Here is a 144179-nt window from a genome sequence, read left to right on the forward strand (position 1 = left end):
GAGTTGTCACTGGTAATTAACTTCTGTCCTTCTGGTGGAGAGGGGACGGCAAATGCCTTTACAAATTTATGGCCTACTTTTAGGCAAATATTGGGGAGGGCAGAGAGCTTTTTCTTGTATCTATTTCTTCTCAATTGCATTCAGGCTAAAATTATCTCTATGCTAAAGTGGCATATTTTGCTACCCTTCACCTATATATTATCTCAATTCACTTTTTTATGAAACTACATGGCCCTTTGTTATAAGATGACCGTTTCCAACATAAATTTTCCCATTCATATGCCTCTTTATATTTTATGTTTAGATCTATGAAATTTCCCACAAAAATCATGATTATGATTTAGTTTGTTTAGTATCCTTTACTGAAAATCCAAAAAGAATACTTTGGTGGAGGGCTACCTCAAGTTTCAGGAAAAATTATCCTCTTAATTACTTATACATTTAACCTTTATTTTCTTGTTACAATATATTGCAGTTCTTAACTTCCAGCTGCCCTAGGATTCCTGGCTAACTGTTTGCTTTTCTTAAAAAGAACCTCTACCCTAACAAGATGTTTCTGTAACTTAAATCTATCTAACTGAATGTAAAAAATTACTCCGAAGAATATAAATACAAGCACTTTCCATTAGGAATTTCACTCAAAAGTATTTTTCATCTAATAAAAGCTAGTGAAGAGATACTATGAGGAAGAAACAGCAAATAACTCTTAATCCTTTCTTATTCCCATGAACGATTTCATTACTTATTTAATCATATGATGTCTTTCTCAGTCTTTGAAGTATTATGCTTGAGGATAAAAGTTTTATAACAACAACATTATTATTTGTAGTGTTATCTTGTTGAATTAAAAAGTGTAAGGGAAATATGATGCAGTTGTATCTGTACTCAGCACTATTATTTACCCTTTCTCTCCTGACCTCCATTTGAATATGAGTTAAATCATGATTTCCACTTAGATCCAAAGTAATGCAAATTGAGTTTACTTGAAACAAAGCCACTTTATTGAGTATGTTCTAACATTGAAACTGTAGCAGACAGAATGCTTCCTTGGTCATTTACCTGTAATTCTAAGTCCAAAGTTAACATAGCCTGTTCTGGTAGTGTAGTGGTTAAGGGAGCCCTGTGGTCTGGGTTTGTTTCCCTCTAAGGGACCCCAACACCTATTTGTCCACTGTCATACTACGGTGTTGCTATGATGCTGAAAACTATGCAACCTGGGTATTTCAAATACCAGAGGGTCACTCATGGTGGACAGGTTTCAGTAGAGCTTCCAGACTAAGACGGACTAGGAAGAAGGACCTGGCCACCTGCTTCCAAAAAACTTGGCCATGAAAACTTATGAGCTTATGAATAGCAGTGTACAGCCCTGGAAAGTGAGAAGCAGATGGAGCCACAAGACCTGGCAGGGTTCCACTCTGCTGTACACAGGGTCAGGATCACTAGGAGTCAGAATCCACTCGACGGCACTAACAACAACAAAAAGTTAACATCCATAGAAGTTAGGTAGACCGCATCTCAATTTAAGTGTCCCGAATTAAATACTTTTATGTTAATCAACATTTAGCCAGATATTTAGCAGTAAAATCAAATCCCACGTTATTTCTTTGTTTGTCAAATAAAGCAAAGACAACATTAATGTGAGTTTATGGGTGCTCATTTACATTTTAGTTTCCTTCTTGGCTTTCAACTCGTGGCCTGCTTTGTCCTCAGTTATTCTGCTTTGTCCTCAAAAATGAATGGAGACGTTTCTCACAATTTAATTTGCATTTGGGATAACATCCAATGCTTTTGTGAAAAAAGTGGCCTGATGACAATTTTACTGGTTTGGTTTTACTTTTGAAAGAGAAAAATAGCAAGTTTCCATCTCTCTTTAATTTTTCTTTTTACGGGTGAGAATGCTAAATGACAGCACTGTGGACCAAGTTCAGCTTTTCACATTGAGAAAACTGACTAATGGACCATCTGATAAAAGTACTGCTACCATTTGAGCATTGCAATACCTTCTGTCTTCCAAAAGACATCGAAACGACTATGAAACTTGGAAACCGGGAACTAAAGGAACATTTGTCATTTTGTTCAACAGGTAAGTTAACCCCAAATTTTTAAATATTTTTGAAAAACTGTGCTGAGAAAGGCAAGTATCCATCAGAATCTAAAAGGCAGAATTGAAAATGGAGTCAGAGTTTACAAACAGCTGTAGCCACAATCTAAGGTATTTACAGATTTGAGGTTTGTGAAAGACCTCGTTCTTCTTCTCATATCCCCATGATAATCACTATCATGATTGTTTTCAATATTTTTTATTATCAATTCTGACTAGTAATAATAAAAAGTAATAATTCTTGATATCTGTCTTACACCTGGTACATTTTAATGCACCCTTAAATACATGCTTTCATTTAATTCTCACATCAAACCTATGCAATAGATATATGCCCATTTTACTGACAAATGGGCTGGGTCTTGAAGAAGTTAAGAAACTTTGCCTCTGACCACACAGCTAGTAATTGGCAGAGCTGGTATTTGAACTATGGTCAACTTGATTTAGAGTCTTAGCTTAACAATTACATATATCAATATAATATATATCTTATTGTAAAGAAGAAGAGTTGCCTGAAATTTGAAATCTATAGGGTCTGGTTTGAATTTTCCTTAATTTGATAACATACCTATTTTTAGCTTGATTTGTTGAGTTTCATTGTACCTGCCTAGATGTTAATATTTGAAGAATCAAGAGAATTATATAAATGAGATGCACAGGTTGAATGTGCAAGTGGAAAATCCTATTTGCTTTTCATAGAGGTTTTGGCAAACATTTTAAGGAAAAATAATCTGAGAATCTCCATGACAAACAAAGGCGAGGTATTTCATTTAACTCTTAGAGTGAAAGTGCCCATTTCTATACATGGAGTCCTATGTTAGCATTTGAAGTGTGTGTCTCAGGGGGACGTACAGGGCTCCTTTGTCCACTGCTTAGAGATATCATATGGAGTGTTTGGAAGAGCACAGATCATTTTGTGTCCTTCTCCAATATCTTGTCATTCTCAGAGATGCCAAATTGCCCTCTAGAAAGTTTAGAAAGTATATACCAGTTTTCTCTTTCCAGTAGGGTATAAGACAATTCCAAAAACAATCACCTAAAATAAATCTATATATATGATTCAGACTTTTACTATTTGTTTTAAAGTTGTGATCAAATGTCTGTGGTTCTAGGGAAGTAATCTAAAAAGACTAGGATCTACAGAGATCACTGTTCCAATTACACAAAAGGACTCTGACACACGTTTATAGGTATACATTAATTTTATTAGGCTGCGTAGTTATTAGGCATAAATGTAAAACAGTTCACATAAATAATTCTAATGCTTCTTTTACTACCAAATCAAGATTCCTCAGCCTATGAAATCAATTTTCCAGCACATATTTTTAAAGTTGTCAGAGTTGATGGTTTCTTTGCATATCACAGTACTAGTTAACAATCTCTGACCACCTAGAACTCTTGTGTATTTCAGATACTGGAGTTCAGCTTCCGAGTGAGAATTTCTTTTGCCTAACAATGAAGTTCTCTGTGGTTTGCCACTGAGAATTCCAACTCTACCAGCTCTTTACTTCCCTAACTCTGGGCTCCTAGATCTCAAAATTTCTGAAGTGATATGCATATTCCTTGCCTTAGCATCAGCACCACCTGAAGTATTTTATAAAAATACGTATACTCAAATTCTCTCCTAAACTACAGAATTAGAATCTCTGTGCATGAGGGAAATACTTAAACCAGTTTTCAGATATGTCTGATGCAGACTAGAGTTCCCAAATCAGCTGTACTGAGTTGGAGGTTTTGAGAGTGCAGGCAAATTACATCACGGACCTAAGATTTTTGAATGTGTGATGAAGATATTGTAGGAAGAAAGAGCATGCTCAGACCAACGAGGAAAATAGTGAGAAAATCTCAGCATTTAGCCTTTTCTGAATCTCACTTTCTCAAATTTATAATGAAGAAATACGAGGACTGTTTGAGTATTATATGTGTAGTGGAAATAAAGCACTTGGTGTAGAGTGTTACACCACAGTAAGTGCTCATTAATTGTTGCCTTGTGATATCCATTCATTTGTTCAACTAATTTTTAAGTGCCTACAGTGGTCAAGCCCTATGCTAAATACTGAGACTACAAAGATGATCAAAAGCAGACATGGCTTCCCTTCAAGGGGCATACAGAGCATTGGTAAAGACAGATAATAACCAAATATATATAAAAACGAATATAAGACAACAACTGAGACAAACATTACCAAGGGGAGAGAGACGGTGTTAAGGGAGTAAGAGAGAATTTGACCTAATCAGACTACTGGAACAAAATATATTTCTCACAGAAATCCAAAGGAAGAGTCAAAGGGTTGGAGAATTGGAGGATTTTAGGCAAAAGGATCAGCATGTGTTTTACAACTCTGTGGTTACTATAAATGCCTATGTTCAGTGATTTTTGCCTCATGAGTCATTAGACCTATCACCCTTTTATGGATGAGAAAACTGAGGCTTAGAGAAGTTAATGCACGTGGGCAAAGTGAGGCATGATTTATCAAGTGATGGGTTTACAATTAGAAATGCATTTGTTTTTGTTTGAAGCTTATGATCTTTCTTTTTCATTTGGACTTTAGTATATTTCAAAGGGCAAAAGACAGTAACACCTTCTCAGTCTTTGCTTACGGAAGGGTGCTGGAAATCAAGCTTTAAGTCTATAAAGTAAGAAGGAAGGAGGAAAAGGGAAAGAAAAGAGGAGTATAAAAATACACAGCATCACAATTTTGCTGTGGGTTGAGAACCACTGGTGTGAATCACTTTGTGGAAGAAATGGCAAGTAAAAGCCTCTGGAATTTCCATTCTCTCCCCAAAGAGTAAATCAAAATCAACTCTGTATCTCTCGAGGAATTTTAGATGTTAATGCCACTACTATAGGCTTGAAAGTGAAGATTGATGATTCTAATCACATCCCTAGTTAGATTAACACACAAGACAGATGTATCTCGGAGGATGATGGTGGCTTATTATAAACTTAATCATGTGGTGAATTCAATTACAGTTGCTTTTCTTGATGAAGTCTCCTTAGTTGAGAAAATTACTACAGCCCATTGAATCTGTTGTGTGGCTATTAAACTGATGAATATTCTCCCCCTTTGTCCAGTAAATAAAAAATAATAGAAGCCGTTTGTTCTTACCTGGAAGGGAAAACAGTACACTTTTACTGTTTTGCCTCTGGGTCTGATCAATTGTCCAGCTTTGTGCTACAATTTTGTCTAAAAGAAATGTGACTATATCACTGTCCCACTGAATGTCATGTTAGTTCACCACGTTTATTACATCCTGATAGTATGAGGAGAAAAGGAAGTAGAAGAAACCCTGGAAGCCTTGGTAAGACATCATGCCAAGTGCCAGAAGAAGAGGATAAGAATCTTGATAATATAGCATCCTGTCAACTCTTTTTGAAGTATGTGGGGAATATCAAGATTTTTTCTTCAAAGTGAGAAACAAGTCATTATTCATTGAGATGTACCACTAAGAAAGCGATACAATTCTTTGAAATTTTTTTTGTAGGTATGCTTTAGAGGTAATGCATTTTACATCTGCATGTGTTCTATGACCCTGAAGATATCCAGAGCAAGAGAAGTGCTCTCTAACTGGTCCAGGAAAGCTGTTGTGCCACTCTACTTAACGATCTAGCAGATATTGTGATGATAACTTTTCTGGGGCAGATTGGAAAGTTGAGTGAAAATAAGTCAAGCTCTAAGAGGAGAATCCATAACAGAGAGGAAGCAAAATAATTCCCTTTGGGCAAAAAACTGTACTCGTATTAAGAAGCAGCTTTTATTTGTAACTAGTTCAGTAGAGACCCAAGGACCAGGGGATGAAATGACCTGAGTTGCCTCTCATAAATTGGTACTATCATACCTGCCTAGCACTAAGTTAGGGGGTGCCCTGCAGCACTCCATCATCAAATGCAATGTCAAACCAGCAGATGCTGAAGGCACAGGAAAGTTGCCTGAGTAGGTAGTTCAAGCCTTCAGCCTGCCTACCTCTTCTCACTGCTAACCCTTTGTGAACCCACATTCATGGCTATGTGGAGAGTTTGTTATCACCTGTTTATTGAGGAGAAGATTCAAGTCAGAATTACGGATGGTGCTGCTTGATATATAGTGCTCCTGAAGGACAGTGCGAAGGAAAATTCTCTAGGTGGGCTTAATTTCAAAGCTATCATATTGTCCTCTTTGGCAGAAGAAAAGGCTTGTGATAAAGAACTGTGTGACTCGTGGGTATTGACTAAGATTGTTAGATAATTAGAGTCTTGGAAACAGAATAATTCAAGGATTGGTGGTGACAAGAAGGTCTAAGGAAAGGCAAATGTTTTTTGGATTTCCCAGAGTGGCCCCAGAGGGAGAGAATATTTGAGTCTTATGTGAATTCTCATCAAAAGCACCCTATGGAAAGGACAAGATGACCATTCTATGGATGTCAATCAATCTCATTCTCCAGTCACTCCAGTGCTTGTTTATTGAATTAGTTCATTCAACCAGTCAACAAATATTTACCAAATCCCTACATGTTCTGCACACTGTTTCAGGAATAACACTGTTTAGCATAACATAAATAACAAGCAAAAAAGTCCTTGCTCTTATGGAACTCATAAATTCTTACAGTAGGAAGAGAAGTATCAATTAAAATTATACATACCGTGATAGTTGCTAAGAAGAAAAAACTGAAGAAGCATCAGTATATGGAGAGTAATGAAGTGATATTTTAGATATTGTTTGGGAAACTTCACACTAATAAGGGGTAAGTGCATTACAGAGAGTTTGTAATAAATGGCAGGAATATGCTTGGTTTGTTCAAGAAACATCAGAGGCCTATTTGACAGCAAGATAGGAGAGAAGTGGAGAAGGCAGAGGCCCGATAATGTAGGGTCTTGTAAACCATGATAAAGACTTTGGATTTAATTCCAAGGTGAGAAGACACTAGAGGGTTTCAGTTAGAAGAGTAACATGCTATGACTTATGGTTTAAAAGGGTCGTTTGGGGGCTGGGCCAGTGGTGTAGTGGTTAAGTTTGCATACTCTGCTTTGGCGGCCCAGGGTTCACGAGTCCATATCCCAGGAGCAGACCAATACACGGCTCATCAAGCCATGTGGAGGTGGTGTCCCACATACAAAAAGAGGAAGATTGACACAGATGTTAGTTCTGGGCCAATCTTCCTCACCAAAATTAAAAATAAATAAATAAATAAATAATAAATAAAAGGATCATTTAGAATGCTGTGTGAGAAATAGATTATAGGGGGTAAGGGGAAAGAAGGAAACAGGTTAGGAAACTATTCAATTGTTTGGGAAAAGGGATAATCGATTAGAATAGGATGGTTGTGGGCAACGTGGTAAGAAGTGCATGGATTCTGAATATTCTTTGAAAGTAGAGCAAACAGAATTTGGTAATGGATTTGATGTGGGTATGAGTAAAAATGAGGTGTCAAGGATGACTCCAAAGTTTTCAGTCTGAGCAACAGAGTGATAAAGTTGACATTTACTGAGATGAGGAGGATGTTATGGGGAATGTAGTGTAGGATAAGAAGAAAAAAATTTTGGACATATTATTTTTGAGATTCCTAGTAAATAACTACATGGAGATATTGTAGGTAGTTATATGGGTGTGGAATTTAGAGAGGAGGTCTGAACATATAAATATGGGAATTTCTAGCATATAAAGGAAATTTGAAGCTAAGAGATTAGGTGACATCATCGCTAAAGGGAGTGTAGATAGGGAAATAATGTCTATGGATAGAGCCCTGGGGAGCTGCAGTGATTAGAAGTTGGGAGATGAGAAGGATTTAGCAAAGAGGAGAAGTGAAGTAGGAAGAAAATGGAGAAAGTCGGGTTCCAGGGGCCAAAATAAGCAAAGTTTCAAGGAGGAGAGTTGAGGAGGTTGAGCAGAATGTGGACTGATTACTGACCATTGGATTTGTCCAAATGTAAGCTTTTAGTTTTCTTAAAAAGAGCTATTTAAGTCCAGTGGTGAGTATGAATGCCAGACTGGATCAGGTTCAAGAGTGCATTGGAGATAAGAAAGCGAAAATAGTTAACACTAAAAGCTCCTTTGAAGAGAATAAATAGGCTAATGAAGAAAGTGATTATGATGTAAGGGATGGACCTAAGCACGAGCCCAACAACATGTAGTTTCCTTACTAGAAATAGGAATCTGGATACCATCATTGTTTAGTGGTCATCTGCAATTGGAAAGTCCAACACTGGGCCCTTGATTTAGTGCTAACTCTAGAGAGACCTGTCCTCTACTTTGTAGCAGTTTGACTTTATTAGATTCCTTCCATCTTGGAGGAGGCAGCAATTTGCCTCCTCCTGGGTTCAGATTGATTTTCCTCCTGTATTATGCTCTTGCCAGAACCAACTCTACTCAAAAAACTGCTGAATGCAGTTTACTTTACAGTATCCTATACCACATTGTTTCTTCCTAAGGAACTCATGTTAGAGTGAAAGAAGCAAGGAGATGGGATGCTGTTCATGAGATTCACTGGTGTTATGTACCTGAGCACCTAGAAGCAGCTGGTGTTTTATAAACAGTAGGATACCCTATTGAAAACTCATGCCAGGGACCAGCCTGGCGGCACAGCGGTTAAGTTCGGACGGTCTGCTTCGGTGGCCTGGGGTTCGCCGGTTCGGATCCCGGGTGTGGACATGGCACCACTTGGCAAGTCATGCTGTGGCAGGCATCCCACATATAAAGTAGAGGAAGATGGGCATGGATGTTAGCTCAGGGCCAGTCTTCCTCAGCAAAAAGAGGAGGATTGGCAGCAGATGTTAGCTCAGGGCTAATATTCCTCAAAAAAAAAAAAAAAAAAAAAAGAAGAAGAACTCATGCCAGGTAGGAGAAAGTCTTTTCTTATAGAATGTAACATATGTCTGAATCAACTACTGACATATGTTGCTGTTTCTTACATGACTGAAATTCATGGATTCAGGAACAAAACCATGGTTGCCCTAACTATTTTAACTGACTTGCAAAATCTTTCCTTTTCTTCTCTAAGATGCCAGTTTCTGACTTTAGCTTAAGTAGGAAATGCTTCTAGAAACACACCAATTGTTTGTTTAATTGAAAGTAGAGACCTGCCCATTTCATGCTTCTCAGGTCACTAGGAGGACAGGAAAAAAAGGGGTTACAATATTTGGTTAGAGTAATTGATTCTGACAGGAAGTGGAAAGAGGGTTGCTGCTGTTCAGAGGGGGAATTCTATGGGATATGCCTATTATGACCAATTCCATTGGTAAAATGCAAGTCATGAACCACATAATGACGTTTTGTTCAGGGATAGACTGCGTATATGTCAGAGGTCCCATAAGATTATAATGGAGCTAAAAAGTTCCTGTGGCATAATGATGTCATAGTGATCATAATGTCTAGTGCAACGCATTACTCACATGTTTGTGGTGAGGCTGGTGTAAACAAACCTACTGTGCTGCTAGTTGTATAAGAGTATAGCACATACAATGTATAAAAGTATAGCACATACAATCATGTACAGTACGTAATACTTGATAATGATAATGAACGATTATGTTACTAGTTTCCGTATTTGCTATACTATACTTTTTATCATTATTCTAGAGTGTACTCTGTATGACAAAGTTTACTGTAAAACGGTATGCTGTGTTATGCTGGCAGCAGCCTCATATATCCTGTGTTTACATCTCTTGATTGTATTATTTTCTCTTGTGCCTGATTTGATCTTGTGTTGTTTTGTTCATCATGGCCCCTAAGTGTACAAATCCACTGCTGACGTTGCCAGTAAGAGGCCATGTCAAGTGATTGACCTGGAAACAAAATTAAAAGTGATTAAGGACGACGAAGGTGGAAAATCAGTGCCAGTTAGTGCTCACCAGCCAGGCACTTCCCATTCAACAATATCTACAATCTTCTTTGAAGAACAGGAACAGAGTAACAGAAGCTGTTACTTCATCTAAGGCAACAAAACTAGGAAAAATTGGAAGGGCCTATATCAGACATGGAGAAACTTCTAATCCCTGGGTTGAAGACCAGACACAGAAGCATATTCCTCTCAGCACCATGATGATCATGACAAGGCAAAAAGTTTGTTTGTGATGTTGAAAGAAAAGACTGGATCTGCCTTACAATGCTGAATTTATTGCTGGCTGTGGGTGGTTTAAACAATTCAAGAATGGTTATTCACCACATAATGTGAAAGTAGGTGGTGAGTCTGTGAGTGCTGATGTGAAGGCAGCTGAAGAATTTTTGGAAACTGTAGATACACGGATTGTGGAGGAAAATTACTTACCAGAGCAAATATTCAATATGGATGAAAACTGCCTGTTCTGGAAACGGTTGCCTGAAAGAACTTTCATCCTTAAGGAGGCCAGGTCAATGCCAGGTTTCAAGGCTTTTAAGGACAGGATAACGGTCTTGCCTGGGGGCAATCTTGCAGGCTTCTAATTGAAATCCTTTGTGATCTGGCACAGTGAGCACTCTAGGGCCTGCAAACACACACTGCCAGTGTACTACAGGAGCAATAAAAAGTCAGGGATGACGCAGCTCCTCTTCTAAGATGCCCTTCTGAATTGCTATGCCAGAGAAATGGAGAAGTGCTGTTTGGAGAATAACATATCTTTCAAGATTTTGTTTAGTTTTGATAATGCTTCTGGACATCCTCCTTTTGTTGGTGATCTTCATCCCAATTTTAAAGCAGTATTTCTCCCTCCAAATATCACCTCTTTTATTCAATCAATGGATCAAGGAGTTATAGCAGCTTATAAGGAATACTACCTGAGAAGGACCTTTGCCCAGGCTATTGGTGCTACTGAGGAAGACATTAATGCAATTCTGGAAAGATTACAACATCTATGACTGAATCAAGAATCTTGATTGGACTTGGTGTGACGTTACCAAGGAGTGTAGGAATGGCATCTGGAAGAAGACACTCCTGAGGTTCATCCATGACTTCAAAGATTTGCCAAAGATGAGGAGGTTGTGAAAATCAACAAGGCTGTGGTTGAGATGGCAAACAACTTTAACCTGGGTGTGGATGAGGACAATACTGAGTGGCTCCTAGAGGTGGTTCCTGATGTATTGATTAAAGAAGAGTTGTTAGGACTGGAAGAGGAATGCATAGCTGAAGAAGAGGCAAAGAACAGGAAACTGTAGGAGAAGAAAAAGAAGAAGGACCCCCAAGAAAATTCATAGTAAAGCGTTTGGGAGAAGCTTTTACAGACTTCAACAAGCTTCTTAAAAAGCATGAAAACATAGGTCCCAACACCAAAAGGTTTTTATTAGTAGAGAGGAATGTTCGTGGTGCATTATCTGCTTACAAGCAAATCTATGATGAAAAAAGAAACAAACCAAGCAAACCACCATGGGCATACTTCTGAAAAGAGTGACACCTCCTCAGGAAGAGCCTCAGGCAGGTCCTTCAGGAAGTATTCTAGAAGAAGACACTGCTATGATAGGAGACGACAGCTCCATGTGTGTTATTGCCCCTGAACACCTTCCAGCGGGACAAGTTGTGGGAATGGAAGACAGTGATATTGATGTTCCTGACCCTGTGTAGGCCTAGGTTAATGTGTATGGTTGTATCTTTTCTTAACAAAAAATTTTAAAATAAAAAATTTAAAAAATAGAGAAAAGCTTATAGAATAAGAATGCAAAGAAGGTAAATATTTTTGTACAGCTGTACAATGTGTTTGTGTTTTAAGCTGTGTTATTACAAAAGAGTCAAAAAGTTAAAAAAATTAAAAAGTTTGTAAAGTAAAATAGTTACAATAAGCCAAGGCTAACTTATTGAAGAAAGAAAAATATTTTTTATAAATTTAGTGTAGCCTAAGGGTACAGTGTTTATAAAGTCTGCAGTGCTGTCCAGTAGCGTCCTAGGCCTCCACATTCACTCACCACTCACTCACTGATTCACCCCGTCCTGCAAGCTCCATTCGTAGTGAGTGCCCTAAACAGGCGTACCATTTTTTATCTTTTATACTGTGCCTTTTCTATGTTTAGATACATAAATACTCACCATTGTGTTACAGTTTTCTATATATTCAGCACAGTAATACGCTGTGCATGTTTGTAGCCTGGGAGCAATAGGCTATACCATACAGCCTAGATGTGTAGGAGGCTATATCATCCAGGTTTGTGTAAGTACACTCTGTGGTGTTCACACAACGACGAAATTGCCTAATAACGCGTTTCTCAGAACGTTTTCCCATCTTTAAGCAATGCGTGACTGTACAGGATTAGAACAACTCCATGTGGGCAGAACCATAAGATCCCTCTGGAATAAAGATTTGGATTATCCCACTAGGTAAATCACAAAGTGAAAATCATTTTCTCTTAGGTATATTTTGATTTAAAATCTTAATTCTAAAGCACTATGGACGGCCTAAATCTGTTGGAAACAACACATTTTGTTGGACACAACACATTTTCTATTGCTTAAGAGATAAGGGAGGGTGTTAATTATTTTTAAAATTACAATTTAGGGAGCAATGACACTTTCCAAAGAGAAAACCATTTGCTAATGGAGAATGAAACTTAGGGTTTTCTGAAATGTCACTAAGAGTACATCACAAAGCAAGAGAGGAAATTAGTAAAATTTGACTTATGATTTAATATTCTATGTTGAGGTTAGTCAGTGAAATATCTGATTTGTTAAGCTGAAGCAGACCGATCAACATTTTTAGCCTGATTCAATTTCTTTCAGACATGGAGACACAGTCTTCAATGAAATCTCAAAATCAAAGGATGCACTTTCTCTATGCTTTAATTTGCCATAATTAAAATAAGGGCAAAGCTTCATCTTCCTTATTTATCATACCTACAAATATGTGCATTAATTCAAATTTTGCAATGGAAAGAAAACGGCAGTTTTGTGACATGGAATATCTAACTTGAAATTGGTCACCTATATTTTTTCTTTAAATAAGATGAGGTATGAACTCATCAGCAGAAAGTAATTGTCCTCTTTTCAAATTTCACATTAGACATCTTTCATAAGCTGGTCTGCAACACTTTCGGTGAAGGAAATGTTGCATCTTTTCAATTGCGGTTGGAAGGATTAGAACAGGGATGACTGGATGAATGTATCCCACCAAGGCATGGTGGAACCTTTGATTTTCCCACCTAATTTCACTGCCTCTTAAGAGAACTTCACTGTACCAATTATATAGACAATTTAGAAATTGATTAAACGATTTAGAAAGAATAGAAAGTATGCTTTGGAATGTTTAATTTTCTTATTGAAAGGTTTAGGGAGATTAGATAGCGAGGTGAAAGGAAGGTGGAGATGAGGTGGAGTGACAGAATATTGGGAAGTGACATCTGTAGAGTGCTTCCTGTTAATGAGTTGTGCTAGCCTTCTATTATAAATGTTCTCATTTAATCTTATGAGTCCTCTGCGAGAGTATGGCTATTCTCAATAGCAGTGAGGAAATGGAGACTAACAAAGATGAAAAAATTTGCCCAACTTACACAGTGAGTAAGTTATAATGATAGAAGTTAAACTTAGCTCTCTGGCTAGAATAATCAAAGGGAAAGAAGGATGATGAAAGAGATGTGAATTTCAAGCACTTTGCTGGATCTTATAGAGCTGATAAATGGTCCAAGTAGTCATTCTTGGTGCGTTAATTAGGTGAAGGTGAGCACCCAACCAATGCAAAGATCCTGCTAAGTAAGGAACTGCAAAATGCTGAATGATTAATTCCCTAAACCAGATAAATGAAGTTTACTGATTGCATGTGTGTGTGTGCATGAATGTAGTGTGTGCTTAGAAGGACCGAGTGTTAAGATGACATGTTCATTTGACACATGAGATCTCAACAATAGGGCTTTTGGGAAATTTAAGTCCTCAGCTTTGAATTTGAAAGGAAGAAATTACTTGACAAGTATGGTTCTGCAGAGATACCTTTTCTATGGAAAAAATGGACATTCAAAAGTTGGCTTTATTTCACCATACTGGTATAAAAAGATGAAAAATATAATGAACTTAAAAAGTACCCTAGAAATTTCTATTTATACAGTTGTATGTGTTGAAAAGTATCTGAGCAGTCCATACAAAGAAACCCATTTAATTGTCCTAAACTCACTTTTTTTCTAGTCTATTTGATCAAAGAACCCATTTAACATGGAGCATACGTAAGCATTTTGAGGAAAACCATGTCAAGGGAGCACAATTTGAGGGATACTCTCTAAGCCAATGGATTTTTTCGAATTCTTTAAGAACTTCCGATTAGTTATATAAAGCTGTGTTCATATAGGAAACTAGGTACTTAATATAACAATCAGAAAGGGAGTCAAGATGCCATCTCTCTCCTGTACGGATAACAGAATTTAGGATATATCAGTGTATCTTGCAGTCTCTTTTTTTCTCTATTTTTCCCTCCCCCTGCCTGACTTCTGCCTCTTTTGTTTCAGCTGGTGATCAATACATGAGAAGAAAAAAAATTTCTAGTGTATGCATCTACACGAAAAGATGAATTTTGTGAATCTTATGTTTGGTCAATAACTTGCTTGGCCAATAAAATGTGAGTGGAAGCGACGTGTGTGTTTTTCAGGCAGAAGCCTTTGTAAACCAGGGCACAAGTCGCCACAACCTTTCCCAGGTCTTGAGTATCGTGGAAGTGAGGGTTGATGTGGTGCTTTGTCAGCCCAGCTGGTCCTTGCTGGCCACATAATGTGAGCTAGAAATAAATCTTTGCTGTTTTAAGCCATTGATATTTCAGGGCTATTTATTCCGCTGTATTAACTAACATGCCCTGACTGGTATGTGTGGTATAACCCAGTGCAGAGGCAACATGTATAACATGATGGCCACAATATGTAGTGCATAGTAAGTGCTTAAAATTGTTTTATGGTTATCATGATTTGTTATCTGACCTGAAGAATTGATGATGAATATCAAGGGGCTCAAATTGCTTGTACAATGAATTTTTGGGTAATATTTTCAGCCTAATTTTTGGTTGAATTCAAGCACATATGGTCTCCCTCTCTCTGTGCAAGTCTGGTCAGTCAGTTGCTATCAGGGTCTGCGTCTGTGTAGCAAAAATGTGTGAGAACTAGAATGCCTACTCTCTTGATCTGCCGAAAATTGTCACGATCAGTTCAGCTCAGTTAAAAAGCCATTGATTGAGCACAGGTTATTTGCCAAGGATTATATTAAGTGACTATTAGAATAACCTTCGGGTGTTAAGAAACTAATTCTCAGGAAGCCTGGATGAGGTACATTATTTTTGGACTCAGAAGAAAAACGTGTGCAGCAGTTGGTATTTCCCTTTACCATGGCACTGTTAGTCACTGGGTGTGGCTATACTCCAGAAGCCTAGGGTCAAGGACTGGAGCGAGAGCAGAGAGACGTGGGCAGTGACATCTGGGATAAGTTGTTGAGCCTTGGCAGCTATTGAGGAGGCTGGGACTGATAGCTTGGCTGAGGTTAGGGATGAAGTGGGCAGGATAAACTTTCTTGATATTCAAGTTTTAGGCATTGTTGACGGGGAGAGGGGAAAAAACTTGTAGAATATGTATTTTATAAATCCGTTATTTTAGTCACTTTTTATACTTTAACTATGAGTTTTAGAATAAGGGACTTGGAAACATCAGAAAAACATCATAATACAATGCTTTTTTTCCTGGCATTCGTCATCTCTTTTGAAAGTCATGATAACTCATTTCTAGAAGCTGATAAGTCCTAAAAAAAATAAAAAGTTTAAATTGCAATTGATTATACTGACCTAGGAATCTCCTAATATTTAATTCTTGCATGAAAATGTAGCTAGCAAGATGACTCCTGCTGGCTTATAATATGCTTATCAAAAAAAAAAAAACCCCACTTGTCAGGCTCAGAGCCTTGATGTGGATATTTGAATATTATGAAAATGAATTCATGAGCCAAGTCTGTCTGTCAGATGTTTTTAATTTAAATGTTCTGATGGGTGATGAGACTCAGCATGAGGGCATCCAAAATTGTCTGGTAAAATTTTAAAAAATCAGGGAAAGAGGCTAGGAAAATTCTTCACGTTTAGTTCACAATCATGTGCCTATTTGGAATTTAAAGTTGCAGGTCAAGAGAGGTTTTGATTTTCCAAACTTGGACTTTACTTAAAAATCAAGTGCTATTCCATTGACTTTTTTTTTTTTTAACAGAAGTTATATATTTTACTATAGATCACCTGTGGAATGCTAGAGAGGTCAATTCAGTAATAATATAGACATTTTTACCTGAGCTCCTTGGGTGAACACTACAAATTTCTCTTTCTAAAGAAATACTGGTAGCTTGAGGCCATTCTAATGTTAGGCTATTTTAAAATGTGTTTGTTTGTTTTTCCAAATGAATGTTGTAGTTTTATGTAGCACAATGTTCCGGTGCACGACCTTCTACTTGATAGCAATACTCCACTGCAGCTCCTGCACAGGGTCATTACACAAATTTATTGCTAATGCCAGAGTGGCCTGTAGCTGTTTGGAAGTCCACAGCCATATGGTTGCTAACTCTGGCCCATCCTGCCTCAGTTCAAGGCTTAGAGAAGCTCTGTGTTGCTGCATTCCTAATTCCTGCAGTCCAACTGTACTGTCATCATGGCAGTGGCATCCTTAACACTATCAAGTAGCATATAAGAGAAGTAAATAATTTGTTGGCGATAGCAAGGATGATAATGATGTAGGTTCTTTGCAAATTAGACAGTGCCAGTATGCAGCACAGATTCGAAATCAGATTTGGAAATAGGTTCTTATGGATTCTTTCACTTTGTCTGGATCTTTCCCTAGCATTCTGAGTTTAGCCTTATTCTTCACTTTAAGCCAACACCCAATTTCTCAAGAAGACTTCCTTCCTTGTCTATAGTCTTTCCTAAAAATTTTTTATAACCTATTCCCCTTTACATTTTTTGTTTTGCCTCTCAAAATATCTTGAAGTATCATTCAATGAGAATTTTTTATGGAGCTGTCACTATGTACACAGCTAAGCATTGAACGAAAGGTAGAATCAACTAGGTATTTGATTTACATGTTAAAAATATTGGAAACATTTAAATAGTAAGGGAGCTTCGGCAACTGTGAAGGGTCTGAGATTTTACCATACTTATAAGCTTATAAGTTGGCCTATCGCAGTTAGTTTCATGGATGCTGGCAGAAGACAAGAGACAATTAGGTCAGAGAACAAGGACTTCATTACTTTCAGAACAGCAAGTCACATGAGCATTAGCATATTTGAGTCATTCCCCTTGCCTCTAGGTCCCAAGGAAATGATAGAGATGGGCCAGATGAGTGTTTGTATATTCACTGAGTTTTATGACAGGAGAGAAAGCCTAAGCTTAGGAAACGTGAATGTCTTATAATAGGAAGTAAGCATACCTGCACTTTGCTCCTGGGGGAGACACTATCTCTATCTTCCCATGCTTTTTGCTGCACAATCTTCCTTGAAAAGATAGTCCAGAACAAAGAGCAGTCGGTGTCTCCGCTTATAAGATATGCAGAAATGCAAAGATCTATGGAGAATTGCCTCCCAACAGGCAGCATGTCTCAAATGTGTCACATAAGCAGTACTTGCTAGAGAAATTCAGATAAGGGGGCAATGAACTTGATCTTCAATACCAAAATCACACTACTCTAGGTAGTTCAGAAAGGTTTTACAGAGAAAGTTAACATTAAGAAATCTTTGAAAGATGGGTAATATTTGGAGGGGAAAGGAAATTGTGCCAGCCCTGGTGATCTAGTGGTTAATATTTGGCACTCTCACCCCTGTGGCCTGGGTTCCTTTCCCTGTCGCTGAACCACAGCACCAATCTGTCAGTTGTCATACTGTGGCAGCTGCGTGTTGCTGAGGCTGAATGCTATGCCACCAGCATTTCAAACATTTGCAGGGTCACCTATGGTGGACAGGTTTCAGTAGAGCTTCCAGACTAAGAAAGACTAGGAAGGAGGACCTGGCCACATACTTCTGAAAACATTGGCTATGAAAACCCTATGAATAGCAGTGGAGCATTGTCTCCACTATACAGTGCCAGAATATATAGTGCCAGATATATAGTGCCAGAAAGTGAGAAGTGAGAGGATGGTGCAAAAAAAATAGACTGAGCAGGGTTCTGCTCTGCTGTACATGAGGTTAGTAGGAGTCTGAATCGACTTCATGCATTAACAACATCAAAAGGAAGGGGCAATGGTATTTCTTTTGAGGAACACAGTAGGAGGTGAGAAGCACTCCAGGCTGATGTGTTAGAAGGATGCATTAATCCAGCCTTATCGCTTGTTAACCATCTGCATCCATTCTGATTGGTCAGTGTCCATGCTGTACTGATTGTTTAGAATTTTGAATAGTAGCGAGCATAACATTTGTATGGTTTGGGAGTAGTACGGTCTCGCTGTTGCAGTTGGTTATCCTTCAATTAGGCTTGCCAGATAAAGTCCTCTATTTTTATTTGCTACATCTGGCAACCCCATCTTCAATACAGTAAGGCTAGGTCTCTACAGTGCAGGAGCTCAAATCCAAGCTGGCATTTACTCTTGTAGGTAAAGGGAGACCATTAAAGGTGCTTGGGCAAAGATTTATATAAAAAAGGTGTGTTTTAGGAGAATAAAAATGATAATGGTATGCTGGTGGAGATGATGCATCAGATCTTCCTGATTACCTAGATAATTCTAATATCCCTAGTTTGGAGCAGGTGTGGAGAAAATGTATCCTAAGTCTAGGAGATACATGATTTAAGTTGAATTTCATGAAGACAGAGAATAGATTCCATGGGTATGGCATAGATAACATGTAGGGGAGCTATATCTCAAAGGATGGTTATGACACGTGTGACCTATAATTGTTTTATGAGTGTCAATGTGGAATGGGTCACTAGGAATCCAGCCAAGTGGTAGAAAGGAACAGAGACAGCTGATGCCCTTTCCTTGTCTGGTCTGCCCTGAGTTGAAGCAGTCAGAGGCAGGAAAATGTTTACCAGAGAGGCCAGTAAGGGATATGAAGTCAATGCGTTGTTGAATTTCTGTTAGGATATGAGTCCAAAAAATGGGGTAAAAAGGAGTTTTCACACATCAGGATGTAGGTTTGGATGAGCTTTCATTTACATAAGGGTAGTGGGTTTTGGTGCCAGGAGTACAGATGAGGAGAAGCAGGATGAATAAAGCAGTGAGTCAGAAATTGGGCAGGGAGAATACATTAACAGGTAGGAGTTGGCGACAGGCGTGATGAGACGCCAGGATGAGGTAATTTACAGAGCCGTAAAAGCCGTAAAACAGGAATGCTGAGGGGATGGAGGAGCACAAGGCAGCGAGGCAGGGGTGGCTCTAATATTTTAAAAAGAAAGTTGACGGGACTTCACTAAAATGAAATTGTTTTCTCCGGATTTCAGTGAGGGCCTTGCAGATGGCATTTAGGCCTTTTGTTGTCACCATTTGGAGAAAGCATATGATCCTTTGCGGTAAGTAGAAGATAAAACAAATAATACGGCAATTTTTTTTTTTCCAAAAGGTGAACAAAATAAATCTGTTGACACATCAGATTTGGTTTATTTTTCATTTGACATAGAAAACAGGTGCTATAAAATGTGCTAACAACTAATAGTGGGAGAATTCTAGTATAATCTCTAAAAGTTATGATCATAAGAAGAGAAAAGGATACAAATGTAGAATCTTTGGTTGAAGCACTGAGAAAATTGATACCATGTTTCAAAACGAGGTAAAAATCATGATGCAAAAGTTTGAAAGGAAGTATTTGCTTTAACTTTAAAGCAAGATTGAATTCTGAGCATTATACAGGAATAAACAATCTGGTTACTGTCCTGCACCTGTATTGTGAGACTTGACCGAAGAACTTTTTATTACCTGAGAGGTACCAGAGAATGTCAAGGGGACGGCCTTCATTTTCATCCGGTCACCAGGAAAGATCTAGCCGATAGGGGCTACTTGAAAAGATAGTCAGAGACAGAAATAACTTTCTTTTTACTATATTTTGTAAATCATGATTGTTGAATGTAGTGATTACACAAAGTTAACACGGCAGTCTGAAAGGTAGAATCTGTGAAAGAGAATTGGTAGGGTTCTGGAAGTTTGATGGACAAAACGTATGGGATAAGAGTAACATTTGCAGAGTCAAGCATATCTTAAAAATATGATTTAAGTAGGCAAAATGGAAAGCAGGGTTTCCCTAGCACTCCAGTACTTTCCAAACCTATCAATGAGTGAAGCTTAATTTTTATAGAGAAAAATAATAAAATCGGTTATCTCATCTTGTATGACATATTGGAATTCAGGGTTCAAAATATGCTGGTTTGAACTCAAGAATATGTTAATCAAAAGGAAAAATACGAGAAATATCACTGGCCAACACTTACTCCAATCATATCAGGTATAAAAGTAAGGCAAAACTTTCTGTTTCTCTTTGCATGATACCCAGCAAGGACATCTACCTAATATAGGATGTGGAGAACACTTTAAAATAAGTCATCAGACTGGAAAATATATTCCAATTATTTATTTCCTTCTTGAAAATGTTCTGTATTTCCATTTTTTTCTAAAATCCAAATGTATTACTTTTAAAATAAACGTTAAAATGTTCTTTTCTCACACGAGGAATCAGATGGTTTGTGGGGAAGTGGTTATATTGCCTGACCCGGTAGCTGTGAATTACTGAGGCAACAACTAGTCACAAAGAGGAAACACTCTCTTGGGAGGGTCAGCGCTTTCTGTGTGAAGTACCTCGTCTGGCTTATAGAGAAAGGGAGGGCAGGAAAATTTCTCTGGTATGGACCCCCTTTCTCCTGTATGTCTTGATGGGCTGTGACAAATAACACCGTTCTCTAGCCAAAGGGAAAGAAGGAGAGGGCCAGCAAGAGGGACAGCAAGCTGGGGAAATCGGAAAACTAGGCTAAGTCACAGCAGTTTGCCCGGACAGGTTGCAAGCACACCACCCACCACGTAGCACTGCATGGCGGTAGTGAAATCTTCAGAGCGGAACCCCAGCATCGTGCCCGGAACGTAGAAGCTTTTTCAGTTGGAGCCCAAACTCAGAGCATCTGTCACTAAGTCACTTATAATTAATTCTGCCTTTAAATTAGCAGCTGTCTTAGGACATTCTGCTGGTGGGTGGGCTGGGGAGGAAGATACATTTTAGAGTGTATTGGATTTGAGCGTGTCATTTTTAGGGTGACTACAGTATCCAAAATTATGCTCATCTGAGGGCTCTTCATGTCTGTAGCAGTGATAGTGATCTGTTTTTGACATCTCTAATGTTTTCTTGGCAGAGTAGAGAGACAGCTATTTCAGTCCAGGATTTAGCCCATCAAATTCTTTAATTCCTCTTTCCTTTTCTCCTGGAGTTTGTAGTCACATAATTTGAAGAAAATTTGATTTGATTTAGAAAAATCATTGTCTAGCCATTCTGCCAATTCCAGAGGTAATGGATGTGTATTTCCTTTCCCCCACATCACCACTGGATCTACCAAGGAGCAGAGACAGCAGGACATTGCTTAATTCAGGGGTTCTCAGTTGCAGAGTGGAAGAGTCTGGTGGTCCTGGTGAGAGCAGGCCACTTTCGCAAGTCTTCAGAGTTGAGAGGTGATGCTGACTCTCCTCATGGCCTTTTGCTTCTGACTGTCTCCCCCGTCGCCTGATACAAATGATTTCTAATATTGTGTTCAGATATAACTTGGTGGATTAATATTTGGTGACTTGAGTCTCACACTTGAGTATATCCCATTTTGTTTGTTCTTTAGGACATTATCTGAAGCTTGAGCTCAAGGACTACCTCGTTTATCTGCTTACAATAAATAAAGAGCTGTTTTGTGAATTCTCCAGAACATAATAATCATAGGAGCTAGTGTATATTGAGCTTTTATTATTAGCCACCACTTTGCTAAACACAATCACAGCAGGCAGCCTCTAAGGTGACTCCTAAAGATCCCACCTCCGGGAATTCGTGCCTTGTGTAATACCTCCCCAAGAGTGGGCTGGATTTAGTGATTATGACATGATAAATCTTTGCCATTTTCAGCCATTAAGCATTGGGATAATTTGTTACACAGCAATCAATAACTAATGAAACTTGAGATATACTATTTCATCTTTATAACAATCCAGTGAAGTAGGTATTATTATTACTATTATGAAGAAAGACTTTGAGAGGTTAAATATTGTGTCTAAAGTAATACAGCCTGGGTGCAATGGGGATTTAAACTTAGATCTGCCCAACTCCAAAGTCAGTTCTTAGAACTGTTAAGCTATTCTGTCTCAAGTGACAGAAGTTTTTTATTTATTTATTTTTTTGGTGAGGAAGATTGACCTGGAGCTAACACCTGTTGCCAATTTTCCTCTTTTTGCTTGAGGAAAATTGTCAGTGAGCTAACATCTGTGCCAGTCTTCCTCTATTTTGTGTATGGGACGCCACCACAGCATGGCTTGGTGAGCGGTGCATAGGTCTGCACTGGGATCAAAACCAGCAAACCCTGGGCTGCCAAGGTGGAGCACATGAACTTAACCACTGTGCCACCAGGCCGCCCCAAACATTAATGGGTAAATAAAACTTAAGCTTTTCCCATTCATCAGAATGTTTATGTCACTGAAATCTTCTCTTCCTTTCAGAAATTTGAGTGGACATTGTTCTAAACGTTGATTCCATTGTAGCTCAGGAGGGATGACAGTGTTCCTGTGGGCTCCCATGGCATTACTCCCACTCCCTGGCCCTCTGGTTCCCTCTCTGCCTCCTCCCAAGTCTGCACTCCCACGGCTGCCCTCCCTGTTGCTGGCAGACCCCTGGGAAACTTGGCAGTTTTCTCTCCCCACTCGTATGCTGCTACCCTCTTGGGAGTCAGCCTCACTTTGCTTTTGACCATCTGTAGCTCTCAGAATTCTGGAGATACCCTTTCTCTCTCTTTTTGAGTTATAAATATAATCAAACTCATCTTGATGATGGTGTTAGAGTGAGATGTTCCTGAGAGGTATTACCATGCTTTGGGTCATACTTTCCCTACATCAAGGGCATCAGATTGTTGCTTTTATAATAGTTTTCCTGCTTTCATGTATTTTTTTTATTCTCCTTCATCTTGAACCACTTTCTTTACAGCCTGGGATGGATTGCATGATTTGTATGCAAAGTAAAAATAGGCCATGTAAGGGCTCAGGGTCACTTTCTAGTGTGTGTGCTCGTGGCCATTTTTTCCAGTGCAGGTTCACAGCTTTGTTTTGAATTACTAGGACTGCTAAAAGTTAATTTCTACCTAAGTGGGGTATTACTCTATTTTTTCATTTCATTTCATATTATTTGCAAAAGGGGACGCATTCTTTCTCAGTTTATTCCTGAACAACTCCAACAACCTTCTAACTATTCTCTCTGCCAACCTTCCATTCCTCCCCAGTCCAGCCTGTGTATGGATACCTGAGGAGCGTTTCCAAAACCCCACTGAAATCATGGTGTAACGTGATGATGGTCTCCAGCGTATCTTCATGAAATAATCTGAGGACTCTTCCTGGGCTTAAATATTGATTGCTTAAGTAAATGAAAATGAAATGTTTAGAGTGAGGACTTGGCTAGTTAAAGTTGAGCTTTGTCTGTTAAAAATTATCGAATAGGTTTATGGTGACTATACCACTGATCCTTATTTATATTAAATTGTCTTCAAGTGTGGAAATGAGTAGGAAAAAAAAGCATGATTTCTAATTGAATAGTAACTTCTATTTAAAATGAAAGTCATTTAAATGCAAATACCTTTAATTAATATATTACGTTGCTTGAGGTATATTAGTAGCAATGGAAGTAACACTGATGGTGGTGATAGTAGGTAGCCTGATGGAACACCTACGGAGGGCCACTGATTGTGACAAGGCCTTTATACACATTGTCTCTTTTAATCCTCAAAAATTTCTATGATGTAAATACTAATACCATCCTACAATTTAGTCTTATCTTAATTTCACGAATTAGCTGACTGCTTTTTTTTCCAAATCCTAACTATCAGTCTTGTTTTTATCAGTCAATAAAAATTTCATGTTTCTTGCTCTTCTCTTATAGGCATGTGCAATGCAGCAGTTTAGGGAAATTAAGTATCTTCTATGATGAAATATTATACTTCTCTAAATCAAGATTTATTATAGCTGTTTGAAGCTTCCGCCTGGGGGGATTTTCTGTCATACAAGTCAAAGAACTTCTATTTGTTCTGCCAGGTTAGCTTTTCTCTCTACTTTGCTGGATAAAATAAAAAGACGTGACAAAAGGAGACATTAATATCCACAAATCCATCTCTACAGAAGTGAAAATCGGTAGCTTTTCTGACTCTTTTGGCAAAGGGCTCCTTTTAGGAGAAGCAACTATAAACAACACTAACAGCTGTGGCTCTAGTAGTGCTAGTCCATTTGTCTAGGAACCCTTCTTATGAACTTTTATTTTTCCAAGTGAATCAAGATATAATAAAGTCCTTGGTGTCTCTATTATAGTTGTGGTGTAAAGGTGGGTTAGGAAGAAAAAAAACGTGAGTTTCTTGCCTGTTAAAATATACCATAAAGAATCATCAAGCATCACTTGTTATAAGGCTGTTGAAGTTCCCAAATCTCTATTATTTCCAAACTTGTTTGATTTAGAACAATGACCTTGGGAGGTAATTTTAGAAAACAAACAACAGAAAGCTAAGTAAACCCCAAACTGTTAAAAATGATTAATTTTGAGTATGTGATCAAACAAAAAACAATCCTCCCAATTGCATCCTCCCCAAAACAAGTCCCTCTTATAACTTCTTGTGCGATCATGTGGTTGAAATAATTGAGAGAAAACTCAACAATAATCGTGGTTAAATATATAAATATATTAAAGGAATCAACAAATTCAGCACCAGTCAATACACTATTAGTTCTCTCACTTTTTATGTTTGGGTGCACAATATAAAAGTCATAGAGAATAAGAATGGCGTCTTTGAGAACTGAAGATTACATTTTTAAAAACTCAAGATGAAGAGGAACCATACCTGTTGTGAGAAATTGTATCATATCAAATGAAAGGATGCATTCCAATGAATTAAAACAACCGCTAGTTTAGGTGTTTCATACCTTCCAAGGATAAATGCCATTTGTAGTCTCTATTTCTGCGTGCATATATTCATTTGCCCAATTACTTGTGATTACTCTTGAATAATCACTTCATGTTGTGTTATTTCAACTAAAGTCAGGCAGTGATTCAAGGTAATAGGTAAACAATTCTAATAAGTAATAAGCAGTTTTTCAGTGGTTTTGACTGTTCCTATTGCTCTAATGCACTCAGTGAATTTGGTAAAGTTAGCAAATCAAAAAACTCACACTCCACCAGCCTTTCCACAGTCTTGAGAGGCTTAAGTGTCTTGCTAATAGTGTTGTCAATGCAGAATCAATGGAATTTGGCAACTTATTCTTCCAAATAGGCTTATTCTTGCAATATCCGCCTTATCTGTATGTTTATCCAGACTTAAGTCCTTCTCCTAAACTTCCAGGCTTGGTACCTTCATTTCCATTTGGATTCAGCTCTCATCCTTGTTCTTCACCTGGAGCCACAGTTTTGTCTGTGCACGTTAGCATGTGCCTCACTTCTCCTTTTCCTCCTTTTGATCTCAGCACAGAATCTTATCAAACCAATGCGTTCTCATCATTTTGCATAAAACTGTTTAATATTACCCCGTAACATATAGGATAATATACAAAAGCTTTAACTTGGCATTCAAGATATTTCACAACATAAACTAAACCAAAGATATTCTATCTGATTTCCCTTTCATTTCTTTCACATTCTACTCCAACTAACTTCATCTTTTAGCTCTCTTGGAAAATGCACTTCTCTTTCCTGCCTCTATGTTTTTACTTCTGAGGTTCTCTCTGCTTCCCTCCCCCAATGCCTGTCCCCTTCTAAGATCTCATAACCTCCTCAGATCACTTCAGTTTACAGCGATCATTCCTGCGTTTGAAGTCAGAGAGTCTGTTATTCTCAACCTCATTTTTCTTCTGTGTTCTTTTTCAGGACAAGATCATACATAAATTTCTTTATATGTTTCCTTTGAGCATATTTTAGGGCCCTTTAAATATCATCTAATTTTTTTTTGAAGTATTCAAATGAAGCTACTCAGAAGAATTCAACACACTGAATTTTATTATTCCAAAAGACATGCATGGCACCCCCTCTATCTTTCTCAGATCCCAGTCTCCTACCAATACAGAGCTATATCACTTAAGCTCTGAGTTGTGTAGATTATGGCACTAAGAGGTCGTGAAGATTTTTGTTAACGGAACATTTCAATAGAACCCTCCATTCTCGAGGCCCATTCTTGTTTCTATGGCCACCACAGAATGAATAGCAAGCGTAGTACTATTTTAGTTGAATATGTATGCAGGACAGATTAATCTACAGTTGACGAAAGTTCAGAGGCTAAAAAAGAAGCAGGCTTTGGGAAAAATCTGTCACGAAGTCTAAATTAATGAGCTTATTTTGGTGTTAATTTTGAACCTATAGATAGTGGCATTAGATTTTTGTCTGAACTTTCATGTATGGTTTCAAATGCTCCAGATATTTTGGTACCTTCTAATAAAAAAAGATAGTCTTTCCAGAGGTCCCCATAAATGATCAAAAAGTCCCAGAAATTTTCAATATGTCAGAACTTAAAAATATATCTCCTAGATAACCTTTTATATATAGAAAATTGACTACCTGGACAGAGGTACAGAAAATACAGTCATTGTCCATACTGGCTCAAAGGATTCCAAATGGACCAGATAGATAGTTGATTAAAATAGAAAGTTAAAAAATAACTATGTTTAAAATAGGCCTAAGTTTTACTAGACCTGAGAACCTGGATCTAGAAGACAAAAGAAATAGAGAATTGCTTTTGGTTCAGAAATTGTATTGGGTTAGAATGTCTCATTTCAATAAGTCTAAGTCTGTATTAGTTTTTGAATTTGACAATAATATAATTTATGAGAAATACTATAATCTTCTGAAATAGAAAAAGAGAGGGCATGTACTGTGTAGACTAAAACAAAGAGTTTCTGTTGATCCATAGGCTGTAGATTTATTTTGGAATCTTCCCTCTGAATGGTTAACGGGGTGAAGGTGGGAGGAAGGGTGTGTCCCCCACAGGGCAACGGGAAAATAGTTCTTGGAAGACAAGCTGATCTGTGTTCAAAACCTTGCTCTGCTGTGTAATAGACCTATATCCTTGGGAAGATGACCTAACTTCTCAGTATGTATCCTCATTTATAAAGTGGGCATTCTAATATCTCCTTCACAGCATGATAATAAGGATTAAATGAAATAATATATGCAAATTACATAGCACTTTGCCAGGCTCCTGAGCACTTTTATTAGGTTAGTTCATTTTTATTCCCCTGATAATAAAAATTATCTACTTACAAAATTATAATGTGGACAATAAGGCTTTTCTAGTTCTTAAGGGGTAGGTATTTGGATTACTGTTAACAGAAAAATGATATAATATGCAATGTATGACCATTTGCTCCCCCATTTGCCTGTCCAATAGAAATATAATGGGAGCCACATATCTAATTTTAAATTTTCTAGTAGCTGTATTTTAAAAAGTAAAAGGAAACAAGGGAAATTAATTTTAATAATATATTTTATTTAACTTAATATTTACAAAATATAATTTCAATATGTAATTAATATGAAACATTATTAAGGAGATTTTTTTTTTGGACTAAATCTTTGAAATCTAACATGTTTTTCACACTTACAGCACATCTTAATTCAGAATAGCCATACTTCAGGTGCTCAATAACCACTTGTGACTAGTGGCTACTCTACTGGACCATGCAGACCTAGGTGCTTTTTATCAAGGAAAAAGGGAAGAGGGCAGAACTCTAAAAAACTGAAGATTTGCCCTGAAAGAGCTTCTTTTAAACTGTTAGGAAATTGTTTATACTGGCAGAAACTGAGATAGAGTTAACTAAAGAGGGTATCCATCAGGGTTCTGACGTTCAAGTGATAGAACCACCCTGGTTAATTTAACCAGAAAATCAGATTTATGAAGGCTATTAGATGGTTAAGAATCTCTGTGACTGCTGGAAAACTAGACTTGGAGGCTGCATCTTCAGAGACAAAGTGCAAATCATTCTGCAGAACTGGTACATCAAGACAGCACTGCTGAGAATGAGTATCTTCACTGGAACTGCTTCCATGATCAATGCTGACAACAGAGATAATGCTGGAACCCTTTCCACTGGTGCTGCCTTTGGGAAATGGACGCAACTGCTGCCTTCACTGCCAAAATTGACAGGATGGATTCTACACACTCCCTGCTTCTTTGCATCCCAGCTTCTAAGCCAAGGTCTAGTGTGTGTGTATCTTTTTGGGCAGAACCTAGGTCATGTGACCTAGCTTCAAGGAAAGCTGGGAGAAAAGGTTCAGTCCCTAGAGTGAGCAGTGGTCCCTGCGTCTCATCAAGGTTCATTCAGGGATCTCTCCACATGTAGAGAGGGATGGGGAGGGAGGATTATAATAGTCTAAAGAAAGACGATGTCCACCTAACAAGCTTGGGTTTTCCAGCTATCCAGTGGGACAGGATGGGGGCTCCTGAAGAAGATTTAAAATTTTTAAAAATTGCTGTAAAAATATTAAGTATATATAAAATCTTTTCTTCCTAATATGAATGTAATACCCACGAAATCTGTGACTTTGTTTCATGCCAAAAATATAACATGATGGGATTTATAAAAACTATGGTAGTATGTTTACTTGATCTTCATTTTTTTCTAGAAACATTAAGTTCTAACATAACATTTAGGAACCAGAGGATATTCCCAGAGCAAATATATAGGAGTGAATCTTCCCATTTTGGTATTGAAAATAATTTAAATATTTAAGACAATTAGAATGTATAGGCTAATAAATAACACTCTAAATGTCTGCCTGAGTTTAGAACTGTTGGAGAAATAGTTACACAAATCAAGCAGATGAAGATGAAAATATCATTATTTTCATCGCTAGTTTGAAGATTGTGGCTTAAATGAGAGGAACAAATGAGGTTGCTAATGCTTCCCAGATGGAGATCTACCCAGTTTCACTGCCTCCCACTCACTGGTTTGGTTGGCTAAAGAAAAGAGACTAAATCTTCAATGTTTAAGAGACATAATAGGACACTCCACCCAACTTGGAAACCTGATTGACTAATTTCTCCCCACTGAATCATGAGTGAACGGTGGCTGCGAGCAGTGAGGAAGGGGTCATGCAAAGGCCTGTGAGCCCTACTCTACTTGAAATCTCCTCATGGGGAATCATGAAGAGTGAGGGATAAATATTCCCCATAACATTTCCAAATTTTTGTTCCTTTAAACTATTTGGCTTAGCAACTGGCCTATGGTTCCCCAGGGCTGTGACTATGGGCCCCAGAGGACATCACCACTTATCCAGATAGCCCTCTGACCTTCATGAAGCCATTCTCTTAATTCAAATAGGCTCTCCTGTACAGCTTTCTGGGACCGCTGGTGAGCAGTGTAGACTTCGGTCCAGAAGGCTCTAAAAATGAGTAAGAATGGTACGGGATTTAAATTAACCCCAGGACATTGTTTTACCCAATGCTTAGAGGTCACCTTATTCTATTTCTCCTCCCACATTATATCTAGACACATGGTCTATGGGAGCTCACCAGAAGATATGCAGTGAGATTATGTAACAGCATAAAGATGTTCCAATAACAATGCTATCAATATAGAGGAACCCCAAAGTTGAATATCTCTGCTATGCTATTATCAAATTGCTGGGGAAAAACTAAAGTTCAAAGATTAAAAATGCAAAGAAATTAAATTCCAGAATTTTTAAGTTAAATTCCAAGACAATTAAAGTCACAGATCAAAGTCTCAGTTCTCTTGTCCTTGTGAGTTATAAACCCAATGAATTAAAGTTCGATTTGTTTCCTTCACCACTTCCTATATAATAGGAATCTTTTAAAAACATGACCTTGAGGCCCACTGGCGATTGTATGTTTATGCTTCTGTCCCAGGTCCAGAAACATTGGCACATGATATAGTCCTCAACATAAAGTCATGTATCCCTTTCAGGAGAAAATCTGTCATCAATGACGTGATACACACTAAGTGGGTCAAACAACTCCTAGTCATTCCTTCTAGATGAGTCATATAGACAACACCTTGTTACAGTTTCCTGAGGAGCAGGAGAATGTCCTCTTCCTAGTTAGAAAGACAAATCTTAAAAATGGGAGTACCATCATTCCAGGGCAGTGCCTGCAGCCTTATGCTCCAGAATCTGCCTGGCGTAACCAAGGATGCTTAGGTCCTTCACAGTACAACTGGTGCATCAGAAACCAGTTGACAGATTTAAATTTTAGCCTGAGCTTCCATGGGCAATGGTTATGTTACAGAAGAACATAGGACAAACCCAACAAAATTTACCAGGCCTCCAGATGTTTCGAGGGTGTTTGATAAGGTACTTTCCTCAAACCCTAGGTTCTTTTATGCATCCCAGTATCTACCATCGAATTTAAGGGATTATCCAAATCAACTCTTCCTCCGGTGTAGTGATCTCATCCCTTTGGATGGAAGTCCCACATAGCATCATTTAAGAGCATCCTCATCACACAGCTCCATGCAGGTTCACATGCCCCAAGCTAGTAGTAAACCCCATGGAGTGCTGTGATGTAGGACACATTCTAGATCATTTGGGTGGTTCCAACATATTTTGTGATTGTACATTCTTGTACCTTTATTTCACAGTATGATAAATTTTCAGGGCCACAGTTCAATATATGATCAAATAGCTATTTTTAAAAACCCATTTCATAATATTTGTTTTATGTCCCTTTCCCCTTTTTCTAGTGGTGGACGTCAAACTCTGGAATATTTCAAACATTCTTTTGATAATAACCAACCTATTAAGCCTTATAGGAATCACTCCCCATTGACTTATGATCTTCTCCTTTTTAAGACAGAAAGAAGTGTCAGCTACAGTGTTTCCTCTTATATTTGATACAAGAACAGTTGATGAAATCACACTCACCCATACTATCAAAAAGTGTACCTATCTTGGGAGAAGACCAGTTGGAAGGCCCTGAAGACTTGAATCTCTTCTCTGAACAGGTGTCAACCAATCTAGAGGCACATTTACAAATGGCATCCTGCTGTCAGCCCATGACGCCTGGTTGTTTTTTCTAATCTTCATGGGAAAATGTTCCATCCATTGGGATAATTGTAGCTTTTTAACACATTTCACTATAATTAGTGAATCTGCATGTCAGTGTTTTCTAGCATATTCCCTGATTGAATTGGAGACCATCTTAGTTCTCCCCATGACCCGTCAAAGATAAAGAATTTGTTTACTGTAAATTGCACACCACTCACTTCTATATGCCATCTGCCACACTTAACTGCACAGTGCTACAATTTTCTAATAATAGCTCTTTGAACTGAAGAAAAATAGTCAGAGGTGTTAATCATACATGCTAGGGGAATATTTACCTCTCTCTATCAACCATTTACTTCTTGGTGGGGTTTTCATTTTAGTGTATTAAGTTAAGATGACATTGTACTTCTATCGAATAGTGTAAAGGAAAGCAGGGTTCAGAGATTCCCCTAAGTGCTGTCAATTAACATAATTTTAAAAGGTACACTCCCAAGAAAGGATAGAATGTTCTATACTTCAGAAAGGAATTTAGATTTTTAACATGACTCTTCTTGGCAGGTCACAGGTCAAATCTGTGAAGTTTGCCTCTGCAGTGTCTCATCTCCTTCTTTAGTATTTTCTCCTTTTCCCTTCCTCTTTTATGGAAATCTTGAGTAACAATGAAGTCTGAATGTCGTGTTCTTAATTTATTATTTTCATTATTCCAAATGGCTCTCCTTAACTGCCGTATTGGAAAGAATAATAAACAAGACAATTTTAGCACATTATTAAACAATAGACCTTGAATGTTTACAAGGCCTCCCTTCAAAGCAATGAGTTACTGAAATTTATCTATCAATGGCAACATTGGATCAATGTCAGAAGGCTTCATCTGGTTAGAAGTGCTCAGAGCCCCTTATACTCTAAGAACTATCCTCAAATTGGGTATCTGTTCCTGTGAAGTCAGAACAATTAAATTTTTTATGTACAAAGAAGGAAATAAAACAATAACAATAACAAAACCACTAATTCACTAGCTCTTTACAAAGTACTATAGCCCGCTTCTCTTTGAGAGTTTTGTTTTTGCACTTGGATAATCTTAGAGGACGCTGCGTGATGGAGGAAAGCCAGCTGGCTAGACTTGAAGGGCAGGTTGAATCCCTTTTTCAACATTTAATATTTATGTTCTCAAATATATCCCCAAACATTTGAGGATATTGATGTTGCAACTTTATTTTGTTATCTCTGAGTCATTGCACTGCTAGAGCCCTCATTTAACTAACTGTGATGAAAGAGCATCACAGATAGTCTGTCCTGCAGAGGACAAGCTGTAAACTTTTCCTTTGAAATTTATCTTTTGTACTTTGATATTTTTGTTGCCAAATGTGTCCTCTACTTTGTAAGTTTGTGGATAAAATGAAATCGCATTTGTATTTACAATCAAATTTCAATGGCTTTAAAACCTCAGAAGTTTACTAGCAAGGTTCCCCTTCCCAAATTTTTCTGACTCTCCAGGGATGCTTGCACATGCCCATGAATCAGTTATCTTAGAAGAAATAGAAATTCAGACCTTTGGCTGGACCCCAGTGAGGCTGACACCCGGATAACTTTATCTGTCAGGTATATCCAGTCCATCAGGTGCCTCCACGTTCGTTGGAGCCCCATCTCCTTAAGCCAATGAGAGCAGCCTCAAGGGCTTCGGGAGACTCACAGTTACATTTTCTGTTCCTCCTGGTCCTTATGCCTCACCTCCTGATCCCATTGCTATCACCAGTGAACCTCCCACTTCTCTGAATGCTTTGTCCAGCTATGAGGTTTCCTCTCAATGAGGAGGACATTTCTTTCCTCAGTTTCACACTCAGAAGAAAGAGACTCACAACAAAACTACTCAGGACCCAATTTTTATTAGTTATGATGCTTTAACTCTTTGAATGCACATACATAGAGTCATTTCTCCAGACACATCCACCCACAGTGCAGGAGTGACTAACAAGGATGGGTTCCAACGTTAACCAAAAATGGAGTCCAGAAGCAACATTCCCATCTGAAACACAGGTCTAAACCCCTACTTCCTTATGGTATGTTTTCAGTCAGAATCCCTCAGTGTCTTTTATTGCAAAATATGATTTTATACTTTGAACTTTAGGGTTGATGGTGGGTAGGTGAGTGGGGACTTATGATATGAGGATAGAATGACAATGCAAGAGTTGGGTTAAGGTCATAATTGTCATGTAAAGAATATACATGGATAACAGTCTATTTATCTTTTCTAACAGAACAATAGCGTTAATTCAACTTAATGAAAAGCAGCATTAATTTAAATGATGAAAAGACCTGTACATTATGTGGTAGGTTTTCCCTGACCCCTTTTCCTCTTCTTGACTACCCATGTTCTCATTACATTTTTATTCGGCTAATGTCTATTTTAATTTTAATTAGGTTAAGTCTTGGAGATCCCTGGATGGATTAGATACAATCCTTACTCTTAAGGAGTTCATGGTCAGAAGAAGCTGAATAGGTTAAACACACACACACACACACACACACACACAGACACAAACACACTGCACATTAGCAGGAACTTGAAAAAGGTATGGGATTTCGCTCTGTTTAAATGCTTAACAAGTGAGTCTGCTGCAGGTTCATAGATCCTGACATAAGACATGAGATTCCTGGATCAGAGAAAACTTTATTACTCACGGCACAGCAGGCAGCATGAACTTCATGTTCTCCTGGATTCCTCCCCTCTCCTCTAGTTCCATGGCGGTGATGTAAAGTAGCCCAGGTAGATGTGTCTACAGTAGGTTTGTATCACAATTGAGGAAACATAAGCGTTGGAAGCTCCCAATCTCACAAAGGAGGCTGCTAGCAAACTTGCCTAACCTTCACCTCAGTGGGAGACATTATCTTTATTACCAAGATAGGTTAGGAAAAACCTGCCTTCTTCTCCCTTGAAGGGAGATACTATCTCCATGCTCAAAGGCAGTTTGCCATACAAACATCCTTGGAAAGATAGTTGGAAGCAAAAGCTGTCAACGTCTTTGCTCAAATGGGCAGAAACGCAAGAGACCCTTGGAGAATTGTCTCTGAACACTTATCTAATAACAATAATAATAACAGTGTGATAAATTCTTTAGAAGAGTTATGGGTATGCTACAGAAGAAGGCACAACCAAATCTACTTCCCAGAGTCTAGGAATAAGGGGAGATACATTTTAACTTGATTTGAAGAGAAGCAAAATCCAAAGAGAACTTAATGAGCATGGAAACTGCTGGTCCAAGAGTACCCCCTAGTGTGTGGAGAGTCTTCACCTCCCTGGCACTCAGCGTTGATGGCTGCAGGAAGGGAGGGTGACACAATGCTTCCATGAGCTTTGTTGCTTTGGAGGTAAAAATCAGCTCCCTGGTCTACCACTTGGGGATCTATTTCTCCTGGTAATCCTAAGAATGTATACTACTACAGGTTTCTCTCACCTTAAAGCATCCTTGTTGTCTTTATGTGGTGAGTTTAAGGGAACACTTTCCCTTGGGGTTGGAGAATGGAAGAATAGCTTATTGGTGTTGATAGTTTACCCCTCACTGCCTGTAGATGATGTGTGTATGACCTGGGGGTCTGGCCCAAATAAATGGAATCACAGAGACAGCATTTTAGCGTTAAAAATTTTCTAGAGTTATCTAGTTGATCCCTTCTATTTTCTTTTTCTTTCCTATTTCCTTTCTTTCTCAAACACTTTAATTGCTTTCTACGTATTAGTGTTCCATGCTGGGGATACAGAAATGAAGAACAATGGCTTCTTTCCTTAAGTTTCTTGCAGAATAGTAGGATAAAGAGACATGGTCACTCAATTACAACAAACTAAGATAAGTTCTAAGCCAAAAAGAATTGCAAGGTGCTGTGGTTAGGGAAGCTGATTCAGATAAGGGTATCATGAGTGAATATTCAGAGGAGATAATTCCTGAACTGGGTCTGGAAGGATGAGCAGGGGCTACTGATGGAAAGAATGGATGGAGAGGAGGGTAGTCCCTATTAAGGGCTTTTCATGTTCTGCTAAGGAATCTGGATTTTATCCCAATTGGTATCAGGAAACTTTGGAGGATATTTACCAAGGAAGCGATATGATCAGATTTGCATTTTAGAATGATTATTTTGGCAGCAATGTGGGGAATAGATTGAAAGGAGAAACACCAGGGACACGGAGATCAATTAAGACATTGTTACAGTGAGCTACGCAAGAGATTGATGAAGTTCTGATTCATATCATTAACATACACATTAAAAGGAGTGTCTAGACACTAGCAGCGAAATCAATAGAATTGGTAAAAGATGGGGGAAAATGGGACACAGCGAGGATTCCAAGATGACTCTGAGGTCTGTGATTGGGTAACTGGGTAGATGGGCTATCATCAAACAAGATCTGGAGAAAAAATTTGGTAACAAACTTGAGATTAGTTCAGGTTTTGACATGCTGTGAATTTATCATCTCTAGATCATCCATACAGAAATGGTATCTGGACTTGGATATATAGACACAGGAACTCATTTTTATTCTGTCCTTTCCTTGCTTGGTCAGTATTTATTCCAACTTTCCATTTCTTTCTGTAGCTTCTTTTGAAGTCATCATGCTCGAGCAATGGCCAGGCTATTGCAAAGCATTTTGGGTTCTCTCCTTCACTGAGCACATTTCTCTCATATGAACGTTCATACATCTAAAAGTTCTTTCATGTAAATCTTTGCTTCATACTGAATGTGACTTGAAATTATTGTAAGGTTTACACCTTTCTTTGAAAGTCATTTAATTCCATGGTTCTGTGTCATGAAAATGTTTTTCAATAGATCTGCTTTTCTTTTTCCCTCTCTGTTGGAAGTGTTTTGATTGTTCGGCGAATGTGCCCAGCATTCTCGGAACTCTATTCAGCTTACCCAATACTTTCTGAGTCTGTTATACCTGAAAATTGTAGATTCATATGATGACAAAAATTAGTTTCAATTCTTTGTTACTATTTGCTGTTTGTGGAATTTGATTTCCACATTATATTTATTCAGCATGAATTATTTAAGAATATGACAAATCAATAAAGGCATTTTACACACTTAAAAAAAGCAGAATGATTTTTGCTTTTTATTTCATATTCACTCGTTGCTCCATGCTGTACAATTCAGCCTCTTAACAATTGCAATCTTCAGGTTATTGGTAACCTAGAATCTACTTCATCCTTTGTATTATGCTGACTAGTGAGTATAGATTTATTTTTTAAAAAATTGTTTTCATCTTTTTGTATACAGAATGACTCTAAGAAGACATAGGGAAATAATTTATTTCCATCAGAGAAATGAAACTTCCTGAGAAAAGGATCAGCCTGAGGTATATACTTAAGGTCTTCTCAGATCTTTTCTGAGTCTGTACCTTTCCCTGGGCATGCACAGTCATTTTCCAGTTTTCCCCATATATGCAGTTGCTTTAGAATGTCCTAATCTTTAATTTGGGACTCCCAAAAGGGAAACAACAGAAAAATGAAGTGGAGGGGAAGGGATATAGCCCTTTAAGTGCCTCTGAAGTCACTTCAGCTCAAGAGGGAGGAGGCTTCAATAGTAGGAGGAGGTGTGACAACAATGGCCACTCACCTCTCTGTCTGCACCTCTGTGATCTAAAGCAGCAATCAGCAATAAGAGCACAGATCCCCAATATTTGGAGGAGAGAGTCCTTTTTGCCCACCCTGTCTCTGCAAGCTGTGTGCAGGTTGCTCCAGGAACACGTGCACAGCTGCTTGCCATGGGGCTGGGGGTGGGATCTTCTTTTCATCCTTTGTTCCTTTGTTCCTTCGCTCCTTCGTTCCTTCCTTCCTACCTTCCTTCCTTCCTGCCTTCCTTCCTGCCTTCCTGCCTTCCTTTCTTCTTTCCTTCTTTCCCTCCCTCCCTCCTTTTTTTTTCTGGAGAACCAATTTACCAACACATCATCGGAAAAGTATCAGCAGATATGTGTTCCTTGGTCTAGGTTGGGTTGGGATCAATTGGGCCAACTGGTCCTATTGGAGTTCTCTAGTTTCTTCACAGTGCCCCATGGTCAGTTCCCATTGCTGCTTCAATTCACCTACTCTGGAAGTTCTTTTAAGAGAAATGTTTGTATCCTGTGGTCCCAAGTTATTTTCAAAATCTGGATCTCATGCTTTTCTTGCATAGGGTTTTCATGTATGTCCCCTTCCTGCAGACACCTGTCTTGCCTAAGCACAGAGTTGCTTTCTCCTACCATCAGTCCCTACTTGGACCCTCCAGTGCTACTCTGTATCATCAATTTCTCATTATTGACTGGACCGTTTCTATGAGTATGCATACATACCCTAGGGCCTTCCTTCTACTAAAAAACAGCAACCAAAACAAACCCTATCTTGACCCATCATCTTTGTCTGGCTATTATCCCATTTCCACTACTTATCTCCATTTCTACACCTCCTTTGTTATTAGTGCTGTCCAGTTGATTTTGACTCCTAGTGACTCCACATATAGCAGAGCCAAATCCTGCCCATTACACTTCTTACTTACTCTTAATCTCACTTCATCAGTTCAATGAAACTGTCCTTGTCAAAGTCACCAATGACCTTCATTTTCCCAAATTCAGTGGAGTACTAATTGTTGGATTGCTTCAGAGCTTGTTTTTGATCTATCTTCTTCTTCCTATTTCACTCTCTCCACAGTTGAGTACATCTAGACCTATTTTAAAATTATAACTTGTATACTGATGATTCTCAAATTTATTTATCTAACTCTGACCTTTTCTCTGAGAATCTCATATAGACAAATATTTAAGTGCCACCTTTATTTGGAAGTCTAATAAGCTTTTCAAGATCTGCACATTCAAATCTGAACTCTTATTTCCCTCCTAAACCTGTTCTTCTCTTAGTCTATCCCAGATCAACCACACTCATAATGACTCAAATAAAAAATCAGGCAATTATTTTCATTTCCCCCTTTCTTTCACCTCCCATACATAAACCACAAGGAATTATTCTTAATTCCTCTATAATGCATCTCAAAGCCATCTTTGTCACTATATTCTAAGGTTCTACTGTTTCTTATCTGGAGTGTTGCAAAGCATCCTACTCTGCCTCTCCATAATTCCTTCTTTACAAACCAATCCTCAAAGAACACAACAGATATGCCACTTTCATGCTCAAAACCTTCAGTGGCTTCCCAGTGCTCTTAGAATAAAGTTATGTCTTTTTAGTATGACCTAGAAATCCATACCAGCTGCTTACTTCTCAAACTTCTTTGCATATTGCTCCCTCTCTTCTCTCTAATCATGTTCTTTTCCTACATAGGAACTTGGTACTTGTTTTCTTTCTGCCGGAACTTTCTTCTCCTAGTTCTATTTATGGTTCGCTCTTTCATATCCTTCAGTTCTCAGTTCAAAAGTCATTCCTTCAGAGAATTTTTCACTGACCACACTGTCACCCCTTTTTAAATGCTTTGTAGCACTCACTGCTATCTGAAATTATCTTGCTTGATTATGTATGTACTTGTTCTTTGAAAAATCCGTATCCTCAAACTTGAATAAAACTTCCTTGAGGTCAGGGACTTTGTCACATTCACTGCTGCATCTCTGGCTCTAGAATGATATATAGTATTGGTCTTCAAATTGGAGTACAAATACTCGAAGGGGGCCATAAACATTGACAGTTTTAAGAGAAATCCACTTTCAGTCCAGCTTCCAAATATACTCTTTCCTAAAATTGATTTGCTTGAGAATCCATTATTCAGATTCTTTGCCAATTCCCCTTAACAATAGTCTCTATACTACTAAAAAAAGAAAAAAAAAAACCCAAAGCTTATTTCCTACCTATTTTAATATAAGGCATTGCTCTAAGATGTAAAAGCTTCTGAGGCACCAAAAATGGTTCAACTGGGAACATTAGTGACCAAATTTAGAAAATGAAACACTCCGACATCCAGATGAGAAATAGTCTCATAATTCAGGTGGTTTCCAATTGATTGCTTTCAACCAAAGGGAAGACTAAATGCAATTTAAAAAATGGTAAATTCATATAAAATTTTTTTGTGTCTGACATATAACTCAGAGACAGTTCAGAGAATTGAGTGGCATTGCTATAACAAACTATTCACTTCTGCTCTTTGACTTTGGAATAATGAATTAGTCTTACATTATATAAAAAAAGCAAATTAATACAAAAAATCCTTAAAAGTTGATAAGAAATGGAAATCAGTAGATTAAAGGTAGATCATGTTTGTCAGCGGTGTGTATCTAGCTGACTTACCTAGCTAATGATTTTGTTTGTACAATGCCTTTTGCTGGATGTCTGTGGCAACCTAGATACCTAGTTAGGATGGGAATTGGAACTGAACTTCTGGAGTCTGAAGGTAGCACATACCAAAAACATAGGCTAAGTTAGGAGAGGGGAAGGAAGTTCAGTCAGCCTAGAAAGCAGGATTGAAAAGTAATGGTGTCTTCTATAGCAAGAAGAATTTCCACAAATTGAGATATACGGAAGTGCATCACTTTCATTATTGTCTCTCTCTCTCTTTTTTTTGCTGAGGAAGGTTTGCCTCAGCTAACATCCATTGTCAATCTTCCTCTTGTTGTATGTAAGCCACCACCACAGCATGGCCACTGACAGACAAGTAGTGTAGGTTTATGCTCAGAAACCAAACCCAGGCTGCTGAAGCAGAACACACCAAACTTAACCACTAGGTCACCAGGGATGGCCCTTTATTGTTTTATAGCTGTAATTAGTATCTGTCTTGAGTTTACTCTTTCTGAAAATAGAAAATTTAATCTGTCATTCTCAGATAAACTGAATAAAGTTCAGCCATGTTGACACCATTTTCAGTATTTAGTATTTCGAGTTTCTATCTCCCTCCTCTTGGGTTATGTTTATACCTAAAGGAGCTCAGATTTCATGCTAGCATCTTGGGGTTGGCCTTTGGAAAAGAGTGTCTGGTTTGTGCTGCCCCCATCCTTTGTGGCCCCTGGTTCTTGAAAGCTGGCATCTGCCCCATCACCAACCGCTGCTGAGGTCTGCTTTCCTGTCAGTTTCTGACTTTTGTGCACAATAACTCTGCTGAGTGTCCCTCTGTCAAAGCCATGAGATCTCTTAGAATTTTCTACCTTCCCTGAGTCATTGCTGTGCTCATCTGGGGTGCTCAGGAAACACTAGATGCCCTCCCATATCCTTCTGTGGCCTTCTGCTACTTAGGAAGCTGCCTCAGTTCATGTTCTTCTGGGCCTTTACCTGCCATCATTTCTTTTCCTGGCTATAGCACCATGTTGGTGTAGGAAAGAACTCAGAATGCCTTGTGGTCTGCTTTCAAATCCTTTAAATGTAAACAGAGTTTCTATGCACTCCCTGCTCCCAACACATTGGGCAGAGTGTGTGTGTGTTTGTGTGTGTGTGTGTGTGTGTGTGTGTGTGTGTGTAAGTTCCCTGTTCTGAAATTCACACTAGAAGTTTATCCCATTGGTCTTTTCTCCATCTACTATGTGCTTCCTTAGCAAATCTCCTAACTTATATCCTACTGGTGAGAAAAAATCAGCTCTTATATTAACTTGCTTCCTTTGCTATTCATAATGTAAACATTAAGAACTTAGCTTTGTGAAGTAAAAACAAAAAGAAAATGACAACAAAACACCTTTATGCATGTCTGTTTTTGGACAGCCTAGATTTAAAAAAATCCTGAGGGAGAAAAATTTAGGTGTTATATCAAGTGGATTTTTTTTTTGTCCTAATTGAAAATAAATTTTGGATAATTTTAGTTACTGACAGGCTAAGTAGATTTTCATGTCCCCTAAGTAAGGCCATGGTTACTAAATGCTTCATATATATCCGTGCACATGATTCAGCCCTTTGGGACACATCATAGTCTCTATGCTGTAGAAGGGGGCAGCAACGGACATACCACTTTCACTGTATCTTACTAAGCATTATTTCTTTCCTCTCTCAATCACTATGTTTATGTGACATACTATCTTGTGACTGCTTTTCCTGACACCCATAATCCTTTTGTGATATTTCATCCTGCTCAGAACCTTAGACATCAGCTGGTTTCCCTAATTTCCTCCACTCACCAGGAATTATTCATTGTTCTTATTCCCTCTGTTCAGGCATATGTCCCATGTCCCCCTCAGGCTAGTTGTCATGTCACACAACATGTTGCTACTGATAATCTTGGAATTATCTTCCCCTCAAACCAGTGGTTAATGTAATGATTGTTTTGGTATTTTTTTTATTAATCTATAGCAATGCAATTTGTGTTCAACACTGTTGTTTTTAAATGTCTATTGATAATTTACAATTTACTGTTCCTTTTGCACAAAATGCTATTAAATAACATCGAGTAATTAGTTACGTACACATGTCCAGGATTTTATAGACTTATAACCGAGCAAGCCATTTTAAGAGTTTCTTTCTTGGTAGAGACATTTATAGGGAAAGAGTGGTGAGATTCAAAAATAAATTTAGTTCAAGGCCTGATGACAGTGAACTGGCTTAGGTGGGTTACTAGTTTGTTTACAGAGATTTTAATCCAGTTAACATCCATCAGTACCTGCTTAAACCAATTTTATCTTGGAACGAGTCTGTATATTAGATTACGAAAAAAGATTCTGTCTCAGAGCAGATTTGGAAGAGTTTTTAATGTAAAGTTCTCCTTTTGACTCAGACAAACTTCAAAGATTTGTCTCAGCAGAAAAACAGATTCTCCTTGCATATTTGTGCTAAGATCATTCATTGGATTTTTTTTTGTTTAGTCAATCACTTTTACATTTTTTATAAATGGCGAAAATTAGACATATGCTTAATTTATGTGATATGTATGGAGTCTTGCTTACCAGGTCATCCACAATGTTGCATTATATAATTGATGTTCCTTTTCCTATATAAAAGGAACACAGTAGTCCTCCCTTATCTGCGGTTTTGCTTTCCATGGTTTCAGTTACCCATGGTCAACTGTGGTCCAAAACTATGAAATGAAAAATTCCAGAAATACATAATTCATAAGTTTTAAATTGCATGCTGTCTCACTCCATCTTAAGTCCAATTAAAGGTGTTGATTAATGCTCTAGCTGTTTGTTTAACAAAACTAGAACTATTCCATACTAAGGACAGAGAACTAACTTCTGTTCAGAGATTTCAAAAAGAATCCAGGCTGCATTGTTGTCCCAGAATTTCCTTTTCTCTCTTCCCCTCCATGCCCTTTCTTCTATTCTCTTCTCTGTCCCCTCCTGATTCATCCCCTCCTCCCTCAACTCTTTCTTTCCCTCTTTCCTCTCCTCACTCTTCTACTTTTCACTTCCTTTTCCTTCACTTTTTCTTTTAATTTGTCTTCCTTCCTTTCTTCCTTCTTTCCTATAACTGCTCTTGTCACCTTGTCTACTCTGAGGCAAAGGACCAAAGAACAAGTGGCTGTTTTCTTCTAGGGTTACCCACCATCCTTAAAAATGTAGGGCTATCATTTTTCCCTCTGGGAACCCAAAATTCATCACTGTATCTGGCCTGCCAGGAGTGATGATGTAGATTCCCGTAAGGCTAGAACTTTATTAGTCACAGAGTAGGTAGAAGCCCAAACTCCATGTATGAAATGTAGTCTTGATTCCTTGAGAGTGGGCTTGTCATACTTAATTAAATGAGCTTAGCCTTCAAGCATGACATTTCTGGTATGGTTATGATTATAAATTTGGTTTATCTAACTACATTGAAACTAGGCAAACCACTATGTTGCCATGAGCGGTACAGGGAATCAGTAAAGGCACTGTGCATAATATTTGACCTATTTCAGAAGTAGTATCACAGCGAGTCCAATCCACACACATGCTATTTTTACAGAATCGTCAGAAATGCCATCAGTGGTTTGATTATTTAAAGATATTTTGTGGTTAGAATAAGTGAACTTTATCCCAACGTCTTTTAACTAAAACAATTGTGATTTTTTTTCTGTGTTCAAGCCATTTTAAAATCTCTCCTGAATTCTAAACATTAGAGGCTTTCTAGTTAAATTATTTTGAGAATCTGCTAGTTTCATTTATAGTTCTCATATTAAGAATTCAAACATGCACAGCCTTTTTGTAGATTCCACTGGATTTTCAACATAGCCAATTAAATCTTCTGTGAATAATGAATTTTACTTCTTTCTTTCCAAAATGGATTTTTTAAAAATCTTTGTTATTCTTGCCTTATTGCTCTGGCTAAAATCCCCAGTACAATGTTGAATGGAAATTGTAAGACCAGACATCCTCGTCTTGTTCCTGATATTAAGGGGAAAACATTCACCATTAAGTGTAATGTTACCCGTAGGTTTTTCATAAATACCCTTTATCAGGTTGAGGAAGTTCCCTTCTATTCTCAGTTTGTTAAAATATTTTTTTTATCAGAAAAGGATTTTGTCAAATGCATCTATTTGACATCCATTGAGATAGCATATGGTTTTTCTTTTTTTCTTTTTTTTTTGAGGAATATTAGCCCTGAGCTAAAATCTGCTGCCGATCTTCCTCTTTTTGCTGAGGAAGACTGACCCTGAGCTAACATCCGTGCCCATCTTCCTCTACTTTATATGTGGGATGTCTACCACAGCATGGCATGCCAAGCAGTGCCATGTCCACACCCTGGATCTGAACCGGGGAACCTGGGCCACTGGAGCAGAATGTGCGCACTTAACAGCTGCACCATCGGGCCGGCCCTGGTTTTTCTCTTTTAGTTGTTTAATATGGTGAATTACATTGATTGATTTTCAAATGATAAACTAATTTTGCATTCCTGAAATAAACCTCTCTTATTCATGATATATTATACATTTTATATATTATTGGATTTGGTTTTCTAAAATTTTGTTTTGAAACTTTGCATCTATGTTCCTGAGGGATACTCATCTGTGGTTTTCTTTCCTTGTAATATCTTTGTCTGGTTTTAGAATCATAGTAGTGCCCTTTCTTTTAGAATGAATTGGTAAGTGTTCCTCCTTTTCAATTTCCTGGAAGAGTTTCTGAAGAATTGATACTATTTCTTTCTAGATATTTGTTAGAATTCACCAGTAAAGCCACCTAGGCTAAGAGTTTTCTTTGTCAGGAAGTTTTTAACTAAAACTTTAATTTCTTTAATACATGTAGATCTATCCTGGTTATCTGTTTCTTCTTGAGTGACCTTTAGTATTTTGCACCTTTCAAAGAATTCTAAGCTGTCAAGTTTATTCAATTTATTGGTTCTCCTTTCTATACCAAAACCTATAGGAAATTCTATCAAAGAAGGTGGTTGGGGCAACTATGGGGCTCACCTCATTTATTTTCCATCACTCAAAGATCATTGTCTTTCATTGCCTGATATCCAAAGTCTCGAAAATCCTTCATACATTTTGTATGTCTTTTGGTTTTTTTAGGCAGGAGAGGAAATCCAGTCCTTGTTTCTCCATTTTGGCCAGAAGAAGAGGTCTTGACCCAGGTGTTTTAAACCTAGGGATAAAATTTTCCTAGAAGTCAATTTGGTGGGAGTCATTGTGTCAGCCCATGTTTATGAACATGAAGATGCTTCTATCCATCTTTAAAAGTTATGCTCATATTGAACCTGAAGTGAGTTTGCTCACCTGTTGCACAGCAAGCCAATTTCTGATGCTGGGTGTGGTGGAAGAAAGTAGGAATTTTATTATTGCACAGCACTGAGCAAGGAGAGAGGGAAGCTAATGCTGAAATCCCAAACTTCCCAAAAAGCTAAAAGGAAGGGTTTCTATTTGGGGTTTTACGTGGGGGGGAGGGGGGCAGCATATGGCCTTGCTAGTTGGAGCTTTCCCACCAGCCTGTCTTTGGCCTTGAGACTACTTGCAGAGAGGAGGGAGTCCGTGACCTTGCTGGTCAGCAGCTTTCGCACCAGCCTGTATCTCTTTGCAAAGAGGAGATAATGAATCCAGGGCTTGTCCTTGGTGGTGTCTGTCTCCATGGAGGATAGTGGATTCTGGAGAAAGAAAGCCAGGGAGTAAGCAGGGGATGAGTGTTTTGGTTTTAATCCCATTTATGCTGGGTTTAATGTAGGGAAACTGATATCAGGGTTGGTATAAATTCCCCCCTATTTTATGTCCATCCCTCAGTCTTGAGGGGTTTGGGGTGGTGACCAATCTAGCTACTTCCTTCTGAAATGGGGTGTAGGTAGTTTCATCTCATTGAACCAGTCTTTTAATAAGGCAGTGATTCTGGTGGGCTCCTGAAGTTAGGCCTGTATCATGTAAATAAGTAACCAGGTATTTAATAAGAAGTTTTTCTAGAGAAATAAAAAGAGAAAAACAAGGTTAATGGTTGGAGCAAATTATAAACCAGTTTTCGAGACCAAGGGCAGCCAATCAAGATTCCTGGAAGTCAGGGGCAAAGCATCTTTTGCAGTTTGAAATGTCTCTGATGGCATCATTGGGCACTCAGGTAACTTCTTGAGTGCCTTACACAGCACTAGACGTGAATCTCTGTTAAGTTTATATTAAGTTCTCCCACTTCAGTTTGCAAGGCTTCAAGAAAAAGGGCAGATTTACTTTTCAATGACTCCAAATGAAAATGATGGGGAAAATACCTGAAAATGTTAGTTTGGAGGTTTGTAGCCAGATATTTCAGGAGACTAAAAGAATTCAGGATCTAGTCCAGTTAACAGATGTAACAAAAATCTTAAAGACAATTGACAGAACCAAAACCCAATAGCCACAAATGTGTATTATAGTTTCTATTGAAACATAATCTTTTTCTATTGAAACATAATCTTTCTCTCTAAAATCACCCTTAATTTCACTAGACATAGCCAAATTAAGACTAACTGGTTTGGGGTAACATAAGTCTAGTTTTAATAAATTTGGCATAATTATTTACGTAAGTACAGTAAGAATACTAATTGATTACATAGGCTTTTTAAAATCTGCCTTGCTGGAACCTCATAAGGAATCTCAGGGTGAACTTTAAAGGCCTTTTGAGGTCAGGAAATTCAAGCAAATGACCTGTCATCAGATTTTGCATGCAGTACCTACAGATGTGGCTGAATCCCTCTCTTTGTGACGTTCCCCAAAATATTGCTGTTCCTTGTGCCTGCCAAAGGGCGCGACATTCTTTGCTCAACCTTACTAGGTCACTGAACCCATAAGCTGGGTACCAGGTCAACATTTCTAAGCGGTTTTATTCCAGAATGTCAACCTTCATTCCTCAAAAGCTGTCTTGTCATATCCGAGTTTGTATGTTTCTCTCAAACATGACATTCCAATCAAAGCCTTGGTAATATGACCAGTGTTTCCAAATGTGTTCTAAGAAGAACAGATTCTTATTGGACTTATGCAAACAACCATATTGCCATAAGAATAAGAATACTTACTAATCAGGAATTTTTACATTTTGGAGGGCTAGGGATAGGGAGATAAAGATGAATGTTTCAATTTTGTTCACATTTGCTATAAATCATAGTTCCTTAAGAGAATAGAAGAAAAGTTTTTCTTAAAACTGGAAAAAAACAAAACATCAAAAATCAGCAATATCTCAATCAAAAAGCCATAAAGATAATAATCATCCCTATTGGTTTATTCAGTTCTGTGTAATTGGTTCTTCATCTTATTAACAGTTTGTGAAGTCATCAGTTTCTCTGTTAGAGTTCTGTAATGTTTACCCAGGTTAGTTTTATAATCTCAAAGTTTATTGGAAACCTGTGTTCTAGAGTGTTGGAGTCCTCTCCATGAATTTCTCTGAAGATGAAACATATTTGCAAAAACATCAAAGTAAAACAACTGTCTGCAAATAACAAAACATTCAAAAATGGTAATCGACAAAGGCATTTGACTATGTTTGTGATATACAACATTTTGAGATAAACAAAACTATGGCTGACAATCAGATCAGATAATTTTTAAAATGCTTATATCAATAACACTCATTTACATAATACCATTTAAGAAAGTTTATCATTACTTGTTTGACAATTCATCTTATGTAATTTAACATACAAAATAAGCCTTATTAGTTTAGTATTTTTCTTATAGAAAGAAAGTCAATTTCTCTGAGAAGTCCCAGGGGCCTTCTGAAAATCCCCAGAGAAACTTTCCCTCCTCTTCTAGGTCAAAAGAAAGCTTTTATTCAGGACTTGAATATTTGTGTGTGGGGAGGAAGCTAGTCAAAAATATTAAAAGCTTTAAAACATTTGATCAAATAGGAAACCAGGATCACTGTGAAACCATGTTCAGGTGTGTCTATTCGAAGTGACAACAGAAACAGTTAAGGGGAAACAGAGTTAAAATAGTCAAAAAAAGCCAGTTTATAATCTTTTTTCAAGAGCAGATTAAAAGTTTAGGAAAATTATCCTTTTAAGAAAGAGGAATTCAAGTTTTAATTTGTACCAGTTTACTTTTGATATTGAAACTTATTCACTTAATAAATTTATGTTAGTCTTAGCCAACTTGGCCATGCACAAAATTTTACAGGGTTTTACTTTCACGAATATTTTGTTGCTTTTTTTAATATTTAGAATTTGTCCCAGTACTTTAGGATAAATTTATCTTTCTTAACTCAAGAAACAAAAATATTTCCATTTTTATACCTTTTTTTATTGAAAACATATATTTTACTTTCTTTGTATACAGACTTTTTAGAAATATGTGTTTTCCCACAGAAAATTCCTCAGCATACATAAAACATGTTTATTAATAAACCTAAGTACTTTTCAGTTTCTTTGATATAAGAAACCAAAGGCAGACAAATATATGCTTAGTAGTTAACCTTTAATATTTTACCCTATGTGGAAATGACCTAGATACTCAATAATCTGTTATTATTTAACTTAACTTAGTAAAGTTATAGAGTTTAAGTTCCCAAAAAGATTTTGGAAGCTGTTTTTTAAGTATTCAGGCTATAAAACATAATTATTGTACTTAAAACGCTTACCCAATTTTAATAATCATGTTTAAATTATTCTTAAAAACTTTATGTGACATTAAAGCAGTTAACATCATCTTAAATTGTTTTAAGCATATACATCATATTATACGTAATTATTAAAAAAATAGATACTTTTATCCTTTTACATTTGTTTACCTGTCTTTAGCAATTATATTTAGATCATCTACAAAAACCTCATGAGACAGTAAACAAAATTAGCTATTACACTGAGTTATTACTCTCACTGACAAATTTTGTAACGAGAGAACATGAGCTCATTTGAGCAGTAAACCCAGGCTGTACGTCTGCACCATATCAAGTGCTGATAACTTTGAGGACATGTCTATTTTAAATCAAATCAGCAAACTTAAATAGGCTTTTATTTACCAAAGATCATTTTATATCACGTTAAATAACTGTCTTTTAGAAGTTTTGACATAGTAATCGAAGACTGCATTTTATTATGAGAGATTTTGAATCCTCTGTTTCCTGAAACAGTGTTTCTCAGAATGCCCATTACAATTTTAAATTGTCTCAAAAGTTTATTTATTTTTACTAGTTCAATTTTAGATCAGGAATTTCAGGGGATTTGAAGCAAAGCTCATTTTGCTGGGAAGCTCAGCAAGAGAGTAGACAAAAACAGCAGATTTGAGTTCGGCTGCTGTCATGTTTAATTATTTAATTATTTTCTTTTAAAGAGGCAGTAAAATATTTCTAATTTTATTTAGAAGCCTCAAAAGATTAAAACAGGCTCCCCATTGTTGCAGCTGGCTTTTTCAATTGCATACATCAGTTTGCGTGAACTGAAACTAGCCAATTTAAGTATATCAATTTTTACATAACTTTATCTTAATTTTACCAACTCTTAGATTTTTAATTATAACTTACATTAGAATTCCATTAACAAGTTTCAGTATTACAATATTGTGTAGGGGAAGCATTACCAGTTAGACATAATGTTTATTCCCAAAGAAAACATCCAGGCAAATTTGACATAACCTCTTCATATGATATTAGCTTAAACACTTTAAATTTATAGTCTTACTAACCTTAGTAGCCTAACTTGCCTCAAACAATTGCTGTTCAGGTTTTTCACTCTGATTTTTGCCTCCTGATCTTTTAAAATTTTTTCAAACTGTGGTGAATAAAACAGGTTTTTCTGATGTCCTTTAACATTGGGGGATCAACAGGGGATCCCTTTAGCCCATACAACCTTAAGCAGTGTTTTATTTAAACCTTTGTTTTAACTTTATTTATATCTGTTCTGTTTGTCTCATTTGTCTTTTTAATAACTAGCTAAAGATTTTTATCCCATTGGGATGAGTCGCATGACTCTTCCTTTTCTAATTTCTTTTTGTTAACTCAATGTTTTTATTAGAATCTGTAAGACTACAAGAAGAAACTGAGACCCCCAAGTTTGATTAAGTCATTGTATTTTCCTTTTAATTTGGTCTTTTTATAGGTACCAATAAAGCAGTTGTTAATCATGAGAGCTCTCCAAAAAGTTTCCCAACTTAAGGATCCATTGTTTGGTCATTTTTTTTTTTCTCAGAAGTCTAACGAATATTGTGGCCACGTTGTGTTACAAAATAAAATTATCCCTCTTTAGACAATGGCTTATAACAGTAGGTTGACCTGTCAGCCAAAGTTTTCCCAAAGGGCTCTTAGGTGGAATAGATGCTGCACCTCCAGTGTTTACACTTTTAAAAGGAAAGACAAACAGACAAACAATAACAAATACCAAACAAGCATGCTATCCTAAAAACCCTTGGCCACAAACAGAAGCCAAAACAAAGACCAAAACCAAAAACTGAAGTGCTTCTAGTCCCAGCTTAGTCCGTGTCCTACACTCACGGGGCGCCCAACAAATGAAGATATGCTACGCAAATCTTCCCAAATGAGCAACGACAAGGGACCTTGGTTGTGCACACCTGGGGGACTTACCAAAATTTGGCCGGGATGTCGCAACTTCAAAACAAATGGAACCCAGAAGGCTGCTGGGTGCCCATTATTTTTGGCTGGTCCTGCTGGAAAAGGTTAGCACAAGGACAAAGACAAAAACTACCAGCTACTTATGAGAGATGTCTTCCTAAGTCCTAAACCTAGTTTCTTCCACCACCAAAGCAAAGCGCCATGGGCCACTGACATCTGGTTAGCAGCCAGTTGCTTGGGGCTGTCCCTGAGAAAAGGGGCTCAGGCAGCTGCAGGACAGCTTCCAAGAGAGGCCTTTAGCCAGAGGCTGGTGTGCCACAGGCAAGTGGTCCACCTGGGGCATTGTCCCATCTGGGTCACCAAATTGATATCAAACCTGAAGTGAGTTCGCTCACCCATTGCACAGCAAGCCAATCTCTGACACCGGCGGTAGTGGAAGAAAGTAGGAATTTAACTATTGCACAGTGCTGAGCAAGGAGAGAGGGCAGCTAATGCTGAAATCCCAAACTCCCTGAAAAGCTAAAAGGAAGGGTTTTTATTTGGGGTTTTAGGTAGGGGAGGGGGAGCATATGGCCTTGCTGGTTGGAGCTTTCCCACCAGCCTGTCTTTGGCCTTGAGACTACTTGCAGAGAGGAGGGAGCCTGTGACCTTGCTGGTCAGCAGCTTTCGCACCAGCCTGTATCTCTTTGCAAGGAGGAGATAATGAATCCAGGGCTTGTCCTTGGTGGTGTCTGTCTCCATGGAGGATAGCTGATTCTGGAGCCAGGAAGCCAGGCAGTAAGCAGGGAATGAGTGTTTTGGTTTTAACCCCATATATGCTGGATTTAATGTAGGGAAACTGATCTCAGGGCCAGTATCAATACAATTACTACATTATATTCATATTAATAACACTTTCCCTGAATGAGATTAATTTAGGATTGATTGAGCTTTTCTTTTTTATTTAACTAAGAGAATATGGAGCATCTCTATCTTAACTCACTATTGCTAGTATTTCTCCTTTCCCAGGCCCAGGCCCCTGCTTCAAGGGGGAGGAGTCTGTGCTTCAAAGGAGTAACAGAGATGACTTGAATACAAAAAACACTCGGTCAGTTTTATTATTTGGAATTTGGGGCCTTATCCTGGAGAAGATCAAAATGAAATGGTTGTTGAATAAACTCGTAAGTGTGCCAAAACAAGAAATAGACAGTGTTGGCTGTGCTATTAACCAGACTAGTAATACTTTATAACTGCCAAAGGAATGTTAGCTTTATAGAAGTGAGAAATTTCTTATTTTCCTGTTTGATGCTTATAATTGTTTACAGTTATGAAATATGTCAAAGCAGCTCAAGAGTCAATAAACCTTTTTAACAGTACACATATGCAGCAGTAAGGCAAAGATCCTCTGCCATCTGGGTAGAATATAAAGAAAACGAAAATATTTTGCACAGCCTCACATTGAAAATAGGCTGTACACTTAAAGACCACGTTCCTTTGTGAGCTGCCAGTTCTCACCTCCCTATTATACATAGCTTCTTTTAAAACTGGATCTTACTACGTCCAAATGTTTTTATTTCAAATATATAGACATATACTACACGATAATAAGATGGTATTACTTAAGCTTAAATCATTAGTTTTAAAATGCAATTACTCTTCCAAGCAGATTTCATTCCACTAAGTTTATTCTCTTAAAATAAGTATTAAGAAGACCAAATGTAGGGTCCGGCTCCGTGGCCGAGTCGTTAAGTTCGAGCACTCCGCTGCAGCGGCCCAGGGTTCAGATCCTGGGTGCGGACATGGCACCGCTCTTCAGGCCACGTTGAGGCAGCGTCCCACATCCCACCACTAGAAGGACATGCAACTAAGATATACAACTGTGTACAGGGGGGGTTTGGGGAGATAAAGCAGAAAAAAAAAAGAAGACCAAATGTGTTTAACAAGTAAATAAAATAAACAAGAGTACATAAGTAAAAATTATTGTGCGATGACGAGGTATTTTTGTTTGATAGAATTGCTAGTGTCCCTACTTGCCAAATCTGCGTGTTCTGTGGCATGGAGAGATTTCTATTTATTTTAATTACTCAAACATTTCTGAGCCTTAGGTCTTAAAGTTAATTAAGTCTGAAGCCTTAAACTTAATTAAGCATCTTAGAATTACAATTTAAGTTGACATTAAAGAGCAATAAATCTACTTGGTATTAAACACTTTTCCTTAAAATTTTACTCAGATAATACAAATAAGGTAACTCTCTGGATTTAGGTAATTTGTAGTGTTGCTTGAAGTTTATAAGAACAAAATTTAAGATGTTTATTATTTTAACTCAATATAGTTTTATATACATATTTATATCTCTACAATTTTAAAATTTCAATATAATGAATGATTACTTAACTGATCTATAAGGCAAATATAAGTATATATAAATATAAATTTAATATTTAATACTTATAAAACATTTCTTTATCAATAATTAAAACACTTATGTACTAATATTTAAAAAAAACTTATTTAAATAATGGTAAAATTTCAATATAGAAAGATTTCTTAAGGCTGGCCTGATGCCTATCTATCTTCTGTTTTTTATCTTAGTCACCAAGACCCTACCCATTAAATAAAATAAAGTTGTTTCCTTTGCAGAGAATTTTCTCCCTTATGTTCTCGCCTGTAAGGAGAACATTACTTTTAGAACCAACCATGGGAATTTTTCCTGAAACACAATTAATGTGGGGGTTTTGTTTCCATTTAGCATTCACTCTTTTTATATGATCTATTTCTTTGCATATACAGAGGCAAATGCAATGGACCTGACATTTATTGAGGATTTTGAAATGGATTTGGACTAATTTGGGCGTCTCTGAGATCTCTGTATTTGCATGGGTTTTCGTAACTGCTGCATTTCTCAAACCAACAGTTACTGTTGCAGACTTCTTATTGTTTTCTAAGGTGTTATCTTGGCAATGTTCTGATGCACCTTGAATCTCAGCCAAAGTGGCACTTTGACTTTGAACTTTCGCTTTTCACTAAGCTTTGAATTTCAGAATTTAGTCTTATAAAGAAGCTGGCAAAATTCTCCTGTCTTTATGTTGGATATGTGATACCAGAGTGTTGTAAAAATAACTCATATAGGCAGAGTTAGTAATTTGCTACTGGCTCTCTAGAGTTTTGTATACAAGTTTATATTTTGGCTCATGAAAAGATAACTTAGATTCCTTATTTTGAAGAGTGATTTTTAAATTGATTTTATTTCTTTGATCCTTCTATTTTAAAATTATTTCAGGAAACTTTTTAATTGTTTCATGGAAAGTTTAAAAATTATACAAAAAATTCTGTATGTATTTCCCTTCTACAAGCGCTGTAAATGTTACCACTTTAATCACACTTGCTTTGTTATTCTCCCTTCATGTAAATGCATACCTAAGTATTATAATTTTTGAAGAATTTGAAAATAAGTTGCAGACCTATAACACTTTATATACCATAAATACTTCAGTGTATATTTCCTATTGCTGAGGAGATCTGCTATCTAACCATTGCACAGGTATCAAAATCAGGAAATTAACACAGGTACAATACTACTATGTAATCCAAAGACCTCATTCAAATTTCACTAATTGTCCCACTAATGTCCTTTAGATCTTCCAGCCAAGGGGACCCAAGAGGACATTTTACCTATTTATGCCTAATTGAGAAAAGCTCTCAAATACTTAATAATGTGGAATTATTAAACTAGGGATAATTTGAATTTCCAACGGTACATTAGCTATTGCCAAGTAACAAACAATCCCGATATTTAAAGGATTAAAATAAAAACATTTATTATTCTTCACAGTACTGTGGTTTGGCCAAGTGGTTCTTCTGCTAGATTTGTGTGAGCTCACTCGCGCAGTCCATTCAGTTGGAAGGTCAGCTATGCTAGAAGACCTGTGTTGGCCTCATGCACATGTCAGATGGTTGGTGTTGGTTGTCACTGGGACCCTTGGTTTTTTCTAGGTTTTTTGAATTAGATAACTCCATGATCACACAAATGACAAACTCGTGACTAGTGGCATTTTTCATGGAATATTGTTTTTTCTTGAAAGAAAAATATTATTAGGTTATTCAGACTTTGGTAGTTGGCAGACACTTCTTTGAAAATGAATGAAGTGAGTCCACCACTTCCAGAAAAACACCTGACCAAACCTTCAAATAAAAAGGAAAAATAAGCCAATTTAGCAAAACTATTTGCATTGTAAAATTAACAACAATATAAAAACACAAAAAAAACACAGAAATGACAAATATAAAAGAGTTCTTAGATATCAGATAAGAAAACTGCAGAATAAAGAGATGACCATAGCAAGCAATTATTTAAAACGTTGCTAAACAAATGAAAGAAAGATCTGAGGAGACATTTTGAATTTGAGCAGTTTTCTTCTGACTATTTCCAAAAAAACACACCAAAATTAGGAAGGGCGTAGTTAGTCTGGAAAAAAGAAATTCTCCCTTTTCTAACTATTCATCTGCGTAAGTCCAGATTGCTTTCATCAATTAAACTAAAACAACATATTACAACAAGCTGAACACAGAAGCAGGTAGGAAAATGCAGCTTATCCTCTCTTAAGTCAGGCATAATACTTTGGCAAAAAAAGTCAAACAATGCTACTCTTCTCACCAAATATACTTTTGTTCTGGAAAATTTCAGTTCTTTTTAATAAAAATATGCTATTTATGTTAACATGAAATAGTTTCATTAGTTTATAAAAGAATTAGCAAATAAATATTTAAATTTTTTCTTAGTTTTATTTAGCAATATACTAAAAATAGAAGGATGTAACTCCCACAATAAAAGGTGTTTGGGGTCTTCAACTTTTTTTTATTGAAATATAATTGACATAAAGCATTATATTAGTTTCAGGCATACAACATACTGATGCAATATTTGTATATATTTTGAAATGATCACCACAATAACTCAATTCTTTTCAAGAATATAAAGGAATGCTAAGACCAAAAATTGGAGAACTGCTCTCAGCAAATAGGCAGCTGTCTATCTAAAGGATTCCCTGAGAATTTCACTGACCATAAGCACGAAGGCCTATAAGCCTCTTCTTAAATACATAGATAAACATACAGAGAATCCTGAATCAAATATAATATTCTAGCCAAAAGGCAGATACAGATGTGTCCAAAAACAAACCCTGAAAGAAGACAACAATATATTGTCATGAATTCTTCAAATATTCCTGGACTTCCTCAGCATAAAGCGTGGACTAGAACCTTAAGGTACCACATCTGGTTCTCCTTTCTGGGGGGATCTGTTACCCACCACATGTCAAATCACTTTTACCTGCCTTGGGGGAGGTCACTGATGGGATCGAAACTGCAGACCCACACTACCTCTCCAAGCTCTTACCTTGAATGGCAAGGTGTCTCAAAAGTCGTCATCTTTCAAAATGGCTGAATAATAGCCCTCCAAAGATGCCCACACCCTAATCCCTTGACCTATAAATACATTACATTACATGACAAAAGAGACTTTGCAGAGGTAATTAAGGTTGCAGACATTAAAAGGGAAATTATCCTGGGTTATCTGGGTGATATAATCATATGGGCCTATAAAAGTAGAGACTTCCTCTGGCTGGAAAAGGAAGAGATGAGTCTGAAAGAGAAGTCAGGGGCTAGCCCGGTGGCGCAGCGGTTAAGTGCGCACTGTCTGCTTCAGCGGCCTGGGGTTCCCCGGTTCGGATCCCGGGTGCAGATGTGGCACCACTTGGCACCCATGCTGTGGTAGGTGTCCCACATATAAAGTAGAGGAAGATGGGCACAGATGTTAGCTCAGGGCCAATCTTCCTCAGCAAAAAGAGGAGGACTGGCAGTAGTTAGCTCAGGGTTAATCTTCCTCAAAAAAAAAAAAAAAAAAGAATGAAAGGGAAGTCAGAGAGATTTAACGTGTAAGAAGGTACTTGATGCACTGTTGCTGGTTTGACGATGGAGAGGGCAACATGACAAGGGAGGGAGGGAGAATTAAAGAGGCAAGACAGGCTTCTGACTGACAGCTGGCAAAGAAACGATCACCTCAGTCCCATAACCACTCGTAATGAATTTATTCAACAACCTGAATGAGTTTCGAAGATTCACCGCTGGAACCTCCAGAAAGGAACACAGCCCCGCCAACACCTTGACTTCCACCTGTGACACTCTGCACAGAGGAACCAGCCAAGCAGAGGCACCTGGACTTCTGATCTAAAGAATCATGAGATAACAGATTTGCGTTGTTTTAAGAGGCTAATTAGTGTTAATTTGTGATAGTAGCAATAGAAAACTACTATGATGGCCTACTATGATGGTCGTTGGACTTTGACATGTGAACACTAAGAATAAGCCCAACTTTTCACATCTCAGCAAGAGCTTCCGGTAGGAGCCCAGGTTGGGGCTGCATGAAGGATTTCAGAGCATGCTGGTGCTGTTGGTTCACCCCCTTACTCTGGTGGGCCCTTGTGAGGAAAGCTAATTTTGGTAGAGCCTCTAAAACTGTTGTAAAAACTTTTCTGACAATAGTTATGAGCTCATGTCAACATTTTATTACAATTTTGCTGCAATTGAAAAGGCCTCTAGCAGACAATTCAGAGATTTCTCTCAGTAGTGATATTTATTTTAAAAAAAAGAAAAAAAATAAAAGAGTGGTTCAATAATCATGGATGGACCAGACAGAAAGGGAAATGAATATCTTGTTAAAGGTCAACTGACAGTCAATTGGGTTACTAGTTTCCCAAAGAGTCCTAAAAGCAATTAAAATCCATCAGAATATTGCTTAAGCATTTTATCAGGAATGCTAATTCCTTCTCAGACATAAATTGTGAATTATATGACACTGAAGGTTCTGTTCAAGTCAAGGGTCGGAGTATTTTGCATTTGCAATGCTCTCTCCTCCCCTCTTTAGAGTTAACTCTTACTCGTATTTCATATCTTGTATCATCTCTAACTTCCTCACAGACACCTACTGTGACCTTTCTGACTAATGCCTGGCTCCCTAGTGTGCACTCACAGTGTGCTTCATGCCTGCATAACTGTTGTTACACTTGCAATTTTACATTTGCTATTTTGATTATTTAAATAATGCCTCTTTCACTTACTAGACTTTAAACTCCCCCTGGGCAGGGGCTATGACTATTTTTGTGCATTACCAGATCCGCAGTGCTTAGCAGTGCTGGCCACATAGTAAGTACCCAGTAAATATTTTTAGATAAATAAACGAGTACTATACCATTTAAATATGGTAAAACATATGAATATCCTTGACAAGAAAATTGAGCTGCTTCCTTTCACCCGTGGTTTGTTACCATTTGGGAGGACCAGTGAGATTGCAGTATGAATCTTTGAGAACAATCGCTCTAATTCACAATATTAAAAAGAAATTTTGGCCCGATTTAGATAAGCTTTGTTCTAGTGAGAAACTGGCCCATTTTATAGTTGGAGAAAATTTGGCCTTTAGCAAGTTTAGTGAAATCAAATAGAAAATCAGAGGTGAGATTACATTCTTAGGTTTCTCATCTATTATTTTAATAAATGGACAAGCACCCCTGGGAAAAGAAAATAACTTCTTACATCACCAGGTAGCAACTGCAGGATGGCGATAGGAATGGGAGTTCGTCTTCATGGTTGTAAATCGGATTACATACCTAGGTCTTCTACAAGGCTCATGTGTGCAAGGAGGATTTTGTGACACTCTTTGTTTTAGTGGCTTTCTAGCCAGGATGTGAAATATTCATTTAGCCCACCGTGCCTTCTCCCTTTCTTCTACACACTCCATTCTTCTGGTCACCTACTTATTCTTTTAGTAAATAGCTGTAAAATACCATGGCGGTTAGAAAAATCTCTTTGTAAATGTTTTTCTTTGCTTCTTTAGCCAGGAGCCAAAAATATCATGTGTTTCTGTTTTTGGAGTGTAACAAAAAGAGCTTCTGAAAAATACGGATGGTGTAGCTGAGATAGGATGGCAGTATTTTTTAGAAACACGTTTTCATAGAACCAGATGGTCTAGTATATTCTCAAACAAATATGTCACGTATAATTTGATGAATACCTTCCAAAGGAAAATAATTTTTTCGGGAGATAACAGATGGTATCAGTCAAAAGCATATCGAGACACTTTAAGAAAAACTTGATGGCTCAAGTGATTTAACGAACAAGATTTTCTCCAATGTTCCAAGCATGTTTTAGGGGATAAAATTTGTCATCTGCAAATAATTCAGCCTCATTTCCACACTTTACTCCGTGGAGAATTGAATGCAACCTGTTTTATATGCTGCCTATAAAAATGGTGAAAATTCCAAAGCTGTTTTCTGGCTCCGTTCTTCAAGTGTCTATTATATTATGCTTAAAGAACAGAAAGAACTTATCTAAGTGCATTAAAACAATAAATAGTTTTAATACAAAAATACTCAAATATAAAAATATTTTAATAGGGCAAACTACTTTTTCCCTATGGAGGTCTAAGTTTATAGTGAACTTTTGCTAGTGCTTTTCTGAAGGTTGCAGACATATGAACATAATAGAAAAAAAAGAATTCCGAAGCTGCAGATATGGATTATTAAGGAACACTTAGAGTATGGGTTATTTAGTTTGCTCTTGTTTTTGGCAAATGATACTGTAGCAGGGCCGTGGTTCAGAAACCCAACATACTGCTATGTTGATAACAATATATAATGACATACACAAGCATGGGAGGTAGGCGGTACAGTGAAAATCAGAATGTTAGCTTTCTTCATGACTCATATCTATATATAAATGGAAGTTGGACCGTATAATTTATTGCTTTACGTGTGATGTGTTTGTGAGTAAAAGGGGCACTGATTGTGGCTACGAAGTGATTGTAGATATAAACTGGGACTGTCCAGGGAAAATTGAGATAATATATTCTTCGCAGGTGTACACAACTAGCACCATGATAAATGAGTCTACTGCTTTCTGACTGGCATGATTTAGAGAGTGGCCACATGTTGGCCACTTTAGACCTGGGTAGGTGGCTAACGCCAATTTTTTTTATTATTTAGAACATCATTCCTGTTTCGAGACTTTTTTCAACGTTATAGGCTTGTTTTCAAGCCCATTTGCAATTCTATTTCTTAACATAGATCTCAAACAATTAAGCAAGTGTGTGTTTGTTTAAATGTAATGGGGTTGACATTCTGCTTACAAGTATAATGTAACAGATCATGGGAAAGCAACAATTCCACTGTAACAAATTTTTAAAAACTAGATAAATTCCGAAATTATGTTTTAAAGATTTTGGATTGCTATGTCAGTAAGAAGGATAGATGAAATAAAATCCCAGAGAGGGAAGAGCTTTTCCTAGATGACTTTATGATTGCCAGCCATTTATTTCTCTGGGAGCCTTTACTTACCCAGTCCAGGAGGAAGATTGGCCTTAGTCTGAACAGAGGGATCCTAATGAGGGCAAAACTGGAGCATTTTTTTTTAATTGAGATATAATTGGTGTATAGCATTGTGTAAGTTTAAGGTGTACAACATTTTGATCTGATGCATTTATTTTGCAATAAGATTGCCATTGTAGCATTAGCTAAACACCTATGTCATACCACATAGTTATCATTTCTTCTAGTGGTGGGGACAATTAAGATCTAGTCTCTTAGCAAGCTTAATATTTATAAAACAGTTTTGTTGTATACACAGTGATGCACCGCATAACAAAGTTTCAGTCAACAATGGATAATATATATGATGGTACCATATAGCCCCAGTGTGTAGTATGCTGTATCGTCTAAATTTGTGTAAGTACACAGTCTGAAATATTCGCACAATGATGAAATTCCCTAACAATGCATTTCTTAGATAGTATCCCTGTCATTAAGAAACAGATGACTGTAGTCACTGTACTGTGCATTAGATATCCGGGACTTATCTACTAGTTGTAAGTATGTATCCTTATACACCATCTCTCCTATTTCCCCACCCCCAGTGCCTGGTAACCACCATTCCAGTCTCTATTTTTTCGAGTTTGGTTAGTTTTTTGAGTTTGGTTCTTTCGACAATTGTCTAAGATAGTATGATTGATTGAATCTAGACAGGATTCAAAAGTACAGTTCTTTTTTCCCATGAGACATAGCTTGGAGACTAGGTCAAGACTTTCAAAAGTCAGGTGAAATTTCTTGCAGTTTCTTGTGCTTAGAGATGAGCCCCTGCTGCAGAGAAGAGGCTTAACATGGTCAGTTACCACATCAAAATATTTGACACATCACTATACTTGATATATATTTGAAATAGTGTGGAGCAGGAAACTATAGAGCTAAGCTCAAAATCTGTGAAGGACAGAATAGAATCTCCCATGGTTTTTCTGGACAAAGGAGACAAAGATCTTCCAGAGTCTAAAGCAAAAGTCCAGAATGCCCATACCCAAGGAACATTTTTGAACTAATGGTGGACTACATTTTACTAAAACTACAATCTAGACCTGACTCAGTTAAATCCCTGACTCAGTTAAATCCCAGCCTTTCAACTTATTTGCTAAGAGGCGAAAAGAATAACCTTTCTTTGGGGAAAATAACATTATCAGCAGGTGCTACAATTATTTTTTGCACAATATCAAACATACCATAAAAATTTTGAGAATATGAAAACATAAGACCGTATGACCAATCAGCAAGAGCAAAAATAGGCAATAAAGACAGACCCCCAGATAATCCAGGTATTAAACATGGCTAACAAAGACTTTAAAATAAATATTTTAAATATGCCAAAAAATACAAGAAAAGATGAACAAAAATGAATGAAAAGACTGTGAATTTTAACATAAGATGAGAAGTTACAACAGAGAATAACAACATTTAGAAGTAAAAATACAATATCTGAAACTAAGAATACTTCAGGTGGTTTAACACAAAACTGTATACAGTGGCAGATTGTGTACTTGAAGGCAGGTCAATAGAAAGTAAACTAAAGTAAAGACAGAAAAAAAGAATGAAAGGAATAAATCAAAGCACAAGGGACGCAAGATGCAAGAAAAGTTCTAACATACATATGCTTAAGGTTCCAAAGGTCGAGTTGAGAGAGAATCAAGCAGAAGCATTATTTGTAGAGACAACATCTGGAAATTTTCCAAAATTGAAGGAAGATAACCACCCACAGCACAAGACATTCAGTGAACTCTAACCAAGATAAGTACAAAGAAATCTAGGTGTAGGCACATGATATTAAACAGCTGAAAACTAAGGTATAAAAAAAAGCTTAAAATCAACCAAACCCACGTTATCTTTAAAGTAGCAGCAAGAAGGCTAATGAGTAACTTTTTGTTAGAAACTGTGGAATCCATACAACACTAGAATGATATTATGATATTTTTGAAGAGCTGAAAGGAGAATAATGACCAATATGGAATTTTATACACAGTAAAAATATCCAGGAAAAATGAATGTGCTAGATGCTATGCCTTATCTCAGATTGTATCCTATGACAGACAAAGGACATTAATGGAAAATATGGTGAAATATGAATGAAGTCTGTAGTTCAGGTAATAGTAGTGGTAGCGTGTTAGTTTTGAATTGTGAATGGTCCTATCAAACGCAACCATTAGGGAGATCTGGGGGTAGGCTATAAGGAGACTCTCAGTACTATCTTTGCAACTTTTATGTAAATATAAAATTATTCAAAAATGAAAAAAATTTAAAAAATAAAAATGAAATAAAGAAGTTCTCAGATAAAATCTGAGAGTATTTGTCAACAGTAGAAGTAGACTACCAGATGCTAAAGGAAATTCTTTATACTACAAGAAAGTGATTCCAAATGGATGCATAAAATTATAGGGAGAAATAAAGGGCAACGGAAGTGTAAGTGTATGAGTGAGTAGTAAAGAATATTGATGTTTAAAACAACAATAATAATATCTTTGTGGTTTATAATATCTGTAAATGTAAAATATATGATTATAATGGCATAAATGTTAAGAGGCTTGTAAACAGAGTTAAATTGTAAGGGTATTGCATTGTTTGGAAGTAATAAAATTACTATTGTTAGGAGCATTGTACAAAGGCAAAGATGAATATTGTAATCTCTAGGGTAACCTAAAAAGTAGAGAAACAAGTGAAAAGAAGAAATACAAGGAAGTAAATTAAAAATTTGATAAATTCTTTAAAAAGCAGGAAAAGGTGAAAAAAGGAACAAAGATCAGATGGAGCAAAGAAAAAAGATTACTGAGATGTCGTTAAATGCAACCACATTAGTTATTACATATAAATAGATTAAGTACTTTTTAAAAGACAGATGGATTAACAAAACAACATTCAAATACATGCTGTCTAAGGAAATCCATTTTAAATATAAAAATAGATCGAAAATAAAAGGATGAAAGAAGATTTGCTATATAAATGGTAACAAAGAAATTCAATGTGGCTCTAATAATATAAGGCAAGGAAGACTTTACTGCAAGAAACATTGAAAAATATAAAACAGATATTTCATAATGCCAAAGGGTCAATTAGACAAGAAGCCAAAACAATCCTAAACCTATATGTATTTAATAACATAGCCTCAAATATATATAAAAACTGACAAGATTAACTATGATTGTGGATTTGTCTATTTCTCACTTTAATCCTGTCAATTATATTCTTGATCTTGATCTTGATCTGGATAGTGGTTGCATTTAACATTTGTGTACTATATATATGTTACATCTCAATAAAAAAGTTTATAAAAATACATTGTGGGCCAATTTTCCAGGTAAAAATGTTTAATATGGTGTATTTCTTTTATATTTTACCAAATCCGTGAGACTGAATACTGAATAGTCCTATATTAGAAGTTGCGACAGTGTTTAAGTGATGTTTAATGGAACAGAAAGAACACAAAACTCATCATAGTCATAAAGACATTGTGACACCCATGTATGTAAGGTTCCATTGAGAAATATGGATTAAATTGCATTTAAGATATTCCTCAGGAAATACATGATCTTTATAAAAATTGTGGAAACAAGATATGATCATAAATATTGCTAGATCTAGGAAAACCAACAAATAATGGCTACACTTTGAGGAAGTTTTAGATAAGTAAGTTCTAAAATTAGTATTTATTTATTTTCTGGCATTGTGCTAGACAATGCTATTAGGGTAACATATTCTAGTATCCATTATGTTCTTTAAGAAACTTCCATTTCATTCAGTTGACAACTTTCTAAGATATTAATGACCTGTATTTTCCAATATGAAACACTTGTATCTACTGGTAGTTAATAGTTACCATATGCTTTTTCAAAGTTTTTGCTAATGATAACTTAGACAGGAATTTGGAAAAGTACTATGAGAAATCTCTGCAGTGTGTACTTTATTCTAAGAGCTCTACAAAGTGATTATGAGTCTTAGAATCTTTAAAATATTCATGTAGTTTTTGTTTACTATGTTTTATGAGTATTACATACTCAGGAAGCAACTGGGGTACAGTTGTAGTGCTATACTAGTTGTGGCATTTGCAGGATTATAATTGGACTTAGAGGATAGGTGGGATTTATAGGAAAAAAGATAAAGTTACCTTATATGAGAAGAAGAACTAATAACAGTATCATAGTGAGAAAGAAACAAAAATATGAGATTCCTTATCTAAAACTTAGATGTTTGTGTAGAACTTGTATTTTGCTGCCTAGTTTCTTCTTCAGGAATGAAGAACTTATTCCCTCAGCTACAGCATAAACAGCTGACAGACAACTCTCAGCTGTCAGCTCCTTTTGGGATTGTCTCAGTTGAAGAGAATCACATAGCCCAAGGTCATGCCCCCTTCCAAGGAAACATGTATCCAATGACTGGTTAATGAGTTTGTATAAAGGCTTGGCCCCCTTGCTCTAACTCTAGACAACTCTGAGGGGTCATCCCAGCTCCAGAACATCCTATAGGGTTGACTGAGTTCTTCACTGAGACTACATTGCATCCTAACTTCTCTTTCTGTCCAATCCTTCTTTCTTTTCTTTCCCCCAAGAGCGTTGCTTTCAGGAGAAAAGCTAATGTCAGTCTCAGAATTTGCTTTCCATGAGGGTAATTCTTTTTTTTATAAGTTTCAACTTGTTCTTTTACTAAGTTGTAGGAAATTAGGAGAAGCTTGTTCATTACTTGGGACAAAGTGGAAAACTGTGTCTCTACCTTTTGAGGTGGGAGGAGATGCCACTGGAAACCTTTGGAGGCCATTAGTAGTCACTGGAGACCATTAGCAGCAGAGCCAGGGGCATTGAAGCTTAAAAAGAGGGCCAGGGAAAAAGGGCGTGAGAGAGCTGCTTCAGATATGTGACAGTGCACCTGCAAACCTTAGAAGAAATTGGTAGATGCTTGAGGATGGATACGCTCCTGTGCAAGTGTGTAGAGACTGGTTTATTGTAACACTATCTTATGATCACAGGCTAGTGAGGTCTAGTATTCACAGTATATCAGTCTTGGTGAAGAATGGGTTTGGAAGGTAAGAGGAAGTGGAAGAATAGTAAGTGGTATGTTAGAAGTTTCCTGAAGCTCTTGAAAAAGACTGACAGATTTCATTTTTCTCTCCTTAGATAGTTTATTGACAGTGGGCTTGAAAGGGTGATGCAGTTAGCACGTACAGACACCACCACTCACCAATGTCACAAGGGAGGCAAGAGTGAAAAAGCAGTGGATCTCTGGATGAGGCCCTCTCTTCAAGAGTGATGAGTGTGGGAGGAAGTGGAGGCCTGGAGTGTTGAAGGAAGTGTGATGAGCAAGTTGTATTTCTTTTTTCTTTTTCCTGGAATATAGAGGGAATAAACCACTGAAAATAGGTAGAATTACTATAAAAAGGAATTATAATAATTAGAGGTAGGGAATGCCTTAAAAAGTGAAAAGGTGAAGGTTGGGAGTCTCATAATAAAAATGACCCATGCCATTTATTTCACAGATTAATTGTGGCTTTTTTTTTTTTTTAACAAGGAAGTGTTTCTATTCAAACATGATATTGAGCATCTCAGAAATGACCACAAAATTGTTTAATAAGAGTCTAATAGATTCCTAGCAATGTGTTTGGTATACAGAGGAAGTAAAGCTACAGTCTTTGCTCTTGAGAGGAAATAAGGTTTTCTTGTATAGCAAGAGTTATAGAAGAACATAATCCAAGGCAATACACTTATTGAAATATGAAAGATGGTGATGTGCCAATGCAATTTCCCAAGTTCATAGACAATTAAATTGGAGATTAAATGCTGGTATTTTGTTTCGGATAAATTTTTATGCTGACTTCTTTCTAGGAATCAGAAGGCTATAAGATTGATGTTGGTAGTTTAAGCCTTTGTTCAAAGTATCTGAAACTTCATCGATATTAGATGATCTATTAGGTTATTATCTTACTCTCCACCAAGCATGTCATGGAAAATTATTCATTTTCAAGAGAAATATAGACATCAAGTGTTGATATCTTTCGTTTTCATTTTGAGAAGAAAGATGTTGAGGTTGTGTGATTTCTGAAAGCTGTTGATTAAGAAGATTTTCCTTAGTATTTAGTTTTTAGACTACTCCCCTTCCTGGTGATTCTCCATACTTCCTGTGGTTTGTAAATCAATAGCTTTGGTCTAGCATCCTAGAGAGCTTGTTGCCCCAGGTCTGTCATCTTCTTCTCTAAGGTGTTGATTCATGCTCTTGAGATCTCCTTCCTTTTTATTCTTTTGTCTCTAGAGGGCTAGCACTCTAGTAGGGTAGAATTAAACACTGTTTACAAACCTGGTTTTAAAGAATTTACTGAGCTCTCTTGAATTCTCTAAAGAAACAAGATTCTATATATTCCACTATGTTCTATACATTGGTCAAAACTCTGGACTGCTAACTTCCCACAGCTCAGGATGCCGTTCTAGGGTTTACAGGGGATAACCTAATATTGTTTTCTGGAAGTCTTCTAGATTTGGTATCCCATTGACTTGGCATCTACCGCCAAATAATTTTCATTGAATATTCATTCATTAGAGGAGTACACGTATATTTAGATCCAGGAATCAGCTTGGGCATCCTATCTTTGGATGTTGGATAGGATGGCTAGTGGGCTGGAAAGGATGCAAACTTGAATTACAGGGTAATAAGAAAAGTTATCTTATTGACTGTACTAAGAATAACTTGAGCATTTAAAAGGGCTCAGAATAAATTTGTAAGCCTGTTTCCTTTCTTCTATTACTTAATATAATATCTTAAACATTTTCTTGTCCACAATTCCCGGTGTATGATCATTCCCCCTGTAGTCAGAGAATTCCACGCTGCCTTGGGCAGAGTTAAGATTGTTATAATAGAAGTGCAAAGAGAAGGAATCAATGGCTGTTCACTTTTTGACTTCTAAAATAGGCTTTTGAAACTAACATCAAAATCAATATTTTCAAAAGCTAAAGATTTTGCTTTATAAGAACTGAGCTTGATTGAATGAAAAACAGCCTCTTGAGAATCAAAAGGGAAGACTCTGAAAGAAGCAGGCACAGACATTAGGACAATAGCAACAAATTGGAAAGAGAGCAGAGAGGGGTCCAATGACCCCACCCTCTGGGACACTAGACAAGCAACAACTGGTGTATCAGTCAAGAATTGTGTTTGGTTGCATGTAACAGAAACCAGCCAAAGATGCCTTAACCAAGCATGGGTTTATTTAAAAAGAAGTCCCTTTAAAGGCATTCTAGGCTGGCACAGAAGCTCTGTGATATCCATACTCAGGGCTCTACCTTTCTGTTCTGTTATCCGGTTATCTCTAGTTGGCTCTCATTTACATGGTGATTTCATGGTCACAATATGAGGGCTCCAGCCCCACATCTGTGTCCTAGATAGACAGAAAGAGAAGAGGGAAGCAATGAGGAGGAAAAGTAAAGCAAAACACTCCCAGAAGTATGCTAAGGTATTATAGACCAAAGATGGCTCTGCTACTCTTAGTTGTAAAGGAGTCTGGGAAATGTACTTTTTTTAAGTGGAGTTTCCCCAAGGAAAGAATTACATCAAGTTGAGGGTGAAGGAATGGAGAGTTGGATGGGAAATAAATTGGGGGGATATTAGTGAGACCTGAGACGTGAGTCCTCCCTGAGGGTACTACATGGAGAAAAGCTGAGTGAATATCATTGTGCCAATGCCATAAGCTTCATGTAGTCTGTGAAAAGAATCCTCGTTAATTGTTCTTTTTGGGCTCAGGGAAAGCCTTCTATTTCATCCTCCTAAAGCTTTTATAAGATGTATTTGAATTGCCTCCTTTGGAACTGGGCTTTTCAATGGTCAGAAACTCAGCCTCAAAATCAACTGTGGGTTTCATGACACTTAAAGATGAAGGCCAGGATAGAAGGGAAGACAGCTCTCACTCTTGAGCAGGACTGCATAGGAGCAAAATTTCCTCCTGGTCATCACTTTGCTAACGATTTATGCACAGTTCTTATAAAAGATCTCTTCTGTGATTTAACATGTTTTCTAAAACTCTTTACATCTTGAATTTCAGTTTTAAGAAAATTTTAGAGATTAAAAAAATTTGGAAGAGGAAAAAAACCCAAGGGGAATTCTCAAATAAAGCTGTGCCTGAGGTTAATACTGCAGTAAATTCAAGAGACTTCCACCAACTAGCCTCACTATAAAAGCACTTAGAAATATTCTTGGACAACTTTTGGAAATCACCTTCATCATTGCTTTTAAACTTTGGGTCTGCATGTGCACTTCCCATTACCTTTGTTTGATTTATATTGATATCAAAGTGGTTACACTTCTATTGTGGGGACTTGCGGTGATGGATGTGCATGTGCTCACCATTTTTTTAAGAGTGTTGGGCAAACAAAACGTTGCCTTTCACAGACTATTGTGGGAGAACACATTGTAAATAAGTAATGCCTCGAAAAAAAAGACGGGAAAAAAGAATGTGTAGATTTGGATAAATATAAACCTTTTTTATTTGACTTCCATAGTTTCAGAAGAGAGAGACCAGATATTTTTCCTCCCCCCAAAATGCATTAGGTGGATACTTCCAGTGGTGTGTGCTTTTATTATGCTATTCATTTGATTCATGATTCATAAAGCACCTTTGTACAAAAGTTGGCCAGTGTCTAAGCCAGCACACTGCCTTTTAAGATATGCTTTGGCCATAATTCTCTGTGCTCTGACTAGAGCAGCAGCGAACACCAACAGGATTTAAACTCAGAATCTTTAAAGTAAAATTTGATAAAGAGAAGTTTACCTAAAATATTGTTGGTAAAAGTAAAAGGAAGACCCAGACTAGCAAAAAAATTTAAAAAAAAAGAAAGAGAATCGTTCTCTTTTGGAGCTATATTTTGTAAGGAAAAATGGTCAATCTTTTCATTTTTGCTATAAAGGTATTTTTCCCCACCCTGAGAAAAAAATAGTGGTATCATCGTGGAAAAGAGTAGTCAGGTGTCATTTTATTTTTAACTGGAACCAGAATACTGTGATTCTGATTAGTAATTGCAAGTTATGGCAAAGTCTGAGAACTTCATTTGAGCCAGGGGTGCATATGGACTTTTAGGGGATGGGGCGTCTGCCTGTTTATATTCTTCTTGATGTAGTTCCGGGAGTGTTGGATTCCAACAATCACAGACGACTCTGCTCTCCATTTGTTTTGATGAGCAGAGCAGTTCGTGCAATCCTGATAAATTCTTTAAATGGTTTTCTTTATTTAATGGGCTTTTACTCTTTTCGGTAACATAATCAGAGGGGTAAATAATAATGGTTAGAGCAGAATGAAGCAGTGTAGCCAAGGAGAGAACTCACTATTACTCTTAGCTTTCTCTCCCATTAGAGCTAAAAGCTTTAAAATAAATGTTTTTTTAGAAATTACTTAAAATTCTCCTACTGACAAAAAAAAAGACCTCTTTGGGGGTTTAAGTTCCATATTAAGCGTATATTCAAAAGCTTTAAATATGTACTAAGGTGTGACTAAGGGAGGAAACATTTTATGTTCAGCACAAGCAAAATTCTTTGGATCCTATATCTAGAGTTCTGGTTAGTAGTTGACATTATTGGTGAAGGATAAGAAATTAGAATTTCATACATTCTACTCTGTTTTGCTAGAGCCTGTTAGGAAGTGCTGCCTCAGCCTGTCGCCTTTTCTCTCTGTGGAAATCATACAATCTGGGGCCTTTGTGATTAGCATGAGAGTGGCTATTTTCTTTATTCTTTTTTTTCAAAAATAATAACCACTCAAATAATACATAAGTGGCATTTTTACCTTTTAATTTTTACAACAATACCTTACGGTAGTCCGAGTATGTGGTATTATTCCCATTTTGCAGATGTGTATGAGCTCTTACCATTTGAAAAGGTTAGCTGACTTACTCACAAGCCTAGGACATCCTGTAGCTAAGACTAGAATGTCCTAAAGTCTGTCGTCTCTTCTTGCTGTTAATATTGTATGGCTTTCCATACTGGCAAGATTGGATGACCTCCAGAAATTCAGCTGGGCCAATGCCCAAGATGTCCGCACAATTGGCTTGATTTTCAGCATTGGTTGAGCCCAGCTGCTCACTCACCAATCTGGGGGTTGGGGAGATCAACTGAAAGAGAGCAATCTGACTCCTGTCTGGAGCTCTCTCCCTCTCTCCTATAGCCCTGGCTGTTTGAGAGTAGGGATTCTGTCTTTTGTGGTAATTTTATGTCTGGCAAGGGTTCTAAATACTTGTAGAAAAAGAGAAAGAAGAATTTACCTATCTCTGTAGTGCTCAGATCATTCAGCTGTGGATAAACAATGCCTAATTGCTTGATGATCGCTGTGAGGAATAACCAAATCACACATGATGCCAAAGAGCAAAGATAACAGCAATTATATAATATCTAGTTAAATGTACCATTCAACGCTTTTGCCTTCCCTGTCCTGAAGCTGATGTGTTGATAAAAATGACTTCCTGTTATAAGGTGTTAATTTCAGAAAGAAATGTTCTATATTTGGGGGATATTTTCTATTTGCTTAATGAGGTGCTAATATATATAAAAGAAATTAAGAAAATCTCATTAACGAATCTCAAAGAATAATATTTTGCAAATAGTAATACTACCTAATAGTACCATCTCAGAGTTAGAAGGGTCCTTGGATGATTCTAGTATCCTACCTTATGTGTGAATTCCCTCTACAACATCCTGAATGCACTATCTCCAGCCTCTACCTGGATCCCAATATGGAAAAACCATTTTCTTACAAGAGTTGATCCGAGAGTTGGATTTCTCTAATTGTTACAGTTCTTTCTAATAACTGAAAACCAGCTCCATCTCGTTTCCACTCATGCTGCTAATCTTTTTTTTTTTTTTTTTTTAGTAAAACAGCTCTGAATTTTTTGGGCTGGCATTTAAAGTTAAATTGAAAAATCAGCATGTGGTATAGGTACATGAGTGTTTAAATATACTCTATGAATTGTCCTTTGAACTGGATCTTTCAAGCAATGCAAAAGGGGTAAATAAAAGTATTGAGAGTACTTCATTTTTTCTCCAGGTTTGTTCTGTTTTTAAGTAGCCCCATCACACTATTTCACCCATCTAAGTGAAATGGGGATCTTGGTTTTAGACTAAACTGGAATTCAAACGTGTGGGCATGATTGCCCTCTGACGGTTGGGTCTATGAGGAGCTTATTTGGATTAAAAAAAAATTGGAGGGGGGTGCTTAGGAAAAAAGTGGTTTGTTCTGTTTGGGCACCTGACAAAGGACTTGAGATGCAGACAGTAGCATGGCCTTTGCCTGCCACGCTGTCCTTCCTGAGTCTGTGGAGCAGCAGCCTGAAGGTAGAGGAACTCTGCATGAAGCGCTCCATGAGATGTAGAGAAGGCAACAGCGCTTTGGCTTTACTGCAAGTTACAAGGGGCAACCTGAATCAGGGAGATAGGCAATCTCTGAGTCCCTGGGGGTTTACTGCTCTGCGTGGTGGCACTTTTGGTCTGAAAAAATTGCACTGGATGGAGTTAAAGAGGCAAGAAAGATTTTATTCAAGACTACTGTAATAGAGGAGAGAGATTGACCACAACTCCACTGAGACACAGGTGGGAGAGTTTTCAAGTGCTGGGGTGAGCTAGTGGAAAGTAACTGGAGGATGTTAGGATGTGGTTCATTCAAGTGTTGGCCAGTTGGCACTTAACAAAGTTAGTTAGCTCCTACCCTCCCACAGACAGGGAGACAGGTGCTCTATCTTTCTTGATGATTATGTTTCAAAGTGATGGCTTCCAGGCCCTCAAGAAAGACATTCATGGGTTGTAAAACTGGCAAGAGGCTTGGAAAAGATTTATATCTCAAAGGGGTGGAGAAAGAGTTTATAATTGCAAATTTTCTAAAGTAAAAGCTCTAAAAAAGGGAGATGAGGGGCTAGAGTAAGGAGAAGCTTGTCTAAGCTTTGTCAAGCTGAGAGAATGTGAAGGCCATCCTGGTCAGACATCAGTATTCTTATGGAATACAGCCATATCAGTGGCACTGGGAGGCACTGCCCTCCAGTGGTTTCAAGGCAGTGGGCATCATGACAAGACAGGGGTGGGAGACTGTGAGAGAACAGATCATAAGAACTAGTGAGATACCTCTGGGACTCCCAGCAGCACAGGGAAGGATTTGCAAAGGGCTGAGAGTGTGTGAAATGTAGAGGCAAGACTAGTGAAATTTGAGTCATTGCCATTAGTGAGGTCCCACAGATAGCCAGTGACTGACAAGGGCTGGGGAAAAAGAAGTTCAGACTGACTTTGAAAATTACTACACCCTTTAATCCAGGGGTACGTGTACTGTGACATCTTGCTGCTTTGTCCTTTTTTTTTTTTATTAAGGTTATGAAAGTTAACATCCTTGTGAAATTACAGTTGTACATCATTATTAGTCATGTTGTAGGTACACCACTTCACCCCTAGTGCTCTCTCCCCACCCCCATTTCCCCTGGCAGCCACCGATCAGTTCTCTTTGTCCATATGTTAACCACCACCTATGAGTGGAGTCATACAGAGTTCGTCTTTCTCTGTCTGGCTTATTTCACTCAACATAATACCCTCAAGGTCTATCCATGTTGTTGTGGATGGGATGACTTTGTCCTTTTTTATGGCTGAGTAGTATTCCATTGTATATATATACCACATCTCCTTTATCCAATCATCAGTTGCTGGGCACTTAGGTTGGTTCCATGACTTGGCTATTGTGAATAATGCTGCGATGGACATAGGGGTGCATGGAACTTTTGGAATTGCTGATTTCAGGTTCTTAGGATAGGTACCCAGTAGTGGGATAGCTGGGTCAAAAGGTATTTCTATTCTTAACTTTTTGAGGAATCTCCATACTGTTTTCCATAGTGGTTGCACCAGTTTGCATTCCCACCAACAGTGTATGAGGGTTCCCTTTTCTCCACAGCCTCTCCAACATTTGTCACTTTTGGTTTTGGATATTTTTGCCATTCTAACAGGTGTAAGGTGACATCTTAGTGTAGTTTTGATTTTGATTTCCCTGATGATTAGTGATGATGAGCATCTTTTCATGTGTCTATTGGCCATCCGTATATCTTCTTTGGAGAAATGTCTGTCCATGTCCCCTGCCCATTTTGTAATTGGGTTGTTTGATTTTTTATTGTTGAGTTGTGTGAGTTCTTTGTATATTATGGAGATTAACCCTTTGTCGGATAAATAACTTGTGAATATTTTTTCCCAATTAGTGGGCTGTTTTTTTGTTTCAATCCTGTTTTCCCTTGCCTTGAAGAAGCTCTTTAGTCTGATGAAGTCCCATTTGTTTATTCTTTCTATTGTTTCCCTCATGTGAGGGGTTATGGTGTCTGAAAAGATTCTTTTGAAGCTGATGTCAAAGAGTGTACTGCCGATATTCTCTTCTAGCAGACTTATTGCTTCAGGCCTAATCTTTAGGTCTTTGATCCATTTTGAGTTTATTTTAGTAAATGGTGAAAAAGCATGGTTGATTTTCATTCTTTTACATGTGGCTGTCCAGTTTTCCCAGCACCATTTGTTGAAGAGACTTTCTTTCCTCCATTGTAGGCCCTCAGCTCCTTTGTCAAAGATTAGCTGTCCATAGATGTGTGGTTTTATTTCTGGGCTTTCAATTCTGTTCCATTGATCTGTGCATCTGTTTTTGTACCAGTACCATGCTGTTTTGATTACGCTGCTTTGTCCTTTTAAAAAGGGTGTTGTGGAGAGTGGAAATAACAATGGATTGACAGCTAAAAGATCTGAGTTTTTTGGTTTTTTTTAATTGTACCATTCAACAGCTCTGGTTGTCTGGTGGCTAAGACTCGGCATGCCCTGGGTTTGTTTTTCAGTCAGGGAACCACACTACCCATCTGTCAGTTGTCATACTGTGGCGGCTGCCATTGCTGTGATGCTGAAAGTTATGCCACTCATATTTTAAATACCCGCAGGATCACCCATGGTGGACAGGGTCCAGAAGAGTCTTCTAGACTAAGACAAACTAAGAAGGACCAGGACACCCACTTCCAAAATATTAGCTGTGAAAACACCATAAATAGCAGTGGAGCATCGTCTCATATGGCATAGGAAGGTGAGAGGATGACGGAACAAGACTGGGCAGCATGCCACTCTGCTGTACAGTGTCGCTAGGAGTTGGAATCAACTCAAGGGCACTAATAACAACCATTCTCCAGCTAAATGGTCTTAGATGAGTCATTTATATTTCCTTTACTCTCTTATCAGGAAATTGGGGATCATATATCTACTTCTCAGGATTGTTATCAGAATGAAATAATGTACATGACATCCTTTGTTAAAGCACCGTGAACGACAGGTATGATGTCTTTCCGTTGATCTCTAATGTCTCATCCATTACTTAAACACAGCCTTGATATGATCTAGTCATGTCTCTTTAGGACCCTTGTAACTGTTCATAATCAGATTATTTCTCCCTTGCTCTGTTTATGCAAACTTATTTCAGTTCCCATTAATTTAAGCAGAACATACATGTTTTAAATTGAATCTCTCTATTTTGTCTGTCATGCTTTATCTGTCTCCCAGCTCACCAGCTCTTGCACCTAGACTTCCTTTCTACAATACTCTTGTCTCTCGGGAGGTCTTTTGTGATAAACAGAAGTCAACGGGAATTGTACCCCACACATTCCTTCCTGAAGACACCAGTAACTGCTGCCATTTGCTCACCACTGTTAAAACATTTCAGTGTTTGGTTAGTGGTTATTACGTTCTTTACACATCTGTTTAAATCTATTTAAATTACACTACATAGCTGTAAGCTGCTTGACACCAATATCTGTACATAATAAACCAATCTGGTTTATAGAATATCTAAAGAAGCCAAAGAAAAATCTGTACTCTTTGTTAGAAACTGTGGGTGTTGATAAGGAAAAAAACACATTATTTGATGGGAAAGTTAAACATTGGCTCGTCAGAAAAAAAATTCTAACTTCAAAGGAATTGATTATTTTTCCATTAAGTTCTCAGGACAAAAACATAACTATTTCGAGAGGACTATCTAAAGATGAGGTCGCTGTTACTTTGGTAGTTGGCCCTTTTTCTGTAGTAATTTAGTCTGAACAAGACCCGAGTGTGTGCTATTCTTTGGCTTTATAGTCCTCTAACCATAGGCACTGATGGCATTCATGATTATGGATTAAATAGGGCCAACTCTCGTCAGTAATTTGTTAGAAAACTCCCACAGTGATACCTATGGTGCTGCTGAACAACGATGTGGGTAATGTGTTATTTTGCTTTAGGAAAAGCTACAGCATTCCAACATGGGGTTCAATGCCTGGGACTGGAAGCCCCTTCTCTATTTGATGTAAATTAAGCCTTGAGTACACTCTGCCCAGTATTGCAATTAGCATCTGGGGCCTGACCAAATTCTAATTTGTGCAACTGCAGATTACTTACTACTGGATAAGAAATATACTCTGCCATAGTCTTGCTTTGTTATGTAATTTTTCCTGGGGCTGCTAAATCATTGTTGCATTCTGCCACTGTGTGCAGCCAGTGGGCTTTTAGAAATTTCAGCCTGAAAGGCTCTCAAGAAAACATGAAAATCTTTTAACATAAGGTTACCTGCAGGAGACTACTTTTTGGTTTAGTTTTGTGATTGCATTTGAACAAATGTATTTTTCTTTACTCCTACCTAGTGTTTTTCAGATTGATGGATTTTCATGAGAGGTGTTCAGATCTTGTGCTTTCAATTTCATTTTTGGGAGCACACATTTCAGAGTGAGGTATGAAGAGTTATGTGAGATGAATAAATTAAAATATGATCAATTAGACAGCATTTTGCTGACATGAATATTTTTCTGGAAATTTGAAATAGTAGAAAGCTAGTATTCTTAAGTAAGAGAAAATAAAATCTTTGGAAGACACCTCTGGAGAGTCGAATATTTTATTTATAGATGCAATCTTTCACATTTTGAAGAAAGTGTTAATTGAGGTGCAATTGGGTTCTTTGCGAGGTGGTAACACAGGGCTTCTTGGTTTACACAACGGTCAGCAGACTACAACCCAAAGGCCAAATCAAGTCCACCACCTGTTTTTGTAAGAAAAGTTTCATTTGAGCGTGGCCACACCCATTTGTTTATGTTGTTTCTATGGCTGCTTTTATAGACTGTATGGCCTATAAGACCTAAAATATTTACCATCTGAAAAGATTTCTTTCTAGAAAAGGTCGACCGACCCCCTAGTTTACATCATTACCTTTATCTTATGGAATCAGAGCTGTGTGTGCACATCCTCTAAACTATGGGAGGGTCAAACCACGTGTTTGACAAACAGTTAAACCTACGACTTTCCCATGCTTTGGGTTCTGGCTAGATATTATGTCAACCCCAAGCTTCTCTTTCTCTTTCCTTCTTTTCTCAAGTTTCTAGGTCCCAGCTCATATCTGTGACTGTGGCACCAGCAATTTGGGGTTAATAGACTGTAATTGGATTGATGGTGTGGCTTTTTACCAAAACCTTTGGAGTTATCTTTTGAACCTAATGAAAACATTATGTATTTTGCAGTACCTCATATTTTAGGCTGCCCCTTTAGAGCTGCCCTTGTGCTACAGTTTGCTCTTACACTGTAAAGTATAGCAACATATTTCTCTTATCATTGGCCCAAACTGGTCACACATGCTTTCTAAACCTGTAGACTAATTGGCATCTACAGCTGCATTTTGGAATAAGGTTATTCACCTCGGCCTCTCTTGGGAGAACCGTGGACATGTGGATTGGTTATTTTCCTTTTGCCCCTTCAGAGCTACCCAATTCTGTCTATTTTATCTTGGATTTCCCCCAAGAGTAGAGCCTAAGAAAAGGGATACGTGAAGGCAGTTATTTTGAGAAGTGTTGTCAGGGAACAGAAGTCAGGGGACTAGGACAGTTAAATAGAGAAGAAGGTAAAGCTAATCTGAGAGTGGAGTTATTAAGGTTGAGATTCAGTTACTGTTATGGGAAACTGGGGTTTAATCTAGCTGAGAAACCTCTGAAGAACTGTGTAGATCCTGTCTCAGAATTGTTTACTCAAGACATGGAATTGTTTACTCAACGCATTTCTCCACTGCCTTCCAAGCCTGATTGGTCAAGAGTTGCCTCAGGGGCCGCTAACTTCCTCGCATGTACAATTTGAGCATGCTGCAGAATGAGTAAGTAGGCTAGTCTCATTCAAGTCTCTCATGCTGTGGAAGCAAAGGATTCCTGACACACAAAGAGACATGCTGTGTAGCTGAATCAAAGTGCAATTGCTGCAGCTGGTTACCACAGCAACGACCAGAACAAAATGGTGGGCCAAGGGGCTGTAAGATAGGACATAAAAGATGTATGTCTCACTGCCCTTCTCAACCTGCTCCATGTATCAGGGGTCTGGCCTCTGTGCCTAGATCACCTGAGCTCCCTTGCTGTCCAGTTTCTCATTGAGTATTGGTATGAGGAGACATGGCAAGAAATCTGAAGGCAGGAGAACAGAATGGCTGGTGTATTTTCTCCAGCTTCCTCTTTCCTTGCACAGCCTTTGGTTGTAACTCCTACTGAGTAATCCTGCCTCCATGACTCCAGCTCCCCTTAGGTTTTGGTAACGCCATTCTCTGTATAGCAAATGCCACAGCTCCCACCAAGAGGCATTCTCCTGCAGCTACAGCTCCCCCTTGGATTCAATAACCTCTTATCCTTCTTGTCCTTCAGGCCTAGTGTAGGTTTTAGCTCTCTCCTGTTGCTGATCCTTGGACCCTACCAAAATCACTCTAAATAGTTTTTTCATTGAATTTTCATGTATTAAATCCTTTGATTTTGCTTTAATTTTCCACCTAAACAAAATTAGGATTTTTTTAGCAGTAAAGAAAGGGAAGATTTTTGGGATTGGCATCTAAGAGTGTCCATAATCCCTTTTATGAAGGCCAGGACCAACAGAAAGCTTGCCACCAGTGTAATAGCTTCAACACACTTCAAAAAATGGCATAGAGATGAAATTTCTCTTCTGGGACAGCTTTCACCTCCAATAGCCCCTACTTCCATATTTTGGGTTGTTAATGCTGTATTTTAAATTTTCCTTGGATTATTTGTTTCTTCTTATAACATGAATATTTTTTCAATGTAAGGAAGTTAAGCAATATAAAAAGGCATAAATATAAAGTGAAAATCTCTTATAATTCAACTACTCATAGATAAATATTAACATTTTGGTGTATATTCCTTCAAACATTCTTGAATGGGTCTATAAAACAAACCAGTACCTCAATTTTATATTTTGAAGGAGGACACTGTATGCAAACGGATGGAGTGAGAGGAAAGAAGGAGAATTAAGTCACCTTGTTTCTGGGTAAGCACCAAATCTGGATATATCTCTCATTATTCAAGGATGTGCAAACAAGAAAAAAAGGAAATAGAAGAAAAAACTTAAAAAGAATAAATATTTACAGTCCCCCCAAAAAGCCTAACTCAAGAATCTAAGGAAGACAATACTGTTCAAAAATGTTTTCCATGGTTAAATACTTGCAACAACTTAAATTTCCATCATGGGGTGGACATGGGGTGGATAAATGAATTATGGTGGATTCATTCAATGCCACTTGTCCACTAATTCTGACCAGTGTTATTTCGGTGAATGGATGTGATAGCCATTCTATGATGCATGTAAATAAGTGTTTATAAACATGTAAAAAAGATGCTTGTATGAATGCTACTTCTGCATTACTTTGAGAACAGTGTTATCAATTATATGTTTAGAATGAGGTAGAATGTTATAAGACAATATAAAATGATCTTGAAGATATAGTAAGTGAAAAAAGCAAGGCTTATACAAAATGATTTCATTTGTATTGAAAACAGAAAACACAAATATTCATTTACATGTTCATGTATACATAAAACATTTCTGGAAGGAAATGAGAAATTACTAACAATGTTTGATCTTAGGAAAGGGGTAAATATTTGGGAAAAGAGGCATATTTACTTTTAATTACATATATTTTTGTTGTGTTTGATTGTTTTTTTCTCTTCACGTATTATATATTCAACTAGGGAAGATTTACTAGAAAAGACAAATTACATCTTAATTGTGCACTCAACTAACTTCAAGAAGACACAGAACACTGAAATGAGAGAAGAAAGGTGACATAAAAAAGTGAAAAAGGGATTTCTACACAGTTGTATGTATAAAGGGAACTCACAAGAAAAGTTTAAATTGTAAAGAAATTAAAAATGTAATGAGGAATTTTAAATCTACATTAGAAGCAGTACAGATAAGAATCATCTCTACAGAGAAGTAACCAGAAACTTGGAAGACATCTTTCAACAATTCTTCCAGAATTCAGAGGATAAGAACAAAGAGAAGAAACTATCAAAAAGAAGAAGACAAGTGTGAAAGGCAAAGAGCAGAAGCTAAAGAAGCCAGCAGCCTGGAAAAACCAATGGGCACAGATTTAAAAAGTCCCAAGAAAAGCCTCTTCCTTCCAGTCAAAGGACCAAGAAAGACAGAAAACTTTTAGACAATAACCACTAAACTGTAGCCAAACACCTCAGAAATTCTGTGACCCCCACCTCCACCTATACCAGCAAAGTTTGAGTGGGGAGTCTAGACTTTTACCCTTACCAGAATGTGACTAGGTGTATCATGCTTCTTATGAGAGTGACGTCAGGGAAGGCTGAGTAGCGAGCCAAGATTTTGATACCTGCCGGGTAGTAAAGAGGCTCCACCCAGCCTGCTGTGTCAGGGGACACCACATAGCAATCTAGGACTTCCACTCCCTCCCAGCAGTAATGAGGCACCTCTGTCCCTTCTCTTGGAGTAATGTCAGAAGAGGTCTAGTGGGGAGTCAGAGCTTTCATCACTGCCCAGTGGTAAAAAGACCCTGTGCAGTCACCATGATGTCAGTGGAGACCACAATGAACAACTTTACACACATAAATTTGGCAACTTAGATTTATGGAGCAATTCATCAAAAAACCAAATTACCACAATTCACCCAATATGAAATAGAAAATTTTAATAGCTCTGTAACTATTAACGAAGTTGCATTAATTATTTTAAAGCTGCCCAAACATCCAACAACATTTTCACAGAAATGGAACAAAGAACCCTAAAATTTATATAGAACAACAAAAGACCCTAAGAGCCAAAGGAATCCTAAAGAAAAAGAACAAAGCCGGAGGTATCACACTCCCTGATCTCAAAATACACTACAAAGCCATAGCAACCAAAACAGCATGGTACTGGCACAAAAACAGACACACAGATCAATGGAACAGAATCAAGAGCCTAGAAATAAATCCACACATATATGGACAGCTAATTTTTGACAAGGGAGCCAAGAGCATACGATGGAGAAAGGAGAGTCTCTTCAATAACTGTGTTGTTAAAACTGGACAGCCACATGCAAAAGAATGAAAGCAGACCATCATCTTACACCATGCACAAAAATCAACTCAAAATGGATTAAAGACTTGAATGTAACACCCGAAACCATGAAACTTCTAGAAGAAAACATAGGCAGCATGCTCTTTGACATTGGTCTTAGCAGCATATTTTCAAGTGCAGTGTCTGACCGGGCAAGGGAAACAAAGAAAAAATAAACAAATGGGACTACCTCAAACTAAAAAGCTTCTGCACAGCAAAGGAAACCATCAACAAAACAAAAAGACAGCCTAGCAATTGGGAGAAGATATTTGCAAGCCATATATCAGATAAGGGGTTAATATCCAAAAGATACAAAGAACTCATACAGCTCAACAACAAAAAACCCAACAACCCAATTAAAAATGGGCAAAAGATCTGAACAGAGATCTCCCCAAAGAAGATATACAGCAGGCCAACAGGTACATGAAAGCATGTTCAACATCATTAACTATCAAGGAAATGGAAATCAAAACTACAATGAGATATCACCTCACTCCAGTCAGAATGGCTATAATTAACAAGACAGGAAATAGCAAGCATTGGAGATGATGTGGGGAGAAGGGAACCCTCTTACACTGCTGGTGGGAATATAAACTGGTGCAGCCACTATGGAAAACAGTATGGAATTTCCTTAGAAAATTAAGAATAGGTCTACCATATGATCCAACTATTCCACTGCTGGATATTTACCCCAAGAACTTGAAACACAAATGCATAAAGATACATGTACCCCTATGTTCATCACAGCCTTATTCACAATAGCCAAGACTTGGAAGCAACCTAGATACCCATCAAGGGACGAATGGATAAAGGAGATGTGGTATATATACTCGATGGAATACTACTCAGCCATAAGAAATGATGAAATCTGGCAATTCGTGACAACATGGATGGACCTTGAGGGGATTATGCTAAGGGAGATAAGTCAGAAGGAGAAAGTCAAATACCATATGATCTAACTGATAAGTAGAAGGTAAAAACAACGACAAACAAACACACAGCAAGAGAGATTGGATTGGTGGTTACCAGAGGGGAAGAGGGGAGGGAGGAGGGTGAAAGGGGTGATTAGGCACTTGTGTGGTGATGGATTATAATTAGTCTTTGGGTAGTGAACATGATGTAATCTACACAGAATCTGAAATATATTATGATGTACATTTGAAAGTTGTATAGCATTATAATCCACTGTTACTGCTATAAAAACAAAAATTGAAAATAAATAAATGAAAATAAATAAATAAATAGCAAGTATCAGCAAGAGAGTAATATCTACCATAATTTTAAAGTAGTGATTAGTATAAATGATATTTTTAAATATCTGCAACTACTATAATATGTTATAAAAATGTGATTTGGTGACAAATTCATAGATACTGTTGATGTTACTGGGATTTGTTACTTTTATATGTAGTAAAAGGAAGCATTCAATTTCAGTTTGAGTTCAGTGAAAATAAAGACAAGTTTTTTTCCCAAAAAATAAAATAAAATAAAACTCCCCAAACAGAAATGTCCAGGCCTAGATGGTTTTACTGAAGAATTCTACCAAACATTTAAGGAAGAATTAACATCAGCTGTACACAATCTTTTCCAGAAATGAGACAAGGAAGGACTACATCTGAATTTACTTTATAGCACTAGTATTACTCTGATACAAAAAAAAAATTAGACAAAGACAGTACAAAAAAAATAACTACAGAGTAACATCCCTCATGAATTTAGCACAAAATCCTTAACATAATATTAACAAATAGAATTTAGCTAAATATAAAAAGAATTATACATCATGAATAAGTAGGGTTTATTCCAAGAATGCGAGGCTGGTTCAATATTTGAAAATCAACCAAAGCAACCCACCATATTAAAAGCTTAGAGAAAAAAATCATATGGCTATAGCAAGCAATTCAGAAAAAGCATTTGTCATAATTCAATATCCATTACATCAAAAAGCATTTGACATAAAAACACATTCACCACAAAGACTTTCAGAATAAAGAAGAATAGAAGAGAAATTCCTAACTCTGATACAGATCATGTACAAAACCCCTATGGCCAATGTCTTACTTAATTGTGAAAGACTGAATACTTTTCCTGAAGATAGGAACAAGGTAAAGATATCTGCTCTCACCACTTTTATTTAACATAGTGCCAGAAGTTCTAGTTAAAGCAATGAGGCAAGAAAAGGAACTAAAATGCATACAAATCAGAAAGGAAGAAAAAAACTTGTTCCTGTTTTCAGATGACATGATTGTCTACAAAGAAATCCCAAGGAATCTGCACAAAATTAGTAGAGTTGGAAGATATGAGATAGACATATAAAAATCAATTGCATTTCTATATACTAGCAATGAACATGTGGAAACCAAACTTAAAAATAAAATACCATTTAAATTTGCTCAAAAAACCCCAGAAGAAATACTTAAGAGTAAATCTATCAAAACATGAACAAGACTTGAGTACTGAAAACTACAGAATGCTGATAAAAAAAATCAAAGAATATCTAAATAACTGGAGAGACATACTGTATTCATAGATTGGAAGAATCAACATAGTAAAGATGTCAATTCTTCACAAATTGATATACAGGTTTAATGCAATTCCTTTCATAATTCCAGAAATATACATATTTTTTGTATATATACACGAGGTTATTCTAATATATAAATGGTTATGTCAAAGGAACTAAAACAGATAAAACAATTTGAAAAACAATAAATTGGGAGGAATCAGTCTACCCAATTTCTACAGTATCAAAACTGTGTGTTACTGGTAAAGGCACACACACATAGATCAATGGACAGAATAGAGAACCAAGATAAAGACCCACAAGAATATGCTCAATTGATTTTTGACAAAGGTGCAAAAGCAATCCAATGGAGGAAAACTAGCCTTTTCAACAAACGGTGCTGAAACAAGTGGACATCAATAGACAACAAGAGAGATATACCTTTCGAAAACCAAAGACAATTTACTAGTCAAAAATAGAAGTAAAACAAAAAGTATGATCAACATAGCAAAAACTGGAAAAAAAAAGAGAGCAGGCATAAAAGAGTAGACCTACCAAGTAGTAGGCATAAACATATTGTATAAAAAAAGAGAAGAGAATAAGACCAAATATATATATTATGATAATATATTTAAGTGAGTTAACCTTTCTACTAAGAAAATGAAGTTCAGGTATGGCTAACAAACATACATGAAATGAAAGCACAAAACAAATTCTAAAAAGTTAAGCTAGGGGCTGGCCCATGGCCTGGTGGTTAAAGTTCTGTGTACTCTGCTTCAGCAGCCTGGGTTCATGGATTCAGAGTCCAAGTGCGGACCTACTCCACTTGGTCAGCCGTGCTGTGGCAGTGACCAACATACAAAATAGAGGAAGATTGGCATAGATGTTAGCTCAAGGTTAATCTTCCTCAACCAAAAAACAGAGGAAGATTGGCAGCAGATGTTAGCTCAGGACAAATCCTCCTCAGCAGTAAATAAATAAATAAATTTAAGCTAAATGCTAAATAAGAGAAATACGAAGAAGAAATATTTCAAAATAAAAGTTAGGAACAAAATAGATTAGGCAAACACAAATAGATAAAAAGCACAGATAGCAATATTATCCTCAAAGTAAATAGAATTCATGGCAAAAACTATTAAATGGGACCAGGAGGATCTTTTCATATAGATGTAATAATAATTAACTTTTATGTATGGAATAAAGTAACATCAAAATATGTAAAGCAAACACTAAAAACATCAGGAGATTTTGAACACACCTCTTTCAGTTTTTAACAGATCAAATGGTCAAACATAAAGAAGAACATCTAAATAAAGCAATTTATAATAGCACCAAATAATATAATATTATAACATTTATATTTATCATATAAATAATAAATATATTATGTAGTATTATAATATAATAATATAGTATACAAAATAATAATATAATAGCATCTAATAAAATATTTTATAATATTTTCATTGGCATATTTCAAACTTAGTTGTAGAATATACTTATTACTAATAGAATATTTTTGTCAACTTACAATAAAACATTTACAAAAATTGAGAATCCATTGGTCTACAAAGTAACTATAATAATTCTAGAAAGTAGAATTACAATAGATACATTTATTTGGCCCTAATGCAAAATAAACCAGAAATTAATAATAAGAAAGAAAAATATCTCCAACTATTTGAGACTAAACAAACATTAATGCAAATTAGCTTCCTATAAACTCTTAAGTCAAAGAGAAGTTCAAATCAGTTATTAGAAAAAAACAATAGCAAGGAAGACATTAAGTAAGAACATTAATGGCATATTATCAAAGCTGTAATCAGAGGCAAATTCATAGTTTAAATTTTTTTTATTATTAAACAAGAAAAAGTAAATCAATTAACTCAAGAAATTATTACAGGTAAAACGAAATAACATGAACTGCAGTGGAAAAATAAATTTATATAACCCTCATGAGGACATGGGCCTTATCTATTCTGTTCAGAGCTGCAAACCCAGGACTGTCCCCTGAACCTAGGACAGGCAATCAGTTTGTTAAATTGATAGGTGAATGAGTGATTAAATAAGTGAATTAATAACAAAATTTGTGGGATAAAAACAATATTAATTGAACTGAAAATCTAAGACCTCTTAAGGATGTTCAGGCTGCATTCTCGAAGAAGAGTCTACCCTCTGCCCCAGGGAGGTGTGAAAATGGACAGAACAGTGCAAACTCCTGTTTACAGGGCAATCAGGTGAGTTGAACCAAGTGTGGTCTCAGACGCACAGGTGGGGAGTGCCAGAGGCCGCATGGTTCATTTCTGGAATATCTGGCACCTTCTGGGGGCAAAATCTGTCACAGAGGAAGGCTTGCCTTTGGGTAGGCTTGCACTGAAGCAATTTAGCGGCACTGCAAGAGAAAAAAGCCTCCTTTCTCTTAATGTTTACCCTCAAAATCCTTTGAACAGGTGACGAAGTCTTCCATTTCAACCTGAAAATAAAACTTTTGCAGTAAAAAAGTGATTTAGGTAGACTTCGAGGTTTGTTACTGATAGCAAAATCTTTCCATTGTATATACATATTATATCTTCTTTATCCATTCACCTATCAATGGAGGTTACTAGACTTATCAGGCTGGTCACTTTTTAATGTATATAAATGTTGAATCACTATGTTGTACACCTGAAACTAATACAACGTTGTAAGTCAACTATACTTCAATGAAAAGAATTTTTTTAAAAATATTGCTGCAATATTAAAAAAATAAACAAACAAAACCAAAAAAACTGAAAGAACCCTTTCCCGAACACACAATTTTAAGTAGGAAAAGTTTACCGCACTGCTGGGTGCTGAGAAACTGAAGGAGAGGGAGGGCTTTCATTGCTACAGGAAAGAATGTAGGATCATTAAAGACTCATAATGCTTTATACGTTTTCCCAATATTCATTCTCCAGCAAAGAAAGGGGAACAAACAGAATCTCAAGATAATGACACATTGTGGGACATATTGACTCAAGAGAAAGTCACTTTTCATGGCTTCCTGTTTCTAGTCGCTCTGACTGGCTTCCTTCGCTTCTACATGCAACATCCTCAAATCTTCTGATATTGAGATAAAACGATAAGTCTTTATTCATTGTCAATCCTTATGCCCCAAACAGTTCTTGTTCTTTTGACCTGTGAAAAGATTAACTGAATTGAAATGAAAGCCTTCAAATTTCAAAATATTGAATAATGTAGATAATTAAAATATCCTGTCACAGCTCAGGCTAAGGCCCCACTCACCTGGCCTCTCACTTGCAAGAGCCCAACATAATCCTTTTAAATCAGATAGTACTTCCCAAGATCCTATTTAGAATCCTAGCCACCTTCCTAACTTAGCAGGTGCTTCACACAAAAGACTAGTTTGCCTTTCCGCTTTTGTTTGGAAGGTCACCTTTACCAGGGCTGTAATTAATTCTTGCCAGGCTAATAGTGTTCCCTGTGAATCACACAGGTCTTGAGGGGAGAAAATTGATAATCTAATAACCATAGCAAAGTGAGACATCTTCACCTTCCAGACCAGGTATCTGGCTCTCTCTTCTTTTGGCTGACACAGCTTGGTGGTAGTTATGATTGCTGCTAGCTGTAGGAAAAACAAAAAATAGTTCCTTGGCTTTCTTAGGTTAGCAACATGTTCTGTCCCTGTTTTCGGGTACAAAGTCAGATTCTGACTCAGCCCATCCCCTTACCTGGAAGCAAAGGCTTTTCATGCAATAAGATACAACAGCTTAGCTTGCGTGAGGTTTTTGGGAAAAGGCCAAATATTCAAAAAACCATCTGCTTGCAGTACTCATAAATCACAGAAATGATTGCCCTTGATCTGCAGCCATTTCCCATTATAGAGGATATTGGTTTCCAAAAGATGTCACAGCATATTGAAATGAGATGGTCTCTTCCAAGCAGAAAATTCCTCTTTACCATTACATTATATAGCGAAATAGAATTATGTCATGTTAGCCCTTAAAAGCAGATAGAATCTCAGAGAAGATGCAGGTGGAGGTGTGGTTGTAAATTTTGCAACTAGCACAAAGGACAAGCCGCTAAAATTTGTTATGCTTTGCTCCGGTCAAATGTCCTAAGAGTTTGAAATGATTGGAAGCAAGTTCTATTTCTGAAGATGTCTTTTAACCAGGTGTCCATCTTGTCACTCATAACACTGTTTCTCACCAAGAGGAGAGACAACGGCAGTTAATAGAATGAATGTAAAGAATGACTGTACTGCAAATAGCCCATGAAAGCTAGACACTTATTATTTAGCACTTGGGGAACCATCTGCAGAATATTTGGCATTGCACAAAGCACAAGGGATGACAGGATGTCTGGCCAACGGCTTTGATGATCTAAGTGAGACACAACCTTCCAAGGAGCTGGCATGGCACATGCATGCTCCACTCATTTACCTTCTGTTGTTGGAGCCACTGAAGGGCTGGGTCTGAAATCCACAAAGCCTTGGGAAATTCCTGGTACATCCTTTAACACTCAGGGTTTATTCCAGCTGGGCTGATCTGACAGCATGTTTCTGGTTGACCTATAGGGAGCTGGTTTCAGTGACAGGCTCATATGTGGTATCATTGTTGAGAAAATGGTTGCAATGAGGGCTCTCTTTCTTACTTTGCCATCTGGTCTAAAATCACTTGGGTGCTTGTGTGCTTATCTTGATTGACATGAAAATTTTACTGTTACAAGTGGTGATATATACCTGAGGTATGTATTCAGGTTGTCTTCAGTAAACATTAAGTACTGTAAGTGTGGCCAACCCGCATTACCGTTTTGGGTTTAAATCTGTTTTTCATGAGAGTCCTGTGAGATCTTATTAACCTATTTTAGCTTCTGTGGACGTGGGATATATTATGGCTCATGCTTCAGATTGGGAAGTGGGGGAAGTCCAGAGTGGGGAAGAAAAGGATAAGATGGTGGTTAAGTGAAAGATTTTGGTGTTTTACAGACCTGGGTTTGTATTCCAGTTGTACTACTTCGGAAATATATGACTTTGGGCGAGTTATCTAACTTGAGACTAATTTTCTTCATTGATAATAACAGTGACTACTTCATAAGAATATTGTAAGGATGAAAAATAGATATAAGTATGTTTGTGTACATATATGTATATATGCATGTCTGTGTATATATATGTATGTGTGTGTATATACCTGATGAAAAATAGATATAAGTATGTTTGTGTACATATATGTATATATGCATGTCTGTGTATATATATGTATGTGTGTGTATATACCTGTACATATATTCAGAACAGATCCTGAGTAGAAGGTAGGCATTATTACCCCCATTCAAGAAACTGATAATTCCAGGACAGACCTTGGTAGAACAAAGAAGTTAGTGACTGAAACAGAATTCAACAACTAAAGTGAAAGGCAACCCAATAAAGACTGGGGCAGGGTCATTTCCTTCAGTTCCAGCTAGTTGTGTGTTCCACTTGTTTCAGTAGAGGACAGATTGAAAAGTCAAACTGAATCAACACTGAGCACTGTCTCTGTGTGTGTTCCTGCCTGTGTGTGTACATACTTCAGTTTGCAAGCAGAAGAAATAGGCTCAGTTACCCGAGGGACGGGGATTGATTTCAAGGAAATGTGGGAAGTAAGGAAATACAGGAACTCTCTGCAGACATCATGGGCTTCAGGAGCCTGGAATGCGGTTCACAGCTGCTTAGCTCCAGCAACTGCTGCGTGTGTGAAGATTCAATCATTTGTCACCCCTCAGAAAGAGATGCCTGTTACCCACTGTTACCCCTGCTCTAGTGAGCACAATTCTCTTGGCTAAAGTTGTACCTATCGCTGCGTCTCTTGACTTTCAGAATATCTTATTGTCTGCCTTCTGTTGCTTCTCTCCAAGGGCTGCGTCTCCAGTGGTCATGTGTGTACTACAAGGTCTTGACTTCCTGGCATAGCTGATTGAACCGGGATGGACACCTGACCTCAGCTGGGACAATATTATTCTTTGTACAGGGATTATAAAATCAGAATGGATACCTAAAGAGGAGTAGATGAGTTTTGTTAATAGCCACACTCTAGAGCAGGGTTTCTCAACTCTGGCACCATTGACTTTTTAGGCTGGATGATTTGTTGTGGGGTTTGTCCTATGTATCACAGGGTGTTTAGCTGCATCGCTGGCCTCTACCCACTAGATGCTAGCAGCATTCTTTCTCCATCTCCCTCTCTCCATCTGCCACAGTGTGACAATCAAAAATTTATCCAGATCTTGCCAAATGTCCCCTTGGGGGAAAATCACCCCTGGAGATTTTATTTCAAACTGAAGTGTGTACACACATACTCTGGAGTGGTGCTATAAAAAGTGTGGTCTATGGACTGACAGCATCAGCAGCACCTGGGAACTAATTAGAAGTAGAAAATGTTGGGCCTCATCTCAGAACTACTCAATTAGAATCCAATGGTGGAGTCTAAGAACTTGTTTTCACAAAGTTTGCAATGGCTTTTATGCTCACTACAGTTTGAGAATGACTGCTCTAGAACTTTGCTATCCTAAGTGTGGTTTGAGGATCAATAGCCTCAGATCACATGAGAGCTTGTCCAGATTCAGCATCACCTGGGAACATGTTATAAATGCAAATCATTTCTAACTGATTTTACGTAAATCAGAAACTCTGGGGAAGGAGCCCAGCAATCTGTTTTAACAAGCCCTCCAGGTGATTTTGATGCAGCTAAAATTTCAACCACGATGCCAATTGGAACTACCTCTGTGATTTTAAAGGATATTGATATCTTGGTTCCAACACCCAAAAGATGCTGATTTTAATTCATTTAGGGTATGACTGAGTGTCAGCATCTGGACTTACAACTTTCATGTGACTGTAATGTGCAGACAACTTTAAGAATCACCACTAGAAAGAGAAAGTCTTGAATCTCTGCTGCAAATGTCCCTGGAGCTTCTGTCGTCTCTTCGTATCTCCAATCTTCATTGCTCAACTCTTATTTTAATTTGTGAGTCACTCCTATACTCCTTCAGTGTTTTTAATTAAGTGAGCCAGAGTCCATTTCTGTTGCTTACAACCCTAACAACCTCAACCAGTACAGTCATTGTACAGGGGAGAGATTGTAGGCAGCAGACTCTCAGGAAATGTGTGAGGCCGGGTATTTGGAATTGGTCAGTGGATTGTGTGTGTGTGTGGAGGGGGGCACCCCTACATATTCTGGGATGGAAAACTAGCAGCCTATGTTATATAGTCAGCTGTTAGGGATCCTGCTCAATAAGTCTCTTCCTGCCATTGGGCAAAAGATTGCAGCTGTAAGTCATTAGCAGGTAACTCTCAAAGCAGCTGGGGGACTGATGCACACGCCTGGAAAAGGGGGTCTGGGCAAGCCATCAGGAGTAGGCACTGTCTGGGTTTATTAGATTGATGATGTCAAGGTGATGGGCCTGGGATAAAGGAAATGAGAGATATCTCAGACGTTTTGGTTCAAGGAGTAGGAGATAACTTCTACAAAAATTCTGCAGTTGGATATTATGACATTTCTGTGGCATGAATGGTTTATACTATGTTGGGATATTATTTCCAAACTAAAGGACAATTCTATATCTGCTGTCCCTTACCATGGAGAAGAAGGCACAACACACGGCATGGTGGTCCTCTTTGGATTATGAAGACAGTTTATGTTACATTTGGAAGAAGCATGTTGTCCATTGCCTCTGATCTGTTTACTTAGCATCTTAGTCTGCTTTCATTAGGTTTTGCTGTGTAACAAATAACCTCAAGAATCTCAGTGACTTACAAAAACCAGCATTTATTTCTCCTTCCTTTTCATCACACATTGCTGCTACAGTTCTAATCGAGGCTGCAGGTAGGTTCAGGTCTGCTCCATGTGTCTTTTCATTCCAGGGCCAAAGTCGAAAGAGTGCCACCTACTTGGGATATTCTCTTGGTGCAGAGCAGGAGTGCAAGAAAGCAGTTGGTAACACACATCACATCATAAAGTCTCGTTTAGGAACTGGAATACTATCACATCCACTCACATTCCATTGATCAAAGCAAGTCACATGGTGGTGAAGCCCAAAGTCTGTAAGACAAGGAAATACACTCCATCCACAGTGAACCCATGGCAAGAAAAGGGAGAGAAAGAATTGTGAATTTATCACCTCTGGGTATCTGAAAATCTCCCAGAGCAAGAGAAGCATCTTTAGCTCTCCCATAGCTAAGTTGCTCTTTACTCAGCACTATCACCCAGCAGTTCCACAGGTGCACTTTGGGGGCCAGGATGCACAATGCAGTCTGTGATAAGCCCTAATAGGCTGATCTAATGGTGGTGTCTAGAGTCTGAGAGCAGAACCATGCTCTTCTATCTGGGTAACTCTCCTCCTTTTTAGAATGAGCTCCCAGCTTTTTAATGGACTTTAGTGAAAACAAAAGACCTGGTCTTGCTCTACTTTGAGCTACTCATAAGCAACTAACGCTATTTGATATAGCTAGCTTTAGAGCTGGGTATAACCAGAAATATTGCAACATCAAATCAGATCCTGAAGGCACAAATTATTTGCACAATCAGGTTACACACATTCCCATTATTCACATTGCCATGAATTCCTCAGTCCATACCTCTGGATGGCCTCATGGAAACTTTCCTATGAACACTCATGCCCTGTTCTCTGTGAAATGCTGGCATGAACTGGAAATCGTCTGCAGAGTGACAGCTCCAGATAGGAGTCGCCCCAAAAGACAGTGGAGAAAATTAAACCTCTTTATGGCCAGAACACCAAGCGTAACAATTTTCTGTTTATTTTGCCTAAAAGGAAGTTTGGCCTGAAATCAGGACCTATATTGATTTCTAGGCAGTAGTCATTGTCTGGCCTTTGTTGGGGAAGAGCAAGATTAGAATATTGGTGACAAGAACTTTAAGAATGGGCTGGTGTGGATGAATCTCTCAGAATGAGTTTACAGCATGAAAATAATTGTATCTCATGTATGCCATTCTGATGACTTTTCCTGTGGAAGAGACTCTTAGTAATCAAGCACACAGATGGCCATAGATGTCAGTCATTTTCCTTCATTAGCCAGGATGGTGTCTAATCAGTGGGCTTATGAACAAGGCAGGCCTGGTGCCAGAGGTTGAAGCCATGCTGCTCTGGGCTCAACTGCATGAACTTCCCCTCACTAGATCTGACTTTTCTAGGATCATTGCTGAGTGCCCAGTTTTTCAAGCAACCACATCCAATCCTGAACCGCAATCTGGCACCAAACCTCTAGGGTGTTTTCTGGGCAGCTAGTGATCAGATGAACTAACCTGAGCCCCTGCCATCAGTGAGTAAATCAGAGATCTTTTACTATCAGAATAGAAATGCATACTCTGGATTTGGATCTTCTTTTTCTTCCCTTCATACCTATGCTCGTCGTCTATGAGTTTACTGGAGGTCATAGACACTGTCAGAGTAAACATATTACCTCCAAATTCACTTTGCAGCAAAAGTGGCAAGACAATGAGATGATATCCAGGGGATTAATGGACACTGTCATATGCCCGATCATTCAGAAAATCCTGGCCTTATAGGATGATTCAATGACCTAATAAAAGCTTGGGTGACATGAGCAGGCAGTTACCACCTTTCAATTTTAGGGTGCTATTTTGTAAGATGCACTATGTGGTTTGTACCTGTTACTGGCAGATTTATGCAGAAAAAGTCCAAGACATCCCTGGAGCATCCCTGTTTCCTTTTTATTTCTGAGAACAGGTTATTCAAACTTTTCTTCCCTTTTATGAAATACCCTGGTATACTTCCAACAATCCCCCTCCCTCTTTTGTTTTTGCTTAAGCTTGTCAGTTGATCGCACGTGCTTGCAACCAAAGATTCTTAATGAATATACCCCACTAATGAAATCTATTACTTTTTGGTTTTTTGGTGAAGAAGATTGTCACTGAGCTCACATCTGTGCCAATCTTCCTCTATTTTATGTGGGATGCCACCACAGTGTGGCTTGACGAGTGGTGCTAGGTCCACGCCCAGGATCCAAAACTGCGAACCCTGGCCCACCAAGTGGAGTGTGCAAACTTTGCTATGCCACTGGGCCAGCCCCTAAAATCTTCTACTTTTTAAACAAAGCAATAAGAGAAGCCCTAATGATTATTTTCACTGGGGCAAATAAAATGGTTGGCAATTTTTAAAGAGTATGCCAGACATTTTTTGTTGTCTGCCCAGTATTCATTCTCCTTTACTTTGTTGCTAAAAGAAATTCTGATGTCCTTAAAGAAGGCAGTGTACCCAGATAAAAAAATTACATTGCTCAGCTCTTCTGCTGCTGGGGATGACTAAAGAGGGACATGGTTCTGGCAAGGTAATGCTTTCAGGAAAGCCTTTGAAAGGAAACCATGAACTTTCACCTTCCCCTTTGCATTCCCTTCTTTTTCTTGCCTAGAATGCAGAGTGAGTTGAAGCTGGAGCAGCTATCTTGTATCCATGAATCAACAACATAAAGCAAAGCCATCTGCTGAGAATGGCAGAGCAGAAGGATAGAGAGAATTGAGACATTGATAGAAGGAGTTGATGTCATTATGGAGTCCTTGGACCAACACTGGATTGCCCATCTCTGGACTTACTCTAATGAGAGAAGAGTTGAACCCTCCTTGATTAAACCACTGTATTTTGGGTTCTGTTACATTTAACTGAATGCAATATTGAACTGGCATACACGGCTTCCCTTCTTTTCATTACACTTTCAGGACAGAATGGAAATCTTTCTATTTCCATATAGAACACAGCTATGCAGATAATTTGAGGGTATTGAAAGTACAATTTATGGCCTTTTTTTTTTATCATAGGGATTCAAACAACTAATAACTTTTGCTAGGATTGCTATGATTTTAGCTGACAAAAGGAACACAGATGCTGAATTTAGGACAAAGGAAGTTTGGATTTGCCAATTTCAGGCACATTTGTTTATCTTCAATTTGTTTTTCCTAACATAAAAATTACCTTATTTTTTAAAAGTGCTATCTTTTTTGTTACCAACAAATTTTCCCACTACCAGGGAATTTATGCTTCCCTCTGGTGCTGATGGATTTGTGTTTTACGTCAACTCTGCAGCACTGTCTCCAGATTCCTTGAGGAACATCCGCATGTGGCCCTAGAAGCATTTCTTCATCCACGGTGAAGATTTTTTCCAGGGACGACTCAAGGGTCTCATCTTTAGCTTCTCTTGTTCTCATTCTTACTAAATACTTTGAGATTTGGTACACGCCATCTGGGGGGTTTCCATTTTAGTTGTACAGGGTTTTGTGTCGATGTATCTACCAGGGCAAAGCACAGGAATGTAAACTTCAAGAGCCCCAAGAGTTAACGCTGCAATATAGAGGCCAAAATCCAGACAGAAGTTTGAAGATTACAGTGTCCTAGAGCTGAAGGGCACCTTCAGGATCATGTTGCTTAAACCATCATGTCAAAGATGCCTAGACAGAGGCTAAGAAGGTGCGAAGACCTCCCCTCCCCTATGACTAGAATCAGCGAGCTGGGAAGAGAACCTAACTTCCAATTTAGTGCTCTTCTAGGACCTTCCACTTCTCTTTCCCTCTCTCTTCAGGTCTGTCCCCCTCATACTTGGTTTCTCTTTGGACTTCCTCCCATGTGACTATTTGTAGCCAATCCTACTTCTTTTGAACCTTGCCCACTTAAACCAGAAAGGATTTGCATCTAGCTGTTCAATCATGGCATACTTTCTTTGCAAGTATCTGAAGTTGCTAACCAGATGTCAGAGGCTGGCTAACGCTGTGACGGCCCCCTCCTGAGGCTCTGCTTCCTCGCAGTATGATGGCAGGTTTCTTTTGTGTTGACGGCTCAGAGCCTTACCAAGAATTCCCTTCCTAGGCATTGCCGCCCCTCCTTGTATTTTAAGAACTTCTGTATTAGTTTTCTATGGCTGCTTTAATAAAATATCACAAACTGGATGGCTTAAAACAACACAAATTTATTCTTTTACAGCTCTGGAGGCCAGAAATCTGAGGTGGTTTTCCCTGGGCTGGAATCAAGGTGTCAGCAGGACTGTGTGTGATCCAGAGACTCTTGGGGAGAATCTGTTTCCTTGCCTTTTCCAGTCTCCAGTGGCCACCTGTTTTCCTTGGCTTGTTGCCCCTTCCTTCATCTTCAGAGCACCTCACTCCAATCTCTACTTCCATCTCCTCTAAAGTCAAATCTCCTTCTTCCTGTCTCTTAAAAGCACACTTGTGATTCCAGTTAGGGTTCACCGGATAATCCTGGATAACCTTCCCATCTCAAGATCCCTACCTTAATCACACAGGCAAAGTCACATTGACCACATACGTAACGTTCTGAGGTTCCAGAGATGAAAGACTGGATATCGTTGGGGCCATCATTCAGCCCACCACAACTCGCTTTCCTTTTTTGACCTCTACTTGGCCATCTGGTTACAATGAGTGCTGACAAGTGAGTACACCTTCTGAACACAGTTTATTGCCCAAGATTAAGGTGGCAACATAGGCCAATTAAAATATTAGCCTGCATTTTAAAATTTGTTCTACAAAAGCTAATTCTGTGTTTGTTCAAATAGAAGAAGCTATACTGTATAAAACTCACACTGCTTAGTGCTTGTGTTTTTCTGCCATAGGAACAAAGAACACGATACCAGTTGAGACAGAAATAGCATGTGCTAGAGCTAGAAAGAGAGAGAGAGAGAGTGTGTGTGTGTGTGTGTGTCAGAGAGAGAGGGAGAGGGAGAGGGAGAGAGAACCTGAGGAACACATGACAGAGGTGGGGAGCCCTACCATGATCCTGGTTCCATTCGTGAGGACCATCTGAGTCTCCATCCTTACCTTGGTCTGCTGGTGAAGCCTTTCTTAGTTCCTGTAAGATAGCTTCATATCTTAACAACAAATTCCTTTTCTTTCCCCTGAATCTGACTTTGCCACTCTCAACTAAGAATCTTAACAAATGCAAGAATATAGAGACAGAAAGAGAATGTGGCTATTAACCAAGTAGAGAGGGCAAGACCTATAGATAAGAATTTGACTTTGATTCTGTTGACATTGGGTCTGCTGGAGGGCTAACTACCGGGACATGAGACAGAACCACTAGGATGCTCTGCCAATGGAATATTCTGGCTCTAGAAAGTGGTCTTCAAATGTTTAGATGCTCTGAAGTAAAAGTGATATTTGCAACCAAAAAGTAGGGATGGAAATATTTGTGACATTAAAAGAATAGTTCTTTCTATTCCCTGAAGCACTGTTACTTAATTCTTGAAGATTCTATAGTTCAAGGTATTTTAGCAAAAGGACAGGCATTTCATTAGAAAAAGGCTATTAAAGGAAGGAAGAAGAGGACATGGAGAAGGTCCTAGCCCTCTGCAAGGTCCCTAATCCTGGACAACATCCTTGGAGTCACTTTGGAGATTTTATTTGGAACACGAGAAAGTAGCCTTCCAAGGTCATAGAGCAAGCCTTTCTTGCTTCTCACTTTTCAATCGCAAAGCTCCCTGGAAATGGCCTACATTTAAGCTGATAATGACCCATTCGCCAGCAGCAGATAGCCAGCCAGGAGGAAAAGTGGGGAAGAAAACGTGCCTGGGAAGGTGGGCTGATAAGAGTCGGGGGTGGGGGGTACAGTTTTGTCTAGCGTTGGCTGTGCCACTCAAAATCATCTCATACATCTAAAACACAAGAGCAGAGACACAAATTTTTCTTTCTCAAATGATGAATAGAAAACAGGTGTTGTTTACAACACATACAGTCCTGCACTTTAGTGCGATTTGAGAGACCTCTAAACTGAAGAGGGAAACTTAGATGGGACACCCAATGTCAAGTCTGGGAGGAGAGATGTACCATGTAGTGCTATGACATCCGTCTTAGCCCAAGAACTATCTGATTTATCAATGCTTCTAAGTTCTCAGTTTCTTGGGAGGAAATCAACAAGTCCCACTAATGCAGAATGAATTATGGCAACCAGGACACTGGACAAGTGAAAGGGATTCTCTCTCCTACGAAACGAAGAGGTTGGAGAAGATAGCCAAGGGCCCTTCCAGCATTAGATAGAGACAGAGAGACGGAGAGAGAAGTAAAGGACATACACAAGAGGGAGCGGGGATGCTGGTGGGACAGAGGTGAAGGAAGAGACTATGACAAAGGATTCAGGGCAGTGAGGGAAGTGGAAGTCTCTGAACGACGGAGCGTGACAGGCCAGTCCATCCTCCCCAGGAGGAGAGAAACCCCTTGCAGCACGGCGTGCCATGGGGCTTCTGCCTGTTTCCCACGAGGGATGAGGGCTGCTAATTGCTAGGGTTACATTATAAATGTTAGCTCAACTGACATGACATCTCGTAATAAGGGACAAGCCCATGTATTTTTGATAGTGCACCAGTGACAAAATCCCTCTCAGTTCAGCAGAAAAATGCTGCAAGAGTAAATTGTCAGTGACAACATCAGTGTCCTTGCTCGGCTTCAGAGATTAAGTGCACACCAGCCACGGCCAGGCCCTGACATGGCTTTAGGTACCTTCAAAAAAAGCCACCAAATTAAATCCACATATATGTGGGGAGGGAAGCCTCCTACCTCGGCAGGGAGATACCTTTGATTAAAGCTCAGTCTGACCTTCCTGCTTCATCTCCGCAGAAATTGAGACACATTTCCTAAATGGCAGGACTTTACGGAATCATAATGAGCAAGGACCAGGATGCCTTGCGTTCCATTTCTATCTTCATTCCTGGAGCCGGTAAAGGAGAAAATCAGGGAGGGTCCCTACTTCATTATCAAGAGAACAATGCGGTCCTCTCTCTCCTGTTTCTTTTGTGCAGAGGCAGAATTATCTGTGGAACAAGTAATTCTTTCCCGCACACTTTAGATTGCTTTTCTGCACAGCTGAATTCTTAGGTTATTAGCGTTTAGTGGGTGCCAATAGTTTGATGGGAATTCTTCTATTTTGAGGGTGATATGTATTAGTAAATAATTCACTCTGGGAAAGCAACCCAAGCTTCAGGGAATTTAAAACAAAAACAAAACCCAATAAAACGAATCTGTTTCAAAGTTAACGAGAGTAAAAGAAACCAGAGGGTTTTACTTTCAGGTTCTTTGATGTTTCATTAAATCACAATTACTTAAATTGCAAAATGGCCAAGTAGTCTATGCAGTCAGTAAGAGTTTCTTGTTTTTATCACATAAATTTTCTGGGGTTAAAACAATTTCTATCCACTTGGCAAATATATCTTCTGCAACATTGTATTGTTCTTCTTGTGAATTAAAATAAAACAATTAATAAAAACTGTATTCTTACATTAATATCCCCCATTTAACTTTATTTTCTATGTGAACTATAGAACCCAGCACCTTTTTAGTACTTAGTAAATATTAAAACATTGTAATGTAACATTTGTACTGCAAGCAGGGTCCCAAAGAAATTGTATAAATATTTTTTAAGCTAGGAAACAGTACCCCCATCCATCATATTTTTACATGGGCAGTATATGTTACTATAAGGTTTTGGTGAATATGTACTCACCCAAGGGAGGAGGATAGATTTTCTGAAGATAAAAAATGTTTATTTAAAAAGAAAAATTCTGCCAGCTTGTGTAGAATGAAATGACATAATGTCAAACAGCTTGTCCACTGTCTCCATTGTCATTTAACATGTTCTCTATACAGTGTCAGGTCTGTGTTCCTGCAAATGGTGAGCATGTGTCCAATAAAATCTCACCTGTCGCTGCATAGGGGTGGAATGTATTATGCTCACATCAATGTCCCCAGATGAAACCAAACATGTTTCTGTTTAACAGCGGTCTGCATGAAAAGGGAAAAAAGGAATCTCGAATGGAGAATGGAAGCAAAACTCAGCCGCGCACTACCCAAAACTGAGGACATGCTGCCCTCTTGTGGAAACCTGTAGTGCTAACATGTGTGGTCTGGATCGAGGGCTATTTGCCTAGACAAGAAATGGTTCTAAGGGGTCGACTTGATCAGGATCTCAGAACAATATTTGAAAACTCTAGTGGTATCCATATACTGTCTTTATTCTTTCACCCACCGTCTTGATGCAGAGTGTCAAGTCCAAACCTAAAGGGTAGACTTTACTGTTGTTCTTTTAAAAAATCTTTGATACACGTTCCCCTGAAAAAGAATATCCTTTCCTCTCCTTGACTACCTCCTCTTCCTCCTCTGCCCTGTCTTTACTGATCTTATCACCAATAGAGTTGACAGCTCTCTCTGTAAAATAGAGAAATATGGATATTTCAAGTTTCTTATTTTTTTTTTGAATAAACGGTAACACGCGCAAAATTTGTGATAAATGGTAAGCAAGTGAAAGCTAAGGCAAATATTGGCGCCAAGCTGAAGAGAAGAAAAAAAGCGAAATAGTGTAGCCCCCCGCCTGCTTTGTTCAAGTGCCCCTCTCACCTCAGCCCTCGGCACACTCATCGACCCTTCATCTGACCTCCTACTTTACTGACAAAGTAGAAGACAATACCGTTATCTGTCTTAGAGTTATTATTTCCCTCCTTCACTTACCCGTCTATCTGGGTCCACATTCCCAACCCTTCCACCAACTACCGTTATCGCCTCTCCTCCGAGCACTGCGAACCTTTTCCTCTCTCAGGAGTGCACGCCTCCTCCTCAGCTGTGTCTCTACTTTGAGATCCTACTCCTCTGCCGAGTCCTTCCCAATTACCTACAAACATATACAGGTCTCTTCTGTATCAGGAAAAAGAGAAACGAAACAACTCACAAACAAAGCAATACAAAACAAAACAAACCTGCCCAAAATCCTGCACTGCCCTCTCGCTCCGATCCTGCTTCTCTAGATTTTGCTAAAAGAAAAATCCACAGCGTCTTGTTTCTTCTTTGTCTACTCATTGCTCAATCTGCCTGACCACTAAGTTCTCAGAGCCTACCACACTGTGGGCCTTTTTGTGGGACGAGGCTCCAGCTAGTTTTTCACCACCAAGGAGCTCAGCATCTCCAAGAGTTCATTCTCTAAACCACCTGTTCCTTGTGTCCATGAAAGATTTTAGTGGTTCACTGAGTTTGGGATGTGCTGCCTGCTATAGGCCCTCTACAGTCAGAGGGCCAGGGAACACCTCTAAAGCTCTGAGACAGCCCGTAGTAATGAAGTCTGATCAAGTTCACTTAACTTAGAGTTCCCTCAACCTGCTGGACCTAGAAATCCTTTTTTTCTCAATACCTACTAAGCACCTGGAGAAATAGCGTTTCACTAAACACATGTTTTGCTGCACAAACAACTCTTGACTTATGTTTGAATATATCTTCTTCTGGATGTGTGCAAGCTTTTCCTGGGATATATTTAGAGGAGGGATTTACTGAGCCTTAGACAAATTCAGACAAATTGCCCTTTAATGCAGCTGTACCAGTTTATAAAGCCAACGGCACACATATGTGAATCTGTTTTCTTATACTATTGTCAAATCTTGATATTATCACTATTTTTAATTTGGTGGGTAAAAAATGAAATATTATTGAGCTTTAATATCGAACTCTGATTTTTAATGAGGTGAGGGCACATTTAAATATTTTTCTCTTATCTGAGAGTTGCTGTATATATTATTTGATCTTTTTTAGGGGGTAGTTTTTATTCTTTATATATTTTCTGGATTCTGATCTTTTGCCTTTTATGTGTAATGGAAATATTGTCACTCAATTTGTTAGTTATATTTTAATCTTTATGATGGTTTTTGCAACATTTAAAAAAATTTTGCCATTTGAAAAGTTTTCAATTTTGATATTGTCAAAATTATTAGCATTTTCCTCTATACCTTTTAAGAAGAACTTCCCTTTCCCCAAGAAAAAAAGTCTATTGTCTTATATTTCCTATACAAAACTTATTAATTCAACATTTTCATCCAATCCATTCATGTTATCTCAGTATCTACTCATATGGGCACTCCTGGTCAAATACATAAGTATTTATTTTATAGATTTATTTTATAGTGGATTTTAAAATGATACATAGAGATTCTCATAAGAGGGTACTTTTAGGTACACATTTGGGTACAATATAGCAGGACAATTTGGGTGACAAAGGAAATATTTACTTTCCTTTGAAATGAATAAGAATATTTGATTAGGTAAAAAGATATCTAGTCACTAAATTTTTGTGATAGACTAGCTGGTAATGCTTATATTATTCTATTCCACATTATTGATAATGTGTCATTCAATAGCATCTTTTTCATTTAAGCAGTTGAGGTTTATCTAAATTTTGATTGATCTGATTGTTTATTTGGTGGAATTAAAAATCCATGTCCTGAAATGCAATCCAACACTCATGAAGATGGGATTGGCAGTTCCCTGACACACCATTCTCTTCCTATATTCATGAGATCTCCCTGTTTTACTAATAAGAATTACAGACAAATATTGTGCCTGCTGAATTCTGGAAGGGGCAGGCTAAAGGATTACAGTGTTTTGTAGAAGAATGAAATAAAATGTCACCATCCTTCTTGACCCAGCAAATAAATGCCATTAGGTGATTTCTATTGAGTCTTTGCACCAGCAGTTCAGACTTAATTAGTGATGGTTTCAGTGGAAGGATAAGGACCAATTAACAGAGAGTCAGAGACTCTTTGTCCCTGAGTGCTTAGGTGCTCTAGGGTTGATGATGAGTTTGTCAGTGATGTTCTTGAAATAACTGGAACTTAATTTCATTCCCAAACCAGCACTGAAGAGAGTAAGGATTCAAAGAGGAAAAGCTCAGCGAGCACATTAATAGTGCCCTGCAATCCCAAGGCCCGAGGCCAGGTGGGGGCACTGTCGCACATCCTCTCACTCTGAGAATAAAGCGTTTCTCAATTTTAAGGCCTTGCAGGGCTACACTTTGCTTCCAGCTTTTCCTACAGCGAAAAGGAATCTGTGAAATGGTCTCAACTGTTGGGATTCAGAACAGCCTAATTTAAATTCAAAGTGATTTTCTCTGAAATAGAGATAAACCATTCAATTAGCATCAATTAAGGTGGTGTCTTGGGAGGGAGCAGAGATGAAGGTACGTGAACAGTCTGACATCTTGAATTGCAAATTTATGTCCTTCTTTATCCTCCCTTCTTTCTTTTTTATTTCAGACAAGAAAAGCAACTCCGTGCATTTCTTCATCTGTAAGTTTGCTCGCCATGCATGCGAACAATCGCCAAGTGAAGATCGTTCTGAAGCCAGAGAATGGTATTGCAAGGTCGCGCTGAATCTGGTCCACCCACTGGCAAGGACTGGTCCAATGAGGACCTGGTCATGGCAAGATGAACACTATGCAGGGACATTGCTGGCACAGTTCAGACCTGTGACATGAATATGGGCAAACATCGGCACGTTCACAGCTGCAGGTGCAGACTGCTGAGCTGTAGAAGCTGACCGAAGAATAAGCATTGTTCACTCTGACCAGAGAGCCCAATAGTCACCAAGCACAGTGACCCAAGCTTTCTAGAACTCCTTGCAGTCTGACTGGAGGGCCGGGGTCATCTTTGCTACACTGTAAAGCACCTACATGTGCATTTCCTCAGATGAATCCCTCCCTGCAGAGAATGTGCTCCAGAATTAACCTGCTTCTTCACCTAGACAGTGACCCAGAGGAGGAGAACTGCCCTTTCATTGTCACAGGGTGGAATGTGCACAAGATAGTCTACCATTCACATGGGCTTCTGAGTCCGAATGTCTTCAGGAAAAGTGGTCCCTGGATTGGAGTCACAGTTAAATCTGGGAACTGTCTTAGTGGTCAATAGAATACCGGGATCTATGCCAATGTGATGACCTTTCTTTATTATGACCCAATTTATCTTTCCAATTTTATTTCCTTCTCTTCTCTTTGTGCTCTTGTCTCAGAACTTTTGCACTTGCTGTTCCCTCTACTGGAATGCTTGTCTTTGTCCTTCTCCTCTGCAAGGTCACTGGTCTCTTCCAGCACATCTCCTTCTCTGGTTTGACTTTCTTTACTCATTTACCATCCTTCGACATAGTGTGTATTGTATTCACTTATTTATAATATGCTACAGAAACAGGGATTTTTAAAAAGCTCTTTTGTTCACTGCTAAATTCCTAGAGTCTGGAAGAGTATGGGGAACATAGGAGATGCTCCCTGACTGTTTCTCTTAAACCACTAAGTAAACATTCAGACTAATCACTCAGAACTATCCACTGCTCCCTCTGCCTAATCCATGATTTCTGGGCAGTTGCTTGAGCCCATTACCCCAAGTCCAAGCCTGTCCACCCTTCAAGGTCTGCTCAGTGTCAGCTCATACGTAGACTCTGTTGATTCTTCCCGTTATACATAACGCCGTCTCTCACGCTTCCCTAGACTTTTACAAATAGCGCTTTCTAGATGGCATCTATGCTTATTTATATATGCCTTATCGGTATTATTAGATTGTAAGTGGTTTGAAGGAAGGACATATTTCTTAGTAGAAGGTGTGATCCTAGAAGCTTCACATACTGTTAGCATACTGCTTTTTACAGGGTATGTGTAAAATACTTATATGCTATAATCCCAGAGCTTAAAGACGCGGACTCTGCAGTCGGATAAACCTGGATCCGCGGATTGACTGCTCCCCTTCACCTGTGACCGAAGCTTTGCGGTCCCGCACCCGCCGCTCTGTTCTGGGTCCTGCACTCTGATTTCGAGGTCGCGCTACTTGGTGCCACAGCCTCCTGGCGCTGCACCCGCCGTCTTCTCGCTCTCCCACCACGTCTCTCCTTTTTCTAGGTTGTCGCTCTGGAGGGCAGTCACCGTAACTTTTTCATCTTAAACCAAGTGAGCGCCTAGGAGGTAGTAGAAATTCAAGAAATATTTGTAAAAGGAATGAAATAGTAGTTGTGCAAACTCAACTTTTAACAAACGAGTGTGTTCCTTCTCCAGATGGTTGCTCGGCGAGCTAAGGTATAAGGATGGCGGGAATTTGAAAATGGCCTGGGAGCAGCACGTTCTCTGCCCCACCTGCCAGGGGAGAGTGCGGCCGAGTGATGCTGAGAGATGCATCACAAGGAGCTTAGGAATGGAGTTGTCACTCAGTTACTCACTCATTAAGTGGCTTAATAAGTCATGACATCTTTCGGGAGAGAGGGGACTCAATTAATCATTGGAACGCACAAGTTTTAGTGTTACTTAAAATCTGATCACACAGAGACAGCCACCATATTGGCTGAATGAAAGAAAAGTGAATAAATCATGATTAGTAGGAACAAGGATAATGTTATTAATATAACCACTGATATCAAAGAACTATTTATTTTCAATGGACATGTCTGAGATTCAGACTCTAGGAAATTTCAACGGTATTTTTCAAGGTTGGTTAGTTACCTCTCTTTCTTTGGGGAATATATATTTTTTACATCTCTTAATCAAAGAAAGCTAAGAATGAAAGGGAGTGAGCTGTACACCGAAATTGCACATTTAAAGATGGGAGAGATCGATCCTTTATTTCCCATTATCAGTCTCAGCTGTGATTATTAAATATTTTCTCTTTGCTTGTTTATATTCCCTCATTTTATCATTTTCAATCTCATTTTACCTTTTTATGGTCTTGTTTTTTCTTAGTCTTTTGCTTATTGTTCAGAAGTTAGTTACATGTAGCATCCCAAGTCTGCCATCTAGTGGAATAAAGTGGTCAAGACAGCTGTGGATGGTGATGGCGAAAGTCTAAATCAGACACAGCCTTCCTTGGAATAGAAATTACTCCTTTCATCAGAGTTCAAAGCAATGCCTGGACTCCAATTTACCAAATTTGTGTAGTGAAACTGAAAATTGCATTTAATTGTCTAAAATGGCTGCTGGATATATAACTATGTTTGCTGTTTTATTAAATTTTGCAGAGCTTCTGAAGACTTGAGTAACCAGAGGCAGCTCTGTTATATTTGCTGTGAAAAGAGTGAGGGCGAAACTACTGACAGAAGTGATTTTAGAAGAAAGGCTGAAATTAAGAGCAGGTGTCTTTCCTGGGGGCCATCAAAGATCATAGCCATTTTGTCCTAGAAAAAGAAAATTACAAAACATGTCATTAACCTCCTTATGAACGGTATGCCATGGAGTATGTACAGATGCTCTTTGAAAGACAAAGCAAACATGTAGCTGTTCCTATTGAATGGTTTTACTTTATCATTTACTCATATTTTTCTGCATAGATGAGTGAAAAATATTTATCGTCAATCTGTGATTTTTGAAACATATTCTCTGATTATAAAAGTAGCACAGTTTCATTATGGAAAATTTGGAAAATTCACAAATATATAAAGAACAAAAAAGACACCTGTAATTTTGCTCTCCAAACATAACCACTTTTTATTATTTTGATATATTTCCTTTCAGCCTTAATCTCTTCACAGATGTAATATATTTATAATTTTTCTTTGACAAAATTTTAATCAGTTTGGTTCCACTTTTCTTAATTAACAAGACAAGATGACCTTTTCACCCAGGTGATTTAAGAACACAGTTTTTAATGACTGTAAAATATCTTTTATAATTATGTACAAAAGTTATTTAAACCAATCCTAATTATTAAAAGTATTTTAACACTTTCCAGATGTTTTGCTCTTAGAAACACTGCCACCTTTAACTCCTGACATTTACATATTGGTGAGAATTTGATTATTTCCTAAGTACAAACTCCCTTGAAGTTTAAGGGTTCAATAAAACATTTGTAGCCTTTTGATTTAAATAGCAAAGTTCCCTTTCATAAAGTTGTAATAATTTTTCTCAGGCTAGCATTGTATGAAAGGATCCCTTTCATCTTACCCATGGCAACATTATTTTCATTTGATTAAATAAAGGTAAAAAGAATATCTCATTGAATAATAATTTGCATTTCTTTGATTATTAAACAGACTGAATTCTTTTGATTGCCGGAAATTGCATTTCTTACCTAATTATTTGTACTTTTTTTCTCTCATGGTATTTTTCTTGTTGATTTGTTAAAACTATTTATAAAGTTAGGCTATTAATCATTTTTCATCGTATGTACCGCCAATCATTTCCTCAGCTTGTGGTATGTTTTATTTGGTGTGTGAAGTTTTAACTCTTTTGTATGTGGTAAAATTCACCAATCTTTTCCTTTACACTCCATTTTCAGCTTTTATGTTCAGAAATGTCCCTTTCATTTTCCACCTTCATCTCTGTCTTTTGCGTCTGCGTTTTCATTTCCATTTCACAGAGACCATACCTTTTTGTGCCTTTTTGAAGATATCCTTTAGAAATGAAAATCATTTTCCTTTGGTTCTTTTATTAAAGCCATTTCCCATGTAATTTTTTTCCTTAGTCTTTGGGAGAAATGAAGCAGCATCTTCCATAGGTCACAATTAGTGAAAATGTCTCTCCAATTGTAGAAAAGTTTTTATTATTAGAGTTAATTTTCAGTACTGTTATGAAGCTTTTCCTTTTTTAAAAAATTAGAATTTTAATGGGACACTGGGAGACACTGGGGCATGAATTTCTTGCCATCCTAAACCGTGTATCTATTTTATGTCTTTTATTCAGTATGGATCAGGAGAAAGGGAGAAATAAGTGAAGGCTGAGAGTTGTAGAGATTAAATAATCCTGAATGATACTAATTCATGTCTGATACTGACAACACGGATATGCTTGCCTCCTTGCTGGGACTGTCGGTCACGTTAATTCCTGTAATAACTTAAATATGGACTTCTGAGGAAATTTAGGCAGTCAGAAAGGCTGGTTTTTTGATCCTTTAAACATTTCTCCCACCTACACCCTGCTCAGCAATTCCTGAAACTGTGGCATCTCATTTTCCTCCAACCTCTACACATTAAAGTGACAGGTAAATGAAATCAAGCAGTATGACATTTCAAGCTACAGCGTGCCCTTTCCCTGCCGTCCATCCAATAGCCTGAACTCCTTGCTCTTTTGCTGTAGGAAGTCACCTTGAACGACATCGCAGTACCACACACTCATTTGTGGTTTTACATCCTAATCCAAAATGAAGGCCAACGAAGGTAGCGTCCATCAGTTATAAGAACATCACAACCTAAAGTTTCAAAGCATATGCAGTGAAACGATAGCTTATAGCCTCTCCACACAATAGTAAAGTGGCTAAGAGCCGGGCCCTGGGCAGACCGCCTTGTTTGGGTGCCTGATAAACCATTACTGCCCACGTGGAGGCCCCGTTGTCGACAATCCCAGATGAGCCTGACTCTCAGCTATCCCAGGTCAGACATCAGACGTGTGAGTGATGAAGCCGTCTTGAGAGGCATCCTCTCAGTCCCAGCTGTCCCAACACTGCCATCCAAGTCGCCCCCAGCTAGTTGAGTCATTCCAGCTGAGGTCCCACATATGGAGCAGAGAAGAGTTGTCCTTTTTGTGCCTTTCTGAATTCTCGATCCTGAGAGTCTATAAGCATAATGAAATGGTTTTTATTCTACTTTTGCGGTTATGATTGAAGCTACTTCATTGAACGCTTGTGAGAATTAACTGAGATTATCCATCTAGCGTGTTTAGAAGAGGGCCTGACACATAGGGAGTGCTCTAGAAGATAACTGGCTGTGTTACAGATTTGATTTCCTTTAAACAAAATACTCAACGTGCCCAAGCGGAGCTTCATGACATCAAGGATAATCTAAGAGATGGTAATTTTACACTCTTCCACTAGGGGTCTCTATAACTGTATTCAAATGTTAATTTTCAGAGAGCAGAAATTCAAGCGTTAGAAATTACAGATAATTTGAGATCAGAGATGTATACATCTTCTTCTTAATAATAAGGCAAGTCTAGGAATTTGGGGATTGCAATTGCAGCAACGTCTTTGAACTAGCATAATTAAGAATTGGGGCAGGGTTAGGAGAGCTGCGGTTGAACTTAGAGAGCCAGAACCTTATTCACCCTCAGGACTTTCTTCTCGCTTATCTCTGGCTTTACTCTTCCCTCTCAGTGTCGACTGGCTTCCTCTGATTCCCAGGCCACAGGGTCAAAAATATTGCTCCCAACAATTCCAAGCTTATATATTAATGTTCCAGCCACCCCAGCAACAGAATGAGTCAACGCTGCATTCCAATTCCAACTCCACCAGTCCCCCAGATCAGTAGACAAGGGTCCCATTTTGGTGAGTACGCTTCCCATTCCTGGTCCCATCAACTGCGACTCCTTAGTGAACGTGCCCACTGGGGATGCTGTACACAACATGTGCATAGAGAGAACGGGAAGGACCCAGAAAGGAGGAGTAAGCCCAGAGGTGTCCATAAAAGTTGATTTATAAATCCCCGTTGGGGCAGAGAAACTAGAAGTGCTAGAAACTATAGATAATGACGGTTCAGAGGAAATCATGAGGACTCTGAAATAACCGTATTACAAAAGTTTTATTTATTTATAACTTATGAATTTATACCTTACTTCTATGCAAAAAAAGTTTTGATGAGAATAGAAAAATGATGGATTTACATAATTTTATTTTGCCAAATTTAGAGGGGGACACATCTATTAATAAAACAAAATCATATAGCTGTGGTTTATGTCAAACCGCTATCTGCATTTGACTATTCTTAAAATCATTACTTATTTGAGGAGAACTATTAATATAGCATTTAGAACGGAATTCTTTGAAGAGACTGTACTTCTCCCTGTAGCTGATATTCAGCAAATGGTATTCTTATAGATTTAGTTTATCCAGCAACTACTGACTGCAAGATTTAGAAAACCCTAAATAAGATGTGTTGACCACAGTTAGAGATTAATGTCTCTTCTCATCATGCAAGATCTAAAACTGAACATCAAGTTCCCAGTCCCTTGTAAACAGATCAAATAGCCAAGTGTATGTTTTTTCTGAAGCTCCTCGTCCCATTCTCTGCTTCAACCTCCACCAACCTTCAGGCGCCTACTGTTCTCTTGTATCTCCCTGAGGCTGTCAGGAGATCCTAGAAAACTAGTTTTCAGAATCATTGTTGAAAATACAGTTTCTTTCATTTCCAAAGGTTATGTATTATCTCAGATTGCAGGAAAATAGAGATTAGTAAATGGCCACTTAAGTATTTGCCACTTAGATTTAACAAATATTAACATTTTACCATTTTGCCTGTGACTTTTCTAAACTGAAACAAAATGTACATACAGAGTAATGCACACATTTTAAGAATAAAGTTAAATCAGGTTTGGCAAATAAATATTCCACGTAACCCACACTGCAATCAAGATATAGTGCTTTGCCATTACTCTAGAAAGTTCCCGTAAGCCCCTTCCCAATTAATCGCTGTCCCAAGCCCCCAGAGGCAATTCTGATTTTCATCAGAATTATTAGTTGTTCTAGAATTTTATATAAGTGGAATCATCCTGTACTTATTCTTTGGCTTGGAATAATGTTTTGCAATTCATTCATGTTGGGGCAAGCATTCATAGATCATTCCTTTTTAAAAATTTCTTAGTATTCCATTGTACAAATATACCAGTGTTTATTTATCCATTCTCCCACTGATGGACATTTGAGTCTTTTTCAGTGTTTGGCAATTATGAATAAAGCTATCATGAACACTCTTGCATAATTCTTTTTGTGAGCAGATATTTTTGTTTGGGTAAATGCCTAGGGGAAGACTTGCTGGGTCATAGGGTAGAAGTTTTTGTAGCATTGTAAGAAACTGCAGTTGCCAAAGTTGTTGAGCTATTTTACAATCTAACCAGCCACACATGAGAGCTCTAGTTACTCTGTATCCCCACCAATATTTGAGGCTGTCAATTTTTTTTAAATTATAATTTTAGCCTTTTAGTGTGGTTTTAATTTGCATTTCCTTAACGGGTTATGTTGAGTAACTTTTCACGTGCTCATTGGCATTTTTCTATCTTCCTTTGCGAAGGTTTGTTCCTGTGTTTTGCCTATTTCCCCTTCATTGGATTGTTCCCTTTTTCATATTGAATCATAGCAATTATTCATATATTCTAGAAACCAGAGATTTATCACATGCAGATCAAAAAGGAAGAAGTAAAATGGTTTGCATTTTCAGATGATAAGATTGTTTATATAGAAATCCTCACAGTAAGTTTTGAAATAGGTAACTTTTTTTAGGGTTGTTTTGATGATTTTAGGTTCCTTGCATTTCCATATAAATTTTAGAATTAGCTTGTCAGTTTCTTCAAAAAGTCTGCTGGGATTTTAATTGATATTGCATTGACTTTATAAATCAATTTCAAGAGAACTGGTATCTTAATAAGTAATGTTGATTTTCCCAATCCATAAACATAGTACATCTCTCCCTATATTTTGATCTTTAAAATTTCTTTCAGCAAAATTTTTCAGTTTTCAGTGTAAAGATCTTATACATCTTTCATTGGATTTATCACTAAGTATTTTATTTTCTGATGCTATTAGCAATGATATAGTTTCTAAATTTCATTTTCCATTTGTTGCTTGCATATAGAAATACAATTGAATTTTATAATTAACCTTGTATCTTGTGACCTTGTTAAATTCATTTATTAATTCTTATAGTTGTTTTTCTAAATTCCCTGGGAATTTCTATGTAAACAGTTATATCATATGAAAATATAGTTTTACTTTTTCCTTTCTGATCTTTATATGTTTTTTTTTTCTTGCCTTATTGCAATGCCCAGGTCCAATATAATGTTGAACAGCAGTGATGAACCCAGATGTCTTTGCCTTGTACCTAATCTCAGGAGGAAACTATTCACCATTAAGGACAATGTTAAATGTAGATTTTTATAGGTGCCCTTTATCAGTTTGAGGAAGTTTCCTTGTATTCTTAGTTTAATGAGAGTTTTCACCATGAGCAGGTTTTGAATTTTGTTTAATGGTTCTTCTGCATTTACTGAGATGATCTTGTACATTTTCTTCTTTCATCTGTTAATTTGGTGAATTACATTGATTAATTAACCAATAGTGACTAACTAATATTGCTTAACACCTTACATTCATGCGATAAACCTGATTTTGCCATAATATATTATCCTTTTTATATATTTCTGGGCTTGATTTGCAAATTTTTAACAAGATTTTTAAATCTATATTATGAGGGATATTAATATTGATCTTCAACTATATTTTCTCTGTTATTCTCAGTTTTTTATATTGATTTAAGCTACTCTGGTAAAAATTAGTTGGATATGTCCCATCATCACATATTTTCTGAAAGAGTGTAAGACTGGTACTATTTCTTCTTTTAAATATTTAATAGCATTCACCAGTGAAGCCATCTGAGCCCAAAATTTTCTTTGTGGGAATGTTTTAAATCATAAGTTCAATTTCTCTAATATATAGGGGAATATTTAGATTTTGTATGTTTTCTTCTGTCAGTTTTGATAATATTTGTCCTTCAAGGAATATATTCATTTCATCTAAATTGAACTTATTGGCATAATGTTGTTCATAATATCCCCTGATTATTCTTTTAATGTCTAGAGGCTCTGCAGTATAGTAGGTTTCCTCTTTCATTCCTGACATGGATAGTTTGTATTTTCCTCTTTATTTTTTAATTTTGATCCTTTGGGCTAGGCTTTCATTAATTTTACTGATTTTTAAAAATAACTTGCTTTTGATTATGCTGATTTCCTCTATTGTTTGTTTTCTATTATTGATTTCTGCTCTAATCTTTTTTTTTTTCTTTCTACTTACTTGGGATTTAGTTTATTCTTTATTATTACTTTTAGCTTCTTATAGTTGTAGCTTCAGTCATTATTTGCAACCTTTCTTATTTCCTAATATTAATATTTAAACCATAAAATTTCCTCTAAAATGCTGTGTTAACTTTCTCTCTTTCCCTGCTATACTCTGAGCTCTTTGGGAACAGCAACCCTGTCGTATGTGGTATGTCCCCAACACGTACCGCAGTGCGTGGCAGAGAGGAATGCTCAGTAACTCTTACAATAAATAATCTTCCTTTGTCAGTGTTCTCTGTTCACAAAACCTTTCTGATAACTGCTTTGCAAGGGGTCATTTTGCTCTCTGGTGGCATGTAAAGCCCTCTCTGTGCGCACAGAGGCTGGAGCTCACATCCCCTCTCAGTTATTCAAGACTTTCTTATTCTTCATTTGCACTGTCAATCATAACAGATAAGATACCCCACATCCTTTTCTAATCAGCAATAAAAAACCACTGCAAGGAAACACCTACAGCTTTATAAATTAAAAGTAAACAGCAAAAGGCAACATAAACAGATTTGGCTCATGGAGGCTTTTTCCCTCAAAACCTATGCCTTTTGTCCTTACTTCAAAGTATTTATTACACAAACTCTTCGTGATCCAGACAATTTTGTTGTCCACCATAGTTAACACACTTATTTCCACGTAACTTACCTCTGAAAAAGTGGAGCAGAGAAAGACATTACTCTTCCTTGGGATTTATCTGCATTAAGAACAATTGAAGGAAACGAATTTACAACATTACGGGACTAAATTTTTGATTAACATTTACCTATGGTAGCCTTCCTTTGCAGTCTGTTGCTTTAGACAAGTTCAGCTTTATGCTGCTAAATCATGAACTACATAGAAGTGTGCATATAACAGTTTCCTTATTTTCAAGATTACGTGATTTATCTGTGGTTTCTTGAGCATCAACAAAAAAAGGCACCAAGGCAGTTTCATTAGGAAGACCCCAAACGGATCCACTTGTTTTTGATTTAAGTCAATTGTGCATTTCCCTGTCGGAGCTGCTAGGCATTAACAGGCTTGGCAAGTTTATTTTAAAAACCACTTAGAGTAATTTGCGATGGAGATTGGAGACACTTCAGTTGCCTGACAGCTGCTGTGCAGTCAATCATGATGGCAGAAGTAAATTAATCCCATGGCTTTCTCTCTCAAGAAACCTTTAGGCAAACAATCTTGTCAAAGAGAAATGTGATGGCTCTCAGTAATATTAAATAGGAGTTGAAGTGGGTTTTCTTTAAGGCACACACGCTGTCTTTGATTCCTACATTTGACTGCCAGCCTCACTCTCAGAAGCTCTTCTGGAAATGCTGAATCATCCAGCTCTTAACGGGATGGAATTTAGAGCATGACCATACACAATATTTGTGGAAAGAAAATGCCAATTATGATGGTGGTTCATTAAAGAAGCTCTTGAAGTTTTACGTGCAAAATGTAATTTGTGGAAACTTAGGCAACTGAGAGACGCTTAAGATTGTTGAAGCCAATTGATTCTATGAATGAACATGTTTTACAATGCGGTAATTTTATTACAGAGAACAGGAGGAAGCTCAAAATATACTTTTAGGCCGTACTGACATGGAATACGAGGGGTTTTTTAAAAATCTTTTTTGGTGACTTTGCATTGTTCTGCGGAAACTTGACAAAAATTTTTGGAGGTGGAAGAAATGAAGCTAGCATCAGCCAACTTTGCTGACAAATTTACTGAGTTCTCCTCACTAAATAAAATAAATCATCATGTCTGTAGGTACTAGAGGTACACTTTTTACTTTTTAAGTGATCCTTGTTTTCTTTTTTCTGCAAGGTTTTATGTGAAGACAGAAGAAATTTCAGATTCAATGCACCGTGGTCTGAATTCCACGGAAACAGCTCGATGAACTCCACCTGAGGTGTTTCTGCTTGTGATCCTAATTACAAATGGAGAAGGAGCAGTTTAAACGCTTCACCCTGCAGGATGTCAATAATAGCCTGTGTGCAATTATCTAATTGTTCTTGCCCCAGCCTGTAGAGTAGAGAGCAGGAAGTAGTAATCCCAGTCTTAGATTGGAGGATGTGGGGAGGCGACTTGCTTCAATTCGTGAGGCTAAGTGAAAAAATCAGCACTCTCTCCTAGATTTTGGTGTTTTACCTCTTCCAAACTGCAGTTATCTTTTTTTCCTTTCCTTTTTTAAGGGCTGGCCCCGTGGCCGAGTGGTTAAGTTCGCGCGCTCCGCTGCAGGCGGCCCAGTGTTTCATCAGTTCGAATCCTGGGCGCGGACATGGCACTGCTCATCAGACCACGCTGAGGCAGCGTCCCACATGCCACAACTAGAAGAACCCACAACGAAGAATACACAACTATGTACTGGGGGGCTTTGGAGAGAAAAAGGAAAAAATAAAATCTTTAAAAAAAATAAATAAATAAAAAATTAATATAGAATTTTCCATTTCAAAATGTGTAGACATATTGGTAATATCTGGGTAGCTACTTGATGAGAACATGTTTTAAACGTAGGTGGGTGGTAGGCTGAGTAATGGCCCTCCCAAAGACATCCAGGTCCTAACACTAGAACCTGTGAAGCTATTATCTTACATGGAAAAAGGGATTTTGCTGATGTGATTAAGTTAAGGATTTTGAGATGGGAAGTTTATCCTGGATTATCTGGGTTGGCCTCATGTGATCACAAGGGTCCTCATAAGAAGGAAGCAGGAGGGTGAGAGTTAATCATAGGAGATGTGATGAGGGAAGCAAGAGGTTGGAGTGATACAAGGAAGGGCCATGGAGTGAGCCAAGGAAGGAATGCAGGTGGCTTCTAGAAGTTGAAAGAGGCAAGGAAGCATTCTCCCCTGAAACCTCCACAAGGAAGGCAGCCCTGCCGACATCTTGATTTTGAACTACTCATCTCCAGGACTGTAGGAGAATAAATTGATGCTGTTTAAAGCCATTAAACTTAGGTAACTTTTTACAGAAGCAATAGGAAAGTAAAACAGTGGGAATTTATCTTTGTTTTTTCCCCTTCAATTCAGAGTATCTTAGTCAAGCAAAATAATATCTATTTTGTTAGATTAAAGACAACATTCTCTTCCATTACATTGCTTTATATAGATCTGTGACATCTTAATTACTGGCTAAGGATCAACTTTTTTTTCTTTTTTTGTTTTTGATGAGAAAGATTGGCCCTGAGCTAACCTCTCTTGCCAATCTTCCTCTTTTTGCTTGAGGAAGATTGTCCCTGAATGCACATCTGTACCAATCTTCCTCTATTTTGTATGTGGGATGGCTCCACAGCATGGCTTGATGAGCAGTGTGCAGGTCCATGCCCAAGATCTGAACCTACAAACTCTGGGCTGCCAAACTGGAGCATGCAAACTTAACCACTATGTCACCATGCCAACCCCTAAGGATCAACTTTTCTTTAATTGAAATGAATCTTTTCAAAGGAATGTTTAATTTTTGTTGGAGAAAAGTCGGCCCCCTGAGTAAACATTAACTCAGAAGTGGTTTTATAGTTCTTTTAAATGAAAATGAATTATTATGTTTTCTTGTGATGAAAATAAGATTTACTCTCTGTGAACATTTCAGGAAATAAAAAGCTATAAATAAGAAAGTTAAAGTTGTTCATAATCCTACCATAGCTTGGAAGTGCCCTGATGTCCATTACCGTGTGAGTGTCATGTGGAGTTCCCCTGAAGGCAACATATGCTTCTCCAGTTGATCATCGGAGAATGAGGGCTCTGGCAGGGGCCTTTGGTCTAGAAGGTGAGCTTGGAAAATGAGAATAGTAACACTACCAAATGTCAAGAGTCTGTGTCGTATGTAGACAGGTAGAAACACCTCCAATTGTCCTGGTGAACCATGGGCTAGGACAGGGGACTCTGGCAAGGAACCTGGAGGATACACCTAGGTTTACGGCCTCTACATGTAGCCATAAATAATACTGCTCATAAACGTTGCCCTTTCCTCCCTCTGCCCCAGATCCTTCCAAAAAGTCTTGGCAATACTCATCCGCTAGTCTCTATCCTGTTCTGGAGCATTAATTGAAATTCTGCCTTTGGGATGGAGTCGTGGAGGAAAGTGCGCTTTCTTCTCTCTAGAAGCCTGGGTGTTACCAGCAGTCAAAGAAGGAGTCATTTAGTGTTTGGTGGCCCCCCGACACTGTGAAATTCTGTCTTGCTGCTGCAGCTGCATGTCCCTCTACCAACCAGGCACAGCTGGACCAGCTCAAGTCTTTCCTTACACAGCCATTTATCTGCCAGGCCACAGTCTCCAGAGTCCTCCAGCTATAAAATTCAGGGACAATCCAGCGTTAGAAAGGCCCCATGTGTGCACGACATAATATTACAGAGGCAAATGCAGTGGGAGAATGACTGGAAGCTACCTGGACTCCAACACCCAAATCAGAAACCAAATTACGTTGTCTTTTGAATTTCCTGCTATGAGATTACACAAGACTGTCTCCTTCTTCAGTCCCTTCAATCAGGAGACCGAGGCAGAAGGGAGTCTGTCTGGACCTCGTCTTACATCTCATCAGTGGAGCGATGCATGGATGGTAGGAAGTTCAGAGGCACTTGCTGGCCCCCAGGGTCACATTGTCTAACCCAAACTTGCAGTAGTCATAAACTGAGGAAGCAGCAGCAAAGTGGCATGATGAAGAAGCTGGAGCTATGGAATGTGAGGGACCTGTTTCTGAAACATGTGAGACAGATAGCATTCTGGGGGACCGAGAACTAGCTGGAGTTCACGGCAAGGGGGGTTAATTTATGACAGACTGGTGGTAGCTCCAGCAGGTTCATTTGGGCATGGAATGGAAAGGAATATTGTTTGGAAGTTGGAGGGCTTGCTTTTTAAACTGGCAAGTATCCGTTTTATCCTGGCAAGTTATCATCCACAAGAGCAGTAGTTGCAAATCCTTGTCTCGTGCATAGCTCTAAGTTCAGAGACAGCAAGAAAAAACACCCACTGAGCTACTGTCTAGGGCTTGTTCCGCATAATTTCAATCTATGATGCACATGATATTCCGTGAAGTTTTACAGTGCAGCCGCCCTGACACCTGACTTTTGTGTATTCAAGTATTTGAAGTTCAGTGTTGTATAATAATTAATTTGCTTAGGGTTGGGATCTTGATATTATCCATCACACACTTTAGTATTAAAACCCTCAGGAGTTTGTCATAGTCTTAGAAGACATTTAACATCAATCTATCTAAAGACGAAACATCTATGGAAATTTGTGTGTGTGTGTGTGTGTGTGTTACAGGATCAGCTTTTTTTAAGTGGGGCTTTGTTTCCTGGGATTCAAACAAAGATATAACAGTAAGGGCATGTATAATCTGCAGGGCTCTCTCAAACCTGTTGCTTTCAATAAGGACCAGACACAAAAGTTAACAATCGGAAGGTGCTAGATATGGCTCTTTCGGTGATGGTTGGGGTGAAATAAGTGGTTATATGGCCCTAGTTTTTCTTTTAAAAATTCAAAGCATGGGGGCTGGCCCCGTGGCCGAGTGGTTAAGTTCGCGCGCTCCGCTGCAGGCGGCCCAGTGTTTCGTTGGTTCGAATCCTGGGCGCGGACATGGCGCTGCTCATCCGACCACGCTGAGGCAGCGTCCCACATGCCACAACTAGAAGAACCCACAACGAAGAATACACAACTATGTACTGGGGGGCTTTGGGGAGAAAAAGGAAAAAATAAAATCTTTAAAAAAAAATAAAAAAAAATAAAAATTCAAAGCATGACATTTTGAAATTTTCTTTTGGAAAATAGACATTAGATTTTCATGGCTGTTAAAATTTCTGGATATAGATAACATCTTGAACATACATTTTGCACTCAACTATTGGTTTAGAAAGGAGTAGTAGTACAAACAATTCAAAATGTACGATAATCCAAAACAGGCTTTCTTTGGGGATGGAATGCAAAGTAGCAGCTTCATGTAGTTGTTCTATGAAATCAGCTAACTCATTCAGAAGCTAGGCTGTGAAGGCTTTGGGCAGGTGTTAGACATTACCTGGTTTCTTCATTCTTCTCCTTCACTGAATGCCTCTTGCCATTTTTCTCCTGGCTGAGAATGAGTAACACCTACTCTTAGATGGATGGAGAGCATTATGCTGGTGAGAGAAGAGAGAACACCAAAGCCTGGGTTTGGCTTTAAGAATGGCCATCCTCTCCCAGTTTATGTTATTTGTGCATCAGGTTCTATCCTAAGTGGTGCAAATAACTAGGTAAGGACAAAAAGGAAGTGGACACAGCTCCCTGTTGCCTCCCTAGTTCTCCAACAAAATCTACCTAAAGTTTGGTTGGTGTGACCCCTGTGCAATGGGGAATCCTCTAGGTCAGAGCAGCTCAGAGCAAGAGCACACAGCTTTTACCCTGCTGGGCTGAGGATGTTCCGTGGTGGCTTTTATGGGTCTACCTACTCCTGTAGGAGATTCCTGGCTGGGCACTAGTCCTGTGTTCTTACTGTTAGCGACTATGCCTGCCAAAAAGTTAATTCTAGTGGTTTTGTTTCTGCCTGTTCTGGACACCTGTAAGTCTCCACTGCCTCTTGTTTTGGACTTTGGTTAACACAAGTGAGCACTATCCCCACATAGCCTGCAAAGCAAACACAAGCTGATTTTGGTGTTGTTTGCTATTGCCACTAATTTTGTGCCAGACTGGTTATCCCCGCAAATCTGTTTTTCCCTTCTTTCTGAGACATGGCTGATCAACCCAAGACCATGTTGCCCTTGTAGCTGGGTGTACTTACATGAATAAGTTCTCACTGATGTGTGAGCCACACCAAGAGTACAAGAGGTACCAAGAACCTGGATCCTTGATGACATCACTGAGCCAGCGATCCAGTCAGTCCTGCACTGGTCTTGGTCTCCTGCTGTATGAGATGAACACACATGGCCTCACTGCTTAAGCAGTTTGACTCAGGGTTACTGACAGCTGAAAGCGTGGGAATGAATATCAAGGCCAACTAGTTCCTCTCAGACTTCTTGTCAGGGTTTTCCCCAGAGCAAACACAACAGATTCATACCTTCTCAGAACTTGCAAGTTTAACTCTTCTGCAAGTGTGTTTTAAACTTAGCCTTTCTCCTTCCTGCTGTTGTTTAAGCACAGGTTTTATTGTCCTGTCAGTGGAGAGAAACTCTGGGTGATATACTGAGTGTTACCTGACAAATCTTCCCAGCCGCTTCTATTCCAGTGTTAATTAATCTCTAGAACTTCAAGACTTTCTTGATAGATCCTATTTTATAACTCTAAATGGAATCCAAAGCAGCTAATTACATTCTAGTCTAATTGATCTCTTTTTTTCTTTCCTAAATTACTGTATACTTTAAAACTTTTATGCTTCAAAAACTTGGGATTAATTGTCCTAACATGACTTCCAAACTCCACAATTGCCCTAAGTCAGGGAAGTGCCTTCTACCTTTCACAAGCAATTCTCCAGAGACCCTTCCAGGTCTACTTGCTACCTGGCTACAAAGCCAGTGTTACATGTTTTAGGTTTTTGTAACTTCTAGGGACTAAGTTCTTTGATCTATTTCTGAGTATCAAATCATAAATAACTTAGTGGCTTAAAACAACAATCACATATTTGGCTTACAAACCTGTAATGCGGGCATAGTTTGGCTGGGCCAGTTCATCTCTGCTCTGGCTGATGATAGGTAGGATGTCTTAACTTTTAAGATAGCTCAGTCATCTTGTCTGTAAATTGACGCTGGCTTATGGCTGGGAGTCCAGCCAATGTTGGTGGCTGGGGACTTGATTCCTTTTTTTCTAGATATGGCCGCTCCATGGAGCTACTTGAGTGCTTTCACAGCATGGTGGCTGGATTCCAAGAAGAGGAAGCCATCAGTCTCTTAAGCATGGTATCACTTCTGCTGTAGCCTATTGATCAAGCAGTCACAGAGTCTGCCCAGTTCAAAAGAAGCAACAAAGAACTTGCAGCCATCTTTACCAAAGGGAGGGGATGCATTTTATCCAGACTTTAAAACCCAGAAAATGGAAACACGTAAAGGTTAATTAATTTCCTCAAGGTCACCTAGCTTGTAAGTGTAAATCTAAGATTTTAATCTAGGCAGTATGGTTACAGAATCCTAGCTCTTTACAAGTACACTTTTATGAGAAAATTTGACAAAGGGAAGCTTTTACAACTGACCACTATGTTTTAATTTTAAGTCTGCCAATCAAGGCTTAAAGGGAAATAGGTGTGAATATATAAATACAGGAAATACTCCAACTGATCAGTGAAGACTAGCTTTTATTCCAGTGTGGTGATGTTACAAATTTTAACAATTTAAATTTTAACAACTACTAAACTAATTTTAAATTATCATTATTTCAACTTTTCTTGAATTTGACAAAAGAGAAAAAAATTAACTGTTCAGTCAGTATAATTTCCCACAGGACATTCTGTTGGTTAGCCAAATATTGAAGTCAATTTGGCTTAGACATTTTCTAATTTGGCAGAATTAATTTCTAGACCAACTAAACAGCCTAAGATACCAAATACTTGTCTTTCAATTGAAAAATCAAAGAGAAAGTCTTTTTGCATGAATAAGAAGAATGAAAGGTCAAGAATCAGGTGGCAGAAAAGACAAAAATGGTAAAAATTTCTAAGCAGGTTGAATGGAACAGGATGCTGTTGGAGATACAGTCTTCAGGGCCTGAGAAGGCCAAAGGAGAAGGGTAAGAATTGAGATGACTGAGAAAAATAGAGAAGGAAAGCTATTTGACCATCCTAGTTTAGAAGGTCTCACCCATCCCAATTTTTAACATGGAGTCTCCTAGCAAGTATACACATGTGTGTTTACATTTGTATATATATAAATGTATGTATACATGCATTTATTTATTATTTTACTGTACATTTAAAATGGTAAATAATTTTGAGTTTGCTATGGTAAATACTAAAAGATGGAAGTCCACTTTTATTTTACTTCCAGATGTATATCCAGTTGTTGCGGTACTATTATTAAATAATTCATCACTTTCTCATGTAACTGAGCTACCATATAGATCATCTACTACTTCTCATGTATACAGGATGCTGTTTCTGGATTCTTTATCCTGCTCCACTGGTCCATCTGTCTTGTCTATACAAATACAATGTTTAATGAATTATTAACAACATTTTTAAATATCTGCTAAGTCATTGTGGTCCTTTTCCTGACAACTCTTTGGTAACAGTGATTATTTTTAACATAAATTTTAAGATTATTTTCTCCAATTAGAAAAAGCTGTTGAGTTTGTGATTGGAATTTCATTAACTTTATATATTAATTCCAGACAAAAAAAATTTTTAATTAACTTTTGAACTACATTAAAAAGTAATCTGATCTGGTCATTTAAATTTTTTCCAGTTTTTCTTAATTAAAAAGTTCAGTCTGAGCCTGGCCCTGTGGCCTAGTGGTTGAGTTCATCATGCTCTGCTTTGGCAGCCTGGGTTTGTGGGTTTGGATCCCAGCCGTGGACCTACACCACTCATTGGCCATGCTGTGGTGGTGACCCACATACAAAATAGAAGACGATTGGCACAGATGTTAGCTCAGGGCGAATCTTTCTCAGCCAAAACAAAAGTTCTGTCTCTAAGATAGTCTATTTTTCTTCCTACTTTGTTCCAAAAGATGGCATGCAGCTATATGGGCATACAAAATTTGTTTGTGTGGAGTCTCCCCAAGAGAAGCACAAATGCCTATTTAGGATTTTGAGCACCTAGAAGAGAGCTATTCATCAGACACCTTATGGTTTTCACTGTGGCCTCATCTCCTTTCACTTTGGTCTGGCATGCCATAAGCATTCCGAGGATTGTTTTATACCTACACGAAACCCAGAAGAGACTTTGTAATAACCCCATGAATCCATGAAATGAGCTAATGTTTAAAACGAGGTGTTCTTCTCCTTTGTGGATTCTCTTTGGGTGTCTAGGATGGAATGAGAGGTTGAAGTCTTATTTCCTTATTCCACTTGCTCATGAATTGACAGGTTGGGCACGTGAGCATCCTTTGGAGTAGTCCTGAATAAAGGATAAGAATGGCTAGGGTCCTTAGGAAACTATCAGAGGAGGAGAATTGCCTTTATTTTCTCAGGTTGTGATGATAGGGAAGGTGATTGGTACCTGGAAGAGGTCTTGATATTTTCTTCACTTTGGGTAAATACGAATTTTAATTGACCAAATTTAACAGAATTATACTTTTTTTAGTTTATTACTTTTCCTACTTTCTGCTTGAACTGGAAAAAAAATGCAAGTTTTTCACTCTTTTGATATTCCCAGTTTCCTTTATAAGAAATGAAAATTCCGTCAATTTCCTTTATTTTTGACATCAAGTGTCAACATTTTGGCAGAGAGGCATTTCTTTCTTTGTCTCAAGTAATCTTTCTCTTGAAAAGTTTATCAGTGAATCTTGAGCTCAATAAGAAGGGAGATCATGATTTTTCATCACTGGTGTCTCTAGAATCTAGCATATAGCCTGACATACGTTAGACATACAATAAATATCTGGTAATGAGTGAATGGGTAAAGAAACGTATCCCATGTGGTTCCAAAGGTAGATTTTGAATTAATGTTTCTGCTAGGGATTAATTTGCTCAACTACAGTAGTCTTTGTTAGAAAAGTTTTTTTTTTATAGTATGAGGAAGCATTGGTTTACAAATAAATCAATAAGGGAAATAAAAATAAGCAAATTAGGAAATGCAAGAACTATATGGCAAAGTCTCAATGTTAAAGGTGAAAACTTCTGCCATTCAGACTAGAAATAACAGACTGATAAAGGAAAAATAAAGCCTGAAATAAAACTGTAAAAATAAACACTAAAATTATTTATTCAGGGTTATTTTTTTCCCCAGATGGTTACCTAATTGTCCTGATACGACCACTGATTAAGTAATTCATCTTTTTCCTCAATGATTTGAATTAATACTTTTATTATAAACTAAATGTAAGGGGATTTATTTCTGGACTTTGTTTTGTTCTTTTGCATAAATTGTAAGTATTTAGCTCAATCAGCTAGCTTAATGTGATCCCACCAATTTAACCACTACCCAGGTAATGAAATAGGATTTTGGTAGTCCCCTAGAAACTCTTTCTTGATAAATATTTATTGAGTGAAAGAATGAAGGACAGTCTCTGGGGAGTATTCAGGACCTGTTTTCTCCTTGTCATGTCTAATATTATGAATGTATTGGATAAAGACAGAAATGTGCTTATTAAACCCATGAATGGCACAAAGATGGGAGATAATAGCACATTGGATTAGAGACAAGTCTCCAGAATTTCTCAGAAGTCAGAGACAATGAAATGAAACTAGAATTATGTAATAGATAAGTGTAAATGGTTGCATGTCACTATAAGTGCAGTAGTGGGAAGAATTCACAACTCTCTTTTATGGGAATTTGACGATCGAGAAGTATTAGTTATTTTAAAGGACTCTATGAACCAAAAAATGTGATTATAATTTTAGCATACTCTTATTGTAGCGTGGTGTCAGAACAAGGGTGGTTTGACCTCATCTGGTATGTTTTTTTCAGTTATCATTATTTGAAAAGAATGATATGATGGAGAATGCCTGCAGTGGAATCACTGGGATGGTAGAAAGCCTGTGAACCTCAAATCCTTTTGTATAAAAGTCAGGCCGAAAGAGAAGCAAATGTTATCTGAAGAATAGTGATAGAATTGGGGATGTTTTGCTTGAAAAGGAGTTGTGGGAGCTTTCATTTAACATTTAAAGATTAGCAATATGGAAAAAGAATTACGATTATTCTCTATAGTTGCAGAAGAGAATCTCTCACTTGTTTGACATTTTTAGGCTGCTGATTTCAGCTCAATAAGTTTATAATGAGGCATAGTCCAGTGGTTAAGAGGATGAAACCTAGAGGCTGACTGTCTGTGTTAGCATGCCTGCCTTGTTGCCTGAGTCTCAATATTGTCATTTTTAAAATGATGGTATATTACTTACCTCAACTAGCCTTTATTCAAATGAAACAATGATGCATGCTAAACTCTTAGTTCAGTTCATATAGTAAATTCAAAACAAAATAGATAGTATCTTTAGTAGTAACTGTCTCCTTCTACCTTCTATATCTCCTGTATTTTTATTGTTTTATCATGTATTTCATTTATTGAGGGAAATATCCTATCCGTCCTACAAGCCAATAACCTCAATAGAGCAATCTATAAAATATCTTCATGTCTTGACCTCCAACTTGCCCTTCCACCAACTGCTGCACCCACCGCTCCACTGACCCTGCTCTGACAAAGGCCAGCAATGACCAAACTGCCAAATATAATAGATTCTGATCTTCATCGCACTTTGCCTTCTCTACAATATTTGACAAGCTCTTTTCTTTTTTTGGCTGTTTATATCACTTTCTCCTTATTCTCTCTCATTTCTATATAAACACTATTCTCTGTAGATTCATCTCCGTCTTTTCACCCATTAGTTGTTGGTGTTTCTTAAGGCTGGCCTCTTACATAGCACCCTGGGTGATCGTATCCAGCTGAGAACTGATGACTTATGAATTTGAATTCACAGTTTCGGAGTGTTAACTCCTGTGTATAGATCTTCTCCCTGAGTATTTCACCTTGGATGTCTTAAAGTCTGAAACTCAACAATTACTCCCAAATCCAAACTTTATTCTGCATTATCAGTTTTAGAAAATGGTAATTAAGCTAGCACCTGGGCATTATTTTCCATCAATCTTTGCATCCAATGGTTACCAAATGCTATCAATTCAACTTAACATTTCTTGAAGAAATCTTCTCACCTCTACTACTCCTTCCTTCATTCAGCTCTCATTTTACCTTTCCCGGACCCATGCATTAATTCTATCTAGTCTCTAATCCACTGTTTGTATGGCTCCCAGAGTGGCCAATGGCTTGGCCATATGATCAGGCAGAGGGCAATGGAAACCTAGTATATTAAAGGGATGCCCATATGGGGCATGGTCCTGTGGAAATCGCCATGGAAATTTGAGGGGTGCATTAAAGTAGGATATGTCAGTGCCCATCAGAAGCACTCCCTTCCAGGTTTGGAAGGTGGCTGAATCGACACGCACATATCCCTGTGTGCTCCCTTGAGACGGCCACCTGGGTCTAAGAAATGAGTAGATGTGGGTGCAGTGCAGCAATGCAGAGATGGGCTGAATCTCGACATAGTCCTCTTGCACTCTCTGAGGCACAAAACGCCAGTAAGAGCTATTCTGTCTGCCAGCAAAAGAGACTGAGGCTGCAGATGGCCATGTGGCAGATTCCCTGGTGGGAAGGCCCTGAACAGAGCTGGCAAGTGAGACTGATGCTGGAAGCCCTGGGGAGCAACAAATGGGTCCTGACAGGAATTGACACTGACTCTAGACTGGGCTTGGCTTAATCGGTGGTAGATGCAAATACTCTGAGTGACATGAAAGAACTGGAACAGAAGATATTGCACCAATTTGGACAGCTGAACATCATTTTTTCACACTGGGGGAACTCACTGTACAGCCGAAAATGGCCAACAATGGGCAGAAACATATCCTCCTCAGACTAGTTTGATAGAGAATTGGAACAGGTAACTAAAACATTGGTTGTCCAAAACAGGGAGAGATAAGAGCATGAAGGGCTGGTTTATACATCTTCACGAGTGTGTACTCACACTCATCATGAACATGAGTGAAGCTAGAAGAGTGTCCTCACTGGATAGATTTCTCTGTTTTTCTGGTGGAGCTGGGGAAGTGGGGGCAGGAAAGGTGCTGGTATACTTTCTTCCTTACATCACCTCAACTTTTCTTTTCTTACTTGATGCCGTGGTCATAGGACCAGGGCTACAAACACAAGAGCTGGAAGCAGGGATGATTCTTAAGCAAGAAACTGTAAATATGTTTTTAAGCTTTATCTCAGACAGAATTCCTAAGGGCCTATGTGCCTTCTTCCTGTCTGGTAAAATTGGGACTAAGAGTGAATGCTGCTATATTGCCTGATGGTAAAGATACCCCTCTAATTCTGTACCTGTGTAACCTTACTCTATGTGAAGAGAAGTGGACTGAGATAGAAGCACTTGCTAGACTAATATTGCTGCCTGCAGTCTAGACCAGCACGGTGGTCAAACTTAACGACCCTTCCAAAGGTGGAAAGTCTGGGTTTCAGTGAAGAGAAGGAAAATAGTAGCCATGGGTAAAGAAATGAACAAATGTGTTATGTAATGAAGGAAATCCAGATTTACATTATCACCTTGAATGAGGCTCAGAGCGAGAGATGTTATTGTCTCTTAGCTCGATTATACCAGATGCCTGAAAAGGTGAAGCCAAATATTGCTGAGACCGTTCCTGCTTTTGGAACCTGACAAGATTGAATGAAAGCTACATCTGAGTGGCCGAGCCCTGGAGGCATTTTTATACAATATAACGTACTAGATAGTTATTAATGACTGAATGAGATTCTAGTAACGTGCCAGTATCTTTTGATTTTATGATTGTTTGCTTTAAGGCATCCATGTTCAAAGACTGAGGATTGAGGGTGTGTAGTCTAATAGTATGATCTATAAGAAATATGTATTTTATAATATGTATAGCAGCATTCACTCTTAGTCCCAATTTTACCAGACAGGAAGAAGGCACATAGGCCCTTAGGAATTTTATAAGAAATACGCATTTATAGGAAATAACAAGAAATTTATCATATATATTTGGTCTTAGTCCTTTGTCCCTGGCTCACAGCTCCCAAAACCCTTGGAATTTCCTAAGTGATGAGAGCAATAAAGTTGTTTTCTGTTATGTTAATGAGGTGACTTTTGGGACTCATCTAAGGATGGGGGCTGGTCGCCCTGAGAACCAACCAAGGGATTAGAGGGTTGAAATTTTAGTCCCACTCCCTCCACCCCAATTTCTGCCCTTCAGGAGGGGAGAGGAGCTGGAGGTTGAATCAATCATGAAAGGCCAATGATTTAATTAATTATGCCTAGGTAATGAAGCCTCCATAAATGTCCCAAAGGATGGGGTTTGAAGAGCCTCCCTGGTGGTGGACACACGGAGGTGCTGGGAGAGTGGCATGTCTCGAGAGGACATGGAAGTTTTGCTCCCTCTCCCCACACCTTGCCCTACGCATCTCTTCCATATGGTTGTTCCATATGGTTGTTACATCCTTTTATAATAAACCAGTAATCTAGTAAGCAAAACGTTTCTCTGAGTTCTGTGAGTTGCTCCAGCAAATTACTCAAGCCCGAGGAGGGGGTCGTGGGAACCTCTAATCTGTAGCCAGTCTGTTAGAAGCATAGGTAATGACCTGGGCTTGCAACTGGCATCTGAGGTGTGGGGTGGGGAGCAATCTTGTAGGACTGAATCCATAACCTGTGGAGGAGCCTGATGTGATCTCCAGGTGGGTAGTGTCAGAATTGGGTTGAATGTAGGACATCCAGCTGGTGTCTGGAGAATTGCTTGTTGGTGTGGTGAACTGCACCGCTCCTCAGCGCAATTGGGTCCAGGAGTCCAAAGTAATACCCTTATCAGGGGGCCCCCCCTTTCATGCTCTAGATTCCCTATCACCTGTTTCCTACTTTATTTTTTTCATGGCAATTTTCACTAACCAGCATATTATATTCTTTATTGTCTCTTTCCCCTCATTAGAATTTTGATCAGTGAGGGCAAGTTTTGTCTTTTTTCTTTCTCACTTCCCACCATTCAGAGCCTAGCATGGTGCCTGGCACATAGTAGATTCTAACTAATTATTGCTGAATGAATGAATAGGTAGGGAGATACACACCACCTGCCACCACCTGTATTCAGCGAATACTTACACCACCTCTCAATCTGTTTGAGAGAAGGTTTCAGACATCTAGCTAAGCCAGTGGTCTTCTCAGACTCTCAGCTTTAATAGTCTGCAACTTCCTTTATAATGTAATATACATATAGTTTGCCAGCAGTCATCATATTAGTGAAGCAGTTGGGGAATGTTAGAACTAAGTCTTTTCATGTGGCAAATAACATTATCATTACACCTGCCTCTGGATTGACCATTGATATTAAGTTCCCAGTATTTTTCAACTTCCTCTCACTAGCTCTGGATGGAAGATAAAAGCTTCTCTTGTGTTTATTGTTCTTGTTCTTCAAAGCTGAGTTCTAATAGAGTGTTCCAGAAGATATATAGCGATAATTCAATTAGATAAACATTTGTTCCATTTTTTTCCCCAGAGGTCCTTGATGCACACGTTTAGAGATTTTTTCCCTGCCTACTTTATTAGCTTCAAAAATTGAGGCTGAATATCTAATCAGAAAGACAATTATCAATTCTCTGTGCTTCCAAGTTGGTGGTTTATGTTTCTGTAAGTCCAGATGAGCTGTGAACATTTTGCTCATTATCTGGTAAGCACCGACCACTACCGACAGAAATGGAGCTTCTTTTTCCAGCTGCTCTCCCTAATGTTGCAGAAACCTTCCTTTTCAGTTCATTAAATTTAACTTCAGGCAATTGCTAATGCAAGATAATTCTTTTTTTGTTATTTCTTTGGTACTTCCAAAGTTCAGTCTCCACATTAGCAACAATGAGCCAGAGGGTTTTTAAAGTGTTTTTTTTTTTAAGTTATTTCAGAAGATAGGGACTTAGGCAGAAAAAAGATCCATTCCAAATGACAAATCTTTAGCATTATTTTTCTTTTTATTTATACTGAAGGATCCTCAATTGTAATTGCTTTTTAAGTTGGCTTTACTAGTGCATGATTAGGAGGAAATATTTTCGAGTTTCATACTGCACCAAAAATCTTGTCTCTCAATTTCCAATCGTTTGCAACATTTAAATTAAATGGCCTGAAGACTACTTTGAAAGCATAATTAAGAAATATTTTGTGAATATGTGCATGTGCTGTGATTTCTTACTAAATTTTTCAAGTCCCCAGTTCTGAAAAATTAAAGACAGAAATAAGAGGATCTTACAGACAAGATCTTGCATAGTATTCTGTTACACATGTGCCATAATTTATTTAAACTTTCCATTATTTATATCCATTTACATGCTTTCATATGTTTGTAACCACAAATTTGATAAGTATCCTTATACTATATCATTGTGCACATGCTTTATATCAATTACCTATTTATCTATCAACTCTCTGTCCACACATGCACACACACACCACACACATCATTTGTCATCTGTTTATCTCTCTTTTTCTCTCTCTACTTTATCATATCCCTCTTTAGACTTCAGAATCATTTCCTAAAAGTGGAATTACTAGGTCAAAGGACATACTTATTTTTAATTAGAAACAGTGTCTATATTGCCCTTCATTGACTTGAATCATTTAATATTTTCCCCACTAGTAAAAAAGAAATCTTTTTTTTTTTGCCTTGTACTTGATAGGGCAAATTTTGTCAAGTATTGTCGAACTTTATTTTCCCCTTCCATTGGGTCATTGTTTTCAATGTGCATGAGAATCTTTTTCATAAGTTCAAAAGCCATTTATATTTCCTTCTCTGTTTCTCTGGCCTTGTTCTTCTCTCCTACCAGAAAATAAAATGAAACTATCAATTGAGGTTTTTAGTCCCTCCTTAATTTCCTTTTATTAACAAAATTTGCAAAATATGCAGGATCTGATAATTGTCAATGGTAAGTACTGCTTTTAACACTCATGTACCAACAGACTGTGCCTCTGAATGGCATTGTAGTTTAAGTAAGATAATATACCAATTTATTGCTGCTTTGATTATGGATTCATAATTACACCTAAATATTTCTGGCTGGGAAGTGTTGATTTTTGAAAAACACTGTGATGCCTCTTCTGAAGGGAATTATACCAAAGTCCTCTTTAGTTTTTATCACTGAACAAATGTTGCCATAATCTTTTTGCAACATGCATTATATTCATGATCACTACCAGACATGGCCTCAGTCTATCATTTTTTACTTTATTATAGGAAACATTTTAATTTGATTTTCTTTTGGATTCTTAAATATAGACGTTGGAATGAGTATATGAAAATTAATGTTCTTGTGATTTTTAAGGGTCTTTTACATAAATATCAGAACAAAATCCTGCCCACTATGACCTCCTTCTACAGCCAGGATATTTTCTTCTTGATTTACTTTTATAAATCATTTTTCTCATAGGTAGCAAGGTAGTGTAATCAGAAGAAAAGACTTGTAGCCCTTTGGCAAAGACAGTAAGAAGTGATAGACATAAAATAAAATCCCCTAGCAGACCAATATTATGAACGAGTGAAGCTTTTATAAAGATAAATTGTGAAAGTGTATAGTTATACATCAACTGTCAGAGCAGCAGCTGGAGGGCCCCTGGGGATTTGGTTTGACAGGGTTTTCACTGCAATCACTGTGTTTATGAAAGACTGGGCTACAGGTCTACGCCTCTTCTGAAGATGTGCACTTTCTCCTCCACATTACTTTCTAGACGTACTGGCTGACTCTGATCTTGAAATTCCTTTTACTTCTCCAGGAAATCAAGACATTTTGCTCTACAAGGAATGGATTTTAAATGGTCTATTAACGTATTTACATGGTTGCTGAATGTCCCTCTCTATTGTTTCAAATCGAGTTATGGGAATTTGGGAAGCACTCTGAATTGTAACTTTATTCTGTTCTTTCTGTTTTATTTCTGCTTTAAAGCAAATAGTATATCATTTGACTATTATTGATACCATAAAATAAATTAATACAGTTTGAGACTGAATAGGAAAGTCAGGCTGCTTTTGTATTCTGGCACAAGGGCTTTTTAGAAATTTGCAATTGCTCCTTTCTTGCTTAATCGACCTCTCTTCCTCATTTTCCAGTATTCCCAGCTCCGTTATATACTCCAACTGCAATTTTTCATGCAATGAACTTAAATTGAGAGAAAGCTATGGCAGAGTTCTCTCGTTTACAGACTGCATTCTCAATATAGTTTCCCAAATCCTATAGCCCACACTTTCTTCGCATGTCCTCAGTTGTCACTCCTCTATGGTGCCTGTCTTAGTCACTACTGTTTTTATTTCTTCAACTGCTCTGTTATCTTTCTGTCCACGTCATAGCATTGTGTGTTCTGAGGGGTTTAGGTTAACATACTTCTGGCAGGTGAAATGAATATAAAATGTATTCACAATGGAGTACTGACAACTCTAAGCTTTGGGTGAATTAGTTGGTCTCTTAACCCTAGTGGCCTCTTTGTAAGTGATCTGCTATTTAAGCTTAACTACTCTTTATCCATAGACCTCACATTTCACTAATTCTTTTATTCATCCAACAAGAAGTAATTCCTTATTCTTACTATGTGTTGGGCTTCATTCTAAGCAAGGAGCAAAAGAGATAAAGACCTGGCCTCTCCCATGTGTGTGAGAGAGTACAAAAAACAAAAGACAAACAATCATGATCCAAAAAGATATATGTCAGGTGCCATGAAGAAAACCAAAGGAGGATAGAGAGTGATGGGGGTGGTCAAGGAAGGCTTCTCAGAGGAGGTGGGATTAAGCAGAGACCTGCATGAAGTGAGGGGGCAGTCAGGCCTATGTTGAAGGGAAGAGTGTTCCAGGTACAGGTAACAGTAAGGGCAGCATTCTGAGATAAGTGTGTGGTTTTAATAAAAGACTGGGATCCAGCTTCAGCACCTCCATGTGACACTGCCCTCAAAGATTCCCTGGAGAGGCGGGTGAGCAGGCTTACGAAACAGCAAATGGCTGGGGGCAGTGAGGTGTCAGGGACCATTGTCAGACCATCTCTGCCTGGGATAAAAAAAAATTGTGGATAAATAAAACCCAGAAAGCTCTTTTTTCTTTACCAAAAAGTTAAAATTTAGTTGATGTTCTAAAATTAACAACCACTTGGCATGACCAGAATTGCCAGAAAGGGAATCTTAATGTTTACTTTTTAAAATAAATACAAATAGATTCCTGAAAAATAGTTGGGAAAAGTTCATTGAGAGTTCAAATAGGTGATCTAGAAACTATTGCTTTTTTTTTATGAAAAGAACATCTACAAAACACAATAATAAGACTGATACCCAATTGTATTCTAAATAGACTAGAGATTTTTGATTCCTGAAAAAATGACTCCCGTAAACTAAAAGTCTTCATATACTGCCTGTTTTAAGATCTGACTCAGGAGAAGAACAAAAACATAAAACTACAAAATTAACTCTATCTACAGCAGTTGTTTTACTCATTTGATAATGTAGACATAACCATTTGTCAGCGTCCCTGCTAGATACAGAATTATCATCTCACACTACAAAACATCCTTTTTATAAAGAGTAATATTTGCTAGGCCCACACTCTAGTTCCAGACGCCCAAAATCCTGTTCTGTGGTCACGGCTGTCGGAGGACAGGGCCAGGGGGACGGGCAGAGGTGTCGGTTCTCACATCTCATCTGGACCCAGGACAGATGACTCTCTGACAAGATTCCTCACAGGTTTGTTCATGGATTGCTCTCCTCTCAACGCCTCAATCTTAGAGGGGAAATCGAACTAGAAACTCATTTGCATTTGGTAATATTTTTATAAATAGTGAGACCTCAGATCATTTGGGAAGCCTGATTCTTGCAAGTTATTTGTAATAGAGGACCGAATCCCAATCGCCAATACATGTATGAAAAGATGAAAAGTTGCTTGACTGTGCTAGTGGTCAAGGAAATGAAAACAATGAGAAAGATGGATGTTTTATTTCAGCCTGGACTGGGGCTTTTTCATAACTCAAATGGTGGCCAAAAGGCTATGGGATTTGCCTTAGGTGTTGCCAGGGTTTGGGGACAAAGGACGTTGTACTGTGTTTGCAAACAGTTAAAGGGGGAAAAAAAAATGAAGCTGTTTTCTGATTGTGTCTACTCAATTCAGCCATTTCTCTCTCCCTCTCATCCTCCCCCAGCCTTATCATGTTTATAAGATTTTATGATCAAGGAGAAAAATATGGCAGGATGCATATCAGATGGGCTACCTTGGCAGGGAGATGCTATGAAGGGAGGTGGGGAGGGGAAGTCATCTGGAAAAAAAAAAAAAAGAAGACAAAAACTGCATCATCAGGAAGCCAAAGGGCAGTTGGCATTTCTGTTTGTATCTAATATCTTTGGAGAGTAACTGACACTGACGAGAAGTGTAAATTGAAGTGTGTGTTGACTTTTTCCTGGAATATGTTCAGAGTTAAATGCAAGGATTCACCAGGGACTCAGAAGAAGCAAATGTAGAATGTAGACCAGTCACACTGTGTTTGCAGGACATAAACTGAAGTTGCAAAACAAATAATGAAGTTAGTAATTTGACCATGAATGTCCAGATATACCTAAAGAAATATCTGGGTGATACACTTTAGAAATCCTCATCTAGATTCAATTGTAATGAATACAGAAAATAAGGAGACTGCAAATCATCGTTATTTTAATCAAGAGTCTGAGGCTAGCTGCATAGTTTGAGTGGTTCATATACTAAGTGTTTAACAGGTTCTCTGCTTAGTTATATTTTAACAAACAGTTATTTCAGAAAATGTTGTAACTGCAAACCACTCTGGCAGTAATTTATCTAATTTGTGTATCCCTTTCTGAATTTGCAAATGCGTGAATCTTAATTTGAGGAATTAAGGAAATCAATTTGTTAATGAGTGGGTTCCCGCTTTGTTTTAAGGTTTAATCTTTTATTGGTAGACATAGGGAGAAGGGACAGAGAGAGGCCTGCTTTCTGACGGAGGGGGCAAGAAGAGCTGTACTCTATTCTAGAGGTTTGATCATCCTCTGCTGGTGCTCTTTTAATTGACTGGAAATCGAGGTCCTTTGCTAATGATGGTTAATTTGGTAGCCTCACTTTTCAAGCAAAGTTTTGCATCTCTCGAACCTTCTAAATTGGAGTAGTTAAAAAAGACCCAGGAACCGGCAATACAGTAGTAAAAGGATTTGGATATTCACTGATACTTTTTTAACTCACATTTGAGCAGCAAATGATGCAAATTAAAACACAGATACACACGAGTAGAATGAAAATGATTTGTGTTTATGTTTGTCAGCAACATAGTTATTTACAAATAATCCATATGAAAATGTAAAAAAGCATATTACATCTTCACATGCCATCTGTATTAACTGAATAAAGCTTAGTGACATTATTTGCAAATCTGTAGTTAATTGTACATAGACATTTTGTGCGTTAAAAAAGAAATGTACATAATTTAAAATAAATTACATTACACAATTTACAAAGCAATATTAACAAAAATTTCTTAGACAGCTGCCTCCTTAATTAAACAAAATAAATATTCAGGTAATTAAATTAATCGAAAAACACATTTAGGGGATTATAATTTATAGAAAGATATATTGCAAATTTAATAAAGTTTTATTTTACAATGACAGATACTGATCTCTTCAAATTTCTGTGCTAGAAATAGGCAGGAAAAAGTACCAGAAAGGGAATCTTAATGTTTACTTTTTAAAAATAAACATGCATAGATTCCTGAAAAATAGTTGGGAAAAGTTCATTGACAGTTCAAAGTAGATGATCTAGAAACTACCTCTTTTAAAAACAAAGGGACATCTACAAAACACAACAATAAGACTGGTACCCAATTTTATTCTAAATAGACTAGAGATTTTTGATCCCTGAAAAAATGACTCCCACAAATAAAAGTCTCCATATACTGCCCATTTTAAGATCTGGCTCGGGAGAAGAACAAAAACATAAAACTACAAAATTAACTCTATCTATGTAGCAGTTGTTTTACTCATTTGATAATGTAGACATAACCATTTGTCAGCGTCCCTGCTAGATACAGAATTATCATCCTTTTTATAAAGAGTAATATTTGCTAGGCCCACACTCCAGTTTCAGATGTCCCAAATCCTGTTCTGCCGTCACGGCCTTCTGAGGACAGGACCGGGGGGACGGGTAGAGGTGTCAGTTCTCACATCTAATCTAGACCCAGGACAGGTGACTCTCTGACAAGATTCCTCACAGGTTTGTTCATGGATTGCTCTCTTCTCAACGTCCTTAATCTTAGAGGGGAAATGAAACTGGAAACTCATTTGCATTTGGTAATATTTTTATAAATAGTGAGACCTCAAATCCTTTGGGAAGCCTGATTCTTGCAAATCTATTCAGACCCCAAATCAGCCTAAGATGGGCTCTCCTTTCTGGAAGGATTGAAAGGTGCAGCGTCCCTCACGTAGGGAAGGATGTGAAGAGAGGTCAGATGGACGTAAGCAGAGCCGGAGGGTCCAGCGTGGCAACTGACATTTTTACAGAAAAGGGTCTATTTTTCTTTTTTCTTTTGGCATGTGTTCCACAGCTTTCCTTTGTTTTTTACTCATCTCGTTGACCAGTCCATTCTGTTTAAATCAAAATGTTCACATTCTAAGTGACACTTTGACTCCAATAGGAAGGAAATATAGATATTCACCTCTTTTTTTCTTATTAAAAATTTGAGCATGTTTAGTAGAAGGTGGTTCTGAGGGAAGTAGACAAGGTTAGTGTTGATAAGAGAGCAGAGTGTTGATAAGAGAGCAGAGTAGAGAGAGACCAGGCAGAGAGAATCATCATAAAAGGTCAAGAACAGGGAGTTAGAGGAGGCAAGAAAAAATTTGTGAGAGGTGTTACTTGCTTCCAGCGAGAAGTTTTAAAGAAATCACTTTATCTTGAAATGTCCAGGAACTTAAGAGAGTTCTGATTAAGCCACAAGGACCATGGCCACGTACCGTCCCTGAGGGTGGAGAGGCATACAAGAGAAGCCTGACAGCAGGGCCTAAGACATGGACGTTACATGAGGAAAAATACTAACCACAGCGACAAACAAATCCAGAGTAAAGGGTAATGTGTTTCAGTGCTATCATCACTTGTTAAGCATTTTTCTCCTCCTTTTGAATGTCTTAGATATGTCTGTATACAAAAGCCATTCCTAAATTTTTTACAGTGCCTAGCAGAGTGTCTTACATGTGATAATTCAATAAATACTTGTCCTGTTATAAGTAACTTGTGCTTTGTTATAAGTAATTAAGAACATGCTTTTATGTACTCCTTTTCAAATTAGCTTAAGCTATACTGTAGTGTCCTCAAAAAGGCTTTGAAATAAGGATTATGGCCAATATCCTAGATTAGGTATCGATGAACAAGCAAGTCAACCTTTTCAAGACATCAGTTACGCCATTTCTATGTGGTTTATATGGAGAGAGCCCAACAAAAGCGTATGATATTGTGTCTATATTTTTCTCTCTTCTTTTTTTTTATTTTAAACCAAGCAGACCTTCCCACTTATAGACCGGTAGTTCTAGATCTTTCTGGGCTCACAGACCATTTTGGTAAAGCAGAAGTGTCAATAGACAAGGTATATTCCACTCCTGAATTCTTAGAGGGAATAGGGAGAGAAGGGACTTTGATGAAATTCCAACAAAGTATTGAACTCATTATTGACTCATGACAGGAACAAAAATAAGGCCATTTTCACGTTATAAACATGAATACAGTAACCTTCATTTGTCCAAAAATTTGTAGATAGCTAGCTGCATTCCCGTCCAGTCACCTTTCTAACAAGAGGCCCTCCAGGATTTATTTATCCTAACAATGAACGTGTTAGGGCACATTGAACCTAGTCTCCTCCACAGTGTCATAAAATGTAACCAATTTGTGAATAAAATCATCTTGTATGTTCACACCATTTTATAATTTTGGTCAATTAATTCATTTAATTCTTAACATATGCATAGGATGATACTCATCTGCCTTCTGAATTAGTGACATTTTACAATATTGTAAGTACAGCTTTAGTAGCAACAATATCTTATTCTATTCAATCATTTCAAAGTTATTACGTGTTGCAGACATTTCATAAGGCTGTTTGCTGAATTCTTCAGGTAACTGCAATAGATTCTTTCTCAAGGATTTTGGACAAATGGAGTTCATTTTATTCAAAGAGATCAACATGAGGATTATCTGAAAGACTCCTGAATACATATATTGACAATCAAAGTTTTAGAGTAACAATATTATTTTTGTCTTCCTCTTCAATAAGACAAATGATTTGGAATTAATTTGTTTTCATGCTTTTCCTTGTTTAAATCCTTGATTTAAGGTAAAATTCTCATCTTCCTGACCACCTGCTTCCTTTGAAATGATTGACATTACCTAATACAGTGGACATTGAATAAGGAATTAGTGCTTACCACGTTTAATTCTTATTGAAATTTGTAGAAATCTGTTCATTTTGGGGACAATGACATCCTAATCTGATGTCTTTTGTAATTTCTGCAAATACTCTAATGAACAGCAGGGGGAGTTCAAGTCCTAGTATGAAGGTAAAATACCTTCTAGTCCAAACCACTTTTATAGGAACACAGCTATAAGATAAAATAGCTTGTTATACTATTTTTAAAAGACCTGAAAACCTAATGTCCTGCCCTCTCCCCAAGGTTGTTGCAGTAAATGTCGCCTGAAAAAGGTATTGCTTCTTAATGGCACCTTTTGAATTTTCTTTTCATATGAAAGAAGTCTGCCAAGTTAGATATTAATTCACTGTGCCATTCTCAGGGCTACGTCTGTGAAAAATATAGCTGCATCCAACACAGTGATAAGTTTAATGACTGCTTTTCACCTTTGAAATTAAACACTGATCACAGTCTGAGGGTGAATGAATGAAAACTAAAGATGACACAATGGAGGGTTAGCATTGAAAAAACTTCTAGACTAGTGGTCAGCAAACCACGACCTGTCAATGTGGCCTGCCGACTTTTTTTTATTGGAAAACAGCCATGCTCATTCTTTTATCCCTGTATATTGTCTATGGCTGTGTTCTCACAATGGTAGAATTGAGAACTTGCAACATAGACCTGGCTGAAAGTATTTACCATTTGGCCCTTTTCCAAAAAAGTTTACTATTCTTGGGCTAGATATTTTATGAAGCCCTGGACAAAATACTTATTCTTCTCTTTTAAAAATTTTAGTTTTTGAATCATATGTTAAAAAGACCTCTTCAACTTTTACCAGTGAGAAAGACACAACTACGAATTTTGAAATACATTCATTCTGAAACTATGAAAACAAATCAGGGAGAAAGAAAAAGCAACACACAATTTTGATTTCTTTTAGCTACAAAAATCATCAAAACATTATTTTCTCCATCTGCTCAAAATTAAAAGACAACCAGCCCCTTTTTTTCTTTTCTTTTCTTTTTTTAACAAAGATAACAAATATAAAAATCTAGTCATAAACAGCCTTCAAAGTACAATTAAAAACCACCTAGAGAGATCCACCTTTTGGAGGGTTAATGAGTTCGGGACTTAAACACTTAAGTTACCGCCATGTCGTCGATTTCACAATGGCTGCAGTGATGAGGAAGAGCGTATACAGCAGATGTAACAGCTAATTCCATCCTGTCGCCATCCAAACTGAACTTTACTCTCTTCAGGATACAAGAACTTATAAATGTCTCCATGACACTCTTAGCACAGGTGTCTTCATCCCATATGAAAAGAGGCAGTTTCTATGGCAATACTGGTTAAGTGCCTATCATGCTGCACTAATATAGTGCAAAAATGTGCCTTCCATATAGCAAAAAAGATGCAGGCAACCAGTTTGAAAATTAGGGAAAGTAGAAAGATATTAACACAAGCAAATTAGTTTTTCAGACAATAACCACTAGAAAATACTGAACTTAAGGACTCTTCTAAGGTACTAGTACATGTCCAGCATTCATACTTTGGAGAGAGACAAGAATTAAGTCTTATAAAAGAGTCTTTGCCTCTGAAATGCAGGTCAATAAAAGCCACCATCAACCACCAAGATGCTGAATTTATTCGAGGGGTTTTCTGCTCAGCTTAGAGCTTATCTTTCATTCACCATTAAAATTGCTTATTAACCAGTATCTAATCTGACATAATAATGTGTATCATTCAATTGAGTATACATGTTGTTATGCTTAACTATAGTATTGTAGAGATCTTGGTATGAACTCTTCATGCTAAAATGGTACTATAGGTTAACTGCAGACAGAGGCTTACATTGGGCGTCCTAACTGACCAACTCCACCACCATATTGTAGAGATGAAAGTGAATTGTCAGTTGGTAGATTTCAGAGAAGATCACATAAGACTCTCAGAATGCAGCATGTATTCAACTAAATCTGCTAGAATTCTCAGGGCTGATGGTTTCTATGTAAGTGGTACTTGTCTTGATATCTCCACTGGCACCGTGATTTTCACTCTTTTTATGATGCTCTTTTATAAAGTTACAATGAATTTTAATCCACACAGTTTGAATAGGTTTGTGGCCTCTGGACATCTACTGCAAAGTCAGAAAGCTGACAGTGGCTGTTGCTAGGATAAGTTATATTTTACATGTCTGCATCTCCATCATAGGCTAAGGTTAAAGGTTTCAGTCGGTTGTTTTGCCTTCTTTGGGGTTTCTTTGGCTTTTTGCTGTAAAAAAAAAATCATTAAAACCGAGAGAAAGAAAGTCAATCTTCAATTTTAAATTTTATTGTTTTAAATAAGAAATATGAAACATACTGATAAACCTAAATTGCTTAACTGCCTACATTGCCTAAATTCAACCTTAAAATTTCATTTTCTGGTATCTTTGAATTTCTCAGTTTTATGCTCTGAATAAACTCAAAACAGAACCCATCAAATATTTTATTACCCTGTAAAGATGAATTATCGAAAAGAAATTCTTCTAGTCCTAACAACAGAAATAACAGTAGTATCATCATCTACATTTGGCTAGAAACCTTTATAAATAATACATGTTTAGAAAGATAGTTGAATAAGATTAGGTATTACCATAATATTTTCCTCCAGTAGTAATTCAATATAAAAATCTACAGTTCACCATAAGCATATTCTCTTGCATAACCCAGGAGAACGGACTTGACAAGATGACCTGGAATAGCTCTGGCTCATCTTCAGAAATTAAATGGCTCAGATTTGGTAGTTTCTAAACTAAGACTAAAGCTAGGTTTATTTAGAACTTAAGATGAACAATAAATAAATGTGGAATACTTATTTGAGACATTTGTTTGCTGTTCCTATGCTATGGTCAATTGAAAGCATTTCCTCTGAAATAGATTATGTATCCCTTAAATTCTGAAACTTTTAAACACTCACCAAGCTAGATAAATCATGGAGATAATAAAGATGAGTAACACAAATGCCCCAGCTGCTACGCCGTAAACCCAGGTCTTTAGTCTCCCATCTAAGACGAATGGATATTAGTCATTAATTCACATTAGTCTGGTATATATATGACACTCTTTAACTATGACCAATGACCAGTCACATATGACTAAGTCCTTTCAACACTCAAAATGAATGATTACTTAGACACAATTAATGATTACTGAAAAGCTGCTATTATGAATTAGATGCTCCTTCATTAAAGATAAATTATCAATGAAAATGGAGCTTAAAAGAAAGAAATAATGTTTTCAATTCCATTTGAGTCTAGATTTCAAGTTAATATGTTTAAATTTCTACTGCTTATCTGAATTTTACTTCAAATCCTATATATGTGTAATGCTATATAAACATTTTCTTCCAATTTTCATTCTATTTTGAGAATGGCAATTATAAGAACAGAAGAAAAATAATGCGATTCAAGAAAGTCCTACAACTTACAGGTGATGCAGACAGGTATTTGAACATAAACTTTGTCATTTCAATATTTTTTCCAGATGAGTTGAAAGTGAATATATTTGACATTTTTTGGAATTAATAATCTTTTATCCAGTTTACACTTATACGTGCTTTAAAATTGATTCGGCAATATCATTTGCAAAAATAACCAAGTTTGATTAACATATAAAAGGATCTCTAAATAACTTTTTCTACCTTTTCTATTATATGGCATCAGACAGAAAAGCGACTTTTCTAATTTGGCTTTTTGGTCTCATTCTCTTTGAACTTCTCAGTTTTATGTTCTGAATAAACTTCAAACAGAAGATACTACTAATGACTTTGCCTAACTTAACTTGATCCTGACATCAATATATACTTTCAGTTGCATACATACAATTAAACATATGATATTAGTGTTGAAGTTATAGATTGGGCAAATCAACCATACGGAGATTCTGCTTTATTCAATATTTGGAAGGCATCAAAAGCAAATTAGTACTGGGAAGTGTTTTTCCACCTAGAGCTGAATCAACTTAAGGATTCATTTGCTGGAAATAAACAGGCTAGTGTTCTAAATAGCCTTTCTTTTCACATCTAAAGATTTTTAAAATTGTGTCTGGGTTTAAAATCAAGACAGCTGTTCCACTGTTGGGTTTATCTGCCTTGAGGGTTCTTCAACAAATATCTAAAAGTCTAAAGGTACTTTTTTAGAACATGTGCCTTTTTAAAACATTAAAATGTTCACTTTAGGAAAACTATATATTAAATTTAAAATGACAATAATAATATTCTCTTTTTAAAAACCAATTTTGATTGAGGAGATCTGCTTGGATTCTTGGTCAAGGTCAAGATTGCTAATGGCCGTTTGCTGGTCCACTGTCTTGCACACTGAGAGAAGAAGAGTTTCCCATGCTTACACAGACAAGTCAGCCTTGCAAAATAAATTTTATTTTTAGCTGAAAACCTAATCAAGGAAGGGATAATGTGGTTAAACATGAGTCACCCAAATATTGAAAATAGTTTTAAAAACCCCAATAGTGATTCTCCAATAAGGGAAAGTGTTTTGACTTAATGCATTAAAAATAGAGATGTGCTAGCTATGCAAATTCCTTCCTTCATTTCTCATGTCTTTAATGGAGCTATAAAGTAGTTTATGCCTGGCTTTGCTTGGAGATTTCCTTTGGTCACAAACTAGTAATCTCTCTAGGATGTGAGAAAAAGTGGCATGGTCTTAGTTACCATATAGCACACATAGCACATTTTTAAGGACCAGCTTAGTTCTATGGGTAAGTGTGTGGTTGAATCAAATGGAGCTAGAAAGTGTACAGAGTAGGGATAGTATTTCGTGAGGCCCTCAAACTTTTGCCTGTATTGGGTTCAAGTCCATTACTAGACACATTAAGAGCTGTCCATTTAATACGACAAGGTCTGATCAGTCTCCAAGTTTAGATTGTCCCATTTAGACAGGGAAGCTCCATCCCTGCCCCTGTGTGTCTGGTGCTAGTATAGACTGAGCACTTGAGTGTGTCAGCTCCAAGGGCTGAAAGAAATTGGTCTGGCTATCCTGTGTCCCCCAGACAGCACTGAATTCCTGATGTTCCTATTTAAGGTTCAAATTATTACTGCTCTGTGGTCAAAGGAAAAATTCTTGTACATCTTTATAGTTTTATTTGTTCCAGTTATGAATGACTGAATGAATATGCTTTTTTCTTAATATTTTCATTGTGAGATTTCTTTGTTCAATGTGAAATAATTATATTTGTAAGCTTAGGACTGAAATTGAAATAAGTAATATCAATCCCAAAATTTTTCTCAGAAGGAAGTAATTTCATTTCTCTGAACTTTGAGCAGGAGTGCTTTCTTCATAATAGTAGTAAAAAAAAAAAAGGAACATATGGCAGTATCAAAATAAATGAGTACAGATGAAATAATAAGTAGCTCATATGAAAATGCGTGTTCATTTTTTAATCCTTTGGTGTTGGTTAAATGTATAACTAAAGAATTTTACATCAGCGCTGTCTAGTCACTTCACCTGGCCCAAAAGGCTGTAGAAACCAGGTTCTCCCCCGTCCTGTTGGGCTACTGGAGGGTTGGGTTGGATGTACTGCCCGACTGGTTTTCACATCTCCTCTTTTGTCCTCCATGGTGGGTATCACCACCACAGGAATAAGTGTGCATTGCTCAAGTGTACCATTAGAAGACATGACTTCGGTGTACCCTTCTTCACAACTGCATGTCCTCGTCTGCAGGAGAACAAGAAGATTTCTACTGTACATGCAAAGTGATCTTTGAAAGCATAACAGATCTGACTTGAAGAGAAGGCTTTAAAGGAGTATTGTTTTGAGAATTTACTACAGGTAATTTCTGTTTTAACCACAGAAAAAAGAACACACTGTCTGTACCGCATACAACTTATTCTAACATTAGAAGCAAGTGCATTCAGAATTGTTTATATTGGTAAAAGGAGAGGTCCAAAAATAGAATTTTTATGCCTCAAGACATGCTTTCTTTTGGGAAATGGATTGCATAAGAGGCAGTGGGGTGACAAATGATGAAGCTAGCTTGTCTACCCTAATGAATTCACACATACCTCGCTACAGTACGAGTGGGGTTGACTACACGGTGGGTTACAAGACCTGTCAGCATCAGGCTGGCGCACCACCAAGCAGCCCCCTGCAGAACAAAAAATCATATTTTGACAAGTAGCATCTCTTGCAATGATAAAAATACACTGCTGTTTTAAATTTCTCTTTGAATCCTGAACCACTTTGGGAATCCCACAGACTTTTCTGAGGGCGGTTGACTGTGAAATATTTGGTTGACCTTGACTACTTTATTTAGGAACTTGAGGCCTTTCTTATTCATAGGAGACAGCACAGTGCCTGACGCTTAGCAGGTGGTCAATAAGCATTTGCTGAACGGATAATTTTATAGTTGCTACTCTGAAAATAATAATTGCACACAAGCTGTTTCTGTCATAGGTTCTGAGGCCAAATCCAGCATTAAAAGGCAGAATTAATTTCCCTTCAAAGTTAAAATTCTTTCTTGGCTATTCATGAAATAGTTTTCATGTTTCTTGAGGTGTTTCTTAATTTATTTGACTACTAAATAAATGTATTTTTTTCATAATGCATAGTTCTTTTTAAGAAAATCTCTATTCTTGATAACAGAGGATTTTTGGGGTAAAGGAAAGAAGACAAATGTGGCTGCTAAGTGATGTGCTTGCACTATTGTTTCAACTTGACTTTGCCTCTCTCCTTCTGCTTCCTTCTTTTTGAAGCTAGTACCAAGTGTGCCGAAGTTGTTAGAGGTGAGGTTTTAAGAAGAGACTAGATGTCATAAAGAAGCAATACTGGTGATATGGAAGGAACTCATAGTTTCAAACCATACTTGTTCAGTTTAACAGAATTTTAGCAAAATTTTCCCTTTATTTATGGGATCGATAATCCTCTGGAATTTAGTCAAAGGCGGCTATTGTTAATTCTTTGCCTTATCTCCCAATATTATAAACAAAATATTCAGAGAAAAATTGTAATGGAAAAGTAGTTAGTCATTGTAAGACAACTGCAATTAAATGACCATATTGAAGTTATGATGATCAAACACATGAAGAAAAAGGAAAACAACATCTTGAGATTCTTACAGGGACAACTATTCATAAAATTAAAACAATTAGTCAAGGTAGGTAATATACTTTACATGCCTGTCTATTTCTCATAAAGAATGTCATTGCTCCTAAAAGATGGAAGAAGAGTGCACAGAGAGTTTATCGCAAATCATTTACACATTGGTTTTTTAGTGTCAAACAGTATTAGAAAGAAAGAAATACGTTGGATACTCTACTGTATTGGAAAGAAATTGAAAATATGATTTCCAAGGTAAATCTTTTAAAATTTGACTTATCTTTGCGTTGGAGAATAGCCCCAATTTCAGTGGGAAAATGGCTTTTAACATGTAGAGAAAAACCAGATAAGTATTATTTGCATCCATATTTGAAAAAAACCCAGAAAATTAATAGGACCCTCTGGGGAAGCTGTAAAATGCCTTCTGAATAGTTCAATGAAGAGTGTAGACATTCATCTTCAACATCTGAGAGGAGTGGACCAGCTCTATAATGCCTTTGAGTTTGGAAAGCCTGTGCTTCTCTTCCCAGAGCTTCTCCCCTACACTTCTTGGACTGCTGTGGTTGGAACTGCTTTTTCTCCCAGAAAATACTACTAGGAGAGAGTAAAGGTTTCCTGGCAGGTATCTTTTCTTTGTTATACATGTGTCCACTGGGAGTTGCTATTACCAAGGGTTTCTTAATACAGATTTCTCATGTATAAAATCTTATCTTCTCAAGACTACAATTTGACATCCTGCTCCAGCTTTCACAGGGAGGAAATAAGTAATTAGGTTTCAATAATCCAGGTAATTTAAAATTCAATACAAAAATTGATGCTTTCCAAAAAAATTGATCCCTACTCCTATTATCTCACTGTATGTATTACAGCTAAATTTATAAATGGACATTACTCAGAGGCACCCAAATGCACATTACTTTTTCTCCCTGTCAGAAGGTCAACACAATGGCTGCAAGTCAGCAGGTTGCCCTGAACAGTTCACTGTGTACTCATGCTGCTGCTGTGCTATGAATCAAGAGATTCCTACGGATTCAAGCTATAAAAATAAACTGTTTAAGGAGACACATTAGATCTTTGGGTCCATATGCTTGAGGTGGAGGTTCTGGATCTTTCTTTCCAGGAAATCTGCAGGATGGTTTACTACGTATCTGGAGCCAAGTTTCTTCCCTCTTCAAAGGGTCCTTGGCATTCCTTGCATTTACTGAGCTCAGATGGGGACACATTAGTAATTGCAGATTAGAGTAGTTGTTTAGGCTATATTTGGGTAAAAGGACATGCAAAGTTTTTCATTTGTATTTCTTCTTTGTCTGTATAATAATTTTTGAGTG

At 37.8% G+C, this 144179-nt stretch overlaps 1 protein-coding gene and 1 long non-coding RNA gene across 7 annotated transcripts in view; one reads left to right on the plus strand and one right to left on the minus strand.

Annotated features, from left to right (window-relative positions):
* The first annotated feature begins 1820 nt into the window (after nt 1-1820).
* LOC139082803 (uncharacterized) lies at nt 1821-104937 on the plus strand. Of its 2 annotated transcripts, none has more exons than XR_011539054.1 (4): nt 1821-2083; nt 73512-73602; nt 77535-77600; nt 101228-104937. It is a non-coding gene; the product is annotated as an uncharacterized lncRNA (long non-coding RNA). The 2 variants fall into 2 exon arrangements; XR_011539055.1 differs by lacking the exon at nt 101228-104937 and adding an exon at nt 78302-80874 and having other exon boundaries at nt 1833-2083.
* A 28944-nt stretch (nt 104938-133881) lies between these two features.
* The window catches only part of THSD7A (thrombospondin type 1 domain containing 7A), a 676621-nt gene continuing 666323 nt past the window's right edge, over nt 133882-144179 (minus strand). For 4 of the 5 annotated variants that reach the window (XM_070615793.1, XM_070615794.1, XM_070615795.1 and 1 more), the window contains 4 exons: nt 141819-141901; nt 141261-141471; nt 138719-138806; nt 133882-138031 (listed from right to left, as the gene is read on the minus strand). In XM_070615793.1, the coding sequence (XP_070471894.1) occupies nt 137947-138031; nt 138719-138806; nt 141261-141471; nt 141819-141901 (467 nt within the window). In that variant the 3' untranslated portion in view covers nt 133882-137946. The remainder of the gene's footprint in view (nt 138032-138718; nt 138807-141260; nt 141472-141818; nt 141902-144179) is intronic. The other variant, XM_070615796.1, reaches the window with a different exon arrangement.

Source organism: Equus przewalskii, chromosome 4 (assembly GCF_037783145.1).
Source record: "Equus przewalskii isolate Varuska chromosome 4, EquPr2, whole genome shotgun sequence".
NCBI lineage: Eukaryota > Metazoa > Chordata > Mammalia > Perissodactyla > Equidae > Equus > Equus przewalskii.